At 61.3% G+C, this 102995-nt stretch overlaps 2 protein-coding genes across 2 annotated transcripts; one reads left to right on the forward strand and one right to left on the reverse strand.

Annotated features, from left to right (window-relative positions):
• Positions 1 to 5133: 5133 nt before the first annotated feature.
• On the reverse strand, positions 5134 to 41324 carry LOC136305236 (proto-oncogene vav-like). The gene is given in 28 exon segments (XM_066208541.1): positions 5134 to 5338; positions 6716 to 6864; positions 9066 to 9180; positions 11642 to 11729; positions 12846 to 12937; positions 12939 to 12963; positions 16275 to 16306; positions 16472 to 16537; positions 18071 to 18207; positions 18587 to 18632; positions 19853 to 19869; positions 21061 to 21158; positions 22329 to 22430; positions 22551 to 22660; positions 24257 to 24389; positions 25025 to 25110; positions 26374 to 26460; positions 26966 to 27034; positions 27849 to 27944; positions 29243 to 29339; positions 31531 to 31637; positions 33405 to 33473; positions 34123 to 34212; positions 35025 to 35133; positions 36441 to 36506; positions 37711 to 37769; positions 37861 to 37977; positions 40367 to 41324. Coding segments are annotated over 28 exon segments (2520 nt in total). The 5' UTR covers positions 40571 to 41324; the 3' UTR covers positions 5134 to 5284.
• Positions 41325 to 46913: 5589 nt separating this feature from the next.
• C3 (complement C3) lies at positions 46914 to 91632 on the forward strand. The gene is made up of 40 exons (XM_066208540.1): positions 46914 to 47008; positions 48710 to 48902; positions 50404 to 50563; positions 51139 to 51209; positions 51489 to 51583; positions 51673 to 51755; positions 53875 to 53965; positions 55140 to 55242; positions 56419 to 56539; positions 56625 to 56740; positions 57760 to 57906; positions 59622 to 59834; positions 60280 to 60474; positions 61586 to 61747; positions 62832 to 62961; positions 63502 to 63573; positions 65713 to 65913; positions 68428 to 68542; positions 70251 to 70336; positions 71236 to 71375; positions 71497 to 71709; positions 73038 to 73104; positions 73473 to 73559; positions 74020 to 74223; positions 76005 to 76080; positions 76154 to 76313; positions 77771 to 77866; positions 77956 to 78106; positions 79436 to 79599; positions 81182 to 81340; positions 83005 to 83155; positions 83248 to 83299; positions 84029 to 84116; positions 84648 to 84734; positions 85562 to 85667; positions 86195 to 86284; positions 87202 to 87288; positions 88867 to 88950; positions 89209 to 89344; positions 91142 to 91632. The coding sequence occupies exons 1-40, from the start codon at positions 46914 to 46916 to the stop codon at positions 91281 to 91283; spliced, it is 4989 nt and encodes a 1662-aa protein (XP_066064637.1). The 3' UTR covers positions 91284 to 91632.
• The last annotated feature ends 11363 nt before the right edge of the window (positions 91633 to 102995 follow it).

Genomic DNA, 102995 nt, shown 5'->3' on the forward strand with positions numbered 1-102995 from the left:
GGTGGGATCGAGGTGCTTTATTCTGGTTGGTCCACGCTTGCGTCAATCAAAATGATCAGCCATGTGCGGCCGGGCTGCCCGCGGCTCTTGCTGCTCCTTTCTCATTGGCCCGCTCGTCTGTCAATCAGAAGTTTGAGCCAATCACAGTGCGGTGAATGGGGGACGCCTTGGGAAAGGTGTTTGGGCGGTGCTCGGTTCCGATTGGTCCCTCCGTGTGTCAATCATTGTAATCAACCAATCGCAGCGCGGCTGGGGGTGGGGCGGGAACTGTGGGGACGGGAACAGTCCCTGAGGGGGCTCATCCCTGAGGGATCCCCGTGAGCGCCGAAATCCCGGGAATTCACCCCGAAATCCCGGGAATTCACCCCAAATCCCGGGAATTCACCCCGAAATCCCGGGAATTCATCCCAAATCCCGGGAATTCACCCCAAATCCCGGGAATTCACCCCAAAATCCCGGGAATTCACCCCGAAATCCCAGGAATTCACCCCGAAATCCCGGGAATTAACCCCGAAATCCCGGGAATTCACCCCAAATCCCGGGAATTCACCCCGAAATCCCGGGAATTCACCCCAAAATCCCGGGAATTCACCCCGAAATCCCGGGAATTAACCCCAAATCCCGGGAATTCACCCCAAAATCCCGGGAATTCACCCCGAAATCCCGGGAATTCACCCCAAAATCCCGGGAATTCACCCCAAATCCCGGGAATTCACCCCAAATCCCGGGAATTCACCCCAAATCCCGGGAATTAACCCCAAATCCCGGGAATTCACCCCAAAATCCCGGGAATTCACCCCGAAATCCCGGGAATTAACCCCAAATCCCGGGAATTCACCCCAAAATCCCGGGAATTCACCCCAAAATCCCGGGAATTCACCCCAAATCCCGGGAATTCACCCCAAATCCTGGGAATTCACCTCAAATCCCGGGAATTCACCCCAAATCCCGGGAATTCACCCCGAAATCCCGGGAATTCACCCCGAAATCCCGGGAATTAACCCCAAATCCCGGGAATTCACCCCAAAATCCCGGGAATTCACCCCGAAATCCCGGGAATTCACCCCAAAATCCCGGGAATTCACCCCAAATCCCGGGAATTCACCCCAAATCCCGGGAATTCACCCCAAATCCCGGGAATTCACCCCAAAATCCCGGGAATTCACCCCGAAATCCCGGGAATTAACCCCAAATCCCGGGAATTCACCCCAAAATCCCGGGAATTCACCCCAAAATCCCGGGAATTCACCCCAAATCCCGGGAATTCACCCCAAATCCTGGGAATTCACCTCAAATCCCGGGAATTCACCCCAAATCCCGGGAATTCACCCCAAATCCTGGGAATTCACCCCAAATCCCGGGAATTCACCCCAAATCCTGGGAATTCACCTCAAATCCCGGGAATTCACCCCAAAATCCCGGGAACTGAGGGAAAAGGAGAAATAAAGTTGTGAGTGTACCGGGATCCAACTGGGATTGAACTGGGATTGAACTGGGAGCTGTGGGAGCATCCCCGAGGGCCCCCCCCGGCCCGGGTCTGTCTGACCTCCCAAGACCCTTCCCAAAATCCCGGAATCCCCTCCCAAAATCCTGAAATTCCCTTCCCAAAATCCTGAAATTCCCTTCCCAAAATCCTGAAATTCCTCTCCCCCAAACCCCAAAACTCTCCTCCCAAAATCCCGGAATTCCCTTCCCATAATCCTGTAAATCCCCAAAGTCCCAGGTTTCTGATCCCAAAATCCTGAAATTCATCTCTCAAAATCCTGGGATCCCCTTCCCATAATCCCTGAATTCCCTTCCCAAAAATCTTGAATTTCCTCTTCCCGAAATCCTGGAATCCTTTTCCCGAAGTCCTGAAATTCTCCTCCAAAATCCTGAAACTCTCTTCCTAAAATTCTGGCATTCCCTTCCCGTGATCCTTGAAGTCTCAAAATCTGGGAATTCCCCCCAAAAATCCGGGAAGTCCCCCCCAAAAAATCCAGGAATTCCCCCAACAATCCAGGAATTTCCCCCAAAATCCAGGAATTTCCCCCCAAAAATCCAGATATTCCCCCCAAAATCCAGGTATTCCCCCTAAAAATCTGAGAATTCCCAAAAAAATCCGGGAAATTCCCCCCAAAAATCCGGGAATCCCCCCCCCACTCCCGTTGCGCGGATCGATTTCAGGCCGTGACCTTTGCCCCCCCCCCCCCCCGGCCGGACATTCCGGCCCTTTCCCGGAATTCCCATTCCCGGAATTCCCTCCGGGGGAATTTCCCGTCTAATCCCCACTGGGATTGATCGCTCGTTTGATATAACATCATCGCTCGTTTGATACGGCCTGATCGCTCGTTTGATACGGCCTGATCGCTCGTTTGATATAACATCATCGCTCGTTTGATACGGCCTGATCGCTCGTTTGATATAACATCATCGCTCGTTTGATACGGCCTGATCGCTCGTTTGATATAACATCATCGCTCGTTTGATACGGCCTGATCGCTCGTTTGATATAACATCATCGCTCGTTTGATACGGCCTGATCGCTCGTTTGATATAACATCATCGCTCGTTTGATACGGCCTGATCGCTCGTTTGATATAACATCATCGCTCGTTTGATACGGCCTGATCGCTCGTTTGATATAACATCATCGCTCGTTTGATACGGCCTGATCGCTCGTTTGATATAACATCATCGCTCGTTTGATACGGCCTGATCGCTCGTTTGATATAACATCATCGCTCGTTTGATACGGCCTGATCGCTCGTTTGATATAACATCATCGCTCGTTTGATACGGCCTGATCGCTCGTTTGATATAACATCATCGCTCGTTTGATACGGCCTGATCGCTCGTTTGATATAACATCATCGCTCGTTTGATACGGCCTGATCGCTCGTTTGATATAACATCATCGCTCGTTTGATACGGCCTGATCGCTCGTTTGATATAACATCATCGCTCGTTTGATACGGCCTGATCGCTCGTTTGATATAACATCATCGCTCGTTTGATACGGCCTGATCGCTCGTTTGATATAACATCATCGCTCGTTTGATACGGCCTGATCGCTCGTTTGATATAACATCATCGCTCGTTTGATACGGCCTGATCGCTCGTTTGATATAACATCATCGCTCGTTTGATACGGCCTGATCGCTCGTTTGATATAACATCATCGCTCGTTTGATACGGCCTGATCGCTCGTTTGATATAACATCATCGCTCGTTTGATACGGCCTGATCGCTCGTTTGATATAACATCATCGCTCGTTTGATACGGCCTGATCGCTCGTTTGATATAACATCATCGCTCGTTTGATACGGCCTGATCGCTCGTTTGATATAACATCATCGCTCGTTTGATACGGCCTGATCGCTCGTTTGATATAACATCATCGCTCGTTTGATACGGCCTGATCGCTCGTTTGATATAACATCATCGCTCGTTTGATACGGCCTGATCGCTCGTTTGATATTACATCATCGCTCGTTTGATACGGCCTGATCGCTCGTTTGATATAACATCATCGCTCGTTTGATACGGCCTGATCGCTCGTTTGATATAACATCATCGCTCGTTTGATACGGCCTGATCGCTCGTTTGATATAACATCATCGCTCGTTTGATACGGCCTGATCGCTCGTTTGATATAACATCATCGCTCGTTTGATACGGCCTGATCGCTCGTTTGATATAACATCATCGCTCGTTTGATACGGCCTGATCGCTCGTTTGATATTACATCATCGCTCGTTTGATACGGCCTGATCGCTCGTTTGATATAACATCATCGCTCGTTTGATACGGCCTGATCGCTCGTTTGATATAACATCATCGCTCGTTTGATACGGCCTGATCGCTCGTTTGATATAACTTTATTTCTCGTTTGATCTAACTTCATTTCTCGTTTAATCGCTCGTTTGATATAACCTGATTTCCCATTTTATAAAACTCCGTCTCTCATTTTATCCAACCTAATCGCTCGTTTAATTCCTCATTTTATACAGCCTGATTTCTCATTTTATAAAATCTAATTTCTCATTTAATTTCTCAGTTTATATAACTTAATTCCCCATTTTATACAAGTTAATTTCTCCTTTTATAAAACCCAATTTCTCGTTTAATTTCTCCTTTTCTACAATTTAATTTCTCATTTTATACAATTTAATTTCTCCTTTTCTAAACCCCGTTTCTCATTTAATTTCTCCTTTTCTACAATTTAATTTCTCCTTTTATTTGATCTAATTTCTCGTTTAATTTCTCCTTTTATAAACCCAATTTCTCATTTAATTTCTCCTTTTATACAATTTAATTTCTCCTTTTATACAATTTAATTTCTCCTTTTATAAACCAAATTTCTCGTTTAATTTCTCCTTTTCTACAATTTAATTTCTCCTTTTCTACAATTTAATTTCTCCTTTTATACAATTTAATTTCTCCTTTTATTTGACCCCGTTTCTCGTTTAATTTCTCCTTTTCTACAATTTAATTTCTCCTTTTATTTGACCCCGTTTCTCGTTTAATTTCTCCTTTTATACAATTTAATTTCTCCTTTTATTTGACCCCGTTTCTCATTTAATTTCTCCTTTTATAAACCAAATTTCTCGTTTAATTTCTCCGTTTCTACAATTTAATTTCTCCTTCTCTACAATTTAATTTCTCCGTTTCTACAATTTAATTTCTCCTTCTCTACAATTTAATTTCTCCGTTTCTACAATTTAATTTCTCCTTTTATACAATTTAATTTCTCCTTTTCTACAATTTAATTTCTCCTTTTCTACAATTTAATTTCTCCGTTTCTACAATTTAATTTCTCCTTTTCTGCAATTTAATTTCTCCTTTTATGCAATTTAATTTCTCCGTTCCTGCGGTTTAATCTCTCCTTTTATACAATTTAATTTCTCCTTTTATACAATTTAATTTCTCCGTTTCTACGATTTAATTTCTCCGTTCCTGCGGTTTGATCTCTCCTTTTATACAATTTAATTTCTCCGTTTCTACAATTTAATTTCTCCTTTTATGCAATTTAATTTCTCCGTTCCTGCGGTTTGATCTCTCCTTCTCTAATCCCAGTTCCTCGTTTCCCCCCACCCAGCCTCTCCCTTTATCCGGCCTCGAACCGACATCCCGGCCCCCGGCTCGGTTCCTTTGGTTTGTCACTCCTCTCACTTTATTGTCCTGTAAACCCCCGGCCTCGGGGACATCTCGGGGACATCTCGGGGACATCTCGGGGACATTTTGGGGACATTTTGGGGACATTTCGGGGACAGGGAGGTGACACGGGGCCGGGGCGCCCCGTCAGCAATAATCCGAATAGTCCTCGTCCACGTAATTGGCGGGAAACCAGCCGACCTGGGGACAGGGACACGGGTCAGGGGACACTGGGGACACCCAGGGGACAATGGGGACACTGGGGACACCTGACCTGGGGACAGGGACACGGGTCAGGGGACACTGGGGACACCCAGGGGACAATGGGGACACTGGGGACACCTGACCTGGGGACAGGGACACGGGTCAGGGGACACTGGGGACACCCAGGGGACAATGGGGACACTGGGGACACTGGGGACAATGGGGACACCCGACCTGGGGACAGGGACACGGGTCAGGGGACACCGGGGACACCCAGGGGACAATGGGGACACTGGGGACACCTGACCTGGGGACAGGGACACGGGTCAGGGGACACCCAGGGGACATTGGGGACACCCAGGGGACACTGGGGACACTGGGGACACCTGATCTGGGGACAGGGACACGGGTCAGGGGACACTGGGGACAATGGGGACACTGGGGACAATGGGGACACTGGGGACACTGGGGACACCCGACCCGGGGACAGGGACACGGGTCAGGGGACACCGGGGACAATGGGGACACCGGGGACAATGGGGACACCGGGGACAATGGGGACACCCAGGGGATTTTGGGGACACTGGGGCAATGGGGACAGTGGGGACAATGGGGACACCCGACCTGGGGACAGGGCCACGGGTCAGGGGACACTGGGGACACTGGGGACAATGGGGACACTGGGGACAATGGGGACACCCGACCTGGGGACAGGGACACGGGTCAGGGGACAATGGGGACATCGGGGACACTCAGGGGACAATGGGGACATTAGGGACACCCGACCTGGGGACAGGGACACGGGTCAGGGGACACCGGGGACAATGGGGACACCCAGGGGATTTTGGGGACACTGGGGCAATGGGGACAGTGGGGACAATGGGAACACCCGACCTGGGGACAGGGACACGAGTCAGGGGACATTGGGGACACCGGGGACACTGGGGACAATGAGGACAGGGGTCAGGGGACACTGAGGGGACACTGGGGACACCCAAGGGATATTGGGGACACTGGGGGCACCGGGGACACGGGACACATGGGGGGACACCCAGGGGTGGGGACAGGCTCAGGGGTGACCCCTTGGTGTCCCTCGGGGTGGGGACGAGGTCAAGGGTGAGCCCCGATGTCCCCAGGGCTGTCCCCAGGGTTGTCCCCAGTGTCCCCAGCGGTGTCCCCGATGTCCCCAGGGGTGTCCCCAGGGCTGTCCCCAGTGTCCCCAGCGGTGTCCCCGATGTCCCCAGGGGTGTCCCCAGGGCTGTCCCCGATGTCCCCAGCGGTGTCCCCGATGTCCCCAGGGGTGTCCCCAGGGTTGTCCCCAGTGTCCCCAGCGGTGTCCCCGATGTCCCCAGCGGTGTCGGGGGCCGGCCGTACCCGGCCGTAGATCTCGCCCTTCCACCAGCCGGGCTGTCCCCTCTTGCTGAGCACACGCACGATGTCCCCCTCCCGCAGCGACAGCTCCGTGCGGTCCCGCGCGCTGAAGGCGTAACGCGCCTTGGCCGAGCCGAAACTGCGGGCGGCGCCTGGGGACACCCGGGGGACACGGTGACACGGGGGACATGGGGGACACGGTGACACGGGGACACACGGGGGACATGGGACACACGGGTGACACGGGGACACGGGGACACACGGGGGACATGGGACACACGGGGGACACGGTGACACGGGGGACATGGGGGACACGGTGACACGGGGGACATGGGGGACACGGTGACACGGGGACACCCGGGGGACATGGGACACACGGGGGACACGGTGACACGGGGACACACGGGGGACACGGGGACACGGGGACACACGGGGGACATGGGACACCCGGGGGACACGGTGACACGGGGACACGGGGGACATGGGACACACGGGGGACACGGGGACACACGGGGGACATGGGACACACGGGGGACATGGGGGACATGGGACACACGGGGGACACGGTGACACGGGGACACACGGGGGACATGGGACACACGGGGGACACGGGGACACGGGGACACGGGGACACACGGGGGACACGGTGACACGGGGACACACGGGGGACATGGGACACACGGGGGACACGGGGACACGGGGACACGGGGACACACGGGGGACACGGTGACACGGGGACACACGGGGGACATGGGACACACGGGGGACACGGGGACACGGGGACACACGGGGGACATGGGACACACGGGGGACACGGGGGACATGGGGACACGGGGACACCCGGGGGACACGGTGACACGGGGACATGGGACACACGGGGGACACGGGGACACACGGGGGACATGGGACACACGGGGGACATGGGGGACATGGGACACACGGGGGACACGGTGACACGGGGACACACGGGGGACATGGGACACACGGGGGACACGGGGACACGGGGGACATGGGACACCCGGGGGACACGGTGACACGGGGGTCACACAGGGGACACACGGGGGACACGGGGGACATGGGACACACGGGGGACACGGTGACACGGGGACACACGGGGGACATGGGACACACGGGGGACACGGGGACACGGGGGACATGGGACACCCGGGGGACACGGTGACACGGGGGTCACACAGGGGACACACGGGGGACACGGGGGACATGGGGGACATGGGGACACACGGGGGACACGGGGACACACGGGGGACATGGGGACACACGGGGGACACGGGGACACGGGGGACATGGGACACACGGGGGACACGGGGGACATGGGACACACGGGGGACACGGGGACATGGGGGACATGGGGACACACAGGGGACACGGGGGACATGGGACACACGGAGGACACGGGGACACGGGGGACACGGGGACACACGGGGGACACGGTGACACGGGGGTCACACAGGGGACACACGGGGGACACGGGGACACGGGGGACATGGGACACACGGGGGACACGGGGACACGGGGACACACAGGGGACACCCCCAAATCCACCCTCGCCCAACCCACAGCTCCGAGGACCCCTCTAAATCCCCCCACGGGGTGACCCCAGGACCCCCGGGAGTCCCCAGATCGTCCTGTGGCCACCCCGGGACCCCCAAATCCCCCCGGAGGGTCACCCCAAAACCCCGGGACCCCCAAATCCTCCCCAAACCCTTCCAGGACCCCCAAAGCCCCCTCGGCGTCACCCCAAAAACCCCAAATCCCCTCTCGGGGTAACCCAGGACCCCCCAAATTCCCCTCAGGGTCACCCCAGGACCCCCCAAATCCCCCCGGAGGGTGACCCCACTACCCCAGGACCCCCCAAATCCTCCCCTAAACATCTCAAAACTCTTCCAGGACCCCCAAAGCCCCCTCGGGGTCACCCCAAACCCTTCCAGGACCCCCCAAATCTCCCTTTGAGGGTGACCCCATAACCCCGGAACCCCCCAAATCCCCCCCTGAGGGTCACCCCACAAGTCCAGGACCCCCAAATCCCCCCTCAGGGTCACCCCAAAACCCCAAATCCCCCCTCAGGGTCACCCAGGACCCCCCAAATCCCCCCTGTGGGTCACTCCAAACCCTTCCAGGACCCCCAAATCCTCCCCCAAACCCTTCCAGGACCCCCCAAAGCCCCCTCGGGGTCACCCCTGGACCCCCAAATCTCCCTTTGAGGGTGACCCCACAACTCCAGGACCCCCAAATCCCCCTCAGGGTCACCCAGGACCCCCCAAATCCCCCCCCTCGGGTGACCCCACAACTCCAGGACCCCCCCCGCCCCCCGTGGGGTGCCCCCGGCCCGTACGGCTCTCGGGGGGCGCGGGGCGGCTCTCGGGGTCTCTGTAGGGCACGGCCAGCGTCGTGTCCAGGCCCTTGAAGCAATCGCGGAGAGAGTGACGGCGGTAGAACTCCACCAGCTCCTGCCGGACCCCCAAAAACAGCCCCCGAGGGGTCAGGGACCCCAAAACCGGCCCCGGGACCCCAAAAACAGCCCCCGAGGGGTCAGGGACCCCAAAACCGGCCCCGGGACCCCAAAAACCAGCCCCGGGACCCCAAAAACAGCCCCCGAGGGGTCAGGGACCCCAAAACCGGCCCCGGGACCCCAAAAACAGCCCCCGAGGGGTCAGGGATCCCAAAACCGGCCCCGGGACCCCAAAAACAGCCCCCCAGGGGTCAGGGACCCCAAAACCGGCCCCGGGACCCCAAAAACCAACCCCGGGACCCCAAAACAGCCCCCGAGGGGTTAGGGACCCCAAAACCGGCCCCAGGACCCCAAAAACCAGCCCCGGGACCCCAAAACAGGCCCCGAGGGGTCAGAGACCCCAAAACCGGCCCCGGGACCCCAAAACAGCCCCCGAGGGGTCAGGGACCCCCGAAAATATCCCCAGGACCCCAAAAACCAACCCCGGGACCCCAAAACAGCCCCGGGACCCCAAAAACCAACCCCGGGACCCCAAAAACAGCCCCCGAGGGGTCAGGGACCCCCGAAAATATCCCCAGGACCCCAAAAACCAACCCCGGGACCCCAAAACAGCCCCCGAGGGGTCAGGGACCCCAAAAACCAACCCCGGGACCCCAAAAACAGCCCCCGAGGGGTCAGGGACCCCCGAAAATATCCCCAGGACCCCAAAAACCAACCCCGGGACCCCAAAACCGGCCCCGGGACCCCAAAAACCAACCCCGGGACCCCGAAACAGCCCCCGAGGGGTCAGGGACCCCCGAAAATATCCCCAGGACCCCAAAAAACCAACCCCGGGACCCCAAAACAGCCCCGGGACCCCAAAAACCAACCCCGGGACCCCAAAACAGCCCCCGAGGGGTCAGGGACCCCAAAAACCAACCCCGGGACCCCAAAAACAGCCCCCGAGGGGTCAGGGACCCCCGAAAATATCCCCAGGACCCCAAAAACCAACCCCGGGACCCCAAAACCGGCCCCGGGACCCCAAAAACCAACCCCGGGACCCCGAAACAGCCCCCGAGGGGTCAGGGACCCCAAAAACAGCCCCAGAACCCCAAAACAGCCCCCGAGGGGTCAGGGACCCCAAAACCGGCCCCAGGACCCCAAAAACCAGCCCCGGGACCCCAAAAACCAACCCCGGGACCCCAAAAACCAACCCTGGGACCCCAAAAACCAACCCCGGGACCCCCAAAACAGCCCCCGAGGGATCAGAGACCCCCAAAATAGCCCCAGAACCCCAAAAACACACCCGGGGGGGGGGGACGGTTTGGGGTGACCTCGGGGGGTGTCCTGGAGGGTTTTTTGGGGTGTCTCTCAGAGTTTTGGGGTGCCCGCGGTGTTTTTGGGGTCTCTCAGGTTTCGGGGTGCCCGGGGTGTTTTCGGGGTGTCTCTCAGGGATTTCGGGGTCTCTCAGGGATTTTGGGGTCTCACTCAGGTTTAAGGGTCTCTCTCCGGTTTCGGGGTGCCGCGGGCCGGTTTCGGGGTCTCAGGTTTTGGGGTCTCTCCGGTTTCGGGGTCTCTCTCAGGTTTTGGGGTCTCTCTCAGGGATTTCGGGGTGCCCGCGGTGTTTTTGGGGTCTCTCAGGTTTCGGGGTGCCCGTGGTGTTTTTGGGGTCTCTCAGGGATTTGGGGTGCCCGTGGTGTTTTGGGGTCTCTCAGGTTTCGGGGTCTCTCTCAGGTTTTGGGGTCTCTCTCAGGGATTTCGGGGTGCCCGCCGTGTTTTTGGGGTCTCTCAGGTTTCGGGGTGCCCGCGGTGTTTCTGGGGTCTCTCTCCGGTTTCGGGGTGCCGCGGGCCGGTTTCGGGGTCTCAGGTTTTGGGGTCTCTCAGGTTTCGGGGTCTCTCTCTCAGGATTTGGGGTGCCCGTGGTGTTTTGGGGTCTCTCAGGTTTCGGGGTCTCTCTCAGGTTTTGGGGTCTCTCTCAGGGATTTCGGGGTGCCCGTGGTGTTTTTGGGGTCTCTCCGGTTTCGGGGTGTCTCTCAGGGATTTTGGGGTCTCACTCAGGTTTAAGGGTCTCTCTCCGGTTTCGGGGTGCCGCGGGCGGTTTCGGGGTCTCAGGTTTTGGGGTCTCTCAGGTTTCGGGGTGTCTCTCAGGGATTTTGGGGTCTCTCTCAGGGATTTCGGGGTCTCACTCAGGTTTAAGGGTCTCTCTCCGGTTTCGGGGTGCCGCGGGCGGTTTCGGGGTCTCAGGTTTTGGGGTCTCTCAGGTTTCGGGGTGCCCGCGGTGTTTCTGGGGTCTCTCTCCGGTTTCGGGGTGCCGCGGGCGGTTTCGGGGTCTCAGGTTTTGGGGTGTCTCAGGTTTTGGGGTGTCTCTCAGGTTTTGGGGTGCCCGCGGTGTTTCTGGGGTCTCTCTCCGGTTTCGGGGTGCCGCGGGCGGTTTCGGGGTCTCAGGTTTTGGGGTCTCTCAGGTTTCGGGGCGCACTCACCACCACCCCGCGGAACGCTCTCCGCTCGGTGACCCAGTAGAGGCCGCCGCTGGCCGTGACCTTGATGTGCTTCACCTGCCCGCGGAACCTGCGGGCCGCCGGAGCCTCCTCGACCTCCCCCTCGACCTCCCTCCTTCCCTCCCTCCCCAAAATGTCCCCAAAGTGTCCCCAAAAGTGTCCCCGCGACCCCCGTCCCTCCCTCTCTCCCCTGTCCCTCCCCTGTCCCTCCCTTCCTCCCTCCCTCCCTCGCCCTCCCCCTTCCCTTCCCTCTCCCTCCTGCCCTCCCTCTCCCTCAAAGTCCCGACCCCCAAAGTCTCCCCGCGTCCCCAGTTGTCCCCCCAATGTCCCCGCAGTGTCCCCGAAGTGTCCCCACAATGTCCCCGCAGTGTCCCCGAAGTGTCCCCACAATGTCCCCGCAGTGTCCCCGCTGTCCCCAATGTCCCCTCAATGTCCCCTCAGGGTCCCCGCAGTGTCCCCAAGTATCCCCAAGTATCCCCAGTGTCCTCTCAGTGTCCCCTCGGTGTCCCTAATGTCCCCTCAGTGTCCCTGCCGTGTCCCCACTGTCCCCTCGCTGTCCCCCGGTTGTCCCCTCAGTGTCCCCAGTGTCCCCTCGATGTCCCCAATGTCCCCCCAGTGTCCCCTCAGTGTCCCAGTGTCCCCCCGCTGTCCCCCGGCTGTCCCCCGGCTGTCCCCTCAGTGTCCCCAGTGTCCCCTCAGTGTCCCCTCAGTGTCCCCAGTGTCCCCTCGCTGTCCCCTCAGTGTCCCCAGTGTCCCCTCAGTGTCCCCTCAGTGTCCCCAGTGTCCCCTCGCTGTCCCCTCGCTGTCCCCTCAGTGTCCCCAGTGTCCCCAGTGTCCCCTCGCTGTCCCCTCAGTGTCCCCAGTGTCCCCAGTGTCCCCTCGCTGTCCCCTCAGTGTCCCCAGTGTCCCCCGGCTGTCCCCTCGCTGTCCCCTCAGTGTCCCCTCAGTGTCCCCTCGCTGTCCCCTCGCTGTCCCCTCAGTGTCCCCAGTGTCCCCTCGCTGTCCCCTCAGTGTCCCCTCAGTGTCCCCTCGCTGTCCCCTCAGTGTCCCCTCAGTGTCCCCTCAGTGTCCCCTCGCTGTCCCCTCAGTGTCCCCAGTGTCCCCAGTGTCCCCTCGCTGTCCCCTCAGTGTCCCCTCGCTGTCCCCTCAGTGTCCCCAGTGTCCCCCGGCTGTCCCCGTGTCTCACTTGAGGCTGATGGCGAAGTCCCCGGGGTCCCGCAGCCGCTGTCGCACCAGGAAGGCGCCGTCGGAGCGGGGGGACAGCGCCAGCTCCGCCCCCCGCGCGCTCCAGGGAGCCCCCGAACCTGCGGGGTGGGGAGGGGGGGTCACCCCAAAAAACCCCACCCGAAAACCCCACCCCAAAAAACCCCACCCGAAAACCCACCCCAAAAAACCCCACCCGAAAACCCCACCCCAAAAAAACCCCACCCGAAAACCCACCCCAAAAACAAACCCCAAAAACAAATCCTAAAAAACCCACCCCAAAAAACCCCACCCAAAAACTCACCCCAAAAACAAACCCCAAAAACAAATCCCAAAGACAAACCCCAAAAAACCCACCCCAAAAAACCGACCCCAAAAATTCACCCCAAAAACTCACCCCAAAAACAAACCCCAAAAACAAACCCCAAAAACCCAACCCCAAAAACCCGACCCCAAAAACCCGACCCCAAAAATTCACCCCAAAAACTCACCCCAAAAACAAACCCCAAAAACAAACCCCAAAAACAAACCCCAAAAACCCGACCCCAAAAATTCACCCCAAAAACAAACCCCAAAAACAAACCCCAAAAACAAATCCCAAAAAACCGACCCCAAAAATTCACCCCAAAAAACTCACCCCAAAAAACTCACCCCAAAAACGGACCCCAAAACCCCACTGCAAAAACCTACCTGGGGCCCCAAAATCCCCACCTGGGACCCCAAAAACCCACCCGGGACCCCAAAATCCCCACCTGGGACCCCAAAAACCCACCCGGGACCCCAAAATCTCCACCCGGGACCCCAAAAACCCCACCTGGGACCCCAAAAACCCACCTGGGACCCCAAAATCTCCACCCGGGACCCCAAAAACCCACCCGGGACCCCAAAAACCCCACCTGGGACCCCAAAAACCCACCTGGGACCCCAAATCCCCACCTGGGACCCCAAAAACCCACCTGGGACCCCAAAATCTCCACCCGGGACCCCAAAAACCCACCCGGGACCCCAAAATCCCCACCCGGGACCCCAAAAACCCACCTGGGACCCCAAAAACCCCACCTGGGACCCCAAAAACCCACCTGGGACCCCAAAATCTCCACCCGGGACCCCAAAAACCCACCCGGGACCCCAAAATCCCCACCCGGGACCCCAAAACCCCACCCGGGACCCCAAAATCTCCACCCGGGACCCCAAAATCCCCACCTGGGACCCCAAAAACCCGGATCTGGGGTGGGTTTGGGGAGCTTTCGGGGCTCCTGGGGTTCCGGGGTGAATCTCAGTGAGGATTTGGGGTCCCAGGTGTGAATTTGGGGGCTCAGGTACAAATTTGGGGGTCCCAGCTGCTAATTCGGGGTTCCAGGTGAGAATTTGGGCTCCCAGGTGTGAATTTGGGGCTCCCAGGTGTGAATTTTGGGCTCCCAGGTGTGAATTTGGGCTCCCAGGTGTAATTTTGGGCTCCCAGGTGTGAATTTGGGCTCCCAGGTGTGAATTTTTGGCTCCGAGGTCTGAATTTGGGCTCCCAGGTGTGAATTTTTGGCTCCCAGGTCTGAATTTGGGCTCCCAGGTCTGAATTTCGGCTCCCAGGTGCAATTTTGGGCGCCCAGGTGTGAATTTTTGGCTCCCATGTGTCAATTTTTGGCTCCCAGGTGTGAATTTTTGGCCCCCAGGTGTGAATTTTTGGCTCCCAGGTGTGAATTTGGGCTCCCAGGTGTAATTTTGGGCTCCCAGATGTGAATTTTGGGCTCCCAGGTGTGAATTTGGGGCTCCCAGGTGTGAATTTGGGCTCCCAGGTGTGAATTTTTGGCTCCGAGGTCTGAATTTGGGCTCCCAGGTGTGAATTTTTGGCTCCCAGGTCTGAATTTGGGCTCCCAGGTCTGAATTTCGGCTCCCAGGTGCAATTTTGGGCTCCCAGGTGTGAATTTTTGGCTCCCATGTGTCAATTTTTGGCTCCCAGGTGTGAATTTTTGGCCCCCAGGTGTGAATTTTTGGCTCCCAGGTGTGAATTTGGGCTCCCAGGTGTAATTTTGGGCTCCCAGGTGTGAATTTTGGGCTCCCAGGTGAGAATTTTGGGCTCCCAGGTATGAATTTTTGGCTCCCAGGTGTGAATTTGGGACTCCCAGGTGTGAATTTTGGGCTCCCAGGTGTCAATTTTGGGCTCCCAGGTGTGAATTTTGGGCTCCCAGGTGTCAATTTTGGGCTCCCAGGTGTGAATTTTTGGCTCCCAGGTCTGAATTTGGGCTCCCAGGTGTAATTTTGGGCTCCCAGGTGTGAATTTTTGGCTCCCATGTGTCAATTTTTGGCTCCCAGGTGTGAATTTTTGGCCCCCAGGTGTGAATTTTTGGCTCCCAGGTGTGAATTTGGGGCTCCCAGGTGTGAATTTTTGGCTCCCAGGTGTGAATTTGGGCTCCCAGGTGTCAATTTTTGGCTCCCAGGTGTGAATTTTTGGCTCCCAGGTCTGAATTTGGGCTCCCAGGTGTAATTTTGGGCTCCCAGGTGTGAATTTTGGGCTCCCAGGTGTCAATTTTGGGCTCCCAGGTGTGAATTTTTGGCTCCCAGGTCTGAATTTGGGCTCCCAGGTGTAATTTTGGGCCCCCAGGTGTGAATTTGGGCTCCCAGGTGTAATTTTTGGCCCCCAGGTGTGAATTTGGGCTCCCAGGTGTAATTTTGGGCTCCCAGGTGTCAATTTTGGGCTCCCAGGTGTGAATTTTGGGCTCCCAGGTGTCAATTTTGGGCTCCCAGGTGTGAATTTTTGGCTCCCAGGTCTGAATTTGGGCTCCCAGGTGTAATTTTGGGCTCCCAGGTGTGAATTTTTGGCCCCCAGGTGTGAATTTTTGGCTCCCAGGTGTGAATTTGGGGCTCCCAGGTGTGAATTTTTGGCTCCCAGGTGTGAATTTGGGCTCCCAGGTGTCAATTTTGGGCTCCCAGGTGTGAATTTTGGGCTCCCAGGTGTCAATTTTGGGCTCCCAGGTGTGAATTTTTGGCTCCCAGGTCTGAATTTGGGCTCCCAGGTGTAATTTTGGGCTCCCAGGTGTGAATTTTTGGCTCCCATGTGTCAATTTTTGGCTCCCAGGTGTGAATTTTTGGCCCCCAGGTGTGAATTTTTGGCTCCCAGGTGTGAATTTGGGGCTCCCAGGTGTGAATTTGGGGCTCCCAGGTGTGAATTTGGGGCTCCCAGGTGTGAATTTTTGGCCCCCAGGTGTGAATTTTGGGCTCCCAGGTGTGAATTTGGGGCTCCCAGGTGTGAATTTTGGGCCCCCAGGTGTGAATTTTTGGCCCCCAGGTGTGAATTTGGGCTCCCAGGTCGCAATTTTGGGCTCCCAGGTGTGAATTTTGGGCTCCCAGGTGTGAATTTTGGGCTCCCAGGTGTGAATTTTGGGCTCCCAGGTGTGAATTTTTGGCTCCCACCACTGACCAGGGGTAGACGGACAGATCCGGCAGCGGCACCTGAACAAAGGGGGAGCAAAAAAACCCCGAATCAGGGGCTGGGGGGGCCCCAACTGCGCCCCCCAAACACCCCGGAGCCCCCTCCCCAAATTCGGGGACCCCCCCCCCAGGCCCCGGGGGGGCGTTTTGTGGGTTTTTTTTTTGGGGGGGGGTCCCCAAACTCACGGACACGAAGGGTCTGACGGCGCCGCTGGGGAACCAGCCCAGCTCCCCGCTGGACACGTTCCGGCCCTGCCGGGAAATTTGGGGGGGGGTCCCAGGGTGGGGGGTCCCGAGAGCCCCGGAATTGGGGTGGGGGAGACCCCCGAGACCCCCCAGGAAGCGGGAATGGGGTCCGCCCCCTCCCCAAAATCCCGGTGGGGGGGAGGGGGGGTCTCTTTTGGGGTTTTGGGGTGTCCCGAGAGCCCCGGAATTGGGGAAGGGTCCGGGGGGGTCTCGAGTGACTTTTGGGGGTCCCCCGAGACCCCCAGCAATGGGGATGGAGCCCCCCGGGCGGTCCCCCCACCCCCAGACCCAATTTCCCATGGCGGGGGTCCCAAACCCACCCTGAGGGTCCCGCCCCCATTTCCGGGGTCTCATCCCCACCCTGGGGGTCCCATCCCCATTTTAGGGGTCCCATCCCCACCCTGGGGGTCCCATCCCCATTTCACGGGTCCCATCCCCACCCTGGGGGTCCCATCCCCATTTTGGGGGTCCCATCCCCATTTTGGGGGTCCCAAACCCACCCTGGGGGTCCCATCCCCATTTCAGGGGTCCCATCCCCACCCTGGGGGTCCCATCCCCATTTTAGGGGTCCCATCCCCACCCTGGGGGTCCCGCCCCCATTTCCGGGGTCCCATCCCCACCCTGGGGGTCCCATCCCCATTTTAGGGGTCCCATCCCCACCCTGGGGGTCCCATCCCCATTTCAGGGGTCCCATCCCCACCCTTGGGGTCCCATCCCCATTTTGGGGGTCCCATCCCCATTTCAGGGGTCCCATCCCCACCCCAGGGGTCCCGCCCCCATTTCCGGGGTCCCATCCCCATTTCCGGGGTCCCATCCCCATTTTGGGGGTCCCATCCCCACCCTGGGGGTCCCATCCCCATTTTAGGGGTCCCATCCCCATTTCAGGGGTCCCATCCCCACCCTGGGGGTCCCATCCCCATTTTGGGGGTCCCATCCCCACCCTGGGGGTCCCAAACTCACCCTGGGGGTCCCATCCCCATTTCAGGGGTCCCACCCTCACCCCGGGGGTCCCGCCCCCATTTCCGGGGTCCCATCCCCACTTTGGGGGTCCCATCCCCATTTTAGGGGTCCCATCCCCATTTCCGGGGTCCCATCCCCACCCTGGGGGTCCCATCCCCATTTTGGGGGTCCCATCCCCACCCTGGGGGTCCCATCCCCATTTTAGGGGTCCCATCCCCATTTCCGGGGTCCCATCCCCACCCTGGGGGTCCCATCCCCATTTTGGGGGTCCCATCCCCACCCTGGGGGTCCCATCCCCATTTTAGGGGTCCCATCCCCATTTCAGGGGTCCCATCCCAATTTTAGGGGTCCCATCCCCATTTCAGGGGTCCCATCCCAATTTTAGGGGTCCCATCCCCATTTCAGGGGTCCCATCCCCATTTCAGGGGTCCCAAACTCACCCCGGGGGTCCCGCCCCCATTTCCGGGGTCCCATCCCCACTTTGGGGGTCCCATCCTCATTTTAGGGGTCCCGCCCCCATTTCCGGGGTCCCCCCCGGCCCAGGTGACCCCCCCCCCCCCCCATCCCCGTGTCGCCCACCTGCCACCAGAGCTCCTCGGCCTCGGCCACTGTCACCTCGATGACGTCACCGGGGCTGAGGCGCAGGGGGGGCGCCAGGACCCCCGGCGGGGGGGGCACGCCGCTGTAGGCCTGGGTGCTCTCCATTTTGGGGAGACCTGGGGGGGCGAACCCCGAGTCAGGGACCCCCCCGAGACCCCCAAAAATGGATTTGGGGGGCTCAAAAACCCCCCCGAGACCCCCAAAAATGGATTTGGGGGGCTCAAAAACCCCCCCGAGACCCCCAAAAATGGATTTGGGGGGGGTCGAAACCCCCCCGAGACCCCCAAAAATGGATTTGGGGGGGGTCGAAACCCCCCGGGACCCCCAAATTCCAACCGAGGTTTCGGGACCCCCCCCCCCCCCCCCCCCAAATTCCAACTGGGGGCGGGAGGGGGCGGGGTGTCACAAAGACCCCTCCCCCAAATCTGGCCGGGGGGGGGTCGGGACCCCCCAAATTTGAACTGGGGGGGGGTCGGGACCCCCCAAATTCCTCACCCAGCTCCCCCCGTTTCTTGTCGGGTCCCGGACGCTGCGATTTGTTCTGTGGGGGGGGAGGGAGGGGGGGGAAGGAGACCCCCGTGAGTGGGGGGGGGTTGGGGGGGTTGGGGGGGGACAGGACCCCCCGGGGACCCCCAAACACCCCCCAGAGACCCCCAGAGACCCCGGAGACCCCAGAGACCCCAAAACACCCCCCAGAGACCCCAGAGATCCCCAGAGACCCCCCAAACACCCCCCAGAGACCCCAAACACCCCCCAGAGACCCCAGAGACCCCGGAGACCCCAGAGACCCCAAAACACCCCCCAGAGACCCCCGGAGACCCCCGGAGACCCCCGGAGACCCCAGAGACCCCAAAACACCCCCCAGAGACCCCCAAACACCCCCCAAACACCCCCCAGAGACCCCAGAGACCCCCAAACACCCCCCAAACACCCCCCAGAGACCCCAGAGACCCCCGGAGACCCCAAAACACCCCCCAGAGACTCCCAGAGACCCCAAACACCCCCCAGAGACCCCAAACACCCCCCAGAGACCCCCGGAGACCCCCGGAGACCCCAGAGACCCCAAAACACCCCCCAGAGACCCCAGAGACTCCCGGAGACCCCCCAAACACCCCCCAGAGACCCCCAGAGACCCCAAAACACCCCCCAGAGACCCCAGAGACCCCCAGAGACCCCCCAAACACCCCCCAGAGACCCCAAACACCCCCCAGAGACCCCAGAGACCCCTGGAGACCCCCAGAGACCCCAAAACACCCCCCAGAGACCCCCAGAGACCCCCAGAGACCCCGAAACACCCCCCAGAGACCCCCGGAGACCCCAGAGACGCCCCAGAGACCACAGAGACCCCCGGAGACCCCCGGAGACCCCAGAGACCCCAAAACACCCCCCAGAGACCCCCAAACATCCCCCAAACACCCCCCAGAGACCCCAGAGACCCCCGGAGACCCCAAAACACCCCCCAGAGACCCCCGGAGAGCCCCGGAGACCCCAGAGATGCCCCAGAGACCCCAGAGACCCCCGGAGACCCCAGAGACCCCGGAGACCCCAGAGACCCCCGGAGACCCCCAGAGACCCCAAAACACCCCCCAGAGACCCCAGAGACCCCCCAAACACCCCCCAGAGACCCCAGAGACCCCCAAACACCCCCCAGAGACCCCAAAACACCCCCCAGAGACCCCAGAGACCCCCAAACACCCCCCAGAGACCCCCGGAGACCCCGGAGACCCCCGGGACCCCCCCAAAATCCCGGACATTTGGTACCTTCCTGGCGCCGGGATCTGCGGGGGAAGAAAACCTCGTTAGTGGAGGGTAATTAGCGCCTTTCTTAATTAACGATGAGGTAATTAGGCCCTGCTTTAATTAATGCGCTTTAATTAAGTTAATTTAATTGATGCTTGAATTAACCCAGCCCGTTAATTAATGATGGAGTTATTAGTCGCTGTGTATCGCTATTAATAATGGGATAATTAGCCTAGCTGTTAGTTAATGTCGGGGTAATTAGTCCATCCCCTAATTAGTTATGGTAATTAGCCTCTCCCCTAATTCATGTTGGGGTAATTACAGCTGAACGTGATTAGCCTATCCTGTAATTAATGATGTGGTAATTAGCCTCTCCCCTAATTCTTGTTGGGGTGATTAGGGCTGAGGGTAATCAGTCCATCCCCTAATTAATGACGGGGGTAATTGGCCCCAGCCCTAATTAATAGTGGGGAAATAGCTCCACCCCTAATTAATTACAGACAATTAATCCACCCCATAATTAATGCCGGGGTAATTGGCCCCACCATTAATTAATGCTGGGACTAATTGATTCCTCTCTTAATTAAGGTTCGCATTTAATTAGACATCATTGAGGTATCCCACAATGCCTTGCTCCATATTGGCCACATTGTATCCCACAATGCCCTGCGCTGTGTCCACCATCTTGTATTCCCTACGGCTTAGTGCCAGCCACCTTGTATCCCACAATGCCCTGCGCTGTGTCCGCCATCTTGTATTCCCTACGGCTCAGTGTCAGCCATCTTCTATCCCACAATGCCCTGCGCTGTGTCAGCCATTTTGTATTCCCTACGGCTCAGTGTCAGCCATCTTGTATCCCACAATGCCTTGTACTGTGTCAACCATCTTGTATTCCATATTGGCTTCGTGTCAGCCATCTTATGTCCCATAATGCTCAGTGCCAGCCACCTTGTATCCCACAATGCCCTGCGCTGTGTCCGCCATCTTGTATTCCCTATGGCTTAGTGTCAGCCATCTTGTATCCCACAATGCCCTGCGCTGTGTCAGCCATTTTGTATTCCCTACGGCTTAGTGTCAGCCATCTTGTATCCCACAATGCCCTGTGCTGTGTCAGCCATCTTGTCTTCAGCAAGGCCCCACCCTCCCCCCATCACCCTCCTGCTGCCATCCACTGTTTCCTCCCTCCCCAATCCCATCCTGCCCCTCCCCAATCCCATCATGCCCCTCACCAGTTCCGGCCTTCCCGCAGGTGCCCATGCGCCCCAGGCACTCCTTGTGGGCGGGGGCCCGGCAGCGGCTGCAGCGATAGCCCTGGTAGAAGGTGCCCCTGGGGACACGGGGGGACACGGGGTCACGGTCACGGGGGACAACACCCGCCATGCCCCGCACCCACCCGGGCCCACCCGGGACTGACCAGACCATGAGTGACCTGGGCCCACCCAGGACTGACCCAAGCCCACCCAGGACTGACCAGTCCAGGACTGACCTGTGCCCACCCAGGACTGACCTGGGCCCACCCAGGACTGACCAGTCCAGGACTGACCTGAACCTGCCCAGGACTGACCCGAGCCCACCCAGGACGGACCAGACCATGAGTGACCTGGGCCCACCCAGGACTGACCTGTGCCCACCCGGGACTGACCTGTGCCCACCCAGGACTGACCAGACCATGAGTGACCTGAGCCCACCCAGGACTGACCCAAGCCCACCCAGGACTGACCAGTCCAGGACTGACCTGTGCCCACCCAGGACTGACCTGGGCCCACCCAGAACTGACCCGAGCCCACCCAGGACTGACCAGTCCAGGACTGACCTGGGCCCACCCAGAACTGACCCGAGCCCACCCAGGACTGACCAGACCAGGACTGACCTGGGCCCACCCATGACTGACCCGAGCCCACCCAGGACTGACCAGTCCATGACCCACCCAGGGCTTGGCCAGCACAGCCCTTGGCCCACCTGGGTCTTGGGTCCCACCAGGATCAACCCAACCAGGAGGGTCTCACCTCAGCTTTGGCCCACCCAGGGCTTGGCCCACTTTGGCCTTGACCTCCAACCAACCCCTGACCCACCTTGACTCTGACCCACCTTGGCCTTGACCTCCAACCAACCCTTGACCCACCTTGGCCTTCACCCACCTCGGCCTTGATCTCCAACCCACCCCTGACCCACCTTGGCCTTCACCCACCTCGGCCTTGACCTCCAACCAACCCCTGACCCACCTTGGCCTTCACCCACCTCGGCCTTGACCTCCAACCAACCCCTGACCCACCTTGGTCTTGACCCACCCCAGTCTTGACCCACCTTGGCCTTGACCTTCCCATGACCCCACCCACCTCCTCCATCACCAACCTCCATCTTGACCCCCTTGACCTCACCACCCCCAAGGGCGTGACCCACCCAGACCTCACCCCCCCCGCCCGAGCCCCCACACCCCTCTCCCAGCCCCTCCCACGGCCCCCCCAGGACCGTGAGGGACGTGATTTTGGGATCCCACCTCAGCAACATCTGGCAGGCCCTGCAGGACGTGGTCTCCTCGAAGGAGAACATCTGGAAGTCGTGTCCGTCGGCCAGGGCGTCCTCGGGGAAGATGTTGGACCTGCCGGACACGGGGGGGGGGTGACCTGGGTCAGGTGGGGACAAACCTGGCCCCTCCCCCTCCTCGGGACCACCCGGTGGGGACAGCTGTGACCTCCTGGGCGGGGTCAGGGCCACCTACAGGGCCATCTCGAACTGCTCCAGCCACTTCTTCTTCAGCTCGCGCGTCTTGAAGAAGAGCTCGTAGTCCTGCAGCCCGGCCGCGTCCAGCAGCATGAAGGTGTGGGACCACTGGGGGAGGGGGCGTGGGGAGGGGTCAGCCACGCCCCCCCCCAAATGGGGCGGGGTCAAACAGGGTCATTTGGGATGTTGGGGTCACAACCCCCCTCCAGGGTCAGTGGGTGGTGGGGTGTCCACCGGGGATGTGGACAGCAGGGTTCTCCACCAGGGACCAGGTTGTGGGGATCCACCAGGGAATGGGGGTTTGGGGTCCACGAAGGACCAGGATCATGGAATCCATCAGGGAATGAGGTTTAGGGGTCCACGAAGGACCAGGATCATGGAATCCATCAGGGAATGGGGGTTTGGGGTCCACGAAGGACCAGGATCATGGAATCCATCAGGGAATGAGGTTTTGGGGTCCACGAAGGACCAGGATCATGGAATCCATCAGGGAATGGGGGTTTGGGATTCTCCAGAAAGCAGGTTGTGGGGATCCACCAGGGAATGAGGTTTTGGGGTCCACGAGGGACCAGGATCATGGAATCCATCAGGGAATGGGGTTTTGGGGTCCACCAGGGACCAGGATCTGGGAGTTCACCAGGGAGTGAAGTTTTGGGGTCCACCAGGGACCAGGATCTGGGAGTTCACCAGGGAATGAGGTTTTGGGGTCCACCAGGGACCAGGATCTGGGAATCCATCAGGGAACAGTGTTTAGGGGTCCACCAGGGACCATGTTTTGGAGATCCACCAGGGAATGGGTTTTTGGGGTTCACCAGGGAACAGAATGTGAGGATCCACCAGGGAAGAGGATCCTGGGATCCACCTGACCTGGACATCAGTGTCCACCAGGGACCAGGATCCGGGGACCCCCCAGGGTGTTGGGGTCCACCCAAACGTCCAGATCAGGACATTTGGGACCATGAGGGACCTGGACATTGGGACAACCAGTGACCAGGAGCCTGGGATCCACCAGACCTGGACTTTGGAGGTCATTGGGAAGAGGACCTGGGGACCACCAGGATCTGGACACTTGGGGACACTTGGAACTGGACACAGGTGTCCACCCGTGACCAGGATCATGGGATCCACCAGATCTGGACCTTGGAGGTCACTGGGAAGAGGACCTGAGGACCACCAGACACCTGGGGACACTTGGAACTGGACACGTGTCCACCAAGGTCCTGGGATCTCCAAGACTGAACACTTGTGTCCACCTGTGTCCTTTGGGCAGAGGACTTGGAGACCACCAGGATCTGGACACCTGGGGACACTTGGAACTGGACACGTGTCCACCAAGGTCCTGGGATCTCCAAGACTGGACACTTGTGTCCACCTGTGTCCTTTGGGCAGAGGACTTGGAGACCACCAGGATCTGGACACCTGGGGACACTTGGAACTGGACACTTGTGTCCACCTGAGTCCTGAGATCCACCAGACCTGGACCTCGGAGGTCACTGGGAAGAAGACCTGGGGACCACCAGACACTTGGGGACACTTGGGACCGGACCCAGGTGTCCACCACGATCCTGGGGTCCCCAAGAGCGGACACTTGTGTCCACCTGGGTCCTTTGGGCAGAGGACGCTGGGACTGGAGGGACGTGGACACTGATGTCCCCGGGGTGTCCCCGGGGTGTCCCCGGGGTGTCCCCAGGGTGTCCCCGGTACCTTCTTGCCGTCGCGGGGCCCGAGGCCGCCGTCCCGCAGCTGGTGGCTCTGCAGGTCCACCACGTCCTTGGTCTCGTAGGAGTCCCCGCGGCGCTTGCAGATGATCAGGGCCTTGTCCAGCAGGAACCCGTACCTGGGGACGGGGACAGCGGTGGCACCGCGTCCCCGAGGCCACCACGGGTGTCCCAAGGCGTCCCCATGGATGTCCCCCATATTGTCTCTGGGGTCCCCACAGTGCTGTGGTGTCCCCGTGGGGTCCCCATGGTTGTCTCCAAGGTGTCGCCCAGGTGTCCCCAGGGTGTCCCCATGGATGTCCCCATGTCTCTGTGATGTCCCCATTTTGCAGTGATGTCCCTGTGGTATCCCCTGGTGTCCCCCCAGGTGTCCCCATGTTCCTGAGGTGTCCCCAAGGTGTTTCTGAGATGTCCCAATGTCCCCGAGGTGTCTCTGAGGTATCCCTGAGGTGTCCCAATGTCCCCATGACTGTCCCCATGTCCCTGAGATGTCCCAAAGGTGTTCCTGAAGTGTCCCCATGTCTCTGGGGTGTCCCCATATTGCTGTGATGTCCCTGTGGCATCCCCATGGTTGTCCCCAGGTGTCCCCATGGATGTCCTGTTGTCCCTGAGGTGTCCCCAAGGTGTCCCTGAGGTGTCCCCATGGATGTCCCCACGTCCCTGTTGGGTCCCTGTGTTGTCCCCATGGATGGTCTCATGACCCTGAAGTGTCCCCCAGGTGTCCCCAGGTGTCCCCCAGGTGTCCCTGGCCCACCTGTCCACCTTGGAGCGTCTCTCGGTGCTGGAGACCTTCAGCTCCCCGTCGATCTTGGGGCGCCCGAACTGCGCCAGGGACTGTGGCTGGGACAGGGGACAGGGGACATCAGGACATGGGACAGGGGACAGGGGACAGGGGACAGGGGACACGGGACAGGGGACAGGGGACAGGGGACACGGGACACGGGACATGGGACAGGGGACAGGGGACAGGGGGACAGGGGACATCAGGACATGGGACAGGGGACAGGGGACAGGGGACATGGGACAGGGGACAGGGGACATCAGGACAGGGGACATGGGACAGGGGACAGGGGACATCAGGACAGGGGGACATCAGGACATGGGACAGGGGACAGGGGACAGGGGACAGGGGACAGGGGACAGGGGACATCAGGACATGGGACATGGGACAGGGGACAGGGGACAGGGGACATCGGACATGGGACAGGGGACAGGGGACAGGGGACATCAGGACATGGGACACGGGACAGGGGACAGGGGACAGGGGACAGGGGACATCAGGACATGGGACATGGGACATGGGACACGGGACAGGGGACACGGGACAGGGGACATCAGGACATGGGACACGGGACAGGGGACACGGGACAGGGGACATCAGGACATGGGACAGGGGACAGGGGAGGGCAGACATCGGGAATGGGACATTGGGAATGGGGACATGGGACACGGAACATGGGATATGGGACGCGGGACATGGGACAGGGGACATTGGGACATCAGGACGTGGGGAATGGAACATGGGACACGGGACAGGGGACATGGGACAGGGGACATCGGGATTGGGACATGGGACATGGGATTTGGGGATTTGGGGGTCCCAGGGGAGAATTTGGAGGTCCCGGGGTTGTTTGGGGGGGGTCCTGGGAGGGGTTTCGGGTTTTTTTTTTAATCCTTGGGAAGATTTGGGGAATTTGGGGGTCGTGGGGGAGATTTGGGGGTCCCAGTGGGGGTTCTGGTGGTCCTGGTGAGAATTTGGGGGTCTGGGGCGGATTTGGGAGGTTCCGCGGTGGGATTTGGGGCTCCCAGGGAGGAATTTGGAGGGTCTGGGGAGGGATTTGGGGGTCCCAGGGGGTGGAATTTGGGGTCCCGGGGGGATCGGGGGGGTCCTGGGGGGAATTTGAGGGTCTCAGGAGGGATTTGGGGGTCCCGGGGAGGGATCTGGGAATCTCAAGGGTGGAATTTGGAGGTCCTGGGGTGGAATTTGGGCGTCCCAGGGTGGAATTTGGGAGTCTCGGGAGGAATTTGGGGGGTCCCGGGGTTATTTGGGGGTCCCGGGGAGGATTTTGGGGGGGTCCCGGAGGGGTAATTTGGGGCGCCCACCATGTTGTGCAGGCAGAGCTGGATGCTCGTGAGCTGCTTGAGGGTCTCGTTGTCCCGTTTGACCTCGTTCACACACTGCGCCAGGTCCTGCCAGGGCGGATTTGGGGACGGGGGGCGGCTCCGGTCAGAGACCCCCCGAAACCCCAAATCCCCCCAAAAATCCAAAATCCCCATCGAAAAATACCCCAAATTCCCCCAAAATCCAAAATCCCCTCGAAAACCCCAAATCCCCCCAAAATCCAAAATCCCCTCGAAAAACCCCAAACCCCCCCAAAATCCAAAATCCCCTCGAAAACCCCAAATCCCCCCAAAAATCCAAAATCCCCTCGAAAAACCCCAAATCCCCCAAAAATCCAAAATCCCATCGAAAACCCCAAATCCCCCCAAAATCCAAATCCCCTCGAAAAACCCCAAATCCCCCAAAAATCCAAAATCCCATCGAAAAACCCCAAATCCCCCCAAAAATCCAAAATCCCCTCGAAAAACCCCAAATCCCCCAAAAAATCCAAAATCCCATCGAAAAACCCCAAATCCCCCAAAATCCAAAATCCCCTCGAAAAACCCCAAACCCCCCCGGCCCCCCCAGCCGCACCCTCATGGCGTCCAGCGCCCCCCGCAGGCGCTCGCGCTCGGCCGCCTCCGGGGTCAGCTTCACCAGCTCCTGGGGGGGTCAGAGGTCACCGCGTGTCACAGGTGTGCCCCCAGGTGTGTCCCTCCCCTCCAGGTGTGCCCCCAGGTGTGTCCCAGGTGTGTCCCAGGTGTGTCCCAGGTGTGTCCCCAGCTGTCCCCAGGTGTGTCCCAGGTGTGTCCCAGGTGTGTCCCAGGTGTGTTCCCATAGCCCCCAGATGTGTCTCAGGTGTGTCCCAGGTGTGCCCCCAGGTGTGCCCCCAGGTGTGTCCCAGGTGTGTCCCCAGCTGTCCCCAGGTGTGTTCCAGGTGTGTCCCAGGTGTGTCCCTCCCTTCCAGGTGTGTCCCCAGCTGTCCCCAGCTGTCCCCAGGTGTGTCCCAGGTGTGACTCCAGGTGTCCCAGGTGTGTCCCAGGTGTGTCCCCATGCCCCCAGGGGTGTCCCAGGTGTGTCCCAGGTGTGTCCCCATGCCCCCAGGTGTGCCCCCAGGTGTGCCCCCAGGTGTGTCCCAGGTGTGTCCCCATGCCCCCAGGGGTGTCCCAGGTGTGTCCCAGGTGTGTCCCAGATGTGTCCCCAGCTGTCCCCAGGTGTGTCCCAGGTGTGTCCCCATGCCCCCAGGGGTGTCCCAGGTGTGTCCCAGGTGTGTCCCCATGCCCCCAGGGGTGTCCCAGGTGTGTCCCAGATGTGTCCCAGATGTGTCCCAGGTGTGTCCCAGGGGTGTCCCAGGTGTGTTCCAGGTGTGTCCCCAGCTGTCCCCAGGTGTGTCCCCATGCCCCCAGGTGTGTCCCAGGTGTCCCCAGGTGTGTCCCAGGTGTGTCCCAGGTGTGTCCCAGCTGTGTCGGGGTGTCACCTGGAGCAGCAGGTGATATTTCAGCACCCTCTGCATGGGCACCATCAGCAGGTCCCGCAGGGAGAAGCGCCCGTTGTTGGCCCGCTGGGAGCACTCCTGGGGACAGCGGGGACAGCGGGGGACAGCGGGGACATTTGGGGACATTTGGGGACATTTGGGGACATTTGGGGACATTTGGGGTGAGTTTGGGGTCAGTTTGGGGTCAGTTTGGGGTCATTTGGGGACATTTGGGGTCATTTGGGGTCATTTGGGGTGAGTTTGGGGACATTTGGGGTCAGTTTGGGGACATTTGGGGTCATTTGGGGTCAGTTTGGGGTCATTTGGGGTCATTTGGGGGACATTTGGGGACATTTGGGGACATTTGGGGTCATTTGGGGTGAGTTTGGGGACATTTGGGGTCATTTGGGGACATTTGGGGACATTTGGGGTCAGTTTGGGGTCATTTGGGGTCAGTTTGGGGTCATTTGGGGTGAGTTTGGGGACATTGGGGTCATTTGGGGTCATTTGGGGTCAGTTTGGGGTCATTTGGGTAGTTGGGGTCATTTGGGTGGGTGAGTTTGGGTTCAGTTGGGGACATTTGGGGTCATTTGGGGTCAGTTTGGGGTCATTTGGGGTCATTTGGGGACATTTGACATTTGGGGACATTTGGGGTCATTTGGGGTGAGTTTGGGGACATTTGGGGTCATTTGGGGACATTTGGGGACATTTGGGGTCAGTTTGGGGTCATTTGGGGTCAGTTTGGGGTCATTTGGGGTCATTTGGGGTGAGTTTGGGGACATTTGGGGTCATTTGGGGTCATTTGGGGACATTTGGGGACATTTGGGGTCAGTTTGGGTCATTTGGGGTCATTTGGGGTGAGTTTGGGGACATTTGGGGACATTTGGGGGTCATTTGGGGTCATTTGGGGACATTTGGGGTCAGTTTGGGGTCAGTTTGGGGACATTTGGGGTCATTTGGGGTGAGTTTGGGGACATTTGGGGGTAATTTAGGGTCATTTGGGGTCATTTGGGGACATTTGGGGTCATTTGGGGACATTGCGGGTCATTTGGGTCACTTTGGGGACATTTGGGGTCAGCAGGAATCAGAGTCATTTGGGGGTTTGGGATTTTGGGGGTTCATGAAGAGGTTGGGAGGGGATTTTTGGGGGTGTTTTGGGGTGTTGTGGGGGGTGTTTTGGGGTGTTTTGGGGTGTTTTGGGTGTTTGGGTGTTTTGGGGTGTTTTGGGGTGTTTTGGGGTGTTTTGGGGTGGTTTTGGGTGTTTTGGGTGTTTTGGGGTGGTTTTGGGGTGGTTTTGGGTGTTTTGGGGTGTTTTGGGGTGTTTTGGGGTGGTTTTGGGGTGGTTTTGGGGTGTTTTGGGTGTTTTGGGGTGTTTTGGGGGCGTTTTCGGGGCTCACCTGGAGCTTCATGCGCAGGTCGGTGCAGGTGGAGAGCTGGTCCAGGCGCCGCGCGGCCGCTTCCACCTGGCTGCAGTAACGGCCGTAGAGCAGGAACCTGCGGGGGAGACCCCAAATCCGCCCAAATCCACCCAAAATTCACCGAGATCCACCCAAAATCTGACCAAATCCACAAAAACCCATCCCAAATCCGCCCAAATTCACCCAAAATTCACCCAAATCTGCCTAAATCCACAAAAACCCATCCCAAATCCACCCAAATTCACCCAAAATCCACCCAAAATCTGACCAAATCCACAAAAACCCATCCCCAAATCCATCGAAATCCACCCAAAATTCACCAAAATCCACCCAAAATATGACCAAATCCACAAAAACCCATCCCAAATCCATCGAAATCCACCCAAAATTCACCGAAATCCACCCAAAATCTGACCAAATCCACAAAAACCCATCCCAAATCCATCGAAATCCACCCAAAATTCACCGAAATCCACCCCAAAATCTGACCAAATCCACAAAAACCCATCCCAAATCCACCCAAAATTCACCGAAATCCACCCAAAATCTGACCAAATCCACAAAAACCCATCCCAAATCCATCGAAATCCATCAAAAATTCAAAGAAATTCACAAAAAATCTGCCCAAATCCACCCAAAATTCACAGAAATCCACCCAAAATCTGCCAAAACCTACAAAAGTCCATCCAAAGTCCACCCAAAATCCACCCAAAATTCACCCCAATGCACCCAAACTTCACAGAAATCCGCCCAAAATCTGACCAAATCCACAAAAACCCATCCCAAATCCATCGAAATCCACCCAAAATTCACAGAAATCCACCCGGAATCTGACCAAATTTACAAAAATCCATCCAAAATCCATCCGAATCCACCCAAAATTCACAGAATTCCACCCAAAATCCCCCTGGCTGCAGTAACGGCCGTACAGCAGGAACTGGGGGTGGACACCCAAAATCCGCCCAAATTCACCCAAAATTCACCCAAAATCTGCCTAAATCCACAAAAACCCATCCCAAATCCGCCCAAATTCACCCAAAATCACCCAAAATCTGCCTAAATCCACAAAAAATCATCCCAAATCCGCCCAAATTCACCCAAAATCACCCAAAATCTGCCTAAATCCACAAAAAATCATCCCAAATCCGCCCAAATTCACCCAAAATCACCCAAAATCTGCCTAAATCCACAAAAAATCATCCCAAATCCGCCCAAATTCACCCCAAATCCAACAAAATTCACAGAAATTCGCCCCAAATCCACCCCAAATTTGCCCAAATCCTCCCAAATCCCCCCAGGACCCCTCAAACCCCCCTAAATCCCCCCAAGTCCCTCCGGACCCCCCAAATTCCCCCAAATCCCCCCCCAAAATCCCCCAAAGCCCCCCCCAAATCCCCCCCGGACCCCCCCAAATCCCCCCAGATCCCCAAATCCCCCCCCAGATCCCCCCCCCAAAATCACCACAGGACCCCCTGGACCCCCCCCCAAATCCTCCCAAATCCCAAAATCCCCCAAACCACCCAAACCCCCAAATCCTTCCCCCCAGGACACCCCAGGACCTCCCCAACCCCCTCCCCAAATTCCCCCAAATCCCCCCCAAAATGCCCCCCCCCAAACCTCACCAGGACCCCCCGGGAGCCCCCGGACCCCCCAAATTCCCCCAAATATCCCCAAATCCCCCCAAATCCCCCAAATCCCCCCAAATCCCCCCCCGGACCCCCCAAATCCCCCCAAATCCCCCCCAAATCCCCCAATCCCCCCAAATCCCCCCAAATCCCCCAATCCCCCCAAATCCCCAAATCCCCCCAAATCCCCCCAAATCCCCCCAATCCCCCCCAAATCCCCTCAAATCCCCCCAAATCCCCCCAAATCCCCCCAAATCCCCCCAATCCCCCCCAAATCCCCTCAAATCCCCCCAAATCCCCCCAATCCCCCCCAAATCCCCCCAAATCCCCCAAATTCCCCCAAATCCCCCCCGGACCCCCCAAATCCCCCCAAATCCCCCCAAATCTCCCCAAATCCCCAAATCCCCCCCAAATCCCCCCAAATCCCCCCAAATCCCCCCAAATCTCCCCAAATCCCCAAATCCCCCAAATCCCCCCAAATCCCCCCAAATCTCCCCAAATCCCCAAATCCCCCCAAATCCCCCCAAATCCCCCCAAATCCCCCCAAATCCCCCCAAATCCCCCCAAATCCCCAAATCCCCCAAATCCCCCCAAATCCCCCCAAATCCCCAAATCCCCCCAAATCCCCCAACCCCCCCGTACCTCTCCTTGTACTGCAGGAACAGGGGGGGCAGCGCCCGGCCCGCCCCGCCCCCCCCCAGCGCCCCCCGCAGCTCCCCCAGGAAACGGCGATGCAGCTCCAGCAGCTCCTGCGAACTGGGGTCACTGGGAGCACTGGGACCGGCACTGGGGGCACTGGGACGGGCACTGGGATGGGGACTGGGGGCACTGGGGGGCACTGGGATGGGGACTGGGAGCACTGGGATGGGGCACTGGGGGCACTGGGAGCACTGGGACCGGCACTGGGGGCACTGGGGGCACTGCGGGCACTGGGAGCACTGGGGGCACTGGGGGCACTGGGACCGGCACTGGGGGCACTGGGGGCACTGCGGGCACTGGGGAACGGGCACTGGGGGCACTGGGAGCACTGGGATGGGGCACTGGGGGCACTGGGGACACTGGGATCAGCACTGGGGGCACTGGGTTGGGGACTGGGAGCACTGGGAGCATTGGGGGCACTGGGATGGGGACTGGGAGCACTGGGACAGGCACTGGGGGCACTGGGATGGGGACTGGGAGCACTGGGGGCACTGGGATGGGGCACCGGGGGCACTGGGAGCACTGGGACCGGCACTGGGGGCACTGGGATGGGGACTGGGAGCACTGGGAGCACTGGGACTGGCACTGGGGGCACTGGGGACACTGGGGAGGGGACTGGGGGCACTGGGAGCACTGGGGGCACTGAGACCGGGACTGGGAGGGCTGGGGGGTTACTGGGAGCACTGGGAGGGCTGGGAGGGGTTAACTGGGATTAACTGGGGGGGAGAAGTGTGCAGGGTCACTGGTGTCACTGGTGTCCCCACGTCCCCACGTCACTGTCACCTCCACCTTACTGGTCGGTGTCACCGGTGTCACTGGTGTCACTGGTGTCACTGGTCACTGTTACTGATGTCACTGGTGAATGTCCCTGTGTCCCCTGTCCCCGTGTCCCCGTGTCCCTGTCACCTCCACGTTACTGGTCAGTGTCACTGGTGTCACTGGTGTCACTGGTGTCCTGTGTCCCCCTGTCCCCATGTCCTTGTCACCCTCATATTACTGGTCAGTGTCACTGGTGTCACTGGTCAGTGTCCCAGTGTCCCAGTCACCTCCACGTTACTGGTCAGTGTCACTGGTGTCACTGGTGTCACTGGTCAGTGTCCCCATGTCCTCATGTCCCCATGTCCCCCTGTCCCCTGTCCCTGTCACCTCCACGTTACAGGTGTCACTGGTGTCACTGGTCAGTGTCCCTGTGTCCCCTGTCCCCTGTCCCTGTCACCTCCATGTTACAGGTGTCACTGGTGTCACTGGTCAGTGTCCCCCTGTCCCCTGTCCCTGTCACCTCCACAGTACAGGTGTCACTGGTGTCACTGGTCAGTGTCCCCCTGTCCCCTGTCCCTGTCACCTCCACGTTACAGGTGTCACTGGTGTCACTGGTCAGTGTCCCCCTGTCCCCTGTCCCTGTCACCTCCACGTTACAGGTGTCACTGGTGTCACTGGTCAGTGTCCCTGTGTCCCCTGTCCCCTGTCCCTGTCCCTGTCACCTCCACGTTACAGGTGTCACTGGTGTCACTGGTGTCACTGGTCAGTGTCCCCCTGTCCCCATGTCCCCATGTCCCCCTGTCCCTGTCCCCATGTCCTCATGTCCCCATGTCCCCCTGTCCCCTGTCCCTGTCACCTCCACGTTGATGAAGACGCTCTCCATGTCCCCATGTCCCCATGTCCCTGTCCCCATGTCCCCATGTCCCCTGTCCCCATGTCCCCTGTCCCTGTCACCTCCACGTTGATGAAGACGCTCTCCATGTCCCCATGTCCCCATGTCCCCCTGTCCCTGTCCCCATGTCCCCATGTCCCCTGTCCCCTGTCCCTGTCCCTGTCACCTCCACGTTGATGAAGACGCTCTCCATGTCCCGCGGGCTCAGGAAGTGCCGCAGCGGCCGCAGGAAGTGCTGGGGACACCAGGGGACACCGGGGGACACCGGGGGACACCGCGCCTTACTGGGAGCACTGGGAGCGCTGGGAGGCCCCGTGTGGCCGCCTCTGTCCCCAGTGTCCCCAGTGTCCCCAGTGTCCCCAGTGTCCCCAGTGTCCCCGATGTCCCCGATGTCCCCGCAGTGTCCCCATGTCCCCACCTGGTAGATGGCCTCCAGGGTCTTGGAGTCCCCAGTGACCCCAATGTCCCCAATGTCCCCAGTGTCCCCAGTGTCCCCAATGTCCCCAGTGTCCCCAGTGTCCCCAATGTCCCCAATGTCCCCAGTGTCCCCAGTGTCCCCAGTGTCCCCAGTGTCCCCACCTGGCAGATGGCCTCCAGGGTCTCGGTGTCCCCAATGTCCCCAGTGTCCCCAGTGTCCCCAGTGTCCCCAGTGTCCCCACCTGGCAGATGGCCTCCAGGGTCTCGGTGTCCCCAATGTCCCCAGTGTCCCCAATGTCCCCAATGTCCCCAGTGTCCCCAATGTCCCCAATGTCCCCAGTGTCCCCAGTGTCCCCAGTGTCCCCACCTGGCAGATGGCCTCCAGGGTCTCGGTGTCCCCAGTGTCCCCAGTGTCCCCGATGTCCCCAATGTCCCCGATGTCCCCGCAGTGTCCCCAGTGTCCCCACCTGGCAGATGGCCTCCAGGGTCTCGGTGTACCTCTCCTCGGTCTGTCTCAGCTCCTGCAGGCAGCACAGCCGCCGGTCCACGCCGCCCTTCTGTGGGGACACGGGGACGGTCACCGCGGCCGGGGGGACACAGGTGGGAAAGGGGGGACACAGGTGCGTCTGCAGGTGACACAGGTGTCCAGGAGGGGACACAAGTGCCCAAGGAGGTGACTCAGGCGCCTGAGGGGCTGAGACACGTGTTTGGAGGGGACAAAGGTGTGCAAAGGTGACAGAGATGCCCGGGGGGGGACAAAGGTGTCCCAGGTGTTTTTTTTGAGGGGTCCCAGGTGTTTTTGGGGTGTTCCAGGTGGTTTTTTGGGGACCCCCATGTGTTTTTGGGGTGTCCTAGGTGTTTTTGGGGTGTCCCAGGTGGTTTTCTGGGTGTCTCAGGTGTTTTGGGGGTCCCCGGGTGGTTTTGGGGGGTCCTCAGGTGGTTTTTTGGGTGTCCCAGGTGTTTTTTGGGGTGTCCCAGGTGGTTTTGGGGTCCCCAGGTGTTTTTGGGGTGTCCCAGGTGGTTTTCTGGGTGTCCCAGGTGTTTTGGGGGTCCCCAGGTGTTTTTGGGGTGTCCCAGGTGGTTTTCTGGGTGTCTCAGGTGTTTTGGGGGTCCCCGGGTGGTTTTTGGGGGTCCTCAGGTGGTTTTTTGGGTGTCCCAGGTGGTTTTTTGGGGTGTCTTAGGTGTTTTTGGGGTGTCCCAGGTGGTTTTGGGGTCCCCAGGTGTTTTTTGGGGTGTCCCAGGTGGTTTTTTGGGGACCCCCAGGTGTTTTTGGGGTGTCCCAGGTGTTTTTTGGGGTGTCCCAGGTGTTTTGGGGGTCCCCAGGTGGTTTTTGGGGTGTCCCAGGTGGTTTTTTGGGGGTCCCACCCACCGCGGCCGGGGGCGCCTCGACCCTCATCAGGTCCTCGTAGACGTCGTCGCCGTCGTCGCCCTCGGCCTCCACGCAGTCGTAGAGGTCGTCGTCCTCCTCGGCCGTGTCACTGCGGGGTGGGGACAGCTGGGGACACCCCGGGACGCCCCCGGCGCCCCCTGATTGTCCCCAGATCCTCTGCGGGCCCATAATGTCCCCAAATGTCCCCAAGGGTCCCTTATTGCCCCCAAATATCCTCCAGTGTCCCCAAAGGTCCCTTATTGTCCCCAAATGTCCCCCCAAGGTCCCCAAATCCCCCTGATTGTCCCCAAATGTCCCTCCCAGTGTCACCCCAAATCCCCCTGATTGCCCCCAAATACTCTGGGCCTCCATAATGTCCCCAAATGTCCCCAAATGTCCCCAAATGTCCCCAATAATGTCCCCCCAATGTCCCCAAATCCCTCCTGATTGTCCCCAAGTCCTGTGGGCGTCCATAATGTCCCCAAATGTCCCCCAAACCCTCCAATGACCCCAGACCCCTGCCCAGTAGCCCCCCAGTGTCCCCCCCCAGTATCCCCAGCTCCTCCCAGTATCCCCAGTCCCTCCCAGTATCTCCCAGTCCCTCCCAGTCCCCCCAGTGTCCCCAGTCCCTCCCAGTCTGTCCCAGTATCTCCCAGTCCCTCCCAGTCCCTCCCAATCCCTCCCAGTCCCTCCCAGTATCTCCCAGTCCCTCCCAGTCCCTCCCAGTATCTCCCAGTCCTCCCCAGTCCCTCCCAGTCCCTCCCAGTATCTCCCAGTCCTCCCCAGTCCCTCCCAGTCCCTCCCAGGCCCTCCCAGTCCCTCCCACTCCCCCCCAGTCCCTCCCAGTCCCCCCAGTGTCCCCAGTCCCTCCCAGTCCCTCCCAGTCCCCCCAGTGTCCCCAGTCCCTCCCAGTCCCTCCCAGTCCCCCCAGTGTCCCCAGTCCCTCCCAGTCTGTCCCAGTATCTCCCAGTCCCTCCCAGTCCCATCCCAGTCCCATCCCAGTCCCTCCCAGTATCTCCCAGTCCCTCCCAGTCCCCCTCAGTCCTCCCCAGTCCCTCCCAGTCCCATCCCAGTCCCATCCCAGTCCCTCCCAGTATCTCCCAGTCCCTCCCAGTCCCCCTCAGTCCTCCCCAGTCCATCCCAGTTCCCCCCCAGTCCCTCCCAGTCCCTCCCAGTCCCCCCAGTGTCCCCAGGCCCTCCCAGTCCCTCCCACTCCCCCCCAGTCCCTCCCAGTCCCCCCAGTGTCTCCCAGTCCCTCCCAGTCCCTCCCAGTCCCTCCCAGTTCCCCCAGTGTCCCCAGTCCCTCCCAGTTCCTCCCAGTCCCTCCCAGTCCCCCCAGTGTCCCCAGTCCATCCCAGTCCCCCCAGTGTCCCCAGTCCCTCCCAGTCCCCCCAGTGTCCCCAGTTTCCCGCTCACTCGATGAGGTCGGACAGGCCGCTGTAAATGTCCTCGTCCCCAACGCTGTCCCCGGACGGGAATGGCCTGAGGGACACGGCCGGACAGCAGTGACCGTCGGGAGTGGACACCGGGGACCCTCGGGGATGGACACCGGGGACTGGACACCGGGGACTGGACACTGGTGACCCTCGGGACTGGACATTGAAGACTGGACACTGGTGACCCTCGGGACTGGACAGTGGGGACCGGACACCACTGACCCTTGGGGATGGACACCGGGGACTGGACACTGGGGACTGGACACTGGGGACCCTCGGGGATGGACAGTGGGGACTGGACACTGGGGACTGGACACCACTGACCCACGGGGATGGACACCACTGACCCTCGGGGATGGACACCGGGGACTGGACACTGGGGACCGGACACCACTGACCCACGGGGACTGGACACCGGGGACCCTCGGGGATGGACACTGGGGACTGGACACTGGGGACCCTTGGGGACTGAACAGTGGGGACTGGACAGTGGGAACCGGACACCACTGACCCACGGGGACTGGACACTGGAGACCCTCGGGAGTGGACACCAGTGACCATCGGGGACTGGACACCAGTGACCCTAGGTAATGGACACTGGGGACTGGACACTGGTGGCCCTCGGGACTGGACACCGGGGACTGGACATCGGGGACTGGACACCAGTGACCCCCGGGAATGGACACTGGGGACTGGACACTGGGGATCCTCGGGACTGGACGCTGGGGACCAGACACCACTGACCCATGGGGACTGGACACCGGGGACCCTCGGGAGTGGACACCAGTGACCCTCGGGGACTGGACATTGGGGACTGGACACCAGTGACCCTTGGGAATGGACACTGGGGAGTGGACACAGGGGACTGGACACTGGGGACTGGACACCAGTGACCCTTGGGAATGGACACTGGGGAGTGGACATCACTGACCCTCGGGGACTGGGCACAGGGGACTGGACATCACTGACCCTTGGAGACTGGACACCAGGGACTGAACACCAGGGACCATCCGGACTGGACATCTGGACACCCTGGGACTGGACACCAGGGACTGGACATCTGACATGCTTAAGGGATTGGACACCTGAGACCCTCGGGGGATGGACATCTGGATCCTTCAAGGACTGGACATTTGGGACCCTTAGGACTGGACACCTGGACCCTCAGGGGCCGGACACTGTGGTCACTCAGGGAGGGGACTGGACACCTGGACACTCAAGGACCGGACACCTCAGTCCTGTCCACTCACGTGAATCCTTTGCTCTGCGCGATCGGGGTCCAGGAGAGCGTTGAGAGCGTCTCGATCACCTGAGGACACACAGGTGACATCGGGGGCAGTGACCCGTGACCCCTGACCCCTGGACCCCAGCCCTCAGGACACCTGGACCCTTGACCCCACCTTGCCGAAGTCCTGGACGTCGAAGAGGTCGAAGGCGCCGAAGAGCCGGTGCTTGGGGAGCCCGAATTTGTCGGCGCAGGCGGTCAGGAAGGTGCGGATGTTCCTCAGGCACAGGAACTGCGGTGGCACCGCCACCGTGTCACTGTCACCCGTGTCACCGTCACCCGTGTCACCGTCACCAGTGTCACCCGCCATCCCCGCCCACTGTCACTGTTACCGGTGTCACTATCAACACTGTCACCATTACTGGTGTCACTGTGACCAGTGTCACCATCACTGTGTCACCGTCACCAGTGTCACCGTCACCGTGTCACCATCACCATGTCACCCGCCATCCCCGCCCAGTGTCACCCCTGTGTCACTGTCACCGTTACCGGTGTCACCGTGACCAGTGTCACCGTGACTAGTGTCACCATCACTGTGTCACCGTCACCAGTGTAATGGTCACCAGTGTAATGATCGCCAGTGTCACCGTCACCGTGTCACCGTCACCATGTCACCCGCCATCCCCGCCCAGTGTCACCCCCTGTGTCACTGTCACCGTTACCAGTGTCACTATCAACAGTGTCACCATTACCTGTGTCACCGTGACCAGTGTCACTGTCACTGATGTCACCGTCACCAATGTCACCCGCCATCCCCACCCAGTGTCACCCCTGTGTCATTGTCACCGTTACTGGTGTCACCGTCACCAGTGTAACCATTACCAGTGTCACCAATGTCACCATCACCTGTCACCGGTGTCACCCACTACCCCCTCCAGTGTCACTGTCACCAGTCTCACCGTCACCAGTGTCACCTTCACTTGTGTCACCTTCACTGGTGTCACCATCACTGGTGTAACCCACCATCTCCCCCACAGTGTCACTGTCACCAATGTCACCATCACCAGTGTCACCGTCACCGGTGTCACCCACCACCTCCACCCAGTGTCACCCTTGTCATCCCTGTCATTGTCACCCTCAAAATCAGTGCCGTCATCTCTCCACAGTTGTGACAGCTGTTGTCACCAGTGGTGACATTGGCACTGCCACCAACTCCGTCACCAACGCTGTCATTGTCATCGTCCACCTCGTGAACGTTGCCGCCATCATCACTGTCACCAGCACTGCCGTTGTCATTGTCACCCCGTCAACGCCGCCATTGTCCCTGTCCTTGTCACCCACTTGGCGCCATCACCACCACCATGATTGTCACCATCGCCAGCATTGTCACTGTCACCCCCGTCAACACCACCACCATTGTCACCACTGCTGGCACTGGCACCGCCATCATCTCTGTCACCAATGTCGTCATCATCACTGTCACCCTTTGCCAACATGGCGATTGTCTCTGTCACCCCCTCGGCACCGTCATCGCCAAGATTGTCACCATCACCACCATCGTCCCTGTCCCTGTCACCTCCCTGGCACCATCGCCACCATCGTCACCGTCATTGTCACCATCACCACACCGTCACTGCCCTCGTTCTCACCGGCTCTGTCATTGTCACCATCAATGTCACCATCATCCCCGTTGTCTCATTGTCATCATTGCCCTGTCACCGTCATTCACACCAGCCCTGTCATTGTCACCATCAACGTCCCCACCATCATCATTCCCCACTGTCCCGTCGTCATCATCACCCCACCTCTCTCAATCGCACCATTGTCACCATCAGTGTCACCATCACCATTCCCATTGTCCCCACCATCACCATCACCCTCCTCCACAGCCACCACTGCCACTGTCATTGTCCCCATTGTCACCATCCCCATTGTCCCCATCATGGCCACCACCCTCACCCCCACCCACCATTCTCACCATCGATGTCCCCATCATCATCACCCCCATTGTCCCCATCGTCCCCATCGTTGTCACCACCAATGTCCCCGTCACCATCCCTATTGTCCCCATCATGGCCACCACCCTCCGCCACAGCCACCACTGCCACTGTCATTGTCCCCATTGTCACCATCCCCATTGTCCCCATCATGGCCACCACCCTCCGCCACAGCCACCACTGCCACTGTCATTGTCCCCATTGTCACCATCCCCATTGTCCCCATCATGGCCACCACCCTCACCCCCACCCACCATTGTCCCCATCGTTGTCACCACCAATGTCCCCATCATCATCACCCCCATTGTGCCCATCGTTGTCACCACCAATGTCCCCGTCACCATCCCTATTGTCCCCATCATGGCCACCACCCTCCGCCACAGCCACCACTGCCACTGTCATTGTCCCCATTGTCACCATCCCCATTGTCCCCATCATGGCCACCACCCTCACCCCCACCCACCATTGTCCCCATCGTTGTCACCATCGATATCCCCATCATCATCACCCCCATTGTCCCCATCGTTGTCACCACCAATGTCCCCGTCACCATCCCTATTGTCCCCATCATGGCCACCACCCTCACCCCCACCCACCATTGTCCCTGTCACTGTCACTGTCACTGTCACCCCCCCCGTGTCCCTCCCTGTGCCCACCGCCCCCCGTCCCTCCCTCGGCTCTCACCTGTGACATCTGTGGCCGGGGACAGATGTCGCGGGAGGGGACAGCGCGGGGCAGGAGGGCGTTGAGGAGGTGGCACAGCAGGACCCCGTCCCGCAGCGCCTGCGCCAGGTCCCACACCTGTCCCCCGGGGCTGCTGGCCCGGTGACCCGCGGGCAGGACGCGCGCGGCCACCAGCCAGTGGGCACACTGCCGCCACACCTCCATGGGGACAACGGGGACACGGGGTGGGGGCGACCTGGTGGGATGGACTTCTGTGCAGGTGGGTCCTGGTGGGACAAACTCTGGAGGAGCTGGTGCAGGTGGGTCCTGGTGGGACAGACTCTGGAGGAGCTGGTGCAGGTGGGTCCTGGTGAGACAAACTCTGGAGGAGCTGGTGCAGGTGGGTCCTGGTGGGATGAACTTGGATGGAGTTGGGTCCTGGGATGGTCTTCTATGGAAGAATTGATGGTGGTGGGTCCTGGCAGGATGAATTTCTGTGGAGGTTGGTCTGGGTGGGATGAAGTTCGATGGAGGTGGGTCCTGGTGGGACAAACTCTGGAGGAGCTGGTGCAGGTGGGTCCTGGTGGGACAAACTCTGGAGGAGCTGGTGCAGGTGGGTCCTGGTGGGACAAACTCTGGAGGAGCTGGTGCAGGTGGGTCCTGGTGGGACAAACTCTGGAGGAGCTGGTGCAGGTGGGTCCTGGTGGGACAAACTCTGGAGGAGCTGGTGCAGGTGGGTCCTGGTGGGACAAACTCTGGAGGAGCTGGTGCAGGTGGGTCCTGGTGGGATGATCTTCTATGGAAGAACTGGTGGAGCTGGGTCCTGGCAGGAGGAATTTCTCTGGAGGAGCTGGTGCAGGTGGGTCCTGGCGGGATGAACTTGGATGGAGTTGGGTCCTGGGATGGTCTTCTATGGAAGAACTGATGGTGGTGGGTCCTGGCAGGATCAGTTCCTGGGGAGGGGCTGGTGGAGTTGGGTCCTTACAGGATGAATTTCAATGGAGGTGGGTCCTGGCAGGATGAATTTCAGTGCAGGTTGGTCTGGGTGGGATGAAGTTCGATGGAGGTGGGTCCTGGCAGGATGAATTTCTGGAGAGGAGCTGGTGGAATTGGGTCCTGGCAGTATGAATTCAATGGAGTTGGGTCCTGGCAGGATGAATTTCAGTGGAGTTGGGTCCTGGCAGGATGAATTTCAATGGAGTTGGGTCCTGGCAGGATGAATTTCAGTGGAGTTGGGTCCTGGCAGGATGAATTTCAATGAAGTTGGGTCCTGGCAGGATGAATTTCAATGGAGTTGGGTCCTGGCAGGATGAATTTCAATGGAGTTGGGTTCTGGCAGGATGAGTTTCAATGGAGTTGGGTCCTGGCAGGATGAATTTCAGTGGAGGTGGGTCCTGGCAGGATGAATTTCAATGGAGTTGGGTCCTGGCAGGATGAATTTCAGTGGAGTTGGGTTCTGGCAGGATGAATTTCAGTGGAGTTGGGTCCTGGCAGGATGAATTTCAGTGGAGTTGGGTCCTGGCAGGATGAATTTCAATGGAGTTGGGTCCTGGCAGGATGAGTTTCAATGGAGTTGGGTCCTGGCAGGATGAATTTCAGTGGAGGTGGGTCCTGGCAGGATGAATTTCAATGGAGTTGGGTCCTGGCAGGATGAATTTCAGTGGAGTTGGGTTCTGGCAGGATGAATTTCAGTGGAGTTGGGTCCTGGCAGGATGAATTTCAGTGGAGTTGGGTCCTGGCAGGATGAATTTCAATGGAGTTGGGTCCTGGCAGGATGAGTTTCAATGGAGTTGGGTCCTGGCAGGATGAATTTCAATGGAGTTGGGTCCTGGCAGGATGAATTTCAATGGAGTTGGGTCCTGGCAGTATGAATTCAATGGAGTTGGGTCCTGGCAGGATGAATTTCAGTGGAGTTGGGTCCTGGCAGGATGAATTTCAATGGAGTTGGGTCCTGGTAGGGTGAATTTCAATGGAGTTGGGTCCTGGCAGGATGAATTTCAATGGAGTTGGGTCCTGGCAGGATGAATTTCAGTGGAGTTGGGTCCTGGCAGGATGAATTTCAATGGAGTTGGGTCCTGGCAGGATGAATTTCAGTGGAGGTGGGTCCTGGCAGGATGAACTTCAATGGAGTTGGGTCCTGGCAGGATGAGTTTCAATGGAGTTGGGTCCTGGTAGGGTGAATTTCAATGGAGTTGGGTCCTGGCAGGATGAATTTCAGTGGAGGTGGGTCCTGGCAGGATGAATTTCAATGGAGTTGGGTCCTGGCAGGATGAATTTCAATGGAGTTGGGTCCTGGCAGGATGAATTCAATGGAGTTGGGTCCTGGCAGGATGAATTTCAGTGGAGGTGGGTCCTGGCAGGATGAATTTCAGTGGAGTTGGGTCCTGGCAGGATGAACTTCAATGGAGCTGGGTCCTGGTGGGATGATCTTCTACGGAAGAGCTGATGGAGTTTGGGTCCTGACAGGATGAATTTCTGTGGAGGAGCTGGTGGAGGTGTGTCCCGGTGGGATGACCTTCAACGGAGTTGGGTCCTGGCAGGGTCAACTGTGGAGGAGTCGATGGAGGGGGGTCCAACCATCACCTTCTGGCCAGGAGCTGATGGAGATGGGATCCCAGTGGAAGTCAGATCCAGTGGAGGTGAGATCCTGGTGGAGGCCAGATCCTGGATGAGATCCCGGTGGAAATGAGATCCTGGTATAGGTGAGATCCTGGTGGAGATGAGATCTCACTGGGGGTGGGATCTTGGTGGAGATGAGATCCCGGTGCAGGTGAGATCCTGGTGGAGGTCAGACCCTGGTGGAAATGAGACCCCAATGGAGATGAGATCCTGATGTGGAGATGAGATCCCAGGGGAGGTGAGATCCCAGTGGAGATGAGATCCCAGGGGAGGTCAGATCCCAGGGGAGGTCAGATCCTGGATGAGATCCCAATGGAGATGAGATCCCGATGGAGATGAGATCCCGATGGAGATGAGATCCCAGGGGAGGTCAGATCCTGGATGAGATCCCAATGGAGATGAGATCCTGATGGAGATGAGATCCAGATGGAGATGAGATCCCAATGGAGATGAGATCCTGATGGAGATGAGATCCCGATGGAGATGAGATCCCAGGGGAGGTCAGATCCCAGGGGAGGTCAGATCCTGGATGAGATCCCGATGGAGATGAGATCCCGATGGAGATCAGATCCCAGGGGAGGTCAGATCCCAGGGGAGGTCAGATCCTGGATGAGATCTCGGCGGAGGTGAGACCCCGGTGCAGGTGAGCTCCCAGTTTTGGTGCGCTCCCGGTGTCCCCACCCCTGTCCAGAGCAGCACCAGGTGAGGCCCGGCCTCGTGTGGCCTCGGCAGGACCCCGTCCGCTGATGACCCCCGGCTGACCCCCAGCTGACCCCCGGCTGACCCCCGGCTGACCCCCAGGACACCCCCAGGACAAACCTCAGCTCCTCCACCGCCGTCCTGGGGCCGCTCCTGGCGCGGGGGGTCCCTTCCCCCCAGGAAGGGGAGGAACCGGAGGCGCCGGGGCCCCGCGGGGCCACCGCCGGTGACGAGTGACAGACGTGGGTCCCCGTCCCTCCGCCGCGTCCTGGCGTCACCCAGGGGCTCCTTCTCCTGCTCCCCCCGCGGTCCGGTGGCCCGTGGGGACACCGCCGGGGCGGTCGGCGCCGCTGGCCTGGCCCGGGGAGGTGGCCCAGGGGACAATGGAGGAGCGGCGCCTGCGCCCCAGGGGTGCCGCGGGGGACAACGGGAACTGGTGGCCCGGGTGGCTCCCGGGTGGCTTCCGGGGACCTCCCTGTCACCGTCACCGTCACCGTCACGGCGGCGGGGAGGAGCTGCCACCGCGGCGGTGTTGGGGACAATGGGGACATGGCGGAGGGGATCTGGGGACTGGAGCCAGGCCAAGGTCACAGCAGGGGTCAAGGTGACCTGGACATGGTGGCCCAGGAGGGGTCCAGGTGGCCCAGAAGGTCCAGGAAGGGTCCAGGAGAGGTCCAGGTGGCCCCTGGACATGGTGGCCCAGAAGGTCTCACAAGGGATCCAGGTGGCCCAGGTGGCCCAAGAGCGACCCAGGTGGCCTGGACATGGTGGCCCAGGAGGGGTCCAGGTGGCCTAGAAGGTCCAGGAAGGGTCCAGGTGGCCAGACATGGTGGCCCAGGAGAGGTCCAGGTGGCCTGGACATGGTGGCCCAGGAGAGGTCCAGGTGGCCTCTGGACATGGTGGCCCAGGAGGTCTCACAAAGGGTCCAGGTGGCCCAGGGGGTCAACGAGGGGTCCAGGTGGCCTGGACGTGGTGACCCAGGTGACCCAGCAGGAGTCCAGGTGACCTCTGGACATGGTGGCCCAGAAGGTCCAGGAGGCATCCAGGTGGCCCAGGTGGCCCTAGAGGGGTCCAGGTGACCTCAAGATATGGTGGCCCAGAAGGTCCCAGAGGGCTCCAGGTGTCCAGGACCTGTTGGGGGGTCTCAGGATGGACCCAGGTGTTGGGGTCCTACCAAGGGTTTGGGCTTGACCCAGCTCCAGGTGGGACCCAGGTGTCCAGGCCCAGGTGTCCAGGTCCCACCAGGGCTCCTGGACGTCACTCAGGACCTGTCCAGGGTCACCAGGGATCCTCAGGTGTCCAGATCCAGGTGTCCAGGTCCTACCAGGGGTCCAGAAGGTCACTCAGGTCCTGTCAGAGGTCACCAGGGGTCACCAGGTGTCCAGGTCCCACCAGGGCTCCTGGACGTCACCCAGGACCCATCAGGGGTCTCAGGATGGACCCACCCAGGTGTCCAGGACCTGTCAGGGGTCACCAGGGGTACTCAGGTGTCCATGTCCAGGTGTCCAGGTCCTACCAAAGGTCCTGGAGGTCACTCAGGACCCGTCAGGGGTCACCAAGGGGTCACCAGGTGTCCATGTCCAGGTGTCCAGGTCCTACCTGGAGGTCACCAGGACCTGTCAGCGGTCTCAGGGAAGACCACCCAGGTGTCCAGGACCTGTCAGGGGTCACCATGGGGTCACCAGGTGTCCCTGTCCAGGTGTCCAGCTCCCACCAGGGGTCCAGGAGGTCACCCAGGTCCTTTCAGGGGTCACCAAGGGGTCACCAGGTGTCCGTCCCTTATTGGGGGGTCCCAAGGAGGACCCTCCCCACCCCCACCCCGGCCCTGCAGCGTCCCCAAATCCCATCCCAGTGTCCCCCGATGTCTCTGGGCGTCCCCTTGGTGTCCCCCGGTGTCCCCAGTGTCCCCAAGTCCCATCCCAGTGTCCCCCAGTGTCCCCCCCCAGTGTCCCCCGCTGTCCCCCCGCTGTCCCCCCAGTGTCCCCCAGTGTCCCCCAGTGTCCCCCCCCAGTGTCCCCCGCTGTCCCCTCAGTGTCCCCCAGTGTCCCCCCGCTGTCCCCCCGCTGTCCCCTCAGTGTCCCCCGCTGTCCCCTCAGTGTCCCCCGCTGTCCCCCGCTGTCCCCTCAGTGTCCCCTCAGTGTCCCCTCAGTGTCCCCTCAGTGTCCCCTCGCTGTCCCCCCAGTGTCCCCTCAGTGTCCCCTCAGTGTCCCCCCAGTGTCCCCCGCTGTCCCCCCAGTGTCCCCCGCTGTCCCCCCCCAGTGTCCCCCGCTGTCCCCCCAGTGTCCCCCCAGTGTCCCCCGCTGGTGTCCCCCCAGTGTCCCCCGCTGTCCCCCCGCTGTCCCCTCAGTGTCCCCCGCTGTCCCCCCGCTGTCCCCCCAGTGTCCCCCGCTGTCCCCTCAGTGTCCCCCGCTGTCCCCCCAGTGTCCCCCCGCTGTCCCCCCGCTGTCCCCTCAGTGTCCCCCGCTGTCCCCTCAGTGTCCCCCGCTGTCCCCCGCTGTCCCCTCAGTGTCCCCCCAGTGTCCCCTCAGTGTCCCCTCAGTGTCCCCCCAGTGTCCCCTCAGTGTCCCCTCAGTGTCCCCCCAGTGTCCCCCGCTGTCCCCTCAGTGTCCCCCGCTGGTGTCCCCCCAGTGTCCCCCGCTGTCCCCCCAGTGTCCCCCGCTGTCCCCCCAGTGTCCCCCCGCTGTCCCCCCCAGTGTCCCCTCAGTGTCCCCCGCTGGTGTCCCCTCAGTGTCCCCCGCTGGTGTCCCCCCAGTGTCCCCCGCTGTCCCCCCCAGTGTCCCCTCAGTGTCCCCCGCTGTCCCCCCCCCAGTGTCCCCGCTGTCCCCGGCCCCCCGCCGCCCCCCCCGCGGTGTCCCCGCGATGTCGCAAGCCCGGCGGTGGCCCCGCGGTGGCCCCCCGCCAGCGCCTTCCCCGAAATGAGGAACGGCCGCGCCGCCCCTCCCCCCGCCGCTCCCAACCCCCACCCGGGGGCACCCAAAGGTGCGGGACCCCCCACCCCCCCCCCAAAATGACCCTCACCCCCCCCCGGCCCCCTCCCCCCACGGGGGGGTCCCCGCGTGCCCCACCCCCACCCCACCCCCCCCCGGTGGCCGGAGTGGCCGGAGCCCCCCCTCCCCCACTCCCCTCCCCCCCCACCCATGGGTGGGCCCGGGTTACCCATTAACCCCCGGGGCGGCCATAAAGGGACCCCCCCGCCCCAAATCCCCCCTGTCGCCGTCGCCGTCGCTGTCGCCGTCCCCTCCCCGCGGCCATGGGGGCTCCGGCGGCGCTGCCCCCCCCCGCCCCCCTCCTCCTCCTCATCTTCGGCCTCCCGGTGCTGCTGGGGACCCCCGCCCGCGCTCAGCTGTGAGAGACCGCGACCCCCACCCGTGGGACCCCTCAACCCGCCCGTGGGACCCCTCAACCCACCTGTGGGACCCCTCAACTCACCTGTGGGACCCCCCACCCACCTGTGGGACCCCTCAACCCACCCATGGGACCCCTCAACCCACCTGTGGGACCCCTCAACTCACCTGTGGGACCCCCCACCCACCTGTGGGACCCCTCAACTCACCTGTGGGACCCCCCACCCACCTGTGGGACCCCTCAACTCACCTGTGGGACCCCCCACCCACCTGTGGGACCCCTCAACTCACCTGTGGGACCCCCCACCCACCTGTGGGACCCCCACCCATCCAGGGGACCCCCCACCCATCCACGGGACCCCCCACCCATCATGGGACCCCTCAACCCACCTGTGGGACCCCCCACCCATCATGGGACCCCTCAACCCACCTGTGGGACCCCCACCCATCCAGGGGACCCCCCACCCATCATGGGACCCCCCAATCCTTGGGACCCCCCCACCGATCCAGGGGACCCCCCACCCATCCAGGGGACCCCCCACCCATCATGGGACCCCCCACCCATCATGGGACCCCTCAACCCACCTGTGGGACCCCCACCCATCATGGGACCCCCCAATCCTTGGGACCCCCCCACCGATCCAGGGACCCCTCAACCCACCTGTGGGACCCCCCAGTCCTTGGGACCCCCCCATGGAATCTCCTTTTTTGGGACCCCCCCCCCCCAATCCTTGGGACCCCCCCACCCACCTGTGAGACCCCCACCCACCCAAGGGACCCCCCAATCCTTGGGACCCTCCCACCCTCACCCAGGGGATCCCCCCCAATCCTTGGGACCCCCCCACCCACCTGTGGGGCCCCCACCCATCCACCTGTGGGACCCCCCACCCACCCGTGGCACCCCTACTCACCCATGGGACCCCCATGGAACCCCCATTTTTGGGACCCCCCCAAACCTCGGGACCCTCGCCCTCTGTGGGACCCCCCAGCCTGGATCCCCCAGATCCGGGACCCCCCGAAAAACCTGCCAGGGACCCCCAACCCCAAATGTCACGGGGGGTACTGGGAGGTAATGGGGGATTCGGGGGACAGATTTGGGGACAGATTTGGGGCTCCCTGGGTCCTGTGGGGTTCCTGGGACACTTTGGGGACAGATTTGGGGTTTCTGGGAGCCCTGGGGACAGATTTTGGGATTCCAGGGTGCTGTGAGGTCCCCAAAGTGATTTAGGGACAGATTTGGGGTTTCTGGGTGTCGTGGGGACAGATTTTGGGGTTTCTGGATCCCACGAGGTCCCCAAGGAGATCTGAGGACAGATTTGGGGTTTCTGGGAGCTCTGGGGACAGATTTTGGGGTTTCTGGGTCCTGTGAAGTCCCCGAGGTGATCTGGGGACAGATTTCGGGGTTCCTGGGTGCCCTGAGGTCCCCCAAGATGATTTAGGGACAGATTTTGGGGTTTCTGGGTCCTGTGAAGTCCCCGAGGTGATTTGGGGACAGATTTCGGGGTTCCTGGGTGCCCTGAGGTCCCCAAAGTGATTCAGGGACAGATTTTGGGGTTTCTGGGAACTCTGGGGACAGATTTCGGGGTTCCTGGGTGCCCTGAGGTCCCCAAAGTGATTCAGGGACAGATTTTGGGGTTTCTGGGTCCTGTGGGGACAGATTTTGGGGTTTCTGGGCCCCGTGCCACCCTCCGTGTGTCCCCAGGGTGACGATGGTGACGCCGGCCGTGCTGCGGCTGGAGACGGACGAGCAGGTTGTCCTGGAGGCGCCCGGGCTGGCCAAGGCCACCGAGGCCTCGCTGCTGGTCCAGGACTTCCCCCAGAAGCGCCAGGTGCTGTTCCAGACCAACGTGGAGCTGAGCCCGGCCCAGGGCATGATGGCCACGGCCACCATCAAGGTACCGTGTCACCTCCCCCCTGGTGGTCAGTGTCACCACCCCCCGGTCATTGTCACCATCTGCTGCTGGTCATTGTCACCTCCCCCTGTCACTGTCACCACCCCCTAAAGGGCGGTGTCACCACCCCCTGGTCATTGTCACCACCCGCTGCTGGTCAGTGTCACCTCCCCCCGTCACTGTCGCCATCCCCTGTTAACTGTCACCACCCCCTGGTCACTGTCACCACCCTCTGCTGGTCAGTGTCACCTCCCCCTGGTCAGTGTCACCTCCCTCCTCCACTGTCACCATCCCTGGTCAGTGTCACCACCCCCTGCTGGTCATTGTCACCACCCCCTGGTCAGTGTCACCACCCCCTGCTGGTCATTGTCACCACCCCCTGGTCACTGTCACCGCCCTCTGCTGGTCAGTGTCACCTCCCCCTGGTCTGTGTCACCTCCCTCCTTCACTGTCACCATCCCTGGTCAGTGTCACCACCCCCTGCTGGTCAGTGTCACCTCCCCCTGGTCATTGTCACCTCCCTCCTCCACTGTCACCATTCCTGGTCAGTGTCACCACCCCCTGCTGGTCAGTGTCACCTCCCCCTGGTCAGTGTCCCCACCCCCCCATCAGTGTCATCTCCCCAGGTCACTGCCCCGGGTCATTGTCCCAGCGGTCACTGCCTGGGAGGGGACACTGGGGCTGGACCCTGAACTGGGGTGGGGAATGTCCGGAGGGTGGTGGACAGAGGGATGGTCACTCCCGGGGATGGTCACTCCTGGGGGTGGTCACTCCTGGTGTCCTGCAGATGGTCACTCTTGGTGTCCATGGGGGTGGTCACTCTGGGGATGGTCACTCCTGGGGGTGGTCACTCCTGGTGTCCATGGGGATGGTCACTCTGGCGTCCATGGGGGTGGTCACTCCTGGGGATGGTCACTCCTGGTGTCCATGGGGATGGTCACTCTGGTGTCCGTGGGGATGGTCACTCTGGGGATGGTCACTCCTGGTGTCCTGCAGATGGTCACTCCTGGTGTCCATGGGTGTGGTCACTCTGGTGTCCATGGGGGTGGTCACCCTGGGGATGGTCACTCCTGGGGGTGGTCACTCCTGGTGTCCTGCAGATGGTCACTCTTGGTGTCCATGGGGTGGTCACTCCTGGGGATGGTGACTCCTGGGGATGGTCACTCCTGGTGTCATCCATGGGGATGGTCACTCCTGGGATCCATAGGGGTGGTCACTCTGGGGTCCTGGGGATGGGATGGTCACTCCTGGGGTCCTTGGGGTCCCCAGTGTCCCCAATGTCCTCAATGTCCCCGATGTCCCCAGTGTCCCCGATTCCCCGATGTCCCCACAGATGTCCCCACAGATGTCCCCAGTGTCCCCGATGTCCCCGATGTCCCCAGTGTCCCCGATTCCCCGATGTCCCCACAGATGTCCCCGATGTCCCCAGTGTCCCCGATTCCCCGATGTCCCCACAGATGTCCCCAATGTCCCCAATGTCCCCGATGTCCCCGTGTCCCCGCAGGTGTCGGCCCGGGCGCTGCCGCTGGCGCCGGGGAAGCAGTTTGTGACGGTGACAGTGCAGGTGGCCGCGGTGACGCTGGAGAAGGTGCTGCTGGTGTCCCTGCAGAGCGGCCACATCTTCGTGCAGACCGACAAACCCATCTACACCCCCGGGGCCACCGGTGAGGGGACACCTGGGGACACCTGGGGACACCTGGGACACCTGGGGACACCTGGGGACACCTGGGGACACCTGGGACACCTGGGACACCTGGGGGCATCGAGGGGATGGGGACACTGCAGGGACACCGAGGGGTTGGGGACACTGCAGGGATATCGAGGGGGTCTTGTCCCCCTTTGTCCCCTCTCACGCTGTCCCCTGTGTCCCCTCCCAGTGCTGGGTGTCCCCGTGTCCCCTGTCACGCTGTCCCCTGTGTCCCCTCCCAGTGCTGGGTGTCCCCGTGTCCCCTCTCACGCTGTCCCCTGTGTCCCCTCCCAGTGCTGGGTGTCCCCGTGTCCCCTCTCACGCTGTCCCGTGTCCCCTCCCAGTGCTGGCTGTCCCCGTGTCCCCTCTCACGCTGTCCCCTGTGTCCCCTCCCAGTGCTGGCTGTCCCCGTGTCCCCTGTCACGCTGTCCCCTGTGTCCCCTCCCAGTGCTGGGTGTCCCCGTGTCCCCTCTCACGCTGTCCCCTGTGTCCCCTCCCAGTGCTGGCTGTCCCCGTGTCCCCTCTCACGCTGTCCCCTGTGTCCCCTCCCAGTGCTCTGCCGCCTCTTCACCGTGGGCCACCTCATGCAGCCGCTGGCCAAGACTGTCATCGTGGAGGTCAAGGTGGGTGACACGGGGAGGTGACACTGGGAGGTGACACGGGTGGGGGGGTGACACGGTGGGTGACACGGGGAGGTGACACAGGCAGGGTGGGTGACACTGGGTGACACTGGGAGGTGACACATGGCAGGGTGAGGGTGACATGGTGGATGACATGGGGAGGTGACACAGGGAGGTGACACGGGCAGGGTGGGTGACACGGTGGGTGACACGGGGAGGCGACACGGGCAGGGTGGGTGACACGGGGAGGTGACACCGCCCCCGGCCCGCGTGTCCCCTCAGACGCCCGACAACGTCATCATCAAACAAGTCCCGGTGTCGTCCCCGAGCAAGAACGGGATCCTGACCCTCAACCACAACCTGCCCGAGGTGGTCAGGTGGGTGTCACCGTCCCCCGGGGTGGCCTTGGGGACACTCCCCCGCGGGCGCTGTCCCCTCACCGTCCCCCGGCTGTCACCTCCCCCAGCCTGGGCATGTGGACGATCTCGGCCAAGTTCGAGGATTCTCCGGATCGGGTGTTCAGCGCCCAGTTCGAGGTCAGGGAGTACGGTGAGTGCGGGCTGGGGACACCGGGGACTGTCCCCGGGGGGTGGCGCTGGGGTCACCGCTGTCACCGCATGGGGATATGGGGACACGGTGACATTGGCGGTGGCGGGGTGGCAGGGAGGGGTGTGGCAGTGAGGGGACATGGGTGACATCAGTGGTGGCAGTGACAGGGGCGGCAGGCTGGGGACACGGTGACATCAGTGGTGGCAGTGACAGGGGCGGCAGGCTGGGGACACGGTGACATCGGTGGTGGCAGTGACAGGGGCGGCAGGCTGGGGACACGGTGACATCGGTGGGGGCAGTGACAGGGGCGGCAGGCTGGGGACACGGTGACATCAGTGGTGGCGGTGACAGGGGCGGCAGGCTGGGGACACGGTGACATCGGTGGTGGCAGTGACAGGGGCGGCAGGCTGGGGACACGGTGACATCGGTGGGGGCAGTGACAGGGGCGGCAGGCTGGGGACACGGTGACATCGGTGGGGGCGGTGACAGGGGCGGCAGGCTGGGGACACGGTGACATCGGTGGTGGCGGTGACAGGGGCGGCAGGCTGGGGACACGGTGACATCGGTGGTGGCGGTGACAGGGGCGGCAGGCTGGGGACACGGTGACATCGGTGGTGGCGGTGACAGGGGCGGCAGGCTGGGGACACGGTGACATCGGTGGTGGCGGTGACAGGGGCGGCAGGCTGGGGACACGGTGACATCAGTGGTGGCAGTGGCAGTGGTGGCAGGCTGGGGACACGGTGACATCGGTGGTGGCGGTGACAGGGGTGGCAGGCTGGGGACACGGTGACATCAGTGGTGGCAGTGGCAGTGGTGGCAGGCTGGGGACACGGTGACATCGGTGGTGGCGGTGACAGGGGCGGCAGGCTGGGGACACGGTGACATCAGTGGTGGCGGTGACAGGGGTGGCAGGCTGGGGTCACGGTGACATCGGTGGTGGCGGTGACAGGGGCGGCAGGCTGGGGACACGGTGACATCGGTGGTGGCGGTGACAGGGGTGGCAGGCTGGGGACACGGTGACATCGGTGGTGGCGGTGACAGGGGTGGCAGGCTGGGGACACGGTGACATCGGTGGTGGCGGTGACAGGGGCGGCAGGCTGGGGACACGGTGACATCGGTGGTGGCGGTGACAGGGGTGGCAGGCTGGGGACACGGTGACATCAGTGGTGGCAGTGACAGGGGTGGCAGACTGGGGACACGGTGACATCGGTGGTGGCAGTGGCAGGGGCGGCAGGCTGGGGACACGGTGACATCGGTGGTGGCAGTGACAGGGGCGGCAGGCTGGGGACACGGTGACATCGGTGGTGGCGGTGACAGGAGCGGCAGGCTGGGGACACGGTGACATCGGTGGTGGCGGTGACAGGGGTGGCAGGCTGGGGACACGGTGACATCGGTGGGGGCGGTGACAGGGGCGGCAGGATGGGGACACGGTGACATCGGTGGTGGCAGTGGCAGGGGCGGCAGGCTGGGGACACGGTGACATCGGTGGTGGCAGTGGCAGGGGCGGCAGGCTGGGGACACGGTGACATCGGTGGTGGCAGTGACAGGGGCGGCAGGCTGGGGACACGGTGACATCGGTGGTGGCGGTGACAGGAGCGGCAGGCTGGGGACACGGTGACATCGGTGGTGGCGGTGACAGGGGTGGCAGGCTGGGGACACGGTGACATCGGTGGGGGCGGTGACAGGGGCGGCAGGATGGGGACACGGTGACATCGGTGGTGGCAGTGGCAGGGGCGGCAGGCTGGGGACACGGTGACATCGGTGGTGGCAGTGACAGGGGCGGCAGGCTGGGGACACGGTGACATCGGTGGGGGCGGTGACAGGGGTGGCAGGCTGGGGACACGGTGACATCGGTGGTGGCGGTGACAGGGGCGGCAGGCTGGGGACACGGTGACATCGGTGGTGGCGGTGACAGGGGTGGCAGGCTGGGGACACGGTGACATCGGTGGTGGCGGTGACAGGGGCGGCAGGCTGGGGACACGGTGACATCGGTGGTGGCAGTGACAGGAATGGGATGTCAGAGGTGGCAGGGTGGGGCCATGGGGACACGATGTCGCTGATGTCACCGATGATGTCACCGACGATGTCACCGGTGATGTCCCCGGTGTCACCCCCGCAGTGCTGCCCAGCTTTGAGGTGTCCCTGACCCTCAGCGAGGAGTTCCTGTACATCGACCGCCAGGAGGATTTCCACGTGTCCATCCTGGCCAGGTGACACCTAAATGTCCCCTCTGGGGACAGGGGACAGCTGCCCTGGGGACAGGGGACAGCTCTGCTCTGCTGCTGTCCCCCAGGGGTGGCACGGGGACAGGTTGGAGGGGGACACAGGGTGGCATGGGGACATCGGTGGTGGTGGTGGCAGGGGTGGCATGACAGGGACAAGGGCATGTGGGGGGACAGGATGGCGACATGGGACAATGGGGTGACAGCACGGCGTGAGGACAGGGGTGGCCGGGGTGGGGATGTGCTGGGGACACGGTGACACAGTGGCACACACGGTGACACAGTGACATGGTGACACAGTGATGCACACAGTTGCACGGTGACACAGTCACATGGTGGCACAGTGACATGGTGACACACCGGTGGCTGTCCCCAGGCACCTGTGGGGACAGGAATGGCAGCAATGGGGATGTGAAGGGGCCACACACAGTGACATGGTGACACAGTGACACGGTGACACAATAACATGGTGGCACGGTGACACGGTGGCACAGTGACATGGTGACACGGCCGCACAGTCACGCGGTCACACGGTCACATGGTGGCACGGTGACACAGTGACACACATGGTGACACACGGTGACATGGTGGCACAGTAACACGTTGACATGGTGACACAATAACAGTGACACAGTGACACACACAATGACACAATGACACGGTGACACACAGTGACACACACAGTGACACAGTGACGAAAACAGTGACACGGTGACACACACAGTGACACACGGTGACACACGGTGACACAATGACACGGTGACATGGTGACACCGTGAGACGGTGACACACATGGTGACACGGTGACACAGTGACACAGTGTCATGGTTACACGGTGACACAATGACACAATCACACGGTGACACGGTGACATGATGACACACACAGTGACACAGTGACACACACGGTGACACAGACGGTGACACACACAGTGACACAGTGACACAGTGAGACACACAATGACACGGTGACACGATAACACGGTGACACAGTGACATGATGGCACACACAGCGACACCCACGGTGACGTGGTGACACACAGTGACACAGTGACACGGTGACACAGTGACACACTCGGTGACACACGCAATGACACAGTGACACCCACGGTGACACGGTGACACCCACGGTGACACGGTGACACGCTGGTGGCCGTCCCCAGGTACCTGTACAGGAAGTGCGTGCAGGGCACGGCCTTCGTCCTCTTCGGGGTCATGGTGGACGACGAGAAGAGGAGCATCCCCCAGTCCCTGCAGCGCGTGGCCGTGAGTGACACTGTCCCCAACCCTGTCCCCAACCTTGTCCCCATGTCCCTATGTCCCCAGGTTCAGGACGTGACGCCGAGGCCGTGCTGTCCCCATGTCCTGTGTCCTAACCCTGTCCTAACTCTGTCCCCAACCGTGTCCCCTGACTGTCCCCAGGTTCAGGATGGTGACACCGACACCATGCTGTCCCTAACCCTGTCCCCGTGTCCCCTGACTGTCCCCAGGTTCAGGACGGTGACACCGAGGCCGCGCTGTCCCTAACCCTGTCCCCGTGTCCCCTGCCTGTCCCCAGGTGCAGGACGGTGACACCGAGGCTGCGCTGTCCCTAACCCTGTCCCCGTGTCCCCTGCCTGTCCCCAGGTGCAGGACGGTGACACCGAGGCCGTGCTGTCCCTAACCCTGTCCCTATGTCCCCTGACTGTCCCCAGGTGCAGGACGGTGACACCGAGGCCGCGCTGTCCCTAACCCTGTCCCCATGTCCCCTGCCTGTCCCCAGGTGCAGGACGGTGACACCGACGCTGTGCTGTCCCTAACCCTGTCCCCGTGTCCCCTGACTGTCCCCAGGTTCAGGACGGTGACACCGAGGCCGCGCTGTCCCTAACCCTGTCCCCGTGTCCCCTGCCTGTCCCCAGGTGCAGGACGGTGACACCGAGGCTGCGCTGTCCCTAACCCTGTCCCCGTGTCCCCTGCCTGTCCCCAGGTGCAGGACGGTGACGCCGAGGCCGCGCTGTCCCTAACCCTGTCCCCGTGTCCCCTGCCTGTCCCCAGGTGCAGGACGGTGACACCGAGGCCGCGCTGTCCCTAACCCTGTCCCCATGTCCCCTGACTGTCCCCAGGTGCAGGACAGTGACACCAAGGCTGCGCTGTCCCTAACCCTGTCCCCGTGTCCCCTGCCTGTCCCCAGGTTCAGGACGGTGACACCGAGGCCGCGCTGTCCCTAACCCTGTCCCCGTGTCCCCTGCCTGTCCCCAGGTGCAGGACGGTGACACCGAGGCCGCGCTGTCCCTAACCCTGTCCCCATGTCCCCTGCCTGTCCCCAGGTGCAGGACGGTGACACCGACGCTGTGCTGTCCCTAACCCTGTCCCCGTGTCCCCTGCCTGTCCCCAGGTTCAGGACGGTGACACCGAGGCCGTGCTGTCCCTAACCCTGTCCCCGTGTCCCCTGCCTGTCCCCAGGTGCAGGACGGTGACGCCGACGCCGTGCTCTCCATGGCTCACCTGCGCGAGCGCTTCCCCAACCCCCAGGAGCTGGTGGGACACTCCCTCTATGTCACTGTCACCGTCGTCACCGAGTCAGGTCTGTGCGGGGACACGGGGGGACACGGGGGACAGGGACAGCAAGGGGTACAGGGAGCCCAGGTGACAGTGCGATGTCCCCACAGGCAGTGACATGGTGGAGGCCCAGCGCGGTGGCATCCAGATCGTGACGTCCCCCTACAGCATCCACTTCACCCGCACCCCCAAGTACTTCAAGCCGGGGATGCCCTTTGACCTCACGGTTGGTGACATCCTGGGGACAGCGGTGGTGGCACAGGGTGCGGGGCTGGGGGAGAAGTCCCTGGGTGATGTCCCCGTGTCACCTGAGACGGGCTGGGGACCGTGGGCTGTCCCTGTGTCACTGGGGTGGCCCTTCCTGGTGGCAGTGTCACTTCCCAGTGCCACCATCCCTTCCTGGTGCCACAACCCCTTCCCAGTGCCACCACCCTTTCCCAGTGTCATTGTCCCTTCCTAGCGCCAATGTCACTTCCCACAGTCCCTTGTTGGTGTGACAACCCCTTCCCAGTATCATTGTCCCTTCCCAGTGTCCCTTCCCAGTGCCACCACCCCTTCCTGGTGTGACAACCCCTTCCCAGTGCCACCACCCTTTCCCAGAGCCGATGCCACTTCCCAGTGTCCCTTCCCAGTGTCCCTTTCCCAGTGTCATTGTCCCTTCCCAGTGCCACCGCCCCTTCCCAGTGTCATTGCCCGTTCCCAGTGCCAATGTCACTTCCCACGGTCCCTTGTTGGTGTGACAACCCCTTCCCAGTATCATTGTCCCTTCCCAGTGTCCCTTCCCAGTGCCACCACCCCTTCCCAGTGTCCCCTTCCCAGTGTCACCGCCCCTTCCTGGTGCCACCACCCCTTCCCAGTGCCACCGTCCTTTCCCAGAGCCGATGCCACTTCCCAGTGTCCCTTCCCAGTGTCCCTTCCCAGTGCCACCATCCCTTCCTGGTGCCACCATCCTTTCCCAGTGCCACCACCCTTTCCCAGAGCCGATGTCACTTCCCAGTGTCCCTTCCCAGTGCCACCGCCCCTTCCCAGCGTCCCTTCTTGGTGCCACCACCCCTTCCCAGTGCCACCACCCCTTCCCAGTGTCCCTTCTTGGTGCCACCACCCCTTCCCAGTGCCACCACCCCTTCCCAGTGTCCCTTTCCCAGTGCCACCACCCTTTCCCAGTATCATTGTCCCTTCCCAGCGTCCCTTCCCTCCCTCCACGTCCCCAGGTGACGTCCCCGCGTCCCCCGGTGTCCCCTCCAGGTCTATGTCACCAACCCCGACCAGTCGCCGGCGCCGCGTGTCACCGTCCAGGCCGACGGCTTCCAGGGCCAGGTGTCCACCCAGCAGGACGGCACGGCCAGGCTGGTCCTCAACATGCCGGCCAACAAGGACAGCGTCCCCATCACCGTGAGTGGGGACACCGCGGGGTGACACCGCGGCCGGGGTGGCCGAGGGCGTGGGGACGTCACCCTGGGGTTGAGGTGGCTGAGATGTCCGGGGTGAGCCATGGTTGCGACCACCAAGGACGGCAGGCTGGACATCCGTGGTGGCCCCAAGGGTCATCCTGGTCAATGGTCATTGGCCAAAAACCCAGAATGGCCAAGGTGACCCCGGGGCTGAGGTGGGTGCGGTGGTCAAGATGTCCAGAGTGACCGAGGAGTGGGACTGTCCTGGTCACCGCCGGCCAAGGACGAGGTCAGGCTGACCACTGTGGCCAACTCAGTTGGGATGACCAGGACATGAGAGTGACCAAGGACCAGGGGTGGAGGTGTCCACAGTGGTCAGTTGTCCATGTGGCCAGGGTCACCAGTGACCAGGAACTGGGATGGCCAAAGTCAGGGAGGTGAAAGTGACCAAGATGTTGAGGATGGCCAAGGGTCAAGGTCAGGGGGGCCACCGTGGTTGAGTGACCAAGACATCCAAGGTGGTCAGTTTGACCACAGAGATGGTCACCAAGGACCAGGGCACCAGGAAGGGGCAGGGAGACCATGATGGACAAGACCTCTGTGGTGGACAAGACCTTCATTGTGGCCAAGACCTCCATGATGGCCAAGACCTCTGTGGTGGCCAAGACCTCCATGATGGTCAAGACCTCCATGATGGCCAAGACCAATATGGTGGCCAAGGCCTCCGTGGTGGTCAAGATCAATATGGTGGTCAAGATCTCCATGATGGTCTAGACCAATATGGTGGCCAAGGCCTCTGTGATGGTCAAGATCAATATGGTGGTCAAGACCTCCATGATGGTCAAGGTCAATATGGTGGCCAAGGCCTCTGTGATGGTCAAGATCAATATGGTGGTCAAGACCTCCATGATGGTCAAGGTCAATATGGTGGCCAAGGCCTCCGTGATGGTCAAGACCTCCATGATGGCAAAGATTTCCATGGTGGCCAGGACCTTTACAGTGGCTAAGACCTCCATAGTGGCCAAAATCCCCATGGTGACCAACAAACCTCCATGATGGCCAAGACCTTCATGGTGGCCAACACACCTCCATGGTGGCCAGGACCTCCATGGAACCTCTGTGGTGGCCAAGACCTCCATAGAACCTCTACAGTGGCCAAGACCTCCACAATGGCCAAGACCTCTGTGGTGGCCAAAGTCCCCATGATGACCAACACACCTCCATGATGGCCAACCCATCCCTGTGATGGCCAGGACCTCTATGGTGGCCAACACACCTCCATGGTGGCCAGGACCTCCATGAAACCTCTGTGGTGGCCAAGACCTCCACCATGGTGGCCAACACACCTCCATGATGGCCAGGACCTCCATGAAACCTCTGTAGCGGCCAAGACCTCCATGGAACCTCTATGATGTCCAAGTCCTCCATGGTGGCCAAGACCTTTGTGGTGGCCAACACACTTCCATGATGGCCAAGCCCTCCATGGAACCTCTGTGGTGGCCAAGACCTCCACAATGGTGGCCAACACAACTCCATGATGGCCAAGGCCTCCATGGAACTTTGATGGTGGCCAAGACCTCCACAATGGTTTCCAACACACCTCCACGGTGGCCAAGCCCTCCATGGAACCTCTCTGGTGTCCGAGCCCTCCGCGCTGACCCCTCCCACGCCCATGTCCCTCCCCGCTGACCGCGTGTCACCGTGTCCCCGTCCCAGGTGCGCACGGCCCAGCCGGGGCTGCCGGCGGCGCGCCAGGCCTCGCGGCAGATGACGGCCCAGGCCTACCGCAGCCAGGCCAACTCCGGAAACTTCCTGCACCTGGCGGTGGCCAGCACCGAGCTGAAGCCCGGGGACAACCTGGCCATCAACTTCCACCTCAAGACCAACGACAACAAAGTCCGCAACTCCGTCCCCTTCTTCACCTACCTGGTGGGTACCCGTGGATGACCGCTGGTCACACAGCTTGACCACTTGGAGGTCTAGGTGGCCACTGAGCTTGATCACCTGGGTGTCCAGGTGGCCACCAAGCTTGACCACCTGGATGTCCAGGTGTCCACCAAGCTTGACCCCCTGCATGTCCAGGTGCCCACCAAGCTTGACCACCTGGGTGTTCAGGTGGCCACCAAGCTTGAGCACCTGGATGTCCAGGTGGCCACCAAGCTTGACCCCCTGCATGTCCAGGTGCCCACCAAGCTTGACCACCTGGGTGTTCAGGTGGCCACCAAGCTTGAGCACCTGGAGGTCCAGGTGGACACCAAGCTCGACCAGCTGGACATCCAGCTGGCCTCCAAGCTTGACCGCCTGGATGGTCACGTGTCCACCAAGCTTGACCACCCGGGTGTCCAGGTGTCCACCAAGCCCTGGTTTCTCGCAGATCATGAGCAAGGGCCGCATCCTCCGCGCCGGCCGGCAGCCGCACGAGGCCGGCCAGAGCCTGGTGACCATGGTCTTGCCGGTGACCCCCGAGCTCATCCCGTCCTTCCGGGTCGTGGCCTACTACTTCGTGCTGCCCGGAGAGATCGTGGCCGACTCCGTCTGGGTGGACGTCAAGGACACCTGCATGGGCACCGTCAGTGTCCCCACCCGGCCCCGGGGGCAGGGGGGGGGCTTGGTGACCTTGGGTGGGCCTCGGTGGTGGCCGGAGTGGTCCTTGAGGTGGCCCTTGAGGGGTCTGGGTGGCCCTGGATGTGACTGGGGGGAACCTTGAGGGACCTGGGAAGTCCTTCAGGAGTTTGGGGGTTCCTTGAGGGTCTTGGGAGGTCCTTGAGGGATCTGGGAGGTCCTTGAGGAGTCTGGGGGTTCCTTGAGGGTCTTGGGAGGTCCTTGGGGGGTTTGGGTGGTCCTTTGAGGGATCTGGGAGGTCCTTGAGGAGTTTGGGGGTTCCTTGAGGGTCTTGGGAGGTCCTTTGAGGGATCTGGGAGGTCCTTAAGGAGTCTGGGGGTTCCTTGAGGAGTTTGGGAGGTCCTTTGAGGGGTCTGGGAGGTCCTTGAGGAGTTTGGGGGTTCCTTGAGGGTCTTGGAAGGTCCTTTGAGGGATCTGGGAGGTCCTTGAGGAGTTTGGGGGTTCCTTGAGGGGTTTGAGAGGAGGTCCTTTGAGGGGTCTGGGAGGTCCTTGAGGGGTCTGGGAGGTCCTTGAGGGGTCTGGGAGGTCCTTGAGGGGTTTGGGAGGTCCTTTGGGGGGTTTGGGTGGTCTTGAGGTACCTGGGGGTCTTTTGATGGGTTTGGGGGACCCTTGAGGGTCCTGGGAGATCCTTGAGGGGCTTGAGGGACTTCTGGAAGGGTTTGGGGGACCCTTGAGGGACCTGGGGGTTCTTGAGGGATTTTCGGGGTCCTTGAGGGGCTTGGGTGGCCTTGAGGGACCTGGGGCACCTTTGGAAGGGTTTGGAGGGACCTCGAGGTCATTGGAGACCTTTGGGAGGGCTTGAGGGGACCTTGAGGGACCTGGGGTGTCCCCTGGTGGGGATTTGGTGTCACCTGGGTGGCTTTGGACACTCCCTGAGGAGCTTGGACATCCCCTGGGTGGCCCTGGGGACCCAGTGGTGGCCCAGACACGAAGCCCGTGGCCACCAACTGCCCCTGGAGCTCGGGCCTTGGTGTCCCCCGTGACGGCGGCGGGGGGGGAGGACGAAGGTGGCATTTGGGGACACCTTGGGGACGTCACCTTCTCCACGTCCGTGGCAGCTGGTGGTGAAGGGGGCGACGGAAGGTGACAACCGCGACCACAAGCCGGGGACACCGATGAGGCTGCGCATCGAGGGCGACCACAAGGCCCACGTGGGGCTGGTGGCCGTGGACAAGGGCGTCTTCGTCCTCAGCAAGAGGAACAAGCTCACCCAGACACGGGTGGGTGGCCCTGTGCCCCATGTCCCCAAGGGGTGACCGTCATGGTCGTCCCCTGGTGGTGGCCATCATGGTTGTCCCCACTGTCCCCTGGTGGTGGCCATCATGGTTGTCCCCACTGTCCCCTGGTGGTGGCCATCATGGTGGTCCCCGCTGTCGCCTGGTGGTGGCCATCATGGTGGTCCCCACTGTCCCCTGGTGGTGGCCATCATGGTTGTCCCTGTCCCCGCTGTCCCCTGGTGGTGGCCATCATGGTGGTCCCCACTGTCCCCTGGTGGTGGCCATCATGGTGGTCCCCACTGTCCCCTGGTGGTGGCCATCATGGTTGTCCCTGTCCCCGCTGTCCCCTGGTGGTGGCCATCATGGTGGTCCCCACTGTCCCCTCGTGGTGGCCATCATGGTTGTCCCTGCTGTCTCCTGGTGGTGGCCATCACAGTTGTCCCTGTCCTTGTTGTCCCCTGTCCCCTGATGGTGACCTTGGACAAGGGCATCTTTGTCCTCGGCAAGAGGAACAAGTTCACCCAGACACGGGTGGGTGGCCCTGTCCCCAGTGTCCCCAGCATCCTTGGGTGGTGGCCATCATGGTTGTCCCTGTCCCCGCTGTCCCCTGGTGGTGGCCATCATGGTTGTCCCCGCTGTCTCCTGGTGGTGGCCATCACTGTTGTCCTCGTCCTTGCTGTCCCTGGGTGGTGGCCATCATGGTTGTCCCCGCTGTCCCCTGGTGGTGACCATCACAGTTGTCCCCATCCCCTCTGTCCCTGAGTGGTGGCCATCATAGTTGTCCCTGTCCCCGCTGTCCCCTGATGGTGACCGTCACAGCTGTCCCCATCACCCTTGGGTGGTGGCAGTGGCCATCACGACTGTCCCCATCATCCCCAAGTGGTGGCAGTGACCATCACGGCTGTCCTGCTGTCCTCGAGTGGTGGCACTGACCATCACAGCTGTCCTGCTGTCCTCGAGTGGTGGCGGTGGCCGTCCCAGGTGTCCTGCTGTCCCTGGGTGGTGGCGGTGGCCATCACAGCTGTCCCTGTCCCCACCGTCCTTGGATGGTGGCAGTGGCCATCACGGCTGTCCCCTGTGGGCGCAGGTTTGGGACACGGTGGAGAAAAGTGACATCGGCTGCACGCCGGGCAGCGGCAGGGACAACGTCGGCGTCTTCACGGACGCCGGCCTGAGCCTGGCCACCAACGTCCAGGTGACCACGCCCCAGCGCTCAGGTAGGACTGGTGGGGACACCTGTGGTGACACCTTGGGGACAGCTGTGGTGGCACCTCGGGGACACGGGGGTGGCACCTCGGGGATGTGACACCTCGGGGATGGGGCGGGTGATGGGATGGTGGAGGAGGTGGCAGCTCGGGGATGGAGGAGGTGACATCGCAGGGTTGGAGGAGGTGACACTTCAAGCATGTGGCACCTCAGGGACAGGGGGAGGTGGCACCTTGGGGACAGGGGAGGTGACATCTCAGGGTCGGAAGTGGTGACTTCTCAGGGATGGAGAAGGTGGCACTGGGCATGTGTCACCTTGGGGATGGAGGAGGTGACATCTCAGGGATGGAGGAGGTGACATTTAGGGATGTGATGACGCCTGGAGGACGCTGATGGTGACACCTCCAGGATGTGACATTCCGAGTGTGTGGCAGTGTGACACCTCAGGGACGGGGGAGGTGACACCTTGGGGATGGGGCGGTGACCCTGACCTTTGGGATGTGTCACCTGGGACACGGCGGGGTCCTGACCGGTGTCCCCTCTGTCCCCAGAGGTCCTGTGTCCCCAGCCGGCCAAACGCAAGCGCCGCTCGCTGGCACTCGCCGAGTACAAGGGCACCAAGGGTAGGTGGCACCGCGGTGTCCCTTGTCCCCAAGGGCAGTGTCCTGTGCCCCTGGGGTCACCAGGGTGTCCCTTGTCCCCGAGGTCATCAGGGTGTCCCTTGTCCCTGAGGCTGCCAAAGTGTCCCATGTCCCTGAGGGACACCAATGTCCCATGTCCCACAGCAGCCCCTGTCCCAAACGCCACCAGAGTGTCCCACATCCCTGAGGGCCACCAGTCTCCCATGTCCCTGAGGGCCACCAGTGTCCCATGTCCCTGAGGGCCACCAGTGTCCCATGTCCCTGAGGGCCACCAGAGTGTCCCATGTCCCTGAGGGCCACCAGTGTCCCATGTTCCTGAGGGCCACCAGAGCGTCCAATGTCCCTGAGGGCCACCAGTGTCCCATGTTCCTGAGGGCCACCAGTCTCCCATGTCCCTGAGGGCCACCAGTGTCCCATGTCCCTGAGGGCCACCAGAGCGTCCAATGTCCCTGAGGGCCACCAGTGTCCCATGTTCCTGAGGGCCACCAGTGTCCCATGTCCCTGAGGGCCACCAGAGCGTTCCATGTCCCTGAGGGCCACCAGTGTCCCATGTTCCTGAGGGCCACCAGTGTCCCATGTCCCTGAGGGCCACCAGTCTCCCATGTCCCTGAGGGCCACCAGTGTCCCATGTTCCTGAGGGCCACCAGAGTGTTCCATGTCCCTGAGGGCCACCAGTGTCCCATGTTCCTGAGGGCCACCAGTGTCCCATGTTCCTGAGGGCCACCAGAGCATCCCATGTCCCTGAGGGCCACCAGAGCGTCCCATGTCCCTGAGGGCCACCAGTGTCCCATGTTCCTGAGGGCCACCAGAGTGTTCCATGTCCCTGAGGGCCACCAGTGTCCCATGTCCCTGAGGGCCACCAGTGTCCCATGTTCCTGAGGGCCACCAGTGTCCCATGTCCCTGAGGGCCACCAGTCTCCCATGTCCCTGAGGGCCACCAGAGCGTCCCATGTCCCTGAGGGCCACCGGTGTCCCATGTTCCTGAGGGCCACCAGTGTCCCATGTCCCTGAGGGCCACCAGAGCGTTCCATGTCCCTGAGGGCCACCAGTGTCCCATGTTCCTGAGGGCCACCAGTGTCCCATGTTCCTGAGGGCCACCAGAGTGTCCCCTGTTCCAAAGGCCACCAGTGTCCCATGTCCCAACGACTGCCTGAGTTTCCCATATCCCAAGAGCCACCAGAGTGTCCCACGCCCCCGAGGTCCCCATTCCCAAGAGCCACCAGAGTGTCCCATGTCCCTGAGAGCCACCAGAGTGTCCCATGACCCTGAGGGCCACCAGAGTGTCCCACATCCCTGAGGGCCACCAGAGTGTCCCATGACCCTGAGGGCCACCAGAATGTCCCACACCCCCAAGTGCCACCAGAGTGTCCCATGACCCTGAAAGCCACCAGAGCATCCCATGTCCCTGAGGGCCACCAGAGTGTCCCCTGTCCCAAAGGCCACCAGTGTCCCATGACCCTGAGGGCCACCAGAGTGTCCCACACCCCCAAGAGACACCAGAGTGTTCCATGTCCTTGAGTGTGACCAGAGTGTCCCATGACCCTGAGAGCCACCAGAGTGTCCTACATATCTGAGAGCCACCAGAATGTCCCACACCCCCGAGGTCCCCATTCCCAAGAGCCACCAGAGTGTCCCACGTCCCTGAGAGCCACCAAAGTGTCCCATGACCCTGAGAGCCACCAGAGTGTCCCACATCCCTGAGGGCCACCAAAGTGTCCCATGACCCTGAGAGCCACCAGAGTGTCCCACATCCCTGAGAGCCACCAGAATGTCCCACACCCCCAAGAGACACCAGAGTGTTCCATGTCCTTGAGTGTGACCAGAGTGTCCCATGACCCTGAGAGCCACCAGAGTGTCCTACATATCTGAGAGCCACCAGAATGTCCCACACCCCCGAGGTCCCCATTCCCTAGAGCCACCAGAGTGTCCCACGTCCCTGAGAGCCACCAGAGTGTCCCATGACCCTGAGAGCCACCAGAGTGTCCCACATCCCTGAGGGCCACCAAAGTGTCCCATGACCCTGAGAGCCACCAGAGTGTCCCATGACCCTGAGGGCCACCAGAATGTCCCACTCCCCCAAGTGCCACCAGAGTGTCCCCCACGTGTCCCGCTGTCCGGCAGCGGCCGAGTACTCGGACAAGCTGGAGCGGAGGTGCTGCGAGGACGGGATGAAGGAGAACCCGATGGGGCACAGCTGCGAGCAGAGGAGCGGCTACATCCAGGAGGGCGACGCCTGCGTCCGCGCCTTCCTCGACTGCTGCCGATACATCAAGGCCAAGCGCGACCAGCTGAACATGTCCCCCAGCACCGGCCTGGCCAGAAGCAAGTGTTGGGGCGTGGAGGGGCGGGAGAAGGTTTGGGGAGGTCGGGAGAACCTTGGGTGGAGCTCGGGTGAAGCTGAGGTGTTTTTGTGGAGTGAAGCTCGGGTGAAGGTCGGATGTTCCTTGGTGAAGGTCAGGTGAACCTCAGGCGTTCCTTGGGTGTTCCTCAGGTGGAGCTGGGGAGTGTCTTGGGTGTTCTTTGGTGAAGGTCAGGAGAACCTTGAGTGTTCCTTGGGTGTTCCTTGGTGAAGGTCAGGTGAACCTTGGGTGTTCCTTGGTGTTCTTTGGGTGTTCCTTGGGTGTTCTGTGGACTTTCCTTGGACTTCCCTTGGACTTTCCCTGGGGGAAGGTCAGGTGAACCTCAGGCATTCCTCAAGTGTTCCTCAGGTGGAGCTTGGGTGAAGGTTGAGAGGGTCTGGGGCGGGTTTTGGTGAAGCTCGGGTGAAGCTGAGGTGTTTTTGTGGAGTGAAGCTCGGGTGAAGGTCAGATGTTCCTTGGTGAAGGTCAGGTGAACCTTGGGTGTTCCTTGGTGTTCCTTGGGTGTTCCTTGGACTACTTTCCTTGGACTTTCCCTGGGAGAAGGTCAGGTGAACCTCAGGCGTTCCTTGGGTGTTCCTCAGGTGGAGCTGGGGGTTGTCTTGGGTGTTCTTTGGTGAAGGTCAGGTGTTCCTTGGGTGTTCCTTGGGTGTTCCTTGGGTGTTCCTTGGTGAAGGTCAGGTGAACCTTGGGTGTTCTTTGGACTTTCCTTGGGGGAAGCTCAGGTGAACCTCAGGCACTCCTGGGGTGTCCCTCAGGTGGAGCTTGGGTGAAGGTTGGGGGGGTCTTGGGTAGGTTTTGAGGAACCTCAGGTGAAGTTGAGGCATTTTTCTGGAGCAAAGCTCGGGTGAAGCTCGGATGTTCCTTGGGTGTTGCTCAGGTGGAGCTTGAGTGAAGGTTGGGTGGGTCTTGAGTGGGGTTTGGGTGGATTTTGGGGAACCTCAGGTGAAGTTGAGGCATTTCTCTTGAGCAAAGCTTGGGTGAAGGTTGCGTGTTCTTTGGGTGCTCCTTGGTGAAGGTCAGGAGAACCTTGGGTGTTCCTCAGGTGGACCTTGGGTGGGTTTAGGGTGTTCCTTGCTGCACCTCAGGTGAAGCTGAGTTATTTTTCTTGAGCAAAGTTTCGGTGAAGGTTGAATGTTCCTTGGGTCAACCTTGGTGAAGGTCAGGTGAACCTTCAGTGTCCCTTGGATTTTCCTTGGATTTTCCTTCGACTTTCCTTGGACTTTCCTTGGGGGCAGCTCAGGTGAACCTCAGGCACTCCTGGGGTGTCCCTCAGGTGGAGCTCGGGTGAAGGTTGGGAGTGTCCTGGGTGGGTTTTGGGCACTCCTTGGGTCAAGGTCAGGTGACCCTCGGGCGTTCCTTGGACAGCCCTTGGATGAACATTGGGAAACGCTTGAGTGACAGTTGGGTGACATTACTTGGGCAAGACGAGGGGTGGCACTGGGGTGACGCTGGGTGACGCTGGGTGACGCTGGGGTAACACCGGGGTGGCACTGGGGTGACGCTGGGTTGATGCTGGGCAACATGGGTGACGCTAGGTGGGACTGGGTGGCATGGGTGGCACTGAGGTGACACTGGGTGACACTGGGTTGACACTCGGTGACACCAGGTGACGCGGTTGACACCGGTGTGGCACTGAGGTTACGCTGGGTGACACCGGGTGATGCTGGGTGGCACTGGGTGACGCTGGGTGACACCAGGGTGACACTGGGGGACACAGTTGACACCGGAGTGACACTGGGTGATGCTGGATGACACCGGGGTGACACTGGGGTGACACTGGGGTGACACCGGGTGACACCAGGGTGACACTGGGTAATACCAGGGTGACACTGGGTGACACCGGGGTGACACCGGGGTGACACCAGGGTGACACTGGGTAATACCGGGGTGACACTGGGTGACACTGGGTGACACCGGGGTGACACTGGGGTGACACCGCGTGACACCGGGGTGACACGGGTGACACTGGGCGGCGCTGGGGTGACACCGGGGTGACACCGGGTGACACCAGGGTGACACCAGGGTGACACTGGGTAATACCGGGGTGACACCGGGGTGACACTGGGGTGGCACGGGTGACACTGGGCGGCGCTGGGGTGACACCGGGGTGACACCGGGTGACACCAGGGTGACACCAGGGTGACACTGGGTAATACCGGGGTGACACCGGGTGACACCAGGGTGACACCAGGGTGACACTGGGTGACACCGGGGTGACACCGGGTGACACCAGGGTGACACCAGGGTGACACTGGGTGACACTGGGGTGACACCAGGGTGACACTGGGTGACACCGGGGTGACACCGGGGTGACACCAGGGTGACACTGGGGTGACACGGGTGACACTGGGTGACACCGGGGTGACACCGGGGTGACACGGGTGACACTGGGCGGCGCTGGGGTGATACCGGCTCCGCTCAGGGCTCGCGGCCGTGCGTCCCCGATCGCGAGGGCCGATGCCACCACCACCCCCAGGCCAGGAGGAGGACGATCTCTTCTCGTCCGACGACGGAATCGCCTCCAGGAGCCTCTTCCCCGAGAGCTGGATGTGGCAGGTGGAGCAGCTGAACGAGCCGCCCAACGAGCTGGGGTGAGCCTGGGGACCTCCTGGGCCACCACCGTCACCCCACGGCCATGGTCACCCTGTCCCCATCCAGTGTGGACATCTCTGGGGACCAGGCCTGGCTGGAGTGAGCCTGGGGACCTCCTGGGCCACCACTGTCACCCCACGGCCATGGTCACCCTGTCCCCGTCCAGTGTGGACATCTCTGGGGACCAGGGAGGTCCCACTGTGGGTTTGGGATGTCTCTGGGGACAGGAAAGGTCTCACCGTGGGTTGGGGATGTCTTTGGGGACCAGGGAGGTCCCTCTGTGGGTCTGGGACATCTCTGGGGACCAGGCCTGGCTGGAGTGAGCCTGGGGACCTCCTGGGCCACCACCGTCACCCCACGGCCACGGTCACCCTGTCCCCATCCAGTGTGGACATCTCTGGGGACCAGGCCGGGCTGGGGTGAGCCTGGGGACCTCCTGGGCCACCACTGTCACCCCATGGCCACGGTCACCCTGTCCCCATCCAGTGTGGACATCTCTGGTGACCAGGCCGGGCTGGGGTGAGCCTGGGGACCTCCTGGGCCACCACTGTCACCCCACGGCCATGGTCACCCTGTCCCCGTCCAGTGTGGACATCTCTGGGGACCAGGGAGGTCCCACTGTGGGTTTGGGATGTCTCTGGGGACAGGAAAGGTCTCACCGTGGGTTGGGGATGTCTTTGGGGACCAGGGAGGTCCCTCTGTGGGTCTGGGACATCTCTGGGGACCAGGCCTGGCTGGAGTGAGCCTGGGGACCTCCTGGGCCACCACCGTCACCCCACGGCCACGGTCACCCTGTCCCCATCCAGTGTGGACATCTCTGGGGACCAGGCCTGGCTGGGGTGAGCCTGGGGACCTCCTGGGCCACCACTGTCACCCCATGGCCACGGTCACCCTGTCCCCGTCCAGTGTGGACATCTCTGGGGACCAGGCCAGGCTGGGGTGAGCCTGGGGACCTCCTGGGCCACCACCGTCACCCCACGGCCACGGTCACCCTGTCCCCATCCAGTGTGGACATCTCTGGGGACCAGGCCAGGCTGGAGTGAGCCTGGGGACCTCCTGGGCCACTCTGTCACCCCACGGCCACGGTCACCCTGTCCCCGTCCAGTGTGGACATCTCTGGTGACCAGGCCTGGCTGGGGTGAGCCTGGGGACCTCCTGGGCCACCACTCTGTCACCCCATGGCCATGGTCACCCTGTCCCCATCCAGCTGGGACATCTCCATCCAGCTCGGACATCTCTGGAGACCAGAGATGGTCACCCCAGATCCTGACAAAGGTCACCATTGACCTCCCGGTCCGTCCTCAGGACTTCTTGGTCCACTCAGGGGTCATCTCCAAGCTCCTGGTCCTGCCTGGGGGGTGGGGTCAGTGGGTCCGGGACATCTCTGGGGACCAGGGGAAGTCCATCTGTGGCTTTGGGACATCTGTGGGGACAGGAAAGGTCTCACTGCAGGTTTGGGACATCTTTGGGGACCAGGGAAGTCCCATGGTGGGTTTGGGGACATCTTTGGGGTTCAGGGAGGTCCCACTGTGGGTCTGGGACACCTGTGGACACCAGGGAAGTCCAGCTGTGGGTCTGGGACCTCTCTGAAGAGCAGGGCAACCCCGTGGTGACACCCCCTGAGCCTGGCCTGGGGTGGGCCGTGACCCCCTTGGTCACTCCTTGGTCACTCCTTGGTCATCGTTGGTCACTCCTCGGTCACTCCAGGGTCTCGGCCAAGACGCTGCCCGTCTACCTGAAGGACTCCATCACCACCTGGGAGGTCCTGGCCGTCAGCCTGTCCCCCTCCAAAGGTACGGGGCCAGGGAGGACCAGGGGGGTCCTGGGGTCAGCAGAATGTCCCCAAACCTTCTGGGGGGGTCCCCGAGACCTGAAGGGTCCCCTAAAGCCCGGAGGGGTTCGCTGGCATTTGAGGGTTCCCCAAAAAAATCTGAGCGGGAGATGCCCCAAAGCTTGGTGGCCACCTTGGGGGTTTGAGGGGTCTCCTTGGGACTTGAGGGATCTCCTGGAGGTTGGGAGAATTCCGTGGGATTCGAGGGATCTCCTAAACCTTGGGAGAGCTCTGTGGGGTTTGGTGGATCCCCTAAAGCTTGGGAGGATCCCGCAGTTCTTGATGGATCTCCTAAACTTTGGGAAGTCTCCGTGGGTCTTGAGGGATCTCCTAAAGCTTGGGAGGTTCCCGAAGTTCTTGATGGACCCCCTAAACCTTGAGAGGACTCTGTGGGGTCTTGATGGATCCCCTAAACTTTGGGAGGAGTCCATGGAACTTGAGGGAATCTCCTCAACTTTGGGATTCAAGGGGTCTCCTAAAACTTGGGAGGACATTGGGGTCTTGATGGATCCCCTAAACCTTGGGAAGATCCCACCGTTCTTGATGGATCCCCCAAACCTTAGGAGGACTCTGTGGGTCTTGAGGGATCACCTAAACCTTTGGAGGACTCTGGGGTCTTGATGGATCCCCTCAATTTTAAGAGGATCCCCCAGTTCCTGATGGATCCCCTAAACCTTGGGAGGACTTTGGGGTCTTGATGGATCCCCTAAACCTTGGGAGAATCCCAAAATTCTTCATGGATCCCCTAAACCTCCTGAGGCCTCCCTGGACATCCCGGGCAGCCCTGAAGGCCTCGGGACCACCCTGGGGACACTCGAGTCGTCCCCCCCCCACCCCGTGGCGTGTCCCCCGTGTCCCCAGGGCTGTGCGTGGCCGACCCTTACGAGATCACGGTGATGAAGGAGTTCTTCATCGACCTCCGCCTGCCCTACTCGGTGGTGAGGAACGAGCAGGTGGAGATCCGCGCCATCCTCTACAACTACTGGCTGCACGACATCACGGTCAGTCGGGGGACAGGTGGTTTTGGGGTTTTTTTTTTTGGAGGGGGGGGCGGGGGGAGATGAGGTCGTGACCTCGTTGCGGCCACCAGGTGTGACCACGCCCCACCTGTCGCCCCACCAGGTGCGCGTGGAGCTGGTGCACAACCCGGACCTGTGCAGCCCGTCCACGGCCAAGCAGCGCTACCAGCAGGTGCTGCGGATAAAGGCCGAGTCCTCGCGCACCGTGCCCTTCGTCATCGTCCCGCTCAAGCTCGGCCTGCTGGACGTCGAGGTCAAGGCCGCCGTCCGCAACGAGTACGTGGGAGACGGCGTCAAGAAGAAGCTGCGGGTGGTGGTGAGTGGCGCAAAGGGGACCTGGTGGCACTGGTGGACATCAGGATGGACAGCAAGGGACCTGGTGGTACTGATGGACAGCAGGGTGGGACCTGGTGGCATTGATGGACATCAGGATGGACAGCAAGGGACCTGGTGACATTGATGGACAGCAGGGTGGACAGTGGCCAGGCAGACAGGGACCTGGTGGCACTGGTGGACGTCAGGGTGGGACCTGGTGGCACTGATGGACATCAGGCTGGGTGGTGGCATTGATGGACATCAGGATGGACAGCAAGGGACCTGGTGACACTGATGGACATCAGGCAGGACAGTGACCAGGCAGAGAGGGACCTGGTGGTACTGATGGACATCAGGGTGGGATCTGGTGGCACTGATGGACATCAGGATGGACAGAAAGGGACCTGGTGACATTGATGGGCAGCAGGGTGGACAGTGACCAGGCAGACAGGGACCTGGTGGCACTGATGGACATCAAGCTGGGTGGTGGCATTGATGGACATCAGGATGGACAGAAAGGAACCTGGTGACACTGATGAACATCAAGCAGGACAGTGACCAGGCAGAGAGGCACCTGGTGGCACTGGTGGACATCAGGGTGGGACCTGGTGGCATTGATGGACATCAAGCTGGGTGGTGGCATTGATGGACATCAGGATGGACAGCAAGGGACCTGGTGAAACTGATGGACATCAGGCAGGACAGTGACCAGGCAGACAGGGACCTGGTGGTGCTGGTGGACATCAGGGTGGGATCTGGTGGCACTGATGGACATCAGGATGGACAGAAAGGGACCTGGTGACATTGATGGGCAGCAGGGTGGACAGTGACCAGGCAGACAGGGACCTGGGGGCACTGATGGACATCAAGCTGGGTGGTGGCATTGATGGACATCAGGATGGACAGAAAGGGACCTGGTGACACTGATGGACAGCAGGGTGGACAGTGACCAGGCAGACAGGGACCTGGTGGTGCTGGTGGACATCAGGGTGGGACCTGGTGGCACTGATGGACATCAAGCTGGGTGGTGGCATTGATGGACATCAGGATGGACAGCAAGGGACCTGGTGGCACTGATGGACATCAGGCAGGGTGGTGGCACTGGTGGACATCAGGCTGGGACCTGGTGACCCTGGTGGACATCAGGCAGGACAGTGGCCAGGCGGACAGGGACCTGGTGGCACTGGTGGACAGGTCAGGACGAGGCCGAGTGTGGCCTCCTGGCCGTGTCCCAGTGTGTCACTGGGGTGTCACTGGTTGATACTGGGAGGGGCTGGGGTGGGAGGAGCCCAGCCCCGGCCCCACCCTCAGCGAGACTCCGCCCCACAGCCCGAGGGGATGCGGCTGGAGAAGACGGTGAAGATCGTGGAGCTGGACCCGCAGAACAAGGGAGTCAGTGAGTGACATCTGGGGACAGGAGAGGTCCCAGGGTGGGTCTGGGGACATCTCTGGGGACAGGAGAGATCCCACTGTGGGTTTGGGGCATCTGTGGGGACCAGGGAGGTCCCAGGGTGGCTTTGGGACATCTTTGGGGACCAAGGAGATGCCCCCAAGGTCAGGTTTGGGACAACTTTGAGGACAAGGGACACCCCACCACGGAACTGGGGCACCCCAAGGGTGAAGGGACATCGTGGTGTGGCCCTGAAGGTCTGGAGGGACAAGGGACACCCCGATGTGGGGTGGGGCTGGGTCACCTCGGGGCTGAGCCCTTTGGGGGGGACACGGGGAGGACTTGGGGTCACCCCCGGCCACCCCACCCCACAGATGGGGTGCAGGAGGAGCGGGTGAAGGCCGCGGACCTCTCGGACATCGTCCCCGACACCGAGTCCGAGACCAAAGTCAGCATCCAGGGTGAGCACCGGGAGGGGACAACCTGGGGACAACCCGGGTGGGACAACCTGGGTGGGACATTGGGGTGGGACAAACCTGGGTGGGACAACCTGAGTGGGATAAACCTCAGTGGGACATCCTGGATGGGACATTGGGTGGGACAACCTTGGTGGGACATTGGGGTGGGACATTGGGGTGGGACATCCTGAGTGGGACAAACCTGGGTGGGACATCCCGGTGGGACAACCCGGGTGGGACATTGGGTGGGACAACCTGAGTGGGACAAACCTTGGTGGGACAACCTGGGTGGGACATCCTGGATGGACATTGGGTGGGACATCCTGGGTGAGACAACCCGGGTTGGACATTTGGGTGAGACATTGGGTGAGACATCCTGGGTGGGAAATCTTGGGTGGGACAACCTGGGTGGGACATCGAGGTGGGACATCCCGGGGTGTGACACGTCCCCGTCGTGGCCCAGGCAACCCGGTGTCCATCATCGTGGAGAAGTCCATCGACGGGGACAAGCTGAAGCACCTGATCGTGACGCCGTCGGGCTGCGGCGAGCAGAACATGATCGCCCTGACCCCCACGGTCATCGCCGTCCACTACCTGGACAACACCCAGCAGTGGGAGAACTTCGGCGTCGACCGCCGCGCCGAGGCCATCGAGCTCATCAAGAAAGGTGGGGACGGCCCCGAAAGGTCCAAAAGGTGGTGGGGACGCTCCCAAAAGTGGTGGGGACAGTCCCAAAAGTGGTGGGGATGGTGCCCAAAAGGAGCAAAGTGGTGGGAGTGTCCCCAAAAGGAGTGGGAACGTCCCTAAAAGTGGTGGGAACATCTCCAAAAGTGGTGGGAGCGTCCCTCAGTGTCCTCTCTGGGGTCACAGAACGTCCCCGCCATCCGAGGCGGTCTCCGAAGGAGACCTGGGTGGGGTGACGCCGGTTCGGGGTTTCCAGAGTGACTGGTTTGCACTGGGATGGGCTCCAGAGCGGGTTGGTGGCCTGAGGCTTCCCCAGCTTGGGTGGGGGCTCTTTGTGTTGGCCAGCAGTTGGAGGACACTGGTGGCCTGAAGCCACCACTGACCACTCCTCATGTTGACCAACAGTTGGAGGACACTGGTGGCCTGAAGCCACCACTGACCACTCCTCATGTTGACCAACAGTTGGAGGACACTGGTGGCCTGAAGCCACCACTGACCACTCCTCATGTTGACCAACAGTTGGAGGACACTGGTGGCCTGAAGCCACCACTGACCACTCCTCATGTTGACCAACAGTTGGAGGACACTGGTGGCCTGAGGCCACCACTGGCCAACCCACGTGTTGTCCAGCAGTTGGAGGACATTGGTGGCCTGAGGCCATCTCCTGGACACTCCTTGTGTTGACCAATGGTTGGAAGGCATTGGTGGCCCGAAGCCATCACTGGACCTTGGGTGTCCCTTGAGCCTCCCTTTGGTGTCCCTTGGGTGAAGTTTGGGTGTCTGGTGGGTATCCCTTGGACACTCCTTGCATTGACCAACAGTTGGAGGCCACTGGTGGCCTGAAGCCACCACTGACCACTCCTCATGTTAACCAACAGTTGGAGGACACTGGTGGCCTGAAGCCACCACTGACCACTCCTCATGTTGACCAAGAGTTGGAGGACACTGGTGGCCTGAAGCCACCACTGACCACTCCTCATGTTGACCAACGGTTGGAGGACACTGGTGGCCTGAAGCCACCACTGACCACTCCTCATGTTGACCAACAGTTGGAGGACACTGGTGGCCTGAGGCCACCACTGGCCAACCCACGTGTTGTCCAGCAGTTGGAGGACATTGGTGGCCTGAGGCCATCTCCTGGACACTCCTTGTGTTGACCAATGGTTGGAAGGCATTGGTGGCCCGAAGCCATCACTGGACCTTGGGTGTCCCTTGAGCCTCCCTTTGGTGTCCCTTGGGTGAAGTTTGGGTGTCTGGTGGGTATCCCTTGGACACTCCTTGCATTGACCAACAGTTGGAGGCCACTGGTGGCCTGAAGCCACCACTGACCACTCCTCATGTTAGCCAACAGTTGGAGGACACTGGTGGCCTGAAGCCACCACTGACCACTCCTCATGTTGACCAAGAGTTGGAGGACACTGGTGGCCTGAAGCCACCACTGACCACTCCTCATGTTGACCAAGAGTTGGAGGACACTGGTGGCCTGAAGCCACCACTGACCACTCCTCATGTTGACCAATGGTTGGAGGACACTGGTGGCCTGAAGCCACCACTGACCACTCCTCATGTTGACCAATGGTTGGAGGACACTGGTGGCCTGAAGCCACCACTGACCACTCCTCATACTGACCAACGTTTGGAGGACCCTGGTGGCCTGAAGCCACTACTGACCACTCCTCATGTTGACCAAGAGCTGGAGGACACTGGTGGCCTGAGGCCACCACTGGCCACCCCTCCCGTTGACCGGTGGCCGTCTCCTGGCAGGTTACACCCAGCAGTTGGCCTTCCGCAAGCCCGACAGCTCCTACGCCGCCTTCATCGGCCGCCCCTCCAGCACCTGGTGAGGGTCCCACCACCACCACAGCCACCACCCCGGGCCAGGTGACACGACACTCAGGTGTCCCTGTCCCCAGGTTGACCGCCTACGTGGTCAAGGTGTTCGCCATGGCCAGGAAGCTGACGGACATCGAGCACAGCGAGATCTGCGGGCCCGTCAAGTGGCTCATCCTCCAGAAGCAGAAGCCCGACGGCGTCTTCCAGGAGGACGCGGCCGTCATCCATAAGGAGATGGTGGTAGGGGGACGCCTCAGCTGGGTCACCAATGGTGGACGAAGCTCTGGGGGACCTCGGGTGGAGCTTGGGTGAAGGGGTGGGAGGTTTTAGGGGGATTTGGGGTGAAGGTCTGGTGGACTTTGGGTGTTCCTTGGACCTTCCTTGGGTGTTCCTCGGGTGTTCCTTGCACCTTCCTGGGGTGAAGGTCGGGTGTTCCTTGGGTGGGTTTTGGGCCTTCCTTGGACTTCCTTTGGGTGAAGGTCGGGTGAACCTCAGGAATCCTCTGGGTGTTCCTTGGGTGAAGTTTGGGTGTTCTTTGGGTGTTTTTGGGTGTTTTTTGGGCGTTCCTTTGGGTGAAGGTCAGGTGAACCTCAGGAATCCTCTGGGTGTTCCTTGGGTGAAGTTTGGGTGGCTTAGAGGTGTTCCTTGGGTGAAGGTCGAGTGTTCCTTGGGTGGTTTTTGGGCGTTCCGTGGACTTTTCTGGGGTGAAGGTCGGGTGAACATCACAAATTTCCTTGGGCATTCCTTGGGTGAAGAGCAGGTGAAGGTCAAGCGTTCCTTGGGTGTCCCTTGAGTGTCCTTTGGGTGAAGTTTGGGTGTCCCTTGGGTGCCCATTGGGTGTCCTTTGGGTGTCCCTTGTGTGAAGTTTGAGTGTCCCTTGGGTCTCCCTTGGGTGTCCCTTGAGTGTCCTTTGGATGTTCCTTGCATGAAGGTCAGGTGAAGGTCAGATATTCTTTGGGTGTCCCTTGGGTGTCCCTTGGCTGAAGTTTGGGTGTCCCTTGGGTGTCCATTTGGGTGTCCCTTGGGTGTCCATTTGGGTGTCCCTTGGGTGTCCATTTGGGTGCCCCTTGGGTGTCCCTTGGGTGTCCATTTGGGTGTCCCTTGGGTGTCCATTAGATGTCCCTTGGGTGTCCCTTGGATGTCCATTAGAGTCCCTTGGGTGTCCCTTGGATGTCCATTAGATGTCCCTTGGGTGTCCCTTGGGCGTCCCTTGGGTGTCCATTTGGGTGTCCCTTGGGTGTCCCTTGGGCGTCCCTTGGGTGTCCCTTGAGTGTCCATTTGGGTGTCCATTAGATGTTCCTTGGGTGTCCCTTGGGTGTCCTTTGGGTGTCCATTAGATGTTCCTTGGGTGTCCCTTGGGTGTCCGTTTGGGTGTCCCTTGGGTGTCCATTAGATGTCCCTTGGGTGTCCCTTGGGTGTCCCTTGGGCATCCCTTGGGTGTCCCTTGGCTGAAGTTTGGGTGTCCCTTGGGTGTCCATGAGATGTCCCTTGGGTGTCCCTTGGGTGTCCCTTCGGTGTCCCTTGGGTGTCCATTAGATGTCCCTTCGGTGTCCCTTGGGTGTCCATTAGATGTCCCTTCGGTGTCCCTCAGCCCGGTCAAGGACGGATGTTTGGAGCGCTCTTCCGGGGTGTCCCCGATCCGACCTCTCCGGGAAAACCCCGATCCCGACGTTTTTCCCCCCGTTCATCCCCCGCAGGGAGGTTACCATGGCGCCGAGCCCGAGGTGTCCCTCACCGCCTTCGTCCTCATCGCCCTGGAGGAGGCGCAGGACATCTGCAAGGACCACGTCAACGTGAGTGACCCCGCGCGGGGACAGAGGTGGCCAGACCCTCGCGGAAGCCACCTGAGATCCCAAAGTTCCCGTCCTTCCTCCCTCCCCAGAACCTGGAGGAGAGCATCAACAAAGCCGCCGGTTTCCTGGCCCGGCACTACGAGCAGCTGGCCCGGCCCTACACGGTGGCCCTGGCGTCCTACGCGCTGGCCCTGGCCGGCAAGCTCAAGAGCGAGAAGGTCCTCATGAGGAAGTCCAAAGGTGACGCCTCGAGAGGGGTTAAAATTGGGGTCAGGAAAAGTGGGTTGGGGTCTTCATGAGGTTCTTCAATGGTGACACCTCGAGAGGTGTCAAAGTTGGGGTGAAAGGAGGTGGGGGTGGGTCTTCATGAGGTTCTCCAAAGGTGACACCTCGAGAGGTGTCAAAGTTGGGGTGAAAGGAGGTGGGGGTGGATCTTCATGAGGTTCTCCAAAGGTGACACCTCGAGAGGGGTCAAAGTTGGGGTGAAAGGAGGTGGGTTTGGGTCATTGCGAGGTTCTCCAAAGGTGACACCTGAAGCGGAGTCAAAATTGGGGTCAGGAAAAGTGGGTTGGGGTCTTCGTGAGGATCTCCAAAGGTGACACCTCAAGAGCAAAGTTGGAGTGAAAAGAGGTGATTTGGGGTCTTCATGAGGTTCTCCAAAGGTGACACCTCGACAGGGGTCAAAATTGGGGTGAAAGGAGGTGGGTTTGGTTCTTCCTGAAGTTCTCTAAAGCCTCAACAGGGGTCAAATTTGGGGTCAGGAAAGGTGGTTTTGGGTCTTCATGGAGGTCTCCAAAGATGACACCAAACCTGGGGTGGAACTTGGGGTGAAAGGAGGTGGGTTTTGGGTCTTCATGAGGTTCTCCAAAGATGGTTTTGAATCCTCCTGAGGTTCTCCAGGACCGAATCCTCACCCAGGGTTGGAATTTGGGGTCAGAGAAGGTGGTTTTGGGTCCTCCCGAGGTTCCAAAAGGTGACGCCACACCTTGGGGTGGAAAGGGTTGAAACTGGGGGTCGTTGGAGGTGATTTTGGGTCCTCCAGAAGCATTTTTGGATCCTCCTGAGATGCCACTTCCCCCGGGGGTGTAATCTGGGGACACTGGAGGCAGTTTTGGGTTCTCCTGAGGTTCTCAGAGATGACACCTCACCTTGGGGTCAAAAGAGTTGGAATTTGGGCTCAGTGAAGGTGATTTTGGGTCCTCCAGAAGCGTTTTTGGACCCTCCTGAGCTGACACCTCCCCCAGGGGTGTAATTCGGGGTCAGTGGAGGCAGTTTTGGGTTCTCCTGAGGTTTTCAGAGATGACACCTCACCTTGGGGTCAAAAGAGTTGGAATTTGGGCTCAGTGGAGGTGATTTTGGGTCCTCTCGAAGCGTTTTTGGACCCTCCTGAGATGCCATCTCCCTCAGGGCTGGAATTTGGGCTCATTGGAGGCGATTTTGGGTCCTCCAGAAACATTTTTGGTCCCTCCTGAGCTGACACCTCCTCCAGGGCCGTAACTCAGGACCGGGCTGAGGTGGCCGCGGGCGCGTCCCTGGTGTCTGAGGGTTGTCCCCCGATTGTCCCCGCAGGCGGGGCCAGCTGGGAGGAGCACAACGCGCGCACCTACAACATCGAGGGCACGTCGTACGCGCTGCTGGCGCTGCTGCAGATGAAGAAGGCGGAGCTGGCGGGGCCGGTGGTGCGCTGGCTGGCCCAGCAGAACTACTACGGGGGCGGCTACGGCTCCACCCAGGTGGGACAGGGGACACCTCGGGGACACCTCGGGGACACCTCGGGGACACCTCGGGGACACCTCGGGGACACCTCGGGGGCGCCCGGTGGCCCTCGGGGTGGGGGGATGGTCGTTTTTGGGGACGCCGTTGGTGGCGCAGGAGGTCAAAGGGCGCTGGGAAGGTTTTGGGGGTGCTGCAGGTGATGTCACCAGGCTGTGGTGACACAGGTGTCACCTCGGGCCACCCAAGAGAACTTGTGGGTTCTCCACCCAGTGTCCCCAAGCTGTGGTGACACAGGTGTCCCCTCAGGCCACCCAGGAGCACTTGTGGCCTCTCCACCCTGTGTCCCCAAGCCCTGGTGACACCGGTGTCCCATCAGGCCACCATCCTGGTGTTCCAAGCGTTGTCCCAGTACCAGAGCTGTGTCCCCAAGCCCTGGTGACACCAGTGTCCCCGATGTCCCCTCAGGCCACCATCCTGGTGTTCCAAGCGCTGGCGCAGTACCAGAGCTGTGTCCCCAAGCCCTGGTGACACCGCTGTCCCCGATGTCCCCTCAGGCCACCATCCTGGTGTTCCAAGCGCTGGCGCAGTACCAGAGCTGTGTCCCCAAGCCCTGGTGACACTGCTGTCCCCGATGTCCCCTCAGGCCACCATCCTGGTGTTCCAAGCGCTGGCGCAGTACCAGAGCTGTGTCCCCAAGCCCTGGTGACACTGCTGTCCCCGATGTCCCCTCAGGCCACCATCCTGGTGTTCCAAGCGCTGGCGCAGTACCAGAGCTGTGTCCCCAAGCCCTGGTGACACCGCTGTCCCCGATGTCCCCTCAGGCCACCATCCTGGTGTTCCAAGCGCTGGCGCAGTACCAGCTGGAGGCACACCCGGTGTCCCCAAGCCCTGGTGACACCGGTGTCCCCAATGTCCCCTCAGGCCACCATCCTGGTGTTCCAAGCGCTGGCGCAGTACCAGCTGGAGGCACACCCGGTGTCCCCAAGCCCTGGTGACACCGGTGTCCCCGATGTCCCCTCAGGCCACCATCCTGGTGTTCCAAGCGCTGTCCCAGTACCAGAGCTGTGTCCCCAAGCCCTGGTGACACCGGTGTCCCCGATGTCCCCTCAGGCCACCATCCTGGTGTTCCAAGCGCTGGCGCAGCACCAGCTGGAGGCACACCCGGTGTCCCCAAGCCCTGGTGACACCGGTGTCCCCAATGTCCCCTCAGGCCACCATCCTGGTGTTCCAAGCGCTGGCGCAGTACCAGCTGGAGGCACACCCGGTGTCCCCAAGCCCTGGTGACACCGGTGTCCCCAATGTCCCCTCAGGCCACCATCCTGGTGTTCCAAGCGCTGGCGCAGTACCAGCTGGAGGCACACCCGGTGTCCCCAAGCCCTGGTGACACCGCTGTCCCCGATGTCCCCTCAGGCCACCATCCTGGTGTTCCAAGCGCTGGCGCAGTACCAGCTGGAGGCACACCCGGTGTCCCCAAGCCCTGGTGACACCGGTGTCCCCGATGTCCCCTCAGGCCACCATCCTGGTGTTCCAAGCGCTGGCGCAGTACCAGAGCTGTGTCCCCAGGCCCTGGTGACACCGCTGTCCCCGATGTCCCCTCAGGCCACCATCCTGGTGTTCCAAGCGCTGGCGCAGTACCAGCTGGAGGCGCGGTCGCAGCAGCAGCTGGAGCTGGACGTGTCGGTGCTGCTCCCGCGCCGCGCCAGCCCCGTCAAGTACCGCATCGAGAACCGCAACGCGCTGGTGGCGCGCTCCACCGAGGTACCTGCCGCTGTCACCTGCCGCTCTCACCTGGCACCGTCCCTCGCACTGTCACCTTTCCTTGCACCTGGCCCTGGCACTGTCACCTGTCCCTGGCATCTGTCCGTTTCCCGGTCACCTGACACTGTCACCTGGCACTGTCCCCAGCGCATGGCGTCTGTCCCTTTCACCTGGCCCTGCCCCTGTCCCTGGCACCTGGCGCTGTCACCTGTCACCATCCCTGGCACTGTCGCCCTTCCCTGTCACTTGGCACTGGCCCTGGCCCTGGCATCTTGCACTGTCACCTGTCCCTGTCACCTGTCCCTGTCACCTGTCACCTGGCTCTGTCTGTGGCGCCTGTCCCTGTCCCTGGAACCTGGCACTGTCCCCGGCACCTGGCCCTGTCCCTGCCACTGTCACCTGTCCCCTGTCCCTGGCACCTGTCCCTGTCACGTGGCACTGTCCCTGTCCCTGGCACTGTCATTTGTCATCTGTCATCTGTCACCTGGCACTGTCCCTGGCACCTGGCACTGTCCCTGGCACCTGTCCTTGTCACCTGTCCTTGTCACCTGTCCTTGTCCCTGGCACTGTCAGCTGTCCCTGTTCCTGGCAACTGGCACTGTCACCATCCCTGGCACCTGGCACTTGTCCTTGTCACCTGTCCCTGTTCCTGCCACCTGTCCACTGTCACCTGGCACCTCTGGGTGTCCTCGTGGCCTGGGATCATCCTGTCCCGTCACCTTGGGCACCCTTGTCCTTGTCCCCTCCATGTTCCGTCCCCTCTGTGTCCTCTCAAGGCCTGGGATGTCCCAGCCTGGCCTTGTCCCCTCCCTGGGGTGGCCTTGTCACCTCCATGTCCCAACCTGGCCTTGTCCCCTCCCTGGGGTGGCCTTGTCACCTCCATGTCCCAACCTGGCCTTGTCCCCTCCCTGGGGTGGCCTTGTCACCTCCATGTCCCAACCTGGCCTTGTCCCCTCCCTGGGGTGGCCTTGTCACCTCCATGTCCCAGCCTGGCCTTGTCCCCTCCCTGGGGTGGCCTTGTCACCTCCATGTCCCAGCCTGGCCTTGTCCCCTCCCTGGGGTGGCCTTGTCACCTCCGTGTCCCAGCCTGGCCTTGTCCCCTCCCTGGGGTGGCCTTGTCACCTCCGTGTCCCAACCTGGCCTTGTCCCCTCCCTGGGGTGGCCTTGTCACCTCCGTGTCCCAGCCTGGCCTTGTCCCCTCCCTGGGGTGGCGTTGTCACCTCCGTGTCCCAGCCTGGCCTTGTCCCCTCCCTGGGGTGGCCTTGTCACCTCCGTGTCCCAGCCTGGCCTTGTCCCCTCCCTGGGGTGGCCTTGTCACCTCCATGTCCCAGCCTGGCCTTGTCCCCTCCCTGGGGTGGCCTTGTCACCTCCATGTCCCAACCTGGCCTTGTCCCCTCCCTGGGGTGGCCTTGTCACCTCCATGTCCCAGCCTGGCCTTGTCCCCTCCCTTGCTGTGACCTCCACTGTCCCTGTCACCTCCCTCTCCTCCTGATCTCCGTGTCCCCTCCGTGTCCCCAACCTCCCCGTCCCCTCTATCTCTGTGACGCTGCCACCCCCTCTGTGTCCTGCCTGTCCCCTCCGTGTCCCCTCCGTGTCCCCCTGTCCCTCCCGGGGACGTCCCCTGTCCCGCCCCGGTGTCCCCAAGGTCCCCGGTGTCCCCTCAGACCAAGCTGAACGAGGACTTCACGGTGAAGGCGGAGGGCGTGGGCAAGGGGACAATGACGGTGGTGACCGTGTACCACGCCAAGGTCCCCAACAAGGACGACAAGTGTGACAGCTTCGAGCTGAGCGTCACCGTGGAGGAGGTGAACACAGGTGAGTCCCCGAGTGTCACCCCCAGCCCGTCCCCGTGTCCCCCTGGGTGTCCCCCGTGTCACCTTGGGTGTCCCCTCGTTGTCCCCACCCAGGCAAAGAAGAGGAGGACATCTTCAGGTCTGTCAAGATCAACATCTGCACCAGGTGGGGACAACGGGGACAACGGGGACATTGGGGACAGAGGGGACAGCGGGGACAGCGGGGACAGGGAGGGGTTATTGGGGACAGTGGGGACAGGGAGGGGACATTGGGGACAGTGGGGACAGGGAGGGGACATTGGGGACATTGGGGACAGCGGGGACAGGGAGGGGACATTGGGGACACTGAGGACAGCAGAGACAAGGTGGGGACATACATTGGGGACAATGGGGACACTGGGGACAGAGTGGGGAAATTGGGGACATTAGGGACACTGGGGACAGCAGGGACAGCGTGGGGATGTTGGGGACAGGGACATCAGGGAGAGATTGGGGACATTGGGGACATTGGGGACAGGGAGGGGACATTGGGGACAGCAAAGACACGGTGGGGAAGGGGAAGGAGGGACACTGGGGACAGGGACACCAGGGAGAGGTTGGGGACATTGGGGACAGCAGGGACAGGGAGGGCAAGGGGAGGGAAGGACATTGGGGACAGGGAGGAAAATGGGGACACTGGGGACAGGGAGGGGACAGGAGAGAGAGACCTTGGGGACAAGGACATCAAGGACAAGGACGGGGACACTGGGGACAAAGAGCGCTCAGCCCCACCTTGTCCCGTGGGGACCTTTAGGATTGGGGACATCGGGGAGGGGGACTCTGGGGACACCGCAGGGGTTGGGGACACCCGGGGGTGTTGGGGACAGGGGTGGTGGCCTCAGCGCTGTCCCCGCAGGTACCTGGACACCGTGGACGCCACCATGTCCATCCTGGACGTGTCCATGCTCACGGGCTTCTCGCCGGACGTGCAGGACCTGCGGAGGGTCAGTGTCCCCACGTGTCCCCACGTGTCCCCACGTGTCCCCACGTGTCCGGTGTCACCGTGTCCCCACATGTCCCCATGTCCTGATGCCATTCCATGTCCCTGCATGTCCCCCTGTGTCCCCCGTGCCCAGTGTCACACTGTCCCCGGTGTCACCCTGTCCCCATGTCACACTGTCCCCACTGTCCCCACGTGTCCCTCATGCCCCGGTGTCACACTGTCCCCCTGTCCCCAGTGTCCCCATGTCACACTGTCCCTGATGTCCCCCTGTCCCTGGTGTCAGGCTGTCTGCAGTGTCCCCCTGTCCCCATGTCACACTGTCCTCTGTGTCCCCCCTGTCACCCCGGTGTCCCCGTGTGTCCCCACATGTCCCCCATGCCCTGATGTCCCCCTGTCCCCATGTCATACTGTCCCCTGTGTCACACTGTCCCCGGTGTCCCCGGTGTCCCCCTGTCCCCCTGTCCCCGTGTCCCCCTGTCCCCGTGTCACACTGTCCCTGTGTCCCCGTGTCACGCTGTCCCCGTGTCCCCAGCTGTCCGAGGGCGTGGACAGGTACATCTCCAAGTTCGAGCTGGACCAGGACAAAGAGCGGAGCAACGTCGTCATTTACCTGGACAAGGTGGGGACCTTGGGGACATTGGGGACACTAGGGACCTCGGGGACATCGGGGACACTGGGGACATCACTGGGGACCCTGGAGTGGGACGGAACAGGGAGGGTGACAGGGACAAGATGGGACAGTGACAGGGTGGGGCAGGGATGGGATGGGACAGGGACACGATGGCACAAGGACAGGATGGGGACATGATGGGACAGGGGTGGGGACACGATGGGACAGGGACAAGGATAGGACAGGGATGGGGACACGATGGGACAGGGATGGGACAGGGATGGGGACAGGGGTGGGGACACGATGGGACAGCGATCAGGATAGATTTGGGGACATGGGCAGGGACAGGAGAGGACAGGGCTGTGACAGGGACACAGCTGACCTTGGGGACATGGCTGGGGACAGGGGTGGTGACAGGGACAGAGATGGTGACGGGTGACGGGTGGGGACAGCACGGGGACATGGCTGGGGACAGGAGTGGGTGGCCTGGGGAGGTGACACACAGCCTGAGTGTCACCCCCATGTCCCCTGTCCCTGTCCCCTCTGTCCCCTGTGTCACTGTCCCCATCCTGTCCCCGTCCCCATCCCCTGCCCATGTCCCCATCCCTGTCCCCTGTCCTCATCCCTGTCCCCATCCCTGTCCCCTGTGTCCCCTCTGTCCCTGCCCCATCCCGTCTCCCATGTCCCCGTGTCCCCTGTCGCTGTCCCCATCCCGTCTCCCATGTCCCCGTGTCCCGTGTCGCTGTCCCCATCCCTGTCCCCCGTGTCCCCGTGTCCCCTGTCGCTGTCCCCATCCCTGTCCCCCGTGTCCCCGTGTCCCGTGTCGCTGTCCCCAGGTGTCACACAAGGCCCAGGAGTGTTTCGCCTTCAAGGCTCACCAGCGGTTCCAGGTGGGGCTGATCCAGCCCGCGGCCGTCAGCGTCTACAGCTACTACAGGATCGGTGGGTCACACCTGGGTGACACCTGTCACCTGGGTGACACCTGGGTGACACCTGTGTCACCTGTGTGTCACCTGGGTCACCTGCCACCTGTGTTATCTGTTACCTGTCACCTGTGTCACATCTGTGTGACACCTGGGTCACCTGTGTGTCATCTGTGTGTCACTTCTCTGTCACCTGTGTGTCACCTGTGTGACGCCTGTTACCTGTGTGTCACCTGTATGTCACCTGTGTGTCACCTCTGTGTCACCTGTTCCCTGTGTGTCACCTGTGTCACCTCTCTGTCACCTGTGTGTCATCTGTATGTTACCTTTGTCACCTGTGGGTCACCTGTGTGTCACCTCTGTGGGACCCGTGTCACCTCTGTGTCACCTGTGTTATCTGTTACCTGTGTGTCACCTGTGTGTCATCTGTGTTATCTGTTACCTGTCACCTATGAGTCACCTATCACCTGTGTCCCCTGTGTCCCCCGCTGTCCCCATTGTCCCCAGCTGTCCCCACTGTCCCCTGATGTCCCCGTGTCCCCGCAGACGACCGCTGTACCCGGTTCTACCACCCGGACAAGGAGGGAGGGAAACTGAACAAGATCTGCCAGGGGGACGTTTGTCACTGCGCCGAAGGTGACACCGGGGACACGCATGGGGACATGGGGACACCGGGGACATGGAGAGACACACAGGGACAAACACAGGGACACGGGGACATACATGGGGACATGGGGACACACATGGGGACATGGGGATACACACAGGGACACACACAGGGACACACACAGGGACACAGGGACATGGGGACACACACAGGGACACACATGGACACCAGGACACACACGGGGACACATATGGGGACATGGGGACATGGGGACACCAGGGACATGGGGTCACACACAGGGACACACATGGACACCAGAACACACACGGGGACACACATGGGGACATGGGGACACACACGGGGACACCAGGACACACACGGGGACATGGGGACAGGGTGGGCAGACAGCCCCGGCAGGGTGGGACATGTCACGGTCGTGGTGGGGACATGTCACGGCCATGATGGTGACACGTCACGGTCATGGTGGGACACCTTGATGTGTTGGGGACGTGTTATGGCCATGGTGGGACATGTCATGGTCGTGATGGGGACATGTCCCCGTGATGGGGACGTGTCCTGGCCATGATGGGGACTTGTCCCTGCCATGGTGGGACACATCAGTCATGAGATGTCACATGTCACGGTCGTGTTGGGGACACTTCGCAGCCATGGTGGGACACCTTGATGTGATGAGGACACTTCATGGCCGTGGTGGGGACACGTCCTGGCCATGACTGGACATGTCACTGACGAGATGTCACGTGTCACCGCGATGGGGACGCGTCCTGGCCGTGGTGGGACGTGTCACGGTCGTGATGGGGACACGCCATGGATGAGATGTCACATGACCGTGATGGGGACACGTCCCTGCCACGGCTGGCCTTGTCACGGCTGTGTCCCCGGGATGTCCCCGGGATGTCCCCACGATGTCCCCGTGTCCCCGCAGAGAGCTGCTCCAAGCTGCAGGACAAGGCCAAGACCATCACCGTCAACCAACGCATCGACCGCGCCTGCGAGCCCGGGGTGGACTACGGTGAGACACTGGGGACACCGGGGACATTGGGGGCAATGGGAGCAATGGGGACAATGGGGACAATGGGGACACTGGGGACACCGGGGACACTGGGGACATTGGGGGCACCGGGGACACCGGGGACATTGGGGGCAATGGGGGCAATGGGGACAATGGGGATAATGGGGACAATGGGGACACTGGGGACACCAGGGACACCGAGGACATTGGGGGCAATGGGGGCAATGGGGACAATGGGGATAAGGGGACATTGGGGACAATGGGGACATTGGGGACAATGGGGACAGTGGGGGCAATGGGGGCAATGGGGACATTGGGGACAATGGGGACAGTGGGGGCAATGGGGGCAATGGGGACAATGGGGACATTGGGGACATTGGGGACATTGGGGGCAATGGGGGCAATGGGGGCAATGGGGACATTGGGGGCAATGGGGACATTGGGGACATTGGGGGCAAGGGGGACAATGGGGACATTGGGGACAATGGGGACAGTGGGGGCAATGGGGACAATGGGGGCAATGGGGTCAATGGGGACATTGGGGACAATGGGGACATTGGGGACATTGGGGACATTGGGGGCAAGGGGGACAATGGGGACATTGGGGACAATGGGGACAGTGGGGGCAATGGGGACAATGGGGACAGTGGGGGCAATGGGGACATTGGGGACATTGGGGGCAATGGGGGCAATGGCGACAATGGGGACAATGGGGACAGTGGGGACATTGGGGGCAATGGGGGCAATGGGGACATTGGGGACAGTGGGGACATTGGGGGCAATGGGGACAATGGGGACAATGGGGGCAATGGGGACATTGGGGGCAATGGGGACAGTGGGGGCAATGGGGACAATGGGGGCAATGGGGACAATGGGGACAGTGGGGACAATGGGGGCAATGGGGACATTGGAGGCAATGGGGGAAAGGGGGACATTGGGGACAATGGGGACAGTGGGGGCAATGGGGACATTGGGGGCAATGGGGACAATGGGGGCAATGGGGACATTGGGGACAGTGGGGACATTGGGGGCAATGGGGACAATGGGGACAATGGGGACAGTGGGGGCAATGGGGACAATGGGGGCAATGGGGGCAATGGGGACATTGGGGACAATGGGGACAGTGGGGGCAATGGGGACAATGGGGACAGTGGGGACAATGGGGACATTGGGGACATTGGGGTCATTGGGGACACTGGGGACATTGGGGACATTGGGGATAATGGAGACCATGGGGGCAATGGGGACATTGGAGGCAATGGGGGAAAGGGGGACATTGGGGACAATGGGGACAGCAGGGACAGCAGGGACAGTGGAGACAGGAGGGACATTGGGGACAATGGGGACAATGGGGACAATGGGGACAATAGAGACAGCAGGGACAATGCGGGCGTTGGCGACAATGGGGACACTGGGGACATGGGGTGACACAACATCGTGGCAGGTGGGGTTGGGGACATTGGGGACGTGGACGGGACAGGGACAGGGGACACGGCGGTTTCAGGGGACACAGAGGGGACACGGCGGGGCCACCGCGGCGGGGGTGGTGACAGCGCTGTCCCCTCGGTGTCCCCGCAGTGTACAAGGTGAGGCTGGTGGGCCACCAGGAGACGCCGTCACACAACAATTACATCATGAACGTCCTGACCGTCATCAAGATGGGTACGGCCACCTCGGGGGGGACACGGCCACCAGGGGCTGGGGACAAGGCCACCACGGGGAGGGGGACACGGCCGCCTCGGGGGGACAAGGTCACCATGGTGGGGACAAGGCCACCACAGGTTGGGGACGAGGTCATCACAGGAGGGGCAAGGCCACCACGGGGAGGACAAGGTCACCATTGTGGGTGGCACGGTGACACTGTGGGTGACATGGTGACACTGCGGGTGACACGTTGGTGACACGCTGGTGACGTTCCAGGCACGGACGAGGACCCCGCGGGCAGCAACAGGACATTCGTGAGCCACCGGCAGTGCAGGGACAGCCTGAACCTGACCTGGGGACACGACTACCTGGTCTGGGGACAGGCCAGCGACCTCTGGGTCACCGGCAGGCAGTATGGACACCGGGGACACCGGGGACACCGGGGACAATGGGGACACTGGGGACACTGGGGACACTGGGGACAATGGGGACACTGGGGACACTGGGAACATTGGGGACACTGGGAACATTGGGGACATTGGGGACACCGGGGACAATGGGGACACTGGGGACACTGGGGACACTGGGAACATTGGGGACACCGGGGACACCGGGGACAATGGGGACACTGGGGACACTGGGAACATTGGGGACAATGGGGACATTGGGGACATGGGGGGACATTGGGGACAATGGGGACACTGGGGACACTGGGGACATTGGGGACACTGGGGACATTGGGGACAATGGGGACAATGGGGACAATGGGGACACTGGGGACACTGGGGACACTGGGGACACTGGGGACAATGGGGACATTGGGGACACTGGGGACATTGGGGACATTGGGGGCAATGGGGACACTGGGGACACTGGGGACACTGGGGACATGGAGGGACATTAGGGGACATGGGAGGGACATAGGGAGACATGGGAGGGACACTGGGGACACTGAGGGACACTGGGGACATTGGAGGGACACGGAAGGGACATGGGGAGACATGGGGGGGACACCGGGGACACATGGTGACACTGGGGACACTGGGGGGGACAGGGGAGGGACACTGGGGCGTGCGGGAGGGACACGGTCCCCACTGTCCCCCATATCTCTGTTTACCCCCATTGCCCCTACTGTCCCCATTGTCCCCATGTCCCCATGGCTGACCCTGTGTCCCCACTGTCCCCATTGCCTCTACATCCCCACTGTCCCCATGTCCCTGCTGCTGTCCCCACGCCTCTCTCTGTGTCCCCATGCCTGTCCCCACACCTGTCCCCGTGTCCCCAATGCTGCCCCCACACCTGTCCCCGTGTCCCCACACCTGTCCCCACACCTGTCCTGGTGTCCCCACACCTGTCCTGGTGTCCCCACACCTGTCCCTGTGTCCCTTCTGCTGTCCCCGTGTCCCCGCTGCTGCCCCCACACCTGTCCCTGTGTCCCCACGCGTGTCCCCGTGTCCCCCACTCCTCTCCCCACACCTGTCCCCGTGTCCCCATACCTGTCCCCATGTCCCCACTGCTGCCCCCACTCCTGTCCCCACACCTGTCCTTGTGTCCCCACACGTGTCCCCACACCTGTCCCTGTGTCCCCACGCATGTCCCCGTGTCCCCACTCCTGTCCCCACACCTGTCCCCGTGTCCCTGCTGCTGCCCCCACACCTGTCCCCACACCTGTCCCTGTGTCCCCACACGTGTCCCCGTGTCCCCGCGGCCGTCCCCACGCGTGTCCCCGTGTCCCCACACCTGTCCCCGTGTCCCCGCTGCCGTCCCCACGCGTGTCCCCGTGTCCCCACACGTGTCCCCGTGTCCCCGCTGCCGTCCCCACGCGTGTCCCCGTGTCCCCACACCTGTCCCCGTGTCCCCGCTGCCGTCCCCACGCGTGTCCCCGTGTCCCCACACGTGTCCCCGTGTCCCCGCTGCCGTCCCCACGCGTGTCCCCGTGTCCCCACACCTGTCCCCGTGTCCCCGCTGCCGTCCCCACGCGTGTCCCCGTGTCCCCACACGTGTCCCCGTGTCCCCGCTGCCGTCCCCACGCGTGTCCCCGTGTCCCCACACCTGTCCCCGTGTCCCCGCTGCCGTCCCCACGCGTGTCCCCGTGTCCCCACACGTGTCCCCGTGTCCCCGCTGCCGTCCCCACGCGTGTCCCCGTGTCCCCACACGTGTCCCCGTGTCCCCGCTGCCGTCCCCACGCGTGTCCCCGTGTTGTCCCCAGGTTCTCGTACCTGCTGGGGAAGGACACGTGGCTGGAGCCGTGGCCCTCGGCGGGCGCGTGCCAGGACGCGGCGCTGCAGCCGCGCTGCCAGGACTTCGCCGAGTTCGCCGAGGCCATGACGCTCTTCGGCTGTCCCAGCTGAGCCCCCGGGGCCACCGGGGTGTCACCGAGCCACCCCGGGTGTCACCGAGCCCCCCTGGGTGTCACCGACCCCTCCCGGGTGTCACCGACCCCTCCCGGGTGTCACCAACTCCCTCCAGTGTCACCCAGTCTTTGGGTGTCACCCAATCTTCAGTGTCACCCAAGCCTTGGGTGTCACCCGACCCCCTCCGGGTGTCACCCACCCTCAGGTGTCACCCGACCCCCTCTGGTGTCACCAACCCCCGTCTGGGTGTCACCACCCTCGGGTCGGTCACCTTTTGTCCCCTCTCTCTGGTTTTGGATCTTTTTTTTTGTTTGTTCGTTTTGGTTAAAAAAGTCATTTCTGAGCAGCCGGCCTGGAGTGTCCTGGGCGGGGGGACAGCGCAGGGGACGTGGGGACATCAAAGGGGACATGGGGACAGCGCAGGGGACGTGGGGACACCAAAGGGGACGTGGGGACAGCGCAGGGGACGTGGGGACAGCGCAGGGGACATGGGGACACCAAAGGGGACATGGGGACATCAAAGGGGACATGGGGACACCAAAGGGGACGTGGGGACAGTGCAGGGGACGTGGGGACACCAAAGGGGACATGGGGACATCAAAGGGGACGTGGGGACAGTGCAGGGGACATGGGGACACCAAAGGGGACATGGGGACACCAAAGGGGACATGGGGACAGCGCAGGGGACATGGGGACATCAAAGGGGACATGGGGACACCAAAGGGGACATGTGGACAGTGCAGGGGACATGGGGACATCATAGGGGACATGGGGACACCAAAGGGGACATGGGAATGTCACACGGGTCATGGGGACACTACAGGGGTCAGGGGGACACCAATGGGGACATCACAGGGGTCATGGGAGCACGATTCGGGACGTGGGGACACCACAGGGGTCGTGGGGACACAGTAAGGGACATGGGACACTAAAGGGGTCATGGGGACGTCACAGGGGTCATCCCAGGGGTCATGGGGAGGTCACAGGAGACATGGGGACACCGGAGGGGACGTGGGGACACCAATATGGACCTTGGGGACAGCGGAGGGGTCAAGGGACCCCAAACCCCGCACCCCAAACCCCGCACCCCAAACTCTGCACCCCAAAAACCTGCACCCCGTATTCTGGACCCCACATTTCGCACCCCAAACTCTGCGCCCCACGTTTCTCAACCCAAGTTTTGGACCCCAAACCTCACCCTCTGCACCCCAAATTCTACACCCATTCCAGATCCCAAACCCCACACCCCAAACCCCGCACCCCCAAATTCTGCACCCCAATCCCTGCACCCCAAACTCTGCACCCCAAATTCTGCACCCCACATTTCACACCCCACACTCTGCGCCCCAAATTCCGCACCCATTTCCCACCCCAAACCCCCGCACCCCAAATTCTGCACCCCAAACCCTGAACCCCACGTTTCTCAACCCAAACTCCCCATCCCAAACCCCGCACCCCAAACCCCGCACCCCAAACCCTGAACCCCACGTTTCCCACCCCAAACTCTGCACCCCACATTTCACACCCCAAACCCTGAACCCCAAACCCTGAACCCCACATTTCTCAACCCAAATTTTGCGCCCCAAACCCCCGCACCCCAAATTCTCCACCCCAAACCCTGAACCCCACGTTTCTCAACCCAAACTCCCCACCCCAATCCCTGCACCCCAAACCCTGAACCCCACATTTCCCACCCCACACTCTGCACCCCAAATTCTTCACCCCACATTTCCCACACCCCAAACCCTGCACCCCACGTTTCTCAACCCAAATTTTGGACCCCAAACCCCGCACCCCAAATTCTTCACCCCAATCCCAGCACCCCAAACCCTGAACCCCACATTTCTCGACCCAAAATCTGCACCCCAAACCCCCTCACCCCACATTTGTCCCCCCAATCCCTCCCCCCATCGCCCCACGAGGGGCCCCCGGAGATTTCCGGAACCTTCCGGAACCTTTTCCAGCGCCCGGAGCTGCCACAACCCCACAGACCCCCCAAAAATGGGAGGGGGGGGGGGGAGGGAGGGTCCGGGGTGAAATTCGGGGGATTTGGGCTAAATCTGGGGGTCACGGGCAAATTTTGGGGCAATCCGAGGTGAATTTTGGGGGGATTTGGGGCAAAATTTGGGGGATTTTGGACAAATTTTGGGGGATTTGGGCAAATTTTGGGGGATTTTGGACAAATTTTGGGGGATTTTTGACAAATTTTGGGGGATTTGGACAAATTTTGGGGGATTTGGACAAATTTTGGGGGTTTTTTGACAAATTTTGGGGAATTTTGAACAAATTTTGGGGATTTGGGGCAAGTTTTGGGGGATTTTGGACAAATTTGGGCAGGTTTTGGACAAATTTTGGGGGATTTTTGACAAATTTTGGGGGATTTTGAACAAATTTTGGGGATTTGGGGCAAGTTTGGGGGGATTTTGGACAAATTTGGGCAGGTTTTGGACAAATTTTGGGGGATTTTTGACAAATTTTGGGGGATTTTGGACAAATTTTGGGGATTTGGGGCAAGTTTGGGGGGATTTTGGACAAATTTGGGGAGGTTTTGGACAAATTTTGGGGGATTTTGGGCAAATTTTGGGGGATTCTGGACAAATTTTGGGGGATTTTGGACAAATTTTGGGGGTTCTGGGGCGAATCTGGGGCTCGCAGGCAAATTTTTGGGGGGTCTGGGGCAAATTTTGGAGTTTCTGGGGCAAATTTTGGGGGCTCAGGGACAAATTTGGGGGGGATCTCTGTCAAATTGGGGAGACTGGGGCAAATTTTGTGGATCTGGGGTGAAATTTGGGGGGTTTGGGGGGCAAATTTCGGGGACTCCTGGAGAAATTTGGAGGATCTCTGTCAAACTGGAGGGACTGGGGCAAATTTTGGGGGTTTTGGGGGCAAATTTTGGGGCTCGCAGAGAAATTTTGGGGGGATCCGGGAAAAATTTTGGAGTTCACGGGGCGAATTTTGGGGTCCCGGGGTGAAATTTGGGGGATTTGGGGCAAATTTTGGGGCTCACGGGCCAATTTTGGGGGGAAATTTTGGGCGGATTTCAGTAAATTTGGATTTTTCCGGGTTAATTTTTGGGGGGATTTCAGTAAATTTTGGTTTTCCGGGGTAAATTTTGGGAGGATTTCAGCAAATCTGGATTTTCCGGGGTAAATTTTAGCCGGATTTCAGTAAATTTGGATTTCCTGGGTTAATTTTTGGGGGGATTTCAGTAAATTTTGGTTTTCTGGGGTAAATGTGGACTCCCTGGGGTGAATTTTGAGGGATTTGGGGTAAATTTTGGATTTCCTGAGGTAAATTTTGGGGGGATTTCAGTAAATCTGGATTTTCCGGGGTAAATTTTGGACAGATTTCAGTAAATTTGGGTTTTCTGGGGTAAATTTTGGGCGGATTTCAGTAAATTTGTATTTCCTGGGTTAATTTGGGGGCGGATTTCGGTAAATTTGGATTTTCCGGGGTAAATTTTGGGCGGATTTCAGTAAATTTGGATTTTCAGGGGTAAATTTTGGGCGGATTTCAGTGAATTTTGCATTTCCTGGGTTAATTTTTGGAGGGATTTCAGTGAATTTGGGTTTTCTGGGGTAAATTTTGGGCGGATTTCAGCAAATCTGGATTTCCATTGTTTAATTTTGCGGGGATTTCAGTAAATTTGTATTTCCTGGGTTAATTTTTGAGGGGATTTCAGTAAATTTGGGTTTTCTGGGGTGAATTTGGACTCCCTGGGGCAAATTTTGAGGGATTTGGGGCAAATTTTTGGGCGGGGGGGGGGGGGGAATTTGCAGGTGGGGACCCCCCCGAGGTCCCCCGGTGCCACCCCAGGGTTGTCCCCTCCCTTTTCTTGGGGGGACAATCCAGGCCTTAAAAATAATCCATAAATAAATTTATTCGTTAATTAATAAATAATTAAGGACAATAATTTATGGGGGGGAGGGGCCCCGCCCCCCCCAGACCGGCTGGGAGGGGGAGGGGAGGGGGACAGCAGGGACCCCCCCCCCCAAAAGTGTCCCCAATGTCCCCAAGGAGGTCCCGGGGGTTCCCCGAGCGTCCAGCACTGGGTCCCCAAGTGTCCCCAAGTGTCCCCAAGTGTCCCCAAGTGTCCCCAAGCACCAGGTGGGAGGGGGGGGGGTCAGTGATGTCACTCGATGTCCCCAAATCTTCGGCCATGGAGGTCACCGATGTCCCTTGTCCCCAGATCTTTGGGTGCGGAGGTCATGATGTCACTTGATGTCCCCAAATCTCTGGGCACGGCGGTTTTGTCACCCAATTCTTCGGCTACGGATGTCACCGACGTCCCTTGTCCCCAAATCTCCACGTTCGGATGTCACCGATGTTCCCTGATGTCCCCAAATTTTCATGTCTGGAGGTCACCGATGTCCCTCGATGTCCCCAAACCTCCGGGTCTGGACGTCACCGACGTTCCCTGATGTCCCCAACTTTCCAAACGCGGTCGTCACCGATGTCCCTTGTCCCCAAATCTCCATCCATGGACGTCACCAACGTTCCTGGACGTCCCCAGATTTTCATGTCTGGACGTCACCCACGTCCCTCGATGTCCCCAAACCTCTGGGTTTGGATGTCACCAATGTCCCCTGACGTCCCCAAATCTCCACGTCTGGACGTCACCCACGTCCCTCGATGTCCCCAAACCTCCACGCTCGGCGCTGCCGGACGTCCCCGAGCCCCACCCCGGCAGGTGACCATCAGGACACCGGGCCGGCCACCCCCTTGTCACGCCGGCGGCCACCCCGATGTCACCCGCTGTCACCCGCCGGCGATGCGCAGCAGCCCCACGAAGTTCCCCTCGCGCTCCTCCTGCTCCAGCTGCCACCCGCCCGCGTCCCCTGCAGCGTCCCCCGAGACGTCCCCAACCAGCCGCAGGCTCAGGACGTCCCCCGGCCGCAGCTGCCCCACGGCCTGGGCCAGCGCTGACCGCTGGCGGTCACCTCCGGCCGCGGCCGGCAAGGCCAGGGGCACGGCCAGCAGCGGCCTCGGCGACTCGGCCGGCCCCGGCGAGGCGGTGACGCGCAGGGTGACGCGGCCGCGGGGACAGGCGGCCGCCGTGCAGGCCAGGCCCAGCTGGCCGTAGAGGAGGTAGAGGCCGCCGGACGTCACCCGCAGCGTCCCCGAGGCGTCCGGCCGGACGTCGCCGCTGAGGAAAACGCCGCGGACGCCGTCCTGGTAACGCCAGGCCGGGGACGACGGCAGCGACAGCGAGCCTGGGGACACGGGGACAGAGGGGACAGGTCAGTCAGGGGACACTGGGGACACTGGGGACACTGGGGACACGGGGACAGGTCAGTCAGGGGACACTGGGGACACTGGGGACACGGGGACAGAGGGGACAGGTCAGTCAGGGGACACTGGGGACACTGGGGACACGGGGACAGAGGGGACAGGTCAGTCAGGGGACACTGGGGACACTGGGGACACTGGGGACAGAGGGGACAGGTCAGTCAGGGGACACTGGGGACACTGGGGACACGGGGACAGAGGGGACAGGTCAGTCAGGGGACACTGGGGACACGGGGACAGAGGGGACAGGTCGGTCAGGGGACACTGGGGACACTGGGGACACTGGGGACACGGGGACAGAGGGGACAGGTCAGTCAGGGGACACTGGGGACACTGGGGACACTGGGGACACTGGGGACACGGGGACAGAGGGGACAGGTCAGTCAGGGGACACTGGGGACACTGGGGACACTGGGGACACTGGGGACACTGGGGACACAGGGACAGAGGGGACAGGTCAGTCAGGGGACACTGGGGACACTGGGGATACTGGGGACATGGGGACACTGGGGACATGGGGACAGGTCAGTCAGGGGACACTGGGGACACTGGGGACACTGGGGACAGGTCAGTCAGGGGACACTGGGGACACTGGGGACACTGGGGACACGGGGACAGAGGGGACAGGTCAGTCAGGGGACACTGGGGACACTGGGGACACTGGGGACATGGGGACAGAGGGGACAGGTCAGTCAGGGGACACTGGGGACACTGGGGACACTGGGGACACTGGGGACATGGGGACATGGGGACAGAGGGGACAGGTCAGTCAGGGGACACTGGGGACACTGGGGACAGAGGGGACACGGGGACAGGTCAGTCAGGGGACACTGGGGACATGGGGGCAGAGGTCAGTGGGATATGAGGACACTGAGGAGACTGAGGACATGGGGACACTGGGGACACAGGGGACAGTAGGTGAGTCAGGGGACAGAGGGACATGGGGACAGAGGGACATGGGGACAGTGGTCAGTGGGGACATGGGGACACTGAGGAGCCTGGGGACAAGGGGACAGCGGTCAGTGGGGACACGGGGACAAGGGGACAGAGGGGAGTGGGGCATGGGGACAGCAGTGGGTGGGGACACAGGTGAGCCAGGGGACACGGGGACAGCGGGTGGCACAGGGACAGAGGGGACAGCGGGTGACAAAGCAGAGCAGGAGCCTGGGGACAACAGGGGACACTGGGTGGCGAAGGGGACAGAGGGGAGGGGTGACACCAGGGGTGACCCAAAAGGACACGGGGCCGGTGACACCCTGGGGACAGCTGGTGACACCCTGGGGACCACAGGGACAGAGGGGGCTCCGTGACACCTTGGGGACAGCCAGGGACAGCTTGGGGACATGCCATGACATCCTGGGGACCACGGGGATATGGACACTCCGCGACAACCTGGGGACACTGACACCCTGGGGACACTGCGTGACACTCTGGGGACACTCCATGACACCTTGGGGACACTGGCACCTTGGGGACACTCCGTGACACTGTGGGGACACTGGCACCTTGGGGACACCCTGTGACACTGTGGGGACACTGGCACCTTGGGGACACTCCGTGACACCTTGGGGACACTCCATGACACTCTGGGGACACTGACACCTTGGGGACACTCCGTGACACCCTGGGGAGATTCCGTGACACTGTGGGAACACTGGCACCTTGGGGACACTCCGTGACACCCTGGGGACACTGACACCCTGGGGACACTCCATGACACTGTGGGGACACTGACACCTTGGGGACACTCCGTGACACTCTGGGGACACTGACACCCTGGGGACACCCCGTGACGCCGCCTGTGCCACCCCCGGATGCCGCGGGGGAGGTGACATCGGGGAGGGGAGGTGACATCGGGGAGGTGACACGGGGGAGGTGACACTTCCTCTGCCGGGAGCCCGAGTGACAATTTCGAGATGACTGAGGGCGGGGGGGGGAGGGGAGGGAGGTGACACTGGGGGGGGACACCAGGGGACAACAATGGACACCAGGGGACAAGAGGAGACCCAGGGGACAGGAGGGGACACCAGGGGACACCAGGGGACAGGAGGGGACATCAGGGGACAGGAGGGGACATCAGGGGACAGGAGGGGACACCGGGGGACATCCGGGACTTACCGGCGCTGAGCAGGAGGTGGGCGGCGGTGGCGACCTGAGGAAGGGAGGGGACAGGAGGGGACAACGTCAGCGGGAGGGTCCCCGTGTCCCCCAGGGGTCCCCGAGGTGTCCCCAATGTCCCCGAGGTGTCCCCCGTGTCCCCCCAGGGGTCCCCGAGGTGTCCCCAATGTCCCCGATGTCCCCAATGTCCCCGAGGTGTCCCCAATGTCCCCGAGGTGTCCCCCGTGTCCCCCCAGGGGTCCCCGAGGTGTCCCCAATGTCCCCGAGGTGTCCCCAATGTCCCCGATGTCCCCAACCCCCTCCCCCGGGAAAGGGGAAGTGGGAACTTCCCGCAGGCCCCGCCCCCCCCGGGGGATATTTTGGGGGGGAAAAGGGAAAATTCCGGGATTTGGGGGAAAAATTCCGGGATTTGGGGAAAAAAAGGGAAAATCCCGGGATTTGGGGTAGAAAAAGGGGATTTGGGGATGGGGGAAACTGAGGCGCGGGGTGGGGGGTGACATTGGTGTCCCCCCGGGAGGGGACGGGGGGGACAGATGGACACGGGGATGGACACAGGGATGGACACGGGGATGGACAAATGGACACGGGGATGGACAGATGGACACGGGGATGGACACGGGGATGGACACAGGGATGGACACGGGGATGGACAAATGGACACGGGGATGGACAGATGGACACAGGGATGGACACAGGGATGGATAAATGGACACAGGGATGGACAGATGGACACGGGGATGGACACAGGGATGGACAAATGGACACTGGGATGGACAGATGGACACAGGGATGGACAGATGGACACCTGGGTGGACACCTGGATGGACACAGGGATGGACACAGGGATGGACAAATGGACACAGGGATGGACAGATGGACACAGGGATGGACACAGGGATGGACAAATGGACACTGGGATGGACAGATGGACACAGGGATGGACAGATGGACACCTGGGTGGACACCTGGATGGACACAGGGATGGACACAGGGATGGACAAATGGACACTGGGATGGACAGATGGACACAGGGATGGACACAGGGACGGACAAATGGACACAGGGATGGGCAGATGGACACAGGGATGGACACCTGGATGGACACAGGGATGGACAGATGGACAGTTGGATGGACACAGGGACACGTGGACAGACAGATGGACACCTGGGTGGATGGACAGACGTGGACGGACACCCGGACAGACGGACAAAGCCCTGGGCAAGGACAGGTGGACAAAACACCTGGACGGACACCTGGACACACACCCAGATGGACGGACAGGTGGACAAGTGGACAGCTGGACACCCGGATGGACAGACACCTGGATGGATGGACAGACGGACACCCGGACGGACACCTGGCCGAGATGGGCACCTGGACACCCAGACAGAGGGACGGACACCAGGACAAACGGACACCTGGACGACTGGACAGACGGACAGCCGGACACCTGGACAATCAAGCACCAGGACGGACAGACAGCTGGACAAGTGGACATCTGGACACCTGGACAAACGGACACCAGGACAAACGGACATCTGGACAAACGGACACCTGGACAAACAGACACCAGGACAAACGGACAAACGGACACCAGGACAAACGGACACCTGGACGACTGGACAGACGGACAGCCGGACACCTGGACAATCAAACACCAGGACCGACAGACAACTGGACAAGTGGACATCTGGACACCTGGACAAACGGACACCAGGACAAACGGACACCAGGACAAATGGACAAACGGACACCAGGACAAACGGACACCAGGACAAATGGACAAACGGACACCTGGACAAACGGACATCTGGACAAATGGACACCTGGACAAATGGACACCAGGACAGACACCCAGACAACCAGAAAAGCGGGCGCCAGGACACACGGACACCAGGACAACTGGATAACTGGACAAACGGACACCAGGACAGCCCTGAGGACAGACGGACAGACGGACCCCTCCGCCCCCTCGGTGCCCACCTTGACCGGGGGCTGCCCCCGCAGCGCCCCCAGCACGGCGGCGGCCGCGGCGGCTCCGAGCGCGGCGGCGGCCAGAGCGGCCAGGGCCGGGGCCAGGCGGCGGAACCGGCACCGGCACCGGCACCGCTCACAGGGCCCGGCACAGGGCTGGGGCTGCTCCCGGTCCCGCTCCCGGTCCCGCTTCTGGGGCCACTTCTGGTGCTGGTGATGGTGCTGGTCCCGGTTCGGGTTCCAGTTCCGGCTCTGGTCCCAGTTCTGGTGCTGGTCCCGGTTCTGGTCCCCGTTCTGGTGATGGTTCTGGTGCTGGTCCCGGTTCTGGTCCCCGTTCTGGTCCCAGTTCTGGTGATGGTTCTGGTGCTGGTCCCGGTTCTGGTCCCCGTTCTGGTCCCAGTTCTGGTGGTGGTTCTGGTGCTGGTCTCGGTTCTGGTCCCAGTTCTGCTGGTCCCGGTTCTGGTCCCGGTTTTGACTCCAGTTCTGGTCCCGGTTCTGGCGCTGGTCCCAGTTCAGTTGCTGATCCCGGTTCGGGTTCCAGTTCCGGCTCTGGTCCCAGGTCTGGTCCCGGTTCTGTTCCCGGTCCCGGTCCGGGCAGAGGCACCGGCAGGGGCACGGCGCTGTCGGGGGATTCTCGGGGTCGGCGAGCGGCGACATCGCGGCGACATCGGCGACAGAGCGGAGCGGAGCCGGCTTTTAACGGGACACGGGGAGGGGACAGCGGGGACGGGACGGTGACATCAGGGAAGGGCCAGCGGGGAGGGGACAGCGACATCGAGGAGGGGACAGTGACATCAAGGAAAGGAGCGGGACACTGGGGAGGGGACTGGAACAACGGGGAGGGGACAGTGACATCGGGGAAAGGACATCGGGGAGGGGACAGTGACATCAGGGAAGGGACCGGGGACATCGGGGAGGGGGCGGCGACATCAGGGAAAGGATAAGGACACCGGGGAGGGGACAGGGACATCGTGGGGGGAGCGGGGAGAAAGCGGGGAGGGGACAAGGACACCGGCGAGGGCTTGGGGACACCGGGGGGGGGGGGGTTGGGGACACTTTGGGGGTGGCCATGAGTGACCTGGGGGTGACCCCGAGGGGACCACGGTGACAGCGGGGAGGGACAAAGCGACACCGGGGGTGGGGACAGACCCGCGAGGAACCGGCGACACCGTGGGCGGGGGGAGCCCTGGGGACACCGGGGGGGGAGGTTTCGGGGACCCTCCAGGCGGTGACGTCACGGCGGATGGGAAGTGTCGCCGAGTGTCCCCGAGTGTCCCCAAGTGCCACCTCCCGGGGGATTTCGCCTCCGGAGTTTCCTGCGCGGAATTTTTGTCCCGTCCCCGGGACAGGGAAAAGGGTTTGGGGGGGGGAGGGGGGGGGGGGGGGCTGGGGACATCTGGGGACCCCCTTGGGCAGGGACCCCCCCCCATGGGTGACACCTCCCAAAAAAACACCCAAGCCCCCCCAAATGGGACCCCTCCCAAAATGGGACCCCCCCTAAAATGGGATTCCCATGGGTGACCCCCCCCCTCAAAGGGAGCCCCCCCCAAATGACCCCCCCACCCCAACTGAGAGACCCCCCCCAAAACGAGACCGACCCCCCAAGTGGGAACCCCCTCCCCAAAATGAAGCCCACCCCCCAAAATGGGACCCCCATGGGAGACCCCGAAGTCACACCCCAAAGTGACCCCCCAAAAGACCCCCCCCTCAAATGGCAGACGCCCCCCAAAACGACACCGACCCCCCAAGTGAGACCCCCCCCATGGCAGACCCCCAAATTTGAAGCCCCCCCCCAAAAATGGAACCCCCCCCAAATGAGCCCCCCCCCCAAAATTCCCCATTTCCCCCGATGAGACACCCCCAAATTTGAACCCCCCCCTCCAAAAAGAGACCCCCACGGGTGACCCCCAAATGAGCCCCCCCCATTTGACGCCCCCCAAAAATTCCCCATTTCCCCCCCCACGGGAGACCCCCCCAAAATTTGAAGCCCCCCCCCCCAAATGGACCCGCCCATGGAGGACCCCCAAAATTTGGAGCCCCTCCCCCCCTCAATTCCCCATTTCCCCCCCCGGGACCCCCAGGGCGCCCCCCCCGATTTAAGCCCCGCCCCCTTGTCCCCTCCCCCGCTTCCCCCTCCCCAAAATTGGGGATCCCCCTCGGGGGGTGGGGGGGGGAGAAATCTCCCCTGCCAGGCCACGCCCACTGACCACGCCCCTTGCATCGCCCCGCCCGTTTCCCCCACCCCCTCAATCCTGGCCGCGCCCCCTCCCGCACTCCACCAATCAGCGCGCCGCCGAGCCGGCGGCTGCCGATGACGTCATCTCGCC

This window comes from Chamaea fasciata, unplaced genomic scaffold (genome assembly GCF_029207755.1).
Source record: "Chamaea fasciata isolate MVZ Bird 193981 ecotype frontalis unplaced genomic scaffold, bChaFas1.0.hap1 SCAF_333, whole genome shotgun sequence".
In the NCBI taxonomy this organism is placed as follows: Eukaryota; Metazoa; Chordata; class Aves; order Passeriformes; family Sylviidae; genus Chamaea; species Chamaea fasciata.

Coding starts and splice junctions, on each gene's coding strand:
- C3 (XM_066208540.1), top strand. CDS start 46,914: ATGGGGGCTCCGGCGGCGCTGCCCCCCCCCGCCCCCCTCCTCCTCCTC. Junction 56,540..56,624: donor CACCGTCGTCACCGAGTCAG/GTCTGTGCGGGG, acceptor ATGTCCCCACAG/GCAGTGACATGGTGGAGGCC. Junction 74,224..76,004: donor CATCGAGCTCATCAAGAAAG/GTGGGGACGGCC, acceptor GTCTCCTGGCAG/GTTACACCCAGCAGTTGGCC.